We start from the raw sequence: 144,179 nt of genomic DNA, 5'->3' as shown, positions 1-144,179 counted from the left end.
GCAGTGGCGAGAATGCATCCTTGAAGGACCGTATTTTATCTAGAGCCCATGCTATATTATATGGCACAGTTTGAAACCCCTCGGTGCTGGTAATATTTTGACTGGGTACGCATATTCTCCCATGACAGCCCCCTCCAGGTGTGGTATGATTTCTGGTATAAGTGGTGGTGCACCTAACCGATCATCTTTCTCCAAATCATTTCAAACATCATGCAGTAATTCTCCATTGTCTCTATTAATATTTTGTACCCGTATATAACACGACTTCCCTTAGGTCTTCTTCAAATAATGCTACCTTCCCCCTATTTTTCCTGTACTCCCCTAACTCTTGAGGAGTAATTGTGGCGAGAGACAGCCCTATCCAGCCTCTGTAAATGATTCTGCATTTTTTGTATGGCATGAAGCACTCGAGCAGAGTTGCCGGAACGCTGAGGAGTAATGCTGTCAGGTTATGTGCCTCAGTGTGTAGGTAGATGGTGTGGATGCAGACTGATGTGGATGTTGGCTGAGGGAAGTTCCTGGTTTTGTCGTGTTGCCGGGGGATAGTAGATAGTCGGTGGATCGTCATCATTGGTAGGGGTTCCACTAATGGGTATGAGGACCGTGTAAAGAGTATGCTAATTTTTTATCAATATTCTTTTAATAATGCAATTTCTTTTCTTACTTTATTTAAACATTATGCAGTCGAGTCAATAAGGACACACTGAAGAGTGGCCCATACTGGGCGAGGGATACTACGGTCAGGTCAACGTAAATTGCTGCAAAGGGCTAACCAGGACATGGCGAAACAAGGGAAATCTGCGAAGGCTAGAAACATCACCACTTGATTGCAAGCGCAAGACAAAAGGAGGAACACATCTGATGTAATCACAGCCATGATACATTCCCCAGCAGTGCTAGAGACTATAGTTAATGACTGCAAAATAGCTCACAAAAGACAATGCTACCACCAAACACAACGTCAACTGAGATAATCTCGGAAAAATTGAGGCGCATTTGGTGCAGGAGACCGCATAGTTCATTACCAAAACTAAACAAACGTATTATGCCAAAGGGAATAAGGCCAATAAGTACCTGGTATGGAAGTTGTCTGGCATTAAAAACACAAACACAAAGATGGAGATGGTGCAATACTGTGGGATACATTGACCCACTCAGCAAAATTCCCATCCATAACCAAGCTGACTTCAGCAATTAACACCAAAATGGCTGTGCTGGCTCCTTTGAGCACCACTTCTTCACATCAAAACTGCATTTTGCAGCTACAAAAGGATGGCTGCACTGTTTGCCAAGCACCCCTTGGGCAGTATGGAACAAGGGGGGACACTGAGAAAGCCTGCCAGTGTGTTTCTTACATGCACCCAAGAAGAAAATGGAAAAGCAGCACTGCTTTGCTGCTAGCACAACATTTCCCCTCGAAAAAGGGAAATATGTTACATTTAAAACGATGCCGCTTTGACGCTATTTCCATCTGTTCAATATCACACTGCTTTTATCAATGAGGCTCTCCATGCCCACTCATATCCAGATTGTGCTCCAGCAGAAAACAGCTTTATCCCTGAATGACAGGCCATGTCAGGCCAGAACTGGGGAAGCAACAGAAGCTTTGCCTTCAGCTGCACAAGAAAACGCTTGACTTTTGAATTAAAAAATGTCAAATATCAATGCTTCAATGAAACCCTAGCTCTATGGGCATATGTCAATTTCAGTGTACCTGTGTCTTGAACAAATTGCTGTATAAAAGAAACGGACTAGGGCTGCAAAACAATATTGTTTAAACGAGACATCCCAGCAGCATTCATGTGTCAAAATGGGCTTTTGCAAACCAAAAACAAAAATGCATGTTTTAAAAGTACAATGTTGAATAAAAACGTGTCCTTGCCTAGTAATGTAAAGGGGATTTTGCTGGGAAACATATATGGGATGTTTTATTCAACAGGCTTGCTTCTGTTTCAGAACAAAATAAAATAAAGAAATAATGGCAGTGGCTACACTGGGGAAATCAGCCCAAACTGGTTTTTTGCCATGGTTCAAGGGACATTTGGCTGACAACGGGAGTGGCCTAACCCCCGAAAGAGGGAGCTACAATAGATTCTAGGACACATGCATGCTAATTGCTACCTTTGAAAACTTTAAATGGACCAAAAGCACTAAACATCCCATGCTCATTAGACTTTTGTCTGGGCAGAGGCCTCTTACAATAGGGATTCTGGGACACATGCGTGTGAAATAGGAAATCACACATCCTCGCAACTTTTACTGGGAGCTTCAAAGCCAACTCAAGAGCAGCCTTGTAAGCTATGCCCTTATTTGGGAGACAATGCTGACCATTTGTTTCAAAAGACTATTTTATTAATAAACTTTTAGGACTTTTATCTCTGTAACAGGACTTTGCAGGAATGTAAAAAGTTAACAGTTTAAATGTAATTTTTATGATTTATAAACAAGATGTGGAAGCCTTCACTGCCATATTGGGAACAGATATGGCAGATAATTGGATATTATGAGGAAAGTGTACATGATGCCACTTTGAAATTCAATACTTACATGCCTTATGATAGTTATAGAATTTTAGGTCGAATATTTATCACTGAAAATGACGAAAAAGTATTAGACGGACAAAACAAAGTCTTACAAACTAGAGAGTTGGACTGTCATGCTCTGCGTGAAATATTTAACCTGCCTAGATAATTTGTAAAAATGCCACAGTTGCGTAAATGTGTGATCTATATGAAGAATGATTTTAGCTAAAGTAACTGTGTGATGATCCTTTGCATTGTAAAGCCCACCTCATAAAGCTGATGTCATGTCCCTAAAAATCCAAACAGCTGACAGCCAGGCGGTAACAATCACCCCTGATGAATCCAGTTGCTTAGAGGCATGCCCAGCTAATCCTGCCACACCATATAATCCTATGATATCATCATGCCTTTTAAATAAGGGAGGCTGACAGAACTCTGGACATACTCTCTCTTGAATATCCAGCGCCTGCGTATCCTGATATTCTACATCCATCTTGCCAGATTCCACTGCAAGTCCAAAGCATAGCTGACCCTATCCAGCAAGGCCTTGATCCAGAAATCCCACTAAAAACTCCAATAACAAAAGGGAAAAAGCTGTGGTACCCTTTTGGCGAGCATCCTGTGACCAGACCAGCTTTTTGCCCACTAACTGCATGCCTGCTGACCCCTGCCATCCAGCTGTACTTGCTATCCAGTGATCAGACAGGCCCAGCTGTTGTTCTGCTAGGAGAGTCCGCCCCTACCTGGTGACCCGAGCCTTTGAGTCCAGAACCTGGATGACTGTTCCTAATCCCAAATCCAGGAGCGGATTGCGAGAATTTCCCCCTCCCATAACAACACATAGCCTACCCCATCTTGATACTTTGTCTTTGTTCTACTCTCTAAGTAATCCTATCCATACCCTGATAACTTGTTTAAAACTGTTAGAATTCTTTGTGTACCCTGTCATTGTTTTTCTAGTATTAGCGCAATTCTTTCATTCACCCCATCTTGTGACTCCTTACCAATATTTGGAATAATTTAAATTAATTCCCACATAGATCTGAACACGGGGTGAAACGGTTAAGTTGCAAATTAACCTTGCATCATACCGTGTCTTTCTTTAACAATCTAGTCTTAATAATCTAGTTTAAGTAAAACTTGTCCTCTCTCTTTCCAAACCGATTTTCTCTCTTTAACGGCTTTATTTTACCAAAACCGAATCTCCTTTTGTTTTGTTTATTTGTTTATTTGTTTATTATTTATACAGCGCGCCACACCCTCAGGTATTTGGTCACTTTATCAAGACATTTTAGTATATATAGGTACAAGCAGGTGGAGAAAGGATACAACAATGTATACAGGAAGAAATGGGTACATATTGACGAAATAGATACAATCTAAAATGTCATTAGAGACTAAGCATGACTATTCCTGCAGGATACATTTGTCGGAGTGGTTGTCAGCAGGATTAGTCATGAAGGCAAGAGTCTCATTAAAAGGCTCAGGCCAGGAAGGCTGTAGTGTCATTAGTAAGGAGCTATTTTTTTGCATTGAGCCTAAAGCTGTGGAAGTTTAGGTCTGAACGTAAGTTTAGTTGGAGGGAATTCCAGGCTGGGGCAGCTTATACCAGGAAACTGGTGCCTCCTGCTCTTTTTAAGTTGAAGCATGGGGCGATGATGCAACAGGTGTTGGCAGAACTGGTAGGTCTAGTTGATGTTTTTAAATTGATTTTGTCCATCAGGTATTTGGGGCGGGCATTATTAAGGCATTTGTGAGAGATGGAGACAAGCTTAAAGTAGATTCTATCCTGAATAACGAGCCATTTGTGACTGCTTCTGGTTTCAGAAATGTGGTCCTTTCTTGCGGTGCTCAAGGCAATCCTTAACACATTATTTTGCAAGGTTTAAAGTTTGTTAAGCACAGTTTTGCTTTGCTAGCTCCTGCATAAAGTGCATTGCAGTAATCGAGTTTGGAAAAGATTAGTGTTTGTGATAAGAACATGCGCTTTTATCTGGCAAATCTCATCCAGTTCTTCAACTATACCATCTTTTCACTTCTATATTGTCCCTGTGATATGCCTCTAGCCCCCAGTCCAAAAACCGCATTCCAATTCCGAGTATTCCACCCATTTTTCTGAAAAACAGTTTTTGACATTTAAAACTGCAAAGTAGAAAAATGCTACTTTCCGTGTGATTTGGCTGAATCGTGTTCTTACTTTCGAATTGCTTTTGAACTGTATGCCTTTTGTGATACCTTGCCTTATAGCTGCTGCTAGTGATATGACTTCCCTGATACTGTGATAAAACATATGTACCTCATTATTTAACCACTCATTTAAAGAATTATCTGTCAAAATCTGAGTATCATTTTTAGCAATTGCAAAGGGTTTTGCCTCTTATTTTGTGAGGCAAGGTCAGATATTGATTCTGTTTGATGTCTAATATTCCTGGCTCCTGGCTGCTTAAGCCTATCTACTCAGAATTTGATTAATTGTGGGTTGAGGGAACATTGCAGGTGGAAACCTTAACTTGGGTCCCGTCTATCCTAATTGAATAAGTGCTCCTATTCATTTGTGCTTTGGATATGTTCTTGTAGAAGGATAACCAAATGTATTTCAGTGGTTTACATTGTAATTATCACCCCATTGGTGATTGCGGCCCAATATTAAAATCTGTGTGATTTCTTTGAATTTTAAAAATAAATATTGCATTCCCACCAACTGGCTTGCTTCATGGTCCATTGTGACCCGGGGTATTTGTAAAAGGGGGTGTGAGACGAGTTGTGTGCCAGCTCAATTTGAATTCACAGAAAATAAAGAGAAAGCATTGGAATTGCATGCTACATCCAAGGCTAAGGGCAAGGGTCCTGGTCCGGTGTGTGTTGCACGATTGAAATCCTTAACAAAATTGGGGGCTCGTCCGGGATTGGGTTTGTGTTGGCAGTTTAACACAGTAGACTAACCTTCAAGGTACTGATACTTTGTGTGGTTGGAACACTGGGTTACACTGTAGAAGCGCCTCCACTAAACAAATATCCTAAGTACCAGGCGTGTGCATAAAATTAAAACTAAACCAACCCCTAAATAGACAAAAAGCAACAGAATACAGGTTATCATTCCATAAGTAAATGAATAATGAAAGAACACTTTCCAAAAAATGGCCACAGTAGAGATCAATATGGCCAGGGAGCACCTTCTGCACAAGTTATTTGTCAGAGGGGAATGGGCAGAGCAAGATGTAAAAATCTGGCTAGAAGAAATGACGCAATAGGTCAACGCCATGGACATGGACACATTGAAGGACGGTGGCTTATTACATCAAGCTTTGAGCGAGTTATACTTGACTCTGAAAATTAAAGAGGAGCAGATTAAAATTGTCAGAATTGCGGCCTACATGTACCTCCATATGGGAGTGATGCGAGAAAAGCATGAGGAAAATACAACTCTTGTGCAAAATCAATCTGAACTCTTAACTAAAATCGAGACTGAACTAAGATTAGCGGAACAAAAATTACAAAAGAGCCAAGGCAGAATCTGGAAATTACATTATAAAATTAAAAGAGGACTTGGCTCTCCAACAGAAGAATAATGTAGACCAAGAGGCCCAATTAGATCCATTAAAAGTAGAGTGTCAGGAAAAGGTTGACAGAAGCTGACTCAACAATTAACATATACAAGGGGCTGCTCAGGGCACATAACCATGTTGCAAGATCAGGTCAATAGGTTGGAAGAGGAGAATAATAAATTCATTATTAAAGAACTCCACTCCCAAGCAAAATGTGATCAAGAGCACCAGAAATTAAATACCATCAAGCAACAAAGGGATGACCTGGCTGAACAGAGGGGCGCCCTAAATCAGTAGAACAATGCCCTATGTCAGGAAGTAAGCAATTTAAAAACAGAGTTACAGGAAAGTGAGTTGGGCTCCAGAAACTAAATGAATTCAAAACAGAATATGGAAATTTACTGGAGCACACCAGACGGGTAGAAGGTGCTCTGGAAGAGAACACACAAACTAAAAATGCACAAACTCAGGAGGTGAGTCTCCTGCAACAAAAGTTGGTTCAGTGTTCCCAAACTATACAGGCAGCACAAAGAGATAATGAGGCCCTCTCTGAGGAGAAAGGGGGGCTACACAAGCAAGTGGCAGCTCAAGAGCATATCATAGAAGCCAGTAAAGCCCTGATAGCCGAGCAGAAGGCTCAGATCTTTGCCTATTATCAAGAGGTAGGGGCTGAGAAGGAAAAACTAGCGAGGTTGGAGAAAGAGTATCCTAGATCTAATCCAAACTGGAGGGACCCTGAACAGGTAGAGAGGGACAGGGCAACCCCTGATCATAGTATGATGACCTCTGTACTAAGGGACTCCAACCGATTTAATACTTTGTGCACTGCTGACTTAATGACTACCGGTTCACATGAGCCAGAAACCATGACACCATCAGAATTAAACAGGCCTAGCATGATGGAGCTGACAGGTCAGCGCCCCCCAGCAATTGATATAAGGGCGTCCCTGTATAGATACAAAAATATAATGGCTGATGTCTCTGACCCGGAAACCTCCTATGAGGAGAAAGTCAGGGAATTCGATCTGCAGAATCACTACTTCCAAAGGGACCAGCTCGTTCGATTTGCACAAGAACAACTGGAAAAGAGGCCCCAAAAGAGCATTCTGAAGATCCCTGCCCAATCAGGGCAGTGAGGGGATACTCTGCCAACCCTGGAAGCAGGGAGGAGTCAGAGGACTACTCTCCTGTGCACGACATGGGAGAAGAAACTAGGCCCCACCATTCTGTGAGCCCCTCCCAAGCTCACAGAATCAGGGAGCGCCTAGATGATCATGAGGGGACCTCAAACAAAAGCGCCTCTGAGTCTGAGGGCGAATGGACTCGGGTGACGAGGCAAAAGAAGGCAGATAAACCAAAATGTGTTCTGGTGAAAGACCCCATTAGGCAGATCAAGACCATCAGGAATTTCATGATACTGTACAATAAAATGCAAAATATTCTGTCTGGGAGCATTTGGAACTCTATGAACAAATGATGGACACATTTCACATAAAAGATAGCCAGAACTGTATAGATTATGCCAAATGGACATTCCCTCCAGAGTACTCCAGCTTCTTTGCTGGACTTGAAGACCAAAAACATTCAAGATGGTCCACCTACAAGGCGGCCATCTTGAAGCACTTCTCCACCCATAGAAACCACCAAGAGGCTCGCAAAGTGGCCTACAATCTACAGGGTGGAGAAGATCAGGCCCCACAAGAGTTTGTGCAGGAATTAAAACGTGCCTTTGCCCAAACCACCAGGAGGGTGTGCACGGATAGCAGAGTTTATCACTACCTACTTTCATGCGCTTCCAAAATACATTATGACCCAGCTGGTGAGGTATTAGCATGAAAAAAGATCTCTGGACTGGGTAATAGAGCAGGCTACCTGGATATATGAACTCTAAAAACCTGCAGAAAATAAAAATCAGCTTAAAAACTCCAAGCCAACCAACACCCCTACTGCTGCTAAGATGGCAGCGGTGAAGGTTGCCGCCATTTTGGACCTAGAAATGGGGAAGCCTAAAAATGCACCAATCCCAAACCAGCAAAAACAGAGGGTAAGAAGGCCTTCAGGCCAATCACAAACAGGTGGTGGTCAGGGAGGCAATCCCACCAATGGGACCCCTAATTCTCCTGATTGTATAAGTCCCAGATACAAGGGCAACCAACCGATCTTGGGGTACGTATGGACTCCCCCAGCCCAAGCGGGGGGGGATTCAATCAGGTAAGGACTGCCCCGGGAAACTTCCCTCCTAACTTCCCCCAGGAGGACAGTAATCCCCAAAATACCGGGTTAAGTTTCTTTCCCCGGTATCCACAAAACCCTAACCTGCAGGACAACCCTCCTTTCTTTCCCCGCTTTCAGTAGCCCAGACTGCCAAATCCGGGAGAGGGGAGGCCAAGGGTGGAGGGTTACCAAAATTCACAATTCCTAGGGTACTCCGGTAGAAGGGATAGTTACCCTTCCTGTGAACCACCTAGGTATGAACAGAGACCACCGTACCAGCCTGAATGGGTGTCCCAACTGGAGCGCCATGTCCAGAACCTCACACAGGATCTGGGTCACATGTTGAGGGCTCAGCAAAACCCTCAGATGAACATGGCGGCTCAGAACCCCACAAACCAAGGGTCTGGCACCCCAGAACAATGACGGGGAGAGAATCCCGACAAATCACTGGTTCCAGAGGAGGAGGCACGGGAGGAAGGGGGCTGTAAAGCCCTGGAGGAAGTTTCCTTCCTCACTCATGAAAAGCCCCTGCACACCCAGGAACCGGAACAAAAATCTCTTACCCCCAAAAATCTGCAAACCAGGGAACAGAGGGTTGGTAGAGAAATAAAGACAGTAAAAAGGCCCATTTTGTGGCGAAAGTGAGTGTCCTCCAGTCTGAAGGGGAAGAATCCTTAGAGGATTTTGGGAAAGAAATCTTCTCCTCCAGGGACGGGGGAACTCCTCCCAAAGGAGAATGGGTCCCAAGAGATCTAAATCAAGACTGGATGGGTGTGGGGACTGATTCAGAGTCACCCATCCCTGAACCCCAGAATGGTCATCTTGAGAAAGAAATAGTAATGGAGGGATCCTCCCCACAAATTGTTTGTAGTGACTGCCACCTGGTAAGCGGGGGCAGCACAGAGTTAAGGGAAATAGGGGATTCCAAAATCTCCACTATTTCAGGATGCCAAATTTTCATTACAGATTCCCCGAAAATTGTCCAAAACTCCACTGTGTCGGAGTCTAAAATAAAGAAATTGACAACCCAGCTTGCCCAAAATGCACATTACCTTTGTCCGCTTGAGGAGAAAGAGGGGAGATTTTATGTCCCGGTTCAAGTGCAAGGGCAATGTACATTTTCAGCACTGGTGGACACTGGATCCCAAACCACTCTTCTGTCAAAAAAGGGCCTTTGAGCAGCTAAATTCAGGAAGGTGGGAAAGATACCAGATCCCTCTCACCCCTCTTCCTGGGCAACTCCAGAACTTCGATGGGAAGGAAATTCCTGTCGAGGGGACTGAGGATTTGGAAATAAAAATTGGACGAAACACCAAGTCATAATCATGACTCCAGAGGGAACACCCTGTCTACTAGGAAATGACATCCTGCACAGGTTGTCCCACCTAATAGACTGTGTGAACAAGGTCCTCTGGACTCAGACTAACAGGAGGATAAAATTAAACAGAGTGTGAACCATGTAAGGTTAAATGGCACATGCCACATGGTTGAACAAAAATCTGATCATATTGGGATTCATTTCCAGAACAATCAAATACCTGACGTGACAATAATTGCTGTAGGACAACAAACTGGTGATGGGAACTCCTCTCCATTCCTGAAAATCAACCTTCCCTCCAGTTTTAAGTGGCATTCCACACTGGAAGAAAATTCTTTGACATTTTATACTGATGCACAATCTGAAAATCCCAATTCTATAGTCAAAAGTGATGAAAAACCAGCTCAAAGTTTAGCTCACATTCAGAAAATTAGAGAACGGTTGTTCATCCCAATACAGTTAAATGAGGGGAAGGAGTCTGTTCTCGCCTGAATGTGCGTGAACAACGGAAAGAGCTTCATCAGAGAAGCCATCTTCAGATAGCTCCCAAAAGATCCAGCCATTCCCACATTTAAATTGATCGATAAGTGGGAAATGGGCCTGCAAACTCCCAATTCCAAACATCTCCTGCCTAGCAGGTGTGTACTCAAAATGTGTATAGGTAACAAAAGCATAGAACATAATTGTTGGGTCGTGCGAGATGTCCCTGCTGCATGATATGATATGATATGGCATTTATAACGCGCCTATACACAAGTGCGTACTATTTAGGCAGTGACATTCTGAATCGATTTGCCATTAATTTAGACCTGATAAATTACAAGGCCTGGTCCTGACTAGGGGGCAATCCCATGGGCTTTGATGATTCAGAAAAAGCATTTCAGTCAGCCCAATTGCTGCCGTATGTGGTTGAAGTTCAAATTGGAGAGGAGTCCCAAGATGGACACGACTATTCCCATTTGAATTAAAAATTAAAAGTGGACAGAAACTGCAAAATCCTGATGCATATGTACACCTCAATGCCCCTCTCCAACAGCAAGGATTGGGGTTAAACCCAACACCATTAGTCAATGTAGAACAAAACACCATTCCAGTATTGATGGATAACAGCGACCCTAGGAGTATCACTCTGGGCGCAGGCACCATTATTGGAATGGCGGTTGATGAACGACATTTTCCCATGGATCTAGGAAATTAACTGATAGGACCAATCCCCAATGACTGTTTTGACAATGACAGTGACAATGACTTACCACCAGACAGGATCTTCACCCGGCAAGGGGGGAATTTCCTGGTGTACTCTTTCTGCCCTTACAGTGAGGAAGAGGTGACCTGTGCCATCAGGCAGGATGAGGTGATATATCAGGTCCACAATGACTGCCTCTCTTACCTAAAACCCTCTGTCCAGGTCAATACTCTAACCAGAGACGTCTCCACCCAATTGGAGGAGGCCGCTGAGATAACAAAACCAGAAGTCTTTCCAGGCTTCAGGCAAATGGTTGAAGAGCGGGGTCAACCTCGCTGATGCATGTGAGACTCCGGAGCAAAAGCAGAAATTAAAACAGGTATTCTTAGATTTTTAAGATCTCCTTGCTGTGGACTCGTACGACTGTGGTCGCACTGAGATCCATACTACAACAATTCCCACGGACCCTGGAATGACTCCTGTGTTTGTGAAGCAATATCGCTTGACTCTAGCATTCATGGAGTCCCTGACGAAAATCATCAAAAACCTTGAGTCCCATGGGATAATTTGTCCAGTCCACAGCACCTTTAATAGTCTGATGCTCAGGATCTTAAAACCAAATGGCCAATGGAGACTTTGCAGACCTTTGGGAGCTAAATAAATGGGTGCACATGTCCCAATGGCCTCTCCCATACAATGACCAAGGACTGGCCCAGATCCAGGGGTCAAAGGTATACACTGCCATTGACCTGTCAAATGGGTACTGGACCGTGCCCATCAGTAGGGAGGACCAATACAAGCTGGCCTTTGCCTTCGGGGGCAGCAGTACATGTGGACCCGGACTCCCTTCGGATACATAAACTCCAGCAACGAATTCAACATCTTCCTATATAAGGTCATGCTCGACTTGGGTGAAAGGGCTGACCTGGCCTATGTGGATGATGTCCTGATAAAAAGCTCAACTGTGGAGGAACACATACCGGAAATCGGTTATGTCCTGACCCAGTTGAGGGTTGCCGGAGCAAAACTGTCCTTACGAAAGGCACAGTAGTGCAGGACCCATGTCAACTTCTTGGGGCATGAGATAATTCCTGAGATTCCCTGTCCCCAGGAAAAGAAAGTGGAAACACTCCTAAAACTAAAAGACCCCACAACTCTGCGTGGGTGTAACGCTCACCTGGCTCCCACGGAGGCGCTGGTCTGGCGTGGGTTGCTGTGGCCTCTTCAAGCGTGATGCGCAGAATTCAGACCACTGATTGAACAGGACCCCCAAATCTTGCTTGTCTGGCCCATAGGAATATCCTTCTGCAGATGGGAAAGGGGATTAACTGTCTGCTGAATAGTGTGCTTGCTCCCCCCTTTTCCCCTTCGTTCTTCTCTGACTTCCTCCAAAAACTCCGGTTTAAGCTCACCTTATGGTTTGGAAGGATGAACTCTCCATCCTGCTTCTGGTGCAGGGGCGCACGTTCGTCCAGTTACTTCACTGGTTTTCAGAATGGCGCTGGCACATCCACTTGACTTTTCTGAGCGATACGCCGTAAGTATGAAGATGCAAAAGTTCAAGTGTGAGCCTCCTTTTATGTTGTTTTTTCTGTCCTTTATTTCAGGTGCAGAACAAAGGCGATGCGTTGAGGGGTTAAATTGCCGGTGGTAAAATCAGGTGAGTTAGTGATGAGGGGACCCCTCTAAATGTCTTTATAATTCCCCAGTAATGTCTTTTGTCCTTTCCCAATAGGGGTCGGGCTGCGGTACCTGCCAAAGATGCGGCCCCGACCTGAGATGTGGAATGGTTCACCAAGAAAAGCCGGTAAGTAATATGGCTGAAAATTCGGCTTTCCTCTTGTGTTCCCTTGCTCACCTTTCGTCTCTTCTTCTCTCCCCTAGGTGCAGAGATGTGTGCGACTGGTGCTGAGAGCCACGATGGAGCCGGGCGGCGTCTCGGGAACAGGTGAGTGAAGCGTGGCGCTGCAGCGAGCAACGCAGTGCTTTTAAATGGAAGTCTTCCTTCAGGAATGCTGGCGTGAAGATTCCGGATGCAGGTAGGAAGGTTGAATAAGTTCTTAGTTTTCACCTTTCTCTTCTCTTATTCCCTTACAGGTGTTCCAGGTTCGAGGCGGGCGTGGCTGGAGTCCAGGTGCAGGAGCAGACACAGTGAGCGTTCAGCTGCTGGGATGCAGAACAACGCAAAGCACGTGTGGCTGTCCGGAAGTGGCTTAAATAGCTTTGGAAGAAGTTCCAAGTGAGTATTCTTCCACAGCCCCACCCAAGTAACAAAATAGTTCCTTCAGAAAAATAGTCCCTCCTAAGTCTCATTTGGCTTGGTTCTTCATGCAGCATGGTCTGCATCAGGTGAGTGTGCAGCATGGTCTGCTTCAGGTAAGTGCACCAAACACTTCCCCTTATGAGCCTGGCGCCTATGGCGCCAGGACTGATGTCCAACATGAGCCTGGCGCCAACGGCGCCAGGACAGAGTCCAAAGAGCCCCTATAAAGGGCCGCTGGGCTTGTACCCGGGGGCGTGATGCCTTCTCCCGGGGGTGCTGGGCCTGGCCTGGTGCTCCGGGGGTAGGCATCATGACAGCGAGCTAAGAAGCCTCCTTGGACTGACTAATTACAGTAGGAAGTTCATTGAGGATTACGCAGAGGTCACAAGAACCCTGATCCATCTAAGGGGGGATTAAGTGGGTGTGGGGTCCAGAAGAAGCCGAGGCAGTAAAGCAACTCAAAAGAAGTCTCTCACAAGCACCTTGTCTAGCTTACCCTGTCAAAAACAAGAAGTTTTTCTTGGAGACAGGGTTCTCGAATGCATGCTTGACAGCAGTATTATATCAAAAGCATGACAAGGTCAATAAAATAATCTCCTATGCAAGTAAAACTTTATCCTCTGTGGAGGAAAATATTCAACGATTGTGATAAGGCACTCCTGGCAACAGTGTGGGCATTGAAAAATGACCGCCCATTCATCCAGGGGGATCACATCATAGTGGAGACTCCACACCAGCCTTTGTAATACCTCCAAAGTGACAGAATCCGGGCCGGAAATTGAGCAATTCCAGAATTACTTTCTGGATTCTGTCAATGCAAGGCTTTCCTGTGGAGGTCAGATATGGCCAAAACAAGAAGAGTCCCCTCGTGCAAGGTCTGGCTGACTTGCATGATTGTGCCAGAGAAAACTGTCTCAGGGACGAAAGCCTTAAAACCTAGGACAACACAGAGGCGTACCTGAATTACCCGAACAAAGTCTATGAAAAAGACAAGTGCCAGGGAATTCACACAGTTTATGTGGATGGGTGGTCTTACCATGTTGATAACAACAGGGAAAAGGAACTGGTGGCCGGTGTTGGGAATGCCGGTGCGAATGATGCCCCGGAACCCTCCGCTGGGTACAAAATTGCCCCCGTAGCAGTCCTCACTACCGTCCAACCCCCAACCACATGAACTGGTCATAATCACCACCTCAGATTAGGTCCGGAATGGGTTCATGGAGCACCTGGTTAATTGGAAAACCAGAGGCATGCTATGTGCTAATAACAAACCACTCAAACATAGCAGGCTAATACAAAATATTGATGATCTGGTCCCCTCTAGTGGGATGACCATCTATTGGAAGAAGATCAAGGGTCATTCCAGAATAGAGGTGGCAGACAAGCCTGGAAACGAACTAGCCAATCAGCTGGCCAAAACCGGAGCCATCGAGGGGGCTCTCCTTGAGATCGAGTCCCTGTTGGGGGAAATCCAGGTCACTGCTGTCACTAGGTTCCATACAAATGCTCAAAATGAACTCTCAACTGACCAGTGGAGTAAGGAGACACCAGATGGTGATTTAATCACGGCACAAAAAGGGGATCCCATTATTGGGACATTTTATCAACACATTGAGGACCCTGAGAACTTTCCTCTGACGGATACCAATGTGATTGGGAAGGAGGACTTCAGAATGTTGATGAAGTGTCCAGAAATGTTCCGAATTCAAGACGGTCTGTTTGTAAGGAGGTACATCTCTGGCTGTGACCAGTGGGTGGTACCTACCTCATTCCAAAGCCTGATGCTTAGTCACGCCCATGACGCGGCCACAGCCGGTCATCAGGGGTTTCACACTACTTGGAAATCTTGTGGGAGGTTGCATACTGGCCACACATGGGGCAGGACCTCAACCAATACTTGAAGGGATGTCTTGTGTGTGCACAATTTCAGCCAACTTCACTCACACACCGAGCTCCCCTCCAGAAGAGGGGGATGACACTGCCTTGGTCACATTTACAAGTAAATTTCATCGGGCTCGTGATTTGCTCCTCTATGGGGAACAAGTACATGTTAACAGTAACATACTTGTTTACCAAGTGGCTGAAATGTCTCCCGGCCCCAAATTACAAGGCACAAACAGCAGCTGCCCTGATGATCAACCACATCTTCTCGCGTTTTGGCCTACCCCAAAGGACTGAGTCAGACTGAGGTAGTCACTTCACCAGCGAAGTGATGACAAAGATGTGGGAGATACTTGGGGTAAAAAGGTAACTTCACATTGCATACCGCCGGTCCTCTAGTGGGGGAGTTGAGACATACAACAAAACAATTGTGAGCATTCTAAAAAAGTTTGTGGCAGATTCTGGGCCAAGTTGGGACATCCAATTACCGCTTGTCCTGATGGCCATCAGATCGGCACCTTCTTCTGCGACCAAGATGTCTCCATTTGAGCTAATGACTGGACGAATGATGGTGCTACCTCAGCATCTGCTCTACAGAACACATGGTGGGTTGCTGACAAAGTATACAACACCAGCAACATCACCAACTCCCTGAACTTTAAAGAATCGTGGTGGATGTATAAACTTCAGGCCATTACAAAAGGCCTGAATGAAGCACAGCCCCAGATCCAATTATAAAATATTCTACCTCTACGCCTATTATTCAATGTGTGCATCTTTTCAGTCTCCATTCCGCTTATTCACAGGAGTTTTTACATTCTCTGTTTCATTTTGTACATATGGGGGATACCTGACAGTTATCCAAATATAGGCACTTTCATTGAACAGCCAATTTGTGAGGAATTTTCCACCCCCCATCCCCAACCCACCTCCCCCCCCCACTTTTTGCCCCTTACCCTCCTCTGCCCCGCCCATCGTGATCTATAGACACCTAGTCCGGCACTACAACCAAACGAAGGTTGGGCTAACACTCCTCCAATCAGGATTGTTACCTGCCGGTCATTCCAACATTTCGGAGCTGCATGCGTGGAACTGTTTACAATGTAAGCAGCCGATTTTAGAACTCTGGTGGCTGGACGTATGACGGTACACTTCTGCATATACGTTGCCAGGCTACCTAGATGCCGACCTGGCATAGCCCCATAGCGCATGCGCGCAGGATTAGTGTACGAAATAAGGCGCATGCTCAGCACCGTACAGCCCTGCAACGTTGCACAGCTTCCTTTCGAATCGATACAGACAGTTGGAGCTCCGTATTGTTGACTGGCTCCCGTATGTAAGTTAAATCATTGCCCTGATGGTCTGCTATTGTCTGACCCTCTATTTTCCATACTAGGCACTAGTCATGCCCACCCTTTCCTTCTGCCTTAATTTCGATCTTTTCCTTTGCTTAGGCAGACGCTTGGTGCTTTTTTCAGCTCCAGGTGCAGCGTCCAGCACGCCATTTTCCTTTTCTTTTGGCCAATACACTGCATAGCAGCCACAGAATTCCATGTGTTGGCGCCGCAGCACCATCTAAAGGTACTTTCCTTCCTCTCCATTTTGTACTCTTTCTACATATTTAGGATGGGGGTGGTTGGAATAATATGGCATTACAACTTCTCCATTGCACATATTCTCCATCTAGTGCACTTGGGCAGTATGCCTTTTCTAATTTTGATTTTAATTTTCAGAGGAGGATTTGATATATTTTATTATATTTTCTATGAGCTTTGACCATCTTTCTAGAACCCAGGTCGATGTGAGGCCAGCCCTGGTTCACCGATTCGAGTACAACTAGACATGTACTTTGCAAGTTTAAATTATAGGGTCTTGTTTTCTTGTGACAATGACATGTTTATGTACATATCCCCGTTTTTACCATTATGTGTCCTTCAAATTTCATGTTACTTGTCTCAAGTAACCCCAGTTCCCTTAATTTTTTATAGGGTACTCCACTCCTTGGTTCCATGAAGAAGGCTGTGACCCACTAAGGCCGAAACGTCCTGGGACTCCCTTACCCTTGTAGTGTGGCGGGGTCCCCCCCAGATCCAGTAGAGATTCATTTCAGGGACGTCTATCAACTATATATTTTTTTTTGGTCACCCTTTAGCCTGGCTTAGTTAGACCTATCCAAGGACTTTTACCTTCGAGGATAACTGTCTACAATTAGAAAAATGAAATGTAGTAGCAGCAACAGAATGTCGTTATACTTCTGTTAGCATGCACATGTATGACTTTGTCCTATCTTTTGCTACATGTCTTTTCTTCTTTTTTCTACATTTTTCTCCATTTAGTTTTATATTTGTTTATATTTTGTATATGTGACTTTGGTGAAAAAATGTACACCTGTATATTTTGTACTTATAATTTCTTTACAAAAAATATGTAAAAGAACAAGGACAGTCACTTAATAAAAGCTGTTCTTTTACAGACTAATGGTCTAGCACAAGTGGATTATTATGGTTCTCTTATGTACTGCTATCCTTGGTAAATACACAAATGGTGATATCCAAGGATAACACATTGTCGTTAAACCTAGGCTGCAATCAATAAGCGGCAGTCGGCTTAGACATTTCCAGTCAGGACACCCCCACTCTTTGTACACAATTGTTAATGGCCCACAGTCCTGAGTCTTGGTAGGGCTCTCCCTCCCGTATTTTCTACAGAACACAAGAGCAGACACTGATAAACGCCTCCACAACACATGCGTATGTTGAGAATCTAAGAAAAGACCTTCAACATGCTTTTGCGTACGCTCAGCAGAATCTGGAAAAATCAGCAGAGGGGATGAAGACACAATATGACTTAAAAACAACCAACAAGGAATACCAAGTAGGAGACAGGGTCTACTTGTACAATTTTCAAAGGAACTAGACCAAGGAGTGGAAATTTCTCCTCAGCTGGCGCAGACCTTTTGAAATTGTAGATAAAATTTCACCTGTCGCCTACAGAATCTGCATCCCCAAAGGCGAGCTGACAGAAGAGAAATGAGTCCTATTAATCAGTTAAAAAGTTGTCACCCTAGGCACACTTTGCAGCTAATTGAGGAGCACAGAGAAAATCAAATAGAGGAGACATCTGGAGAATGAGAACCAGAAAAAGAAGAACCAGAAGGGAACAGGTAGGTTTATAGGTATGATTATTTAACAGGCAGTATTTTTCTTCATTGTCAGGATGAAAGGGATTCCCAAAAATTCTAGTCAAATCAACAGTTTTCTGTGTCATGTGAGTGATCATTTGTTTTTATCATCTAAGCACTTTAATAACTGAATGCCTGTGTGTCCCAATGCTGTCAACCTTCCTGGAAGGCAGTCAGTGGGAAAATGTAGTAACCGGTTCTGATTTATTCAATAGATTCATACTGGTTGCACCCTTCATAGACTAAGGAAGACCTCCCCGGGGACCTGGAAAGGAGAGATTGAAGAAATATCTGGGGGTGTCACTCCACACCACAAAGAAAGACCTAAGGGGAAGCTGTGGGTGTCGCTCCACACTCCAATGAGAGACAACGGGAGGATCATAGTGTTCCACTCCCTGATGGAAGAAGGACTCCACTTGATGAACCCAACTTTGCCCTACTGATGAATCTCACTTTGCCCTACTCTCCATCAACAAGAAGTTTCAGAAGAGTGGGGTGGGATTTGTGGGATACATTGACCCACTCAGCAGAATTCCCATCCATCACCAAGCTGCACTTCAGCAGTTAACAGCAAAATGCTGCGCTGGCACCTTTGAGCACCACTGCCTCGCATCAAAACTGCATTTTGAAGCTACAAAAGGGTGGCTGTACTGTTTGCCAAGCATCTCTTGGGCAGGATGGAACGAGGGGGGGGGCACTGAGAAAGCCTGCCAGTGTGTTTCCTACATACAGCAGGAAAATGTAAAAGCAGCACTACTTTGATGCTAGCACAACATTTCCCCTGGAAAAAGGGAAATAGTTTACATTTATAATGATGCCGCTTTGACGCTATTTCCATCAGTTCAACATCACACTGCTTTTATCAATGAGGCCCTGCCATGCCCACCCATATCCAGATTGTGCTCCAGTAGAAAAAAGCATTATCCCTGAATGACAGGCCATGTCAGGCCAGAACTGGGGAAGCAACAGAAGCTTTACTTTCAGCTGCATGCGAAAATGCTTGACTTTTGAGTTACAAAATGTCAAAAATCAATGCTTCAGAGAAACCCTAGCTCTATGTGCATATGTCAAATAAAGTGAACCTGTGTCTTGAACAAATTGCTGTATAAAAGAAAATGACTAGGGCTGCAAAACAATATTGTTTAAAAGAGACATCCCAGCAGCCTTTACCATGTGTCAAAAATGACTTTTGCAAAACAAAAAAAAAATGCCTGTTTTAAAAGTACAATGTTGAATAAAAACGTGTCCTTGCTTAGTAATGTAAAGGGGGTTTTGCTGGGAAACATATATGAGATGTTTTATTCAACAGGCTTGCTTCTGATTCTGAACAAAATAAAATAAAATAAACAAATAATGGCAGTGGCTACACTGGGGAAATCAGCCCAAACAGGTTTTCTGCCATGGCTCAAGGGATATTTGATTCACAACAGGAGTGACCTAACCCCCGCAAGAGGGAGCTACAATAGATTCTAGGAGACATACGTGCTAATTGCTACCTTTGAAATCTTTGAATGGACCAAAAGCACTAAACATCCCATGGCCATCAGACTTTTGTCTGGGCAGAGGCCTCTTACAATAGAGATTCTGGTACATATGTGAAATAGGAAATCACACGTCCTCGCAACTTTTACTGGGAGCTTCAAAGCCAACACAAGAGCAGCCTTGCAAGCTATGCCATTATTTGGGAGACAATGCTGACCATTTGTTTCAAAATACTATTTTTTTTAATAAACTTTTAAGACTTTTATCTCTGCAACAGGTCTTCCCAGGAATGTAAAAAGTTAACCGGTTAAATGTAATTTTTGTCGTTTTTAAACAAGACGTGGTAGCCTTCACTGCCAAATTGGGAACAGAAATGGAAGAGAATTGGATTTTCTGAGGAAGTGTACATGATGCCACTTAGAAATGTAATACTTATGTGCCTTATGATAATCTATACCCATGTATAAATTATAGAATTTTAGGTCGAATATTTATTACTTAAAATGATGATAAATTATTAGACAGACGAAACAAAGTCTTACAAACTAGAGAGTTGGACTGTTATGCTCTGCGTGAAATATGTAATCTGCCTAGATAATTTGTAAAAATGCCACAATTGCGTAAATGTGTGATCTATGTGAGGAATGATTTTAGCTAAAGTAACTGTGGGATGATCCTTTGCATTGTAAAGCCCACCTCATAAAGCTGATGTCATGTCCCTAAATATCCAACCAGCTGACAATTTTTTAACAATCACCCCTGACGAATCCGGTTGTTTAGAGACATGCACAGCTAATCCTGCCACACCATATAATCCTATTATGTCACCATGCCTTTTAAATAAGGGAGGCTAACAGAACTCTGGACACACTCTCTCCTGAATTTCCAGCGCCTGCATATCCTGATATTCTACATCCATCTTGCCGAGATTCTAGATTCCACTGCAAGGCCAAAGCATAGCTGACCCTATCCAGCAAGGCCTTAATGCGGAAATCCCACTAAAAACCCCAATAACAAAAGGAAAAAAGCTGTGGTACCCTTTTGGCGCGCATCCTGCAACCAGACCGTCTTTTTGCCCACTAACTGCATGCCTGCTGACCCCTGCCATCCAGCTGTACTTGCTATCCAGTGACCAGACAGGCCCAGCTGTTATTCTGCTAGGAGAGTCCGTTGCTACCTGGTGACCTGAGCCTTTGAGTCCAGAACCCGGATGACTGTTCCTAATCCCAAATCCAAGAGCAGATTGTGAGTATTTGCTTCTCCCATAACAACACATAGCCTACCCCAGCTTGATACTTTGTCTTTGTTCTACTCTCTAAGTAATCATATCCATACCCTGATCACTTATTTGAAACTGTTAGAATTCTCTGTGCACCCTGTCCTTATTTTTCTAATGTTAGCGCAATTCTTTCATTCACCCCATCTTGTAACTCCTTAGCAATATTTGGAATAATTTAAATTAATTCCCACACAGATCCGAAAGTAAGGTGAAAGGGTTAAGTTGCAAATTAACCTTGGATCGTACCGTGTCTTTCTTTAACAATCTAGTCTTCATAATCTAGTTTAAGTAAAACTTGTTCTTTCTCTTTCCGAACCGATTTCCTCTCTTCAACGGCTTTATTTTACCAAAACTGAATCTCCTTTTGTCTGGAAAATCTCATCCAGTTCTTCAACTATAGCCATCCTTTCACTTCTATAGTGTCCCTGTGATATGTTTCTATCCCCCAGCCCAAAAACTGCATTCCAATTCTGTGTATTCCACCTGTTTTTTTTAAAAAAAAAACTTTTTTGACATTTAAAACTGCAAAATAGAAAAATGCAACTTTCCAACGTGTGATTCGTCTGCATCGTTTTCTTACTTTCAAATTGTTTTTGAACTGTATGCCTTTTGTGATACCTTGCCTTATAGTTGCTAGTGATGTGACCTCCCTGATACTATGATCAAACATATGTACCTCATGATTTAACCACTCGTTTAATGAATCATCTGTCAAAATCCGAGTCTCATGTTTAGCAATTGCAAAGGGTTTTGGGAAGGTCATATTTTGATTCTGTTTGGTGTCTATTATTCTTGACTCCTTGTTGCTTCATCCTTTCCTCTCAGAATTTGATTAATTGTGGGTTGAGGGAACATTGCAGGGGGAAACCTTCACTTGGTTGCTATCTATCCTAATTGAATAAGTGTTCCTATTCATTTGTGCTTTGGATATGTTCTTGTAGAAGGTTAACAAAGTGTATTTCAGTGGTTTACATTGTAATTATCACCCCATTGGTGAGTGCGGCCCAATATTGAAATGTGTGTGATTTCTTTGAATTTTAAAAATAAATAAATATTGCATTCCCACCAACCAGCTTGGGCCATGACCCGGGTATTTTGTAAAAGGGGGTGTGAGACGAGTTGTGTGCCAGCTCAATTTGAATTCACAGAAAATAAAGAGAAAGCATTCCAATTGTGTGCTACATCCATGGCTAAGGGCAAGGGTCCTAGTCCGGTGTGTGTCGCCCAATTGAAACCCTTAACACAATTTAGAGGATTCCAAAGTGCAGATTATAGAGGAATATATGAGGGCGACTATGAGGGCCGCAGACCACCCATAATCAGAACAAAAACAATACATAGGAGTCTCTGTGCACCCTTGGGTTTCAGAAGTGGATAGGGTGAGGCTAGATCTCCCAAAATCGTTGGTTAGTTGCAACACAACAAAAATACAATTATTACCCATTGATATAAGGGACTGTCCAGTCAAGGTTGCACAAAAAATCTACTTTATTATTATCACAACAGACAGTAATAGCTAGCTACACAATACAACCCACCCTGTAAAGGAATACAAGTTTCAAGAAAGAAAGGGGATGCACTCTGGATACTGACAGGAGGGTAGTCAGTAAAGTAATGAATTACAATGTTCAGGGATACTTGGTATCTTTTTTCTTTTATTTACATGTTTTATTGGTTATATAATAAGAAATTTCAACCTTTAACATAATCATAAATCCTCTGGAACATAACGAGACATATATCCTGAGAAAGGCCTCACTCTGCTTTCGGTCTAATGTCCAAGTCCTTCCATGTTGGAATTGGAACAAAGGAAGCTGAAAGAGGAGATAGGAGGTTTACAGTCAATTTCAGGTCGAGCCGGAGACCGAAAGCAGGACAAGACCCCTCTCAGACCTTTGATAGTTCTTGGTATCAGCAAAAAAGGACCAATGGGTTAGAAAATGTTAATAGGGGCCTTCGGGAAAGGGGCATTGAGACAGAACTACAATGAACCATGTGCGTGTAGAGGTTCTTGGTGCTCGACAGCATTGAGTCGGCTTCAGGGCGCTTTGCAGCTTCTGCGACAGAGTTCAAGATGGGAGACAGCTGCAGCTAACAGGAGGCAGGCAGTTCGGGGAGCGAGGCTGGACGGGCGGCTGCAGGCTGACCTACACATTGACTCTGGGTCAGGAATCGCTGTCTCAGTGCTGGATGGCAGGTCTGAAGCACTGGTTGAGGCATCTCTGATGGCGGGAGCAACTGCGGCGTGACAATAGTCAGCAGTGCAGTCGGTTGCAGCTCGAGGGGCTCGACTGGCTCAAAAATGTCCTTAAAAGTGTTGCTGGTTCACGCTTGTCAGTGCACTCATCCTAGCTTCTTCGCTGGAATCGTGTCGTCCTTTAAGACAGATATCCCAAAGCTAAGGAGAGTGTTGCATGCAACAGCCTTGTCCTTCTTTCGGTTCAGAGACTCTCTGGCACTTCCCACCTAGGAAGCTTGCTTGCAGAGCCCAGCAGGGCACGGTGTGTTCTGGCTGAGTACCGGTTCTGCAGCTGCTGGAGGGTCAACTGGATTCAGTATCTCCTCTGTTCCCTGGGAGATGTTTAGGGGAGGGATCTTGCTTCCCTCTTGGAAATCTTGGCATAGTTCAATAGCGGAAGCTGTAAGGCAGACTTTGCCTTCAGCCAGGGTCCATATGAGTTTTTCTTGTTACTCCTTGAGAAGTCGTCAAATGATCTGCTGAGAGGGGATCAGCCCTCTTTTAAAGCCAAAGGGGCCCCAGTGATTGGTGCAGGCTTAGCCTACCTTAATGTACCCATCCCGGGTCCCAACCAACAATCGTCTGTTATGCGTGAGGTCATAACCAGAGTGCTTTGCAACAGGAAAGGTGAAGGGTTGAAGACATGTACTACTAAGTGCCACCTATCATCTTGTCTTTTGTGGATCAGAGGGTCTCTCTGGTAAATTGTGCTCTCTGTGAACCCTGATCAAAGTGCAGGTCTCCCTTGAAGTTATGGCAAGAACAGACTTTCTGTCTCCTTCAAATCACATACGTGTACCTTTCTGAATGGGGTCCCCCTGTGGGGATGGCCACTGTAACAGTTGTCACAGACATGCCATTCACTGCCCTTCATACTAAGGGGCGGGAGCTGACTTCAAGTTAACACAGATGCTTATCAAAAGGGTGTTGGGCATCCTGTCCTTTATCAATTAACTCTCATTAGTATGCGCTCTCACGAGCAGGCGGACAAAGAATAGGGCGGATCCATGCAACCTTTGATAATTAATTAGGCTGGCCATGGCAGGAGTAAGGTGTTGCCCTCCTCCTCTTGCTGCTTTCATGTACTCCTGGCTGTCACATTCCAACTGAATATGACAGGAGGACTGCGCCTGTAGGCTGTGCCCACCCAGAGTACACGTGACTATGTGTGTGTTATGCGGTGATCATAGGAGCATTTTTGCAGATTGGCCCCACACATTTTCTGAGGCAAATCTCCCATCATTCAATTTCTTTAAAAAAATATCAAAAAAAGCCCAGGCATGTGCACAATACGAGGATGGCCGTGCGGATGGTCGAATTCCTCACACCCAACAATTGCACAATGGTGGTCTAAAGCGTGGGACCTACTGGTAGCAGATAAAGTGGCAGCTTCCATTGATGACCAACTCCATAGTTTCACAGATATTTGGTTGCCAATCCTGAAATTTGATTTTAAGTACCCAGCATGGACAAACAAACCAATGTCTACTTGATGGTTCTTGGGGCTCTGAGGGACATGGAGAGGTTGTGTGAAGGGAGAGGAAGGGTGGGACAAGGCGGGAGAAAGAGGAAACAAGGGGAGGGAATTGAAGGTCTGTAACTAACAGTAATTATCTCTACAATCTGGTATGGTGATTATTTAGTTTGCAACAAAACATTTTAAAAAATTTGTTTAAAAAAAAGTTGGTTTACAAAACAAGTCAGTAGCCAATATTAGAAAAGTGTTTGTACCAAAAGCCGTACTAACAAAGATTGACTTCGCAATGGAGGCTCTAACATGCTGCTTACTATATGCAAAGTCTCCATAACTTCCTACCGTCACAAAGGCCCTTGTCTCACTCTGAACTCGGGCCCAGGCTCCTGCATGTCCAGTTGCCCCCGCACCTCCTCCAGGCTCCCCAGAACTTAAGGGTCTGTATCTGCAATCCTACAGTCCCTTCTTTCTGCACTTATGAATAACCGGGTGGTGGCACTTTTGAGTTAACTGCACTTCCTCGTTCTCCTCCCCCCTGGCACTTCTCCCCTTCCCTCTTCCCTGCACTTGCGTGATCTGGATGACAGAAGGCCTAGTGAGATCGCTATGTTGCCATCCCTTTGTTCCTCATCCTTGTCTTGTTGCACCTAGAAACACTTGGGTACAAGCGCGTTATAAATGCCTCATCATATCATATCAAGGAGGCTCTCTATCTAACAAGCCTATTAATCCATGCAAAGTCGCCCCATACTCCAGCTGGGATCACCAATGCCCTTAGAAGCTCCGTCTGCACACACATAATAGATGTGAAATATTTGCACGTTAAACGGATTGAAAAAACGGCTTAGACAGAATGCCTATCATTTGTTGGCCGCGTATTATTCCTCAGGGAATATGAATAGAGTTATTCATGGGGTGAACAATCGTTATATATCATTCCAACATAGGGCCATAGACAGTCTCCACTGGCTCCGGTCGGTAAGTTCTCTATATTAACAGCCACGTTCCTGCAATATTCACGGCGTGGCTTTTCAGAAGAGACACAAAGATGCAGTTTCTTCATTTATTATAAAACCGACCAAAACATCTAATTATTGACATGTACGTGTTTTCAATACACTTGAGCGCGGCATTGGTCATCAGTTCTTCATTCATTGTGACAAAAATTGTAGTCCCCTGCCGCTGTGGGGGGTAACGTCTCTTTCCTCTTTGGAGGCATCGCTATGTAGCCCCTTTGGGGCTGAAATTTCCGAGCCACCGGATCCCCTGGCCACATGAAATGAGTCCAGTCTTGATTCCTGCCCAGCCCCGGCAACCTCTGAAGGTGGGCGGACACTGTCATAGGGGCGCTTTTGGGAGACAGCCCTCCTTCATAGTCCTGGGGCACCAGACCAGCAGAGCCGACAGCAGTGACGTGCATTGGGGGGCACTTACAGCAGTGAGTGAGTGGTACTTCCCATTGGGGCACCCCTAGAGGGTACAGGATCCAATACAAAGGTGATGTGGGCTGGAAAGTGCGAGGCAACCTTCTGGTCACCTATTTTAGGGCTTCCTTTGGAACCCCCAATGCCGGAATCGTTGACTTACAATGGGCTTTCATTCTCCCGGCCCTCTCTCTTCACTGAAGCATGGCAGCTTCTGTGGAGGGTCTTCACTGCTGGATAGATGGTGAAGCATCACGTGACCCTCTTTAACATTTGGTAGAGGTGATTTCTCCACCTTGCCTCTGGGTCCGTTTGTGGGTTAAATGGGTCAGGATTTGTTTATGTGGTGTGACAGCCCAGGCTTTTTGCTGTCCTGTTCCTTGCTCGAGATACTTGTGCCGGAAGTGACCCATGCGAATGCCCTTGAAACCCCCCACCCCGCCATTTCACAGTATAAAATCCACACTTTGCACTAGTACCCCCTTGGTGGGTTGCATGGTGTGGGGTGTTAAGGGCAGATTTATGAAGTCCAACTAAGGCCTTCATAAAACTGTATTGGAGGCAGTACGAAACTCCACTCTTAGTTTAAGGCTGTACCACCTGAGAACATTTGGTAGCGTAGACAGGGCAGCCAGGTTTATCTTAGGAGGCAGAGAGGACTGTAGGAAAGTACAAAGAACGTATAGCATACATATGGTTCAAAAGAAACACTTACACCCAGACGTATTGTATAATTAAAGCTTTATTTTACATACAAGTAGGCCAAGAGAAGTCTTAGGGGAAGTAAGTAATTTGTCATAAATCATAAGCACAATATAAAAACCCAACACAATGCTTATGGTATCCAAACCAAAGCATAAACCTTATTTAGAAAAACAGTAGGTTGATCAAGGTAAGTCAAACCTAGTGTAACACATTTAGAATAACACACACCTATTCATGTGGAGTTACTTTTAGATTACTCTCAGAAATTCAAGGGCATTAGATCCTAATGGTCATAAACATCAATGTTATTCAGTTAACAGAATAAAACAGTTATACAGTGTTGCAGGTGGACACCTTGCAGGAATTGCAACTTATTCTTCTTTAAGAATTGACACAGTTACAATTAGATTACTTTTTTAGAACACAGTTCAAAGCTAGTAATTTAACTTATATACTTTTCAGACTAGTGAAACGCAATTCTAGGAACAGTATGAACCCAGAACTACATTTAGGATAACTTTTTTGTGTTTAAAGGTTTTTATTGGAATCAAATCACACAAGGCATACAAAGAATTATGTTATAACATATATCCGCTTTTTTTTGTTTTTTTAAATTTATGTTTTTATTGGTTTTGCAAAAACATAAGAGAAAAGAACATTTATCACTTTCTTGGTATCAATGTCAAGTTACAAACATTCAATTGGCAAACAAAAACGAGTATGTATGTGTAATCTAAGACAGTACCATTGTAATTAACTTATCAACCCCCTTTCGCTCTGCCCTCCCTCCAAGACAGTTTTGGTACATTTGAAGTTCGTTGACATAGATGCATTTGCACATCGTGGTAGGACGCAGTTTGAATATTTAAATGTTTGTTATTGCGCTTACGACAGGGTCTTACCCGGGTGATCTGTTTGGTGAGTTCTGGACTGTTATCGAATATTACTAGTTTTTTGTTCCTCAATTATCGGAGTGATTCCTTCCCGGGTCGGGGGTATACAGAGCTGCAAAGTCACACCAGAGTTCTTCGTGTTGGGTGGCTCTTTCGTGGAGACCAGCTGTGATTTTTTCCATCGTATATATATGTTTGTGGCTACTCCGATCCATTCCTTTTTTGAGGGAGGATATGGTGATTTCAATTTGATCACTATGCATACTCGTGCTGCTAGTAGTAGTGGAGATACTATTCTTCTTCGTCCTCATCTAGGCCAAACAGTAGTAGGAGAGGTGTACTTTCCAGGCAATACCATTGATCTGTTTAATCCAACCAAGTACTTCTTCCCAGTAGATGGGCACTTTAGGACAATCCCACCACATATGCCAGTAGTTAGCGTTTCTCCCGCATCCTCGCCAGCACTTTGGACTGTTGGCTTGGAATATTTTTTATAGTTTGTGGGGATCATATTACCATCTATGTAATAGTTTTATGGCGTGTAATTTATATTGTGCATCAATTGATGTTTGAAATTATGTTTTGCATATTGTGTCCCAAGTGTATTGATCGGATTCTCTTTTGAACACTTGTTCCCATCTATTTTTTAGTTTTGAGATTGGGTTTGGGCCTTTGTCGAGCAGTGCTCGGTACATGTGAGTGATCAATCCTTTAGTTGTGGTTACTGTGTTGAGAATTTTTTCAAAGGGTGTGAGTTCTCTGCATAACTTTGTGCGCCATTCTTGTTTTGATAGTACGCCTTTGAGACGTAAGTAAAGGAAGACCGGGATTGGGTTCAACTGAAGGGCCTCTTCCAGTTCGGAGATCGTAATACATTTTCTGTCCCTCCACAACTTGCTGACTCTCTCTAGCCCCACCTCGAACCAGGATTGGTACCTTGGATGTTCTGGGATCTCCTCTCTAATTCCCGGGGCCCATAGGTGTTTTAGGGGGGAAGGCCATGTTTTTACACCTACCATTTCTTTCCCCTCCTTCCATATTTACCACATCGTTCCCAGAATGGGGTGTTCCCAGAGTTTTCGTGTGAGCTTTGGTCTCGGGACCCATAGCCATTCTTAAAGCGTGACCGGGGTCAGCTTATCATTATCTAATTGGACACATTGCAACTCGTTTTTATCTCTTAGGTGGGGTATTAGTACCCTCAATTGGACTGCTTGGTAGTATAGTTTGAGGTCTGGAAGGCCCACGCCGCCTTTCTCTTTAGGGAGTTTGAGAGTTTCATACGATATTCTTGGTTTTTTCCCGCTCCATAGGAATTGTAGTACGGCCCTTTTCACTTCTCTGAAAAAGTCTTCTGGGACCTTCACGGGGAGGACATGAAAGGAATATAAGAAGCAAGGGAGCCTAACCATCTTTATAGCATTGAGTCGTCCCATCCATGAGATCGTGAGGGGGCGCCATTTTGCTAGGTCTGCATGGAACACAGCAAGGAGCTGTGGGAAATTTGCCTCATATATGTCTGCAATGTTCCAAGTCAGATTAATCCCTAGGTATCGGAGTTTTTGGGCCTCCCATTGTCAGGCCTAGTCGGGAGAATTCTAAGAGTTGGTCTGGGGTGGGTTCATGTATGTAGTGGGAAGAGGATGGATTTGGATCAGTTGATTCTGAAGCCTGATAGTGAGCTGTATTTCTCAATGAGTTGTATCGCCCAGGGCACGGAACTCATGGGGTTGTGCACATGGAGTAGAATGTTGTCAGCGTATAAGGCCAGTTTATATTCCCTTCCGTGGACATGCAGGTCCTCTACCTGTTTTTCGGCTCTGAGTGTTTGGGCAAGGGATTCTAGGGATAAGGCAAATAGTATTGCTGACAGGGGGCAACCCTGTCTTGTTCCTCTTCCCAGGGAGAACCACGTTGAGTATTCTGAGTTCACCATGACCGACGCTCAGGGGGAGGTGTATACTGCCTTAATTCCTCTCCGGAGAATCGGGCCAAGGCCTATCTTGTTTAGTATTGCATTCAGGAAGTGCCATCCATGTCGATAGATAGTAGTGAGGGTGCATTGGACATTTCTTTGGCTTTGTGTATTAGGTGGAGAGTTTTACGGGTGGAGTCCGCACCTTGTCTTCCGAGGATGAACCCAACCTGGTCGGGGTGTATTATGGAGGGCATATGAGTTTCGAGTCTGGCTGTAAGCACTTGTGTGTATATTTTGGCATTGATGTTGAGGAAAGAGATGGGGCGGTTGGATGTACACTGCTTGGGGCCTTTGCTTTCCTTGGGAATTACCAAAATGAGCGCGTCAGAGAATGATTTGGGGGCGGTTCCAGTTTGGAGGATATGGTTAAATAGTTCGACCATAAAAGGGAGGAGGGGATCCAGGAAGGTTTTGTAAAACCCTGCGGTGTAGCCGTCGTTTCCTGTTGCAAGCCTTTTGATGGCGTCTTCTATTTCTTTAGGAGTTATGGGGGATTTGAGTGTGTCTATTATATCTTGGGTAAGCTTCGGTATGGTAATCTCCTCCATGTATTTGTCTAATTCTCCTTCTCCCTGTATAGTTTTTCATGGAAGTCGGCGAAGGCCTCAGAAATATTGCTGGGGTCTGTTGTCTGGGAACTGTTTGTGTTTTCTATGGATGCCACCCATCTATCTGCCTGTTGCCCTCTCAGTCTGGCCTCTAGAAGCGCATCTGCTTTATCTCCTTTCGCATAATGTTTTTGTTTTAGGAATTGGAGTTTACGTACAACTATGCCTACCTCCAGCCGGCAGAGTTCTTCCCTTAACTGGGCCACGTCCGCTATTCTTTCTCTCCTCTCGGCCTCGTTGGTTTGTGTGCGGAGGTCTAACTGTGAAATCTCGTTTCTGTCTGAGTTTATTTTCTATCAGGGTTCTCGCTCTCTTCTTGGCAGCCCACTCCCTCATTAATATACCTCTCCATGTTGCTTTCCCCACCTTCCACACCGTGTTTTCGGATACTTCCCCCGTGTTATTTCATTCAAAATATTCACCAATTTCCTTCACTAATTGATCACGGAATACAGGGTCTTTCCAAAGTGTTTCGTTACAGTGCCATTTCGAATATTTGTGTGGAAGTGCTATAAGGCTAAGGGTGACAGTGACCATATCATGTTCCAACCATGTGATTGGGGCGATCGTTGATGTGGACATCGCGTCAATTAAGCCGGTGGTGAGATATATGTAGTCAATCCTTGTATATGTGGAGTGTGGGGTCGAGTGGAATGAGTATCCTGTTTGGTGAGGATGTGAGTGATGCCACGCGTCTTGTAGCCTGTATATGTTCATAATTTTGATCACTTTGGTGCGGCCGGCATTGGGCAGTTCATTTGCTCATGGGTTGCCAGCTTGTTTGTCAAGTGCGGGGTCTGCACAAATGTTTCAATCGCCTCCAAGGATCACTTCTCCTTCGGCCTCAAGCATCACTTTGGGAACCATGTGCTGTAGGAAGTGGGCTTGTCCAGTGTTGGGTGCGTAGATGGAGGCGAGTGTAATGGTGGTATTGTGTAGACTGCCCACTACTACAATTGCTCTACCTCCCACGTTGGACCAAGTGTTCCTAACCTCGACTTTGAGTCCCTTTCTGACCGAGATGCCCACGCTGGCATTTCGTAAGGGGCCAGAGCCCCAATATTCAAGACCAAATCTGGTGTATAGGACCTTACGTTCTTCTCCTCGTATGTAGTTAGCCTCTTGTAGAAAAAGTATGTCAAGGTTGGCCCTTTTAAATTCTCAGGAGACTAATGACCTTTTAGTGGGGGAATTAAGTCCCTTGATGTTCAGAGTGCCGGTTTTGATGGATCAGGGCCTGTCAGTTCCTGTGTCAGTTATCTGCGCCATAGATCCTTTCTGTGTGTCTGCTCTCTGGTTCCCATGTGTTGTATATCATTGTCAACGTTCTAAGGTTGTTTGGTTCTTTATACCCGCCTGTCATGAACCTTATAGCTTTTCCCCTACCTCCCCCCTCCCTCCCTTTGTCCATTTGTGGCATCCGATCTTTCTGAGTTATCTCGACTCAATCTGTTTCAGACCACCAATGAAGATCTAACCTCATTTGGTCCGTAGGCTTAACACTTCCCTTTTTAGTGAGCCCTCTTTGGTTCCCCCCGTTCCCTCATTGTTCTGGAAGTGGTAAACACTTGTGCTGATAGTGCGTTCCCTTTGTTTCCCCTCCAGCTGCATGTCTTAGGTGCATATTGTTTGTAACAAAAAGTCTTACTTTCTTGCTGCTGTGTCCGCCTTGTGCTTTTGTTCGCTCGTGACTGACCTAAAAAATTACGCATTTTGCTTGAAGCAGGTCGACGATTCCCCATTTTGGGTCGCCACTCCTTCTATGTCTTTGACGTGGTCTTGGGGGTTTATTGTTCCGTGTCAGAGGGCGCGTTCATCCTCCTGAAATTCTGTGCGCCAGGGATCTTTTTTCATCTTGGTCCTTTGATCTTCCGCCCTGCCTCTCTGTTTCATCCGTCATCGGGGACTGGATCCTCCCTCCTGTCCTCCGACTATGTCCGCTATGCACCCAGCGATGTCCTTTTCGGTTTTCAGTTGTATCGGAGTGCCTTCCCATTCGAATGATAGTGAGAAAGGGTATCCCCATCGATATCTCACTGCCTTGTCTTTCAGGAATTTGGTAAGTGGGAGACATTTCTTTCTCATAGCCAGTGTAAGAGAAGAGAGGTCTTGATAGATGGTTATGTTCCCTCCTTCCAGGGGGATGTGGGTACCCCTTCTGACTTTGTCGAGAACTCGGGCCTTGTACGCATAGTTGTGGAATCTGGTGAATATCGATCTTGGCCCACCAGCTATTCTGCCTGCACGGTGGATGTGGTCGAGTTTTGGCTCGTCTATTGAGTCATCTCCGAAAAGTATTTTAATCACTGCGTGCAGTGTTTTTTTAGGTCTAGGTCTGTTTCCCCTTCCTTTTCGGGAACCCCAAAGACACGTATGTTATTGCGTCGCTCTCGGTTTTCGAGATCATCAACTTTCAGGTGAAATTCTTCTTCTCTCATTTCTATTTCTGCGATTCTGACGTCCATTTGAATTTCAAGTGCAGATAGGGAGGCCTGATTATGTTCTCCTTCCTCCAACCTCTCCTCCATTTTGTCTATTCTATGGGTTATTTTGTCTATCTTTCCACTGATGTCTGCTCTCATGTTCTTAATTTCAGTCAATAGGTCAGCCACGTCAGCTTTGGTGGCTGCTGCCTCTGGTCCAGAAGTTGCCAAAACCGTGCTGTGAATGGGGGCAATCTGTGTTTGCTGTGGTGAGAATTTAAAGGGTGCAAGATTTTCTTGTATGTTCATGTGCACCAAGTTCTGTGCGCGTTTTGTTGATCTCCAGCGGGGATCACTGCTTCTCGTGGTTTGTGCTGGGTTGATTTTAGCACTTTCGGTCCATAGGGACGTCTGGCAGTGGGGTTATGGTGCTGCTGAATCGGACTCAAGGTGTCTTCAGAGTGATTCCAGTACTACGTTGTAAGGTTACTACCTTTTCCGAGCTTGCTTTGAGTGTACCAGGGTCAATGGGTAGTGGTACTGTATGTGGTTTTCGCCTTGTGGATAGAAGGGGGCAATTGTCTTATTTTGCAACAGAGGGAGTTCCACGTCGTCTGCGCCACATGTCTATTCTGGGTGGAGGCTAATGCGTGTCACTGGCTGGCTTTCGGAGGTCGGGCTTCCTGCTTTTCTCCAAATGTTGGATGAGGGGTGTGTGCTGGACACTGAAGGCACAACAGTGGGTGAGCCTCGTCCTCTATGGAATCCTTCTTCCCTTATGGGCCTGACATGTGAGGGGCTGTGTGTGCTGGAGGCCAGTTGGTCCTCCAGCGTGATTAGCGGTCTGGGTATCGGGGTCCGTGTGCTTGCGTGGTCTGTCCCATGGACTGGTTGAGACTCCGTTTTCCACACTTTCTGTGTCCCGGGGTGCGTGGTATGAGGGGTTTTATGTTGCGTTTAACATTAAAGTTATAATGACTGGGCTCCTACTCTTATTGGTCTGGGGCGCCTCAGCAGAGTCTAGGCTTCACACTGGCTGAGACCCTCTCAACCTCCGTGGCAGCAGAGCGGTGCCAGGCGTATCACTTACTTGTGAGTCTGGGAGGCAGTCACTGGTCATGTTTCCTTTGCTCTGCCTCGGGTCTCTGCTTTCGCGGTGGTGGTGCTCCAGCATTCCCTTGCTTCTGTGGGGCTCTGGGGTCTCACGGAGTATGTTTAGGTAGTCCTGCGGGAGTTCGCACTACAGAGCATGGCCCAGGCGTCCCTGTACTTTAGGCCTTTCCGGGCAAGGGGGTCTCTCTCCACATCTAGCAGGCGGGCAGGTATAATCAGAGTCAACCCCTCCGCAGGCGCTTCAAGGTGGCGTGCTGTCTGGGCCTGGGCAAGTCCTGCAGTGGCCGCTCCTCAATGTTGCTATTTTGTGTGGTATGGAGGCTCAGGTGGTCCGTTCACCAGGTGTCATGGTTTGTTGAGTGACCCTGTTCCTCCGTTCGGAGGTGTCACCTTTCCGCCCTTACCTCTCTGGAGGCGAGCGCGGGGTAACTCGCGTGGCTGCAACCCGTGGAGTGCTAGACCCTTATTCCGTGGCCTGGCTGTCTCTGGGGTTTCACATGTATTTCTTCTAGTTTCTTTTTTGTCTGGCTGAGATTCAGAGGGCCGTCATTTGTAGATGCTGTTTTTTAGGAAATCCTTCACCGATTTTTGACGCGTTTTCTCCTGCTGGGGGGGGGGAGTACATTCATGCAGAGGTGACCCGCTTTCTGTCCACAGGGGTGGCCAGTCCCTTATACCAGTTTTGAACATAGAAAAGTAACAATATAGAATTTAACAGTTGAGATATCAGGAGCCTAGCATGAGTACATATTCATTGATCATTACAATTTTGATTTTGTGGGGTAAGGGAAAAAACTGGTACGATTACAGACACGGGCAAAAACATAACAGAAACTGAACAAACACAAGAGGGGCAATGAGATAAAGGAGGGAACGAGAACAAAATTAGTAAAATCTGTGTGGTAATATATTATTACAGGTATGCCAATGTTCCTTTTCAGATCAATGGAGCACAGACTAAGGTAAGCAATAACTCCATACACTATTATAGAAATGCACTAAAGCAGTTCAAGGTAAGCAAAACCCAATGATACACTTTTAAAATGGCACACAACTATTCAAGGTGAGTAAGAGCCAGTTGGTGAACTTTTACAATCATACTATTACAGATATAATAAAGTGAAACCAGTTGTGTTACTTTTTGGAAGAGTAGAATACAATTCACAGGCAAGTAAATTAACCTCATTTACTTTTTAGAATGGCAAAACACATTCACAGGTACATATGAACTTTCAGAGATAAAGTACCAAACTAACTAATTTACATACTTGTTCTATTTCAAGGCAAAGTCCACACTTTGTAAGTCCCTCCCTATTCTTGGAACACAACTGTTCTGAGTGGCAGAAGGGGAACCTTCTAGACAAGCCAGACCAATATAAGTAGCTTGGCAGGCGGTCAAGACTAAGTCTCAGGAGGGATGAGAGTGATAGGAAGCCCGCAATGAGCACACACAGCAATGAACCACAAATTACTCTTAGACAAGTGTATATGAAAAATATCTATACATTTATTGTTGGCTGGACCTATAGACACAAGTAACTTTAGTAATGCGAAAACAGTTATCACACAAAATCCTTATACTATACGATATATATTCATTACGTGTCCTAATGCAATTCAATGATAAAATACAGTCACAACCTGTAAAGAGAGGGTTGAATTAACACAGTTATAGCATTAGGTAATTCTTCAGTCATTCACTAGCTTTCGTGTTCAGCCCTAAGAAGAGTTGAGCCTTGGGCTCAACAGTACAGTTGTGCGTAAAAAAGTACGATCGCGCAGGTGAAGCAAAAAGCGGGTCTTCTTGGAAGGGTCTTCTTGGGAGGGATGTAGCAAGTCAGAAAGGGGCGTGAGGCAATAAAGAATTGGGACAGTTAAGGTGGGCAATACAAGAATAACCAAAATATGAAAAAAATAGTTAATAACATTTCTCTCAGAGCTGCACAGTCGTCTTGGGAGGGCTGTAGTAAGTCAGAAAGGGGCTTGAGGCGATGAAGAATTGGTTATGGACAGTTAAGGTGGGCACAACAAGAATAACCAATTCTCTAGGAGCTGCACGTTATGCGTATTGAAAAATATAGAGGAGATGTCTGGCAAAAAAGATCCATTGACACCAGGATTCAGAAAACAAATAGACAGAGCAAAACTGGGTGGAACCACTCAGTTAGCCAGACACTCACACACTGCTCACCTTAAGTGGAGCTGCTAATATAGTTCAGAGTGTATAGTTGCAAAGGTTTCACAAAGTTCAGCAGTCGATAAATATGTTACTCGATGAAGAAGTAGTTTTTGAGTTCCCAAAAAGTTTTGCATCCAGAAAATAAGTTTAATCGTAGAGAAGAACTGGCAAATAGCATTCTCATCAATTAGGGCTCAATTGCCAATGCATTTCAGAGATGATCTCATTCGTCAAGGCTGAGCATTCTATGCATATAATATATAGTCGAAATGTAATTCATCAACAAATTTGAATTGCAATGGTAGACAATGTACAATAAATGTGTGCATGCATACCAAAATTATAGGAGGTAAGCAAACATGCATGCAAAAAAAAAGAGAGAAAGGGTCTCATTACGAGGTGGGCGGTAAGGGGTTAACGGCGCTGGTAAAGGTGCCGGAGCTGTTAACCCCCTGCCGCCCTATTACGAGGTCTTCTCGCGGGACCCGGTAAGGACGCCTGGTGAAACCAGGCGTCCTTAGCGGGTCCCACGAGGAGACCAGGATGCTAACAACGTGCCCGTTACCAACGGGCCCTTTGTTAGCATCCTCCCCATTCCCATTGAGCCCTATGGGGGCTCGAATGGGAATGGGGATTGTCCGGGTCCGAGTTCCCTGAATGGGAAAATACAGGGCCCTCCAAGGTCGGAATGGCCCGGTATTTCCCTATTCAGGGAACCCAGACCTGGACCCGAGTTTGGGGGCTACCATGCCCTTATTAAAAGCATGGCTACCTCCAAACTCGTAATGAGGCCCAAAGAAAGAAAACGGAAAAAAAGATAAAAATGAATTTGCCATTCCATGAGATATAGGATCAGGGTCCAACACATATGTAAAGAAAAGCATGAAGAGATTGGATGTGAAATACCTTAGCGGTGTATATAGTAGGTAAGGATCTGTAAATATAATAGATCTACATAAAAACAGGTCGTACACAGCGATCTGGATTTACCTTAATGTTCGGTAAACTGCCAGGGTTGTGAAGCTGATCATCTACAAAGGATAGGATACATACCAGCAATTACGAAAAAGTCCAAACGAGTGAAAAGCCAAAACCGTGGCTTTTACAGACGTGTTTACCTGCTCTGTGAAAGTAGAGCGAGTGGGCAGAGAGGGCGTGCACAAGCGCACACCATCACTGAATATAGATGTTGTCAAGGGAACCGCTGGCGCCATGACACGTCAGTGCTGGGGGCGTGGCCATGTCGCCATGTCACTGGCGCCTCACGTCCCGGACCCACCGTATGGATACAGAGAGGCCGGCATGCGTGGCTATACAGAAACAAACAGTAAAAACAATTAATTAGACCATAAAAAAGTCGGGGGCAATCAAAGGTGATCGGCTAAGACGTAGCCTAAATATAATGAATATGCACATATAAACTGCAGCAAGTGTAAAACACACAATTGGGTGCAAATGTATCCCACAGTTCAAGAGATATGTGCGTGCAGCACAATCTCAGTACAGAATCATAGCCAGGGCTGTCACAAGCTGTGGTGAGGCCCGGGGCAAAACATTTGGTGAGGCCCCCTTACAATTTTTTGCACTCGGCCAGCGGTGGCACCTCCGCAAACAGGAGACTCGAGAAATCTACCCTTGAGTTTGTGTTCAGGATCCCAAATATGGTTTATTACTACAACTCTAAATTAACTACAGCAAAGTTAGATTTCTCTACTGAAGAAAGGTTCATGCAAGACTAACTTTTTTATCATATGAATAAATATATATAGGATGGCATAAGCTCTCCACTGCACCACCTCCAATTCTCTGAGAGTCAGTCACTTTTCCAAGCAAAGAGTTGAAGGCAGATCTCTTTCTTCGGCTGGGGCCTCCCCCTGGAAACAGCCTCCCGGCCTCGCTGAAACTTGAGGAGAACCATCTCTGGTTCTGGAAGCACCCCAAGACCTGTCTCTTTGCTTCTGCCTTCTCTCTTCCTCTCCCTTGCTGATCACTTGTCTGATCCATGCACTGGTCACCTGGTCAAGCTCTGAATTCGGGCCCAGGTCCCTGCCTGTCCTGTTGCAATCCTGCTCTTCCTCTTGGCTCCCCTGCGCTTGTGGTCTGCATCTGTAACCCTACAGTCCCCGCTCTTATTCTCCACCCGTTGGCTGCACCTATGAGTAGCCACACTTGCCGCCCGTTGGCTGCCCTCTTGGTTCTCCTTTGTTTCTGCATGTCTGCCTCCTACCCCACCCTCGGCACTTCTCCCCTCCCCCCTTCCCTGCTCTAGCGCGATCTGAATGACACAAGGCCTATTAAGATCTGTGTTTTATCCTACTCTTTTGTTTCTCCCTCCTGCCTTGTCGCGCCTAGAAACACTTGTGCACAGGCACGTTATAAATGCCATATCATATCATTAAGGAGCACCCTGCCCCTGTGTGCGCATTAAAACACACGTCATACACAGTGACAAATGATGTACAGTGGAGGCTGGTACGTTTCTGAAATTAAGAGGCTTAAATGTTTGTGCCAATTAGGCAGAATCAACAGAGCACAATGAGGGAGCCCAAACCAAACAAGCGTTGCTTGAGGGGGGTTCTCACTCCCAAGAAAATGTTTGAAACATTGGGTTAAAAGTATGCATTTTACAGCACTTTCTTTGAAAAATTGGCTAGAAATCCATACAGTTTGCAATTGGTTTTTTATGGAAGCACATGGAAATTCCCAATAGTTGCAAATCACACATTGTGCAGAGGAACATGTTCCAAAACATTTCATGCCGCCTTTCCACGCGAGATATGCTAGTATAAAAATATAAACATGCTGGTTGTTCTAATTATGTCGATGCAGACTGCATCAATATATGCCATTACTACCATGTACGGACTCCGAGCCAGTAAAAATGCCAAGACACAGAAAGTATATCCAGGCTGACTGTGTACCATAAGTGTTATTACTGGCTAGAATGGCCTACATTCAATGTGGGCCAATTTAGCCAAGCAGTATGTTTGCTTTAACCTTGATGCATAGTCCTGTGTAGTGGGATTAACTGGCCATTGATAGTGCCAGTGCAAACTGGTTTCAGTACCTGAGCATCTAATAGCAGTGCATGGTAAATGCCTAAAACTTATACACAAGCCAAAACTTATTTTTTTTAAAACATCAGCGAAAGACAGAAATTGAGTGGCCAAAGGCAGACCTGATTAAGACATTTTTATTACACCAGTTGCGTGTTTACAACTCCAATGAAGTCATGAACTCTCAGAAGACTCCTTTGAGGAAACACTTGCAGGCACATTGAGGGCAAAGTTTGATGGCAAGGCATGTTTAAAGCTAGCTCAAAGAGTTCTAGTGAGGAGGTGTTTTGAGTGAGGAGGGCAGAAACTGGATGAGAATTGCCATAGGGATTAGCATGGCCATGAGAAGTCATTTCACTGTTAGCACCTGCATTCATATCCATACATTTTCAGATAATTGAAATTGTGATGTGGGGTTAGCACTTGCATGCTAGGGGAGTGATTAGAAGGGAAGTGGTGACATGAGCCATCTCATTCTCACAGAAGTCCGTCCTTAAGTGTGACGTTTCAGAAATGAAGGCAAGAGGTAGCTGCTTGTAACATTGAAGCTTCACCAGAATAGTCTCATTCGAAATGTTTAAAGATGTTAGGTGCCCCCACACAAGGAAGTTTGCCCCTTCCTCACAGCCTCTGATGTTAGCGCCTCTCCCAACATTTGAAGTGCTAGCCCCTCTCCCCCCTGACATTTTAGCCTAGGTGCACCTCTGATGCCATGAACCCACCACTTAATGAAGTGGCCCCCAGGGCGGCTACATTTAGGCGTGGTGCTGAACACACACTCACAAAAAACACTTTCACCCATGCATTCATCCACCAGTTACACAACTCCATACATGCATGCATACATAAAACCAGACATAGCATTGACACAAACACCAAGATGCATGCATGCATTCATACATACCCATATACATACTCATTTAATTTAAATACACATATACACATTTAGTTTAAAATAAAAACACTTACCCTACCTCCATGCACCCTTAAAAAGCAACCACGCAGCCGACACATAGACATGCTGCCTGAGAAGAGAGAACTCCTCTCCCATCAGTCAGCGTGATCACGCTGACAACATGAACACACTGGCTGACAGGAGAGGAGTCCTCTCCTATCAGTCAGCGTGGTCCTGCTGAGCAACGTGAACACACGAACTGACAAGAGAGAACTCCTCTCCCATCAGTCAGCGTGGTCACGCTGAGCAACGTGAACACACTGATTGACAAGAGAACTTCTCTCCCATCAGTCAGCATGATCACGCTGACAACGTGAACACACTGACTGACAAGAGAGAACTCCTCTCCCATCAGTCAGTGTGGTCACGCTGAGCAACATGAACACACTGACTGACAAGAGAGAACTCCTCTCCCATCAGTCAGCGTGATCACGCTGACAACATGAACACACTGGCTGACAGGAGAGGAGTCCTCTCCTATCAGTCAGCGTGGTCCTGATGAGCAACGTGAACACACGAACTGACAAGAGAGAACTCCTCTCCCATCAGTCAGCGTGGTCACGCTGAGCAACGTGAACACACTGATTGACAAGAGAACTTCTCTCCCATCAGTCAGCATGATCACGCTGACAACGTGAACACACTGCCTGACAAGAGAGAACTCCTCTCCCATCAGTCGGTGTGGTCACGCTGAGCAACATGAACACACTGACTGACAAGAGAGAACTCCTCTCCCATCAGTCAGCGTGATCACGCTGACAACATGAACACACTGACTGACAGGGGAGGAGCCCTCTCCTGTCAGTCAGCATGGTCATGCTGAGCAACGTGAACACACTGACTGACAAGAGAGAACTCCTCTCCCATCAGTCAGCGTGGTCACGCTGAGCAACATGAACACACTGACCAGAGAGAACTCCTCTCCTATCAGTTAGCGTGATCACACTGACAACATGAACACACTGACTGACAAGAGAGAACTCCTCTCCTATCAGTCAGCGTGGTCATGCTGAGCAACGTGAACACAGACTGACAAGAGAGAACTCCTCTCCCATCAGTCAGCGTGATCACACTGACAACATGAACACACTGATTGACAACAGAGAACTCCTCTCATGTCAGCGTGATCATGCTGACAACATGAACACACTGACTGACAGGAGATGACCCCTCTCCTGTCAGTCAGTGTGATCATTCTGAGCAACGGGGACACACTGACTGACAAGAGAGAACTCCTCTCCCATCAGTTAGCATGGTCACGCTGAGCAACGTGAACACACTGACTGACAGGAGAGAAGTCCTCTCCTATCAGTCAGCGTGGTCATGCTGAGCAACGTGAACACACTGACAGTCAGCATGGTCATGCTGAGCAACGTGAACACACTGACTGACGAGAGAGAACTCATTTCCCATCAGTTAGCGTGATCACACTGACAACATGAACACACTGACTGACAGGAGAGGAGTCCTCTTCTATCAGTCAGCGTGGTCATGCTGAGCAACGTGAACACACTGACTGACAGAAGAGGAGCATGTCATTCAGCATGTCCACGTTGTCAGCTGAATAACGGGAGGCAGCTAGGCTCACTTCTGAGCACTGTTGTCTCCCCTTATTTTGCTGTTTGTTGCGGAGCCAAACGGCTTCGCAACAAAAAAGCAGAATCATTGCAGGGGCAGAGAGCAGACAGCACAGTCCCCCGTGTAAATAATGGACACGGGAGACTGTGCTGCCTTTCACTTAGGAGCGGGGGCCGCGAGGCCCCCTGCAAGTGCGAGGCCTGGGGCAGTTTGCCCCCCCTGCACCCCCCTCGTGACGGCCCTGATCATAGCTCTCAACTCACCCGCTTTTGGCGGGTGTCACCCGCCTTGCAAAGGGCTGCCTCACCCTGCAAACCTCCTGCACGCCCATCAATTCCAATGGGTGTCTCACCCCCCAAAAACAATATCGGGTGATTTCACCCGCCTTTGCGAGACAAATGGTTGAGAGCTATGCAGAATGGTCACAGGGATCAAAGGTCCAATGTGATGCTAGTCACCCACCAAAATACTCGTGCAGTGATGTGGGAAGCTTGAGGGCATTAAAGGAAGGCGCACCAAAGGTACCAATGCAAAACAAGTAACACAGGTGCTGCTGCTAAAGCAAATACAGTATATGGCTGTGCACACCAGGGCAAAGAAGGTGGATATCTCATCAAAGGGTATTGAATAGACAGAGGTGTCAATTTTGAAACAGGTACCTCAAGAGCAAATGCTAAGGCGAATCCAGTAAAGAGCTCTGCACCAAAGGTTGCAGAGGGTATGTGGCGCTGTGTTGGTATCCCATTAAAGTGGTGGTCAAAATACAAGGCTAATATTGACAGAAAATAAGACAGAAAGATAGAACATCACAAGTACACAAGAAGGAAATTAAAGTATGCAAAAGAAGAGGAGTAGTAAAATGTGTGAGGACGGAATGCTCCAAATGGCAGCGCAAAACGTAGCCTGCGAGCAGGGTCGGACTGGGGCCAGAAATAGGCCCGGACACCCAAAAAAAAGTGGCCCACCCCTCGCCTCAAAAAGTGGCCCACCCCTCGCCTCACGACCCTTGACCTCTGATGACATCACCTGAAGTGGTGTCATTTGAGCCCACCCCAAAGTTACATCCCGGGAAGCAATGAAACACGACCTTTCACCCCTTGACAAAACAGGAAGTGGCATCAAATAGCATTGTTCCTAAGTACACTAAATTACTGTGAATCCAAGCAGACGTTCAAGGCCAAATGATAATATGTTATTGTATAGCACTTACGCGTAAGCTCTTTTTTATAGAACAAATATACATACAATATCACCCAACCTGTGTTGGTACTCAGAAGGATGAACAGCTTTTAGAAAAAAAAGAAAAAAAAAGTGGGAATTTTTTTTTTTTGTTCCAAATTTTTTTTTTCTTCCAAACCAGCCCAGGCATGGCCAGAAACCGGCCCCCACTCCCCAGGGACGATATCGGCCCGGCCACGGGCCGAAAGGCCGAGGGGCCAATCCGATGCTGCCTGCGAGTAAGTACCAATGTATTGGTATCATATTCAAAAAGTGGTTCGACACACTTTAATTTGAAAAAGTGGGAAAGACAAATAACTACATCAGAGTATAAGAAAAAAAATTCAAATACACAAGGATTGGAAACTTCAAAAATAACTATAATAAAAATTCAAAAACATGTGGAAGAATAACTGTTGTGTATACAAGTCAGATATAGAATAGTAATTAATCTCTTCATTCATGCCATTGGGCGTTAATGTGCCCAAACGATCAATACAATAAGTCTCTCTCTTGTCCAATTTCATATTAGTGTTCTCATGTGGATTTGATCTTGTCACAGTTTCTAATATTTGAAATATGATTTGCGATATGTTATGTCTTTTCTCAAGCCAATGTCTGGCTACCGCAGAGTTAGGTTTCTTGTTCCTGACACAAGATCTGTGCTCATTCCACCTGATTTTAGCTAAGCGTTTGGATTGACCAATGTAATTTTGTCCACAGGGACATTTGATCGAGTAGATGATGTTAGATGATGTTAGAGGTGTTGCAAGTAGCATAATTCTTCAGTTTGATCTTTTCCCCTGTACATGGATGGATGATAGTGCTGCTTTTAGTGACTAATCCCAATTGTGGCAATTCAAACATGGAAACGTGCCGATGCGTGTTGTATGTAGTACTTAGCTAGGCGATCCAGTAGAGACCAATTCATGTCTAAGGCTCCTGCTCCTCATGCGTAAAAGTGATGCAAGTACTCATCGACCCTCGGCACAGTCCAGACCAACTTTGCCAGTTTAGTCGAGGTCGCTAATAGGTTTGAGTCCTGGCTCCGGCTCTCAGCGGCTGCAGGGCAGAACGATCATCCATGATGGGACAGTTGCCTTTTCTCAACTTCCAAAGGAGGTATGAAGAAATTTCTGGTGCAGCCGGCTTCCGGGCACAGCAGAGCAGAACAGCAAGGGATCTACAGCGACCGTCACTAACAGGTAGTGACATGGGAATCAATGATGTGGGCAGCGCTACGCACCCTCCTAATTCAGGACCCATAGGAGCTAGGCCTGTGAAATTTGGCCGGAGAATGCACAGACAAGCAAGCAAGCAAGCAATGTCCCAAGTCTCGAGACGGCTGCGGTACTGTGGGATACCCTGAGGTAGAGCTGGACAGTTCACTGAATGGCCCAGGAACACTTCCAAAGGGGCTCATTCGGTGGGTAAGCAGGGGGCGCCAAGAGTAGTTGTTCTCACTACTCCAAAGGGGCGAAGCGCCCTGGCAGGTCTTCTATATCGAACAATAAAGTAGGGGTCTGACAGGACAGCAGAGGGAAAAAGGTGCCAAAACCTTCCAAAGCGTCTACAGCTGTTTCACAAGTCCATTTCTTCATGCAGGAGACTTGGCCCCTTCTGCAGTTTGGTGAGAGCTCAGGTGATCAACCTGGAATGGATGCAGAGCCCCTTCTCTTATCCAAAATTAGCTTTCGACTTCCAATCGCAGATCTGCTCTCTTGCAGGCATCCCAGTCATGGACCAATCGCGGTGCACAGTGTTCTCAGTCATTCAGGCACTCCAGACATCCAAGCACCAGTAGTGTGGATTGGGACAAGACCCAACCCACTTCCTGGGCACACACACACGATAGACAGACAAGTTTGGTTTTAGCAGGGGGCTGCATGCCCAAATAAGGAAAGCCCAGGTTACTCGACCTGGGTGAAGGCAAGGGACACAATGGCCATGGGACAGAACAAAAGACTTTGCGGCTCGGCCATTTTCGAACCTGGTCACAGTCTTGAACCAAACGCGGTAAACGCGATGTGATTTGGAAAAAAGAAGTAGAACACTATAAAAAGTAACTGCTGCCACCAGTTAGTCCCAGGCACACTAGTACAATCACCAAAAAATCATTTGAGGGTGTCTAGGGCTCCTAAGAACCCCAGTGCACGGTACTGGAAGGTACATTGTGCACTGTTAAAAACTTACCAGGAAATGGCAACATAGTCAAAGACTAAGGGAAACATAATTTTCCAGTACTGACAGTCTGAAGCACTTGTCAGTTTCCCAGTAACAAGTGAGCAAACGCCCAGGGGAGTACAGCTGAAAGCTGGGCTCCACTGGTAAAAATCAAGATAGGATAGCCAAATAAAAGCAAGTTTCAGGGGTCCATAAATGGAGAGAAAATTGCACATAAATGAAATCTTTCCTAACAGTCAGGATATGCACAGGATGCGGATCGGTCAGAGTTCCAAAACATATCTCTTCCAACAAGTAAGTACAGACTTCACTGTCAGAAGAAAGGGCCCTGAGACTTAATAGAAGGCTCCCTATATGCGTTTCAGCATTAGGCCTGGGCGAACGGTATGGGTGAACTCCCAAACACATGAATCAACCTCAAAACTACACAGAATTCACATTAGACTTAAGGTAATTATTACCCAAGCCAACACAGTACCTCAGCTGAGAAGAAGAGCTTGAAGTCAGACGCTTTAGGATGCAGCATCACAAGACCCGGTCCCTGGATTCTTGATTGGTGTGACTAAAGAAAAGACACTGAAGGGGAATTTGCAGCAGCAGTTGCAGAAAAGCCTTCTGACAAAGGATTAATCAAGACTTCTAATTCCTCTGCAGTTTTGGCACCCTTTTCCAGGTGCCTGAAGAAGAACCTTCACAGCTGATTGGATTTGGCCGGGAGGATAGCTTAGCTGCAACGCGTTCGCCTCGGAAACAAGATGAAGCGGAGCAACACAGGTTCGGTCCCCGCATACGTTATTAGAAACCTCTGGGTATTAAGCATGTTATAAATAGCCAATTAAATAAATACAATTTATTCTCCTCTGCAATCTGGTCCAGCATTCTTTTGAGGGGACTTTAAGGACTTGAATCTTGCTTCTGGAAGACCACGAGGAGGCCAGCAAAGTTTCAGCAAGAATCTGACTTTGGAAGATGTTGCACTGCACATAGGCCAAGTCCCGTGCTATTAGCAGTTTGCAGCCCATCAAGGTTGCAGCATGTCAAGGGATGGTTTGTTTTACAGGTCCTCTCAGGACTAGTCGGTCTCCTCAGCCTCTTGGTAGGAGTCATTGTTTTCGGGACCCCCAGATTGCTTGGAAGGAAGGGTCACAGCAGGCTCCAGTTCCGGTCACTGGAAACAGTTACAGCTGGTGTTTCTTCATCTTCCAGTGGTCAACTACCTCTTCAGCTTCATGGATATGAACTTTATACTGTAACCCGGGAAATCAACAGGTAAGCAACATTCAAACCTGAAGGATTGACTGTCCTTTCAGGACAGCCAGCCTCCCAGTTGTACCTCGTTCCAGGCAGGCATGCCAGAAGACAAAGGGCTGCAGCGTTTCAGGCTCCTCCCCCATTTCCTGTCTTCACAGACACTCTGGAGTCCCTGCCAAAGACAAAAATCCAAACAGGACGTCCCCCGCCTAAAACGCCAAAAGAAGGACCAAGAAAGGACAAGCTCACCAAAAATGGCGATAAAAGAGAGGAGCCACCATTATGGCATAATAGTGAACCTCCTTTACAGCGGCTGATTTCATATCCTGCAAGTAAAAATAACATAAAAGTCAAAAAAGTAGATGCACTGCCACCAGCCATTTTAGTAAGCGTGTCAGAGAAATGTTTCTGGAGCAGTGAGAAAGGGGATGCAATGTATTTCCCAAGCACTCCACATAAGGTGGGGTGTGCTGGTTCACAAAATAAAATGCAAAGGGGGATGAAAATACCTCTCTACCCTTAGGAACAGTAGTTCACACAAGGAAAGTCACAGAAAAAAGGGAGGCCAGAGGACAACCCAGCAAAACTGCACATAATGACCTGCGCGCTGCAACAACAACATTTAGATGCCCAAAAAGTTACCAAAAACGATAGTTTCAAAAATACACTATAGTCTACAAAATGACACCCATTAAAAGAGTAAAAGAAAGGGTGAGAGGGGGAAAAAGTTCCCACTCACACAGGAACAAGGACAAAGAATCCACAAGTCCAGCAAAAGGTTCTGGGGGTCTCACAGGTGAGGGAGATTTAGCATAAAAATTCAAAACATACCTAACATGGGGCATGCAGCATAGAATGTAAGGTAAAACCTCATTTGTAAGTCCCTGTTGGTTGGTGGGCACCATCCTCATCTCAGGCCCAGCATTGTTATGTTATGTTATGTTATGTTATGTTAAATCATTTATAAAGCCCCAAAGCCCTCAGGCATCCAAGCGCTCCTACACAAGCATTGCCAGAAAGGATTCAGCCAAGATATACACAATGACAGCGGTAAGGATGATAAGGGGATGAGGCGTGAACGTTTCATGGTGTCAAGATCATCACATACACCAAACATGCAACAGAGGGCGCAGAGGTTCGATCTACACAGGCACCCACTCGACAGATATTATAAGCCATCCAGAAATCCAGGGTGACTCTAGGGCAGAAACTAGTGGAGGTTGGTAGTGAGATCATCTTGATTCAACATGGCCTCCAGCGAGTAGTGGAGCTGGAGATAATGCTGGGGTTCAAAGTAATGGATCTTGAGAAGTCTGTCAAAACTCTACAATTGTTGTGGTTGCTCTTACACACTATTGTGCTGAGGGGCTATGTTGAAGATGCTGAGAATCACTCCCACCCAAGCAACATTTGGTTGGTGGGTCTGTTGGATGGTAAGGAAGGGCAAGATCTGGAGTCTGTTGGTAAAGACACCTTGAAAGCTAAGAGGCCCTCAAGCTGTCATCTTTGTTCATTGGTGAGGACACGCATCATACATTGACTACGGCCATCATTAATAATAACCTAAATTACGCTTATAAGGAATCTGTGGTCAGGTTGTCAAGATACAACGGTCAGTTCTGAAATGGTGGAACTAAATATCCAAAGTACCTTCACTGTACCCTGGGGGCCATAAATGTATCCTATGGAGTTAAAGGCAACATCTTCATATGCAAAACATTTTGGTCTATCTATCAAAGCTAAAAGTCTGTAAAATGGCAAATCACAAGTTTTGGATACACTGCCATAGGCTGAACAGTGGCTGGAATGTCTGGGACTTGGTGACACTTAGGAGCACATGCGCCTTGGTGACAGAAGAGTACACCAATCAATGGATCCTTGCCCATACCAGTTCACGACTGGCAAGAGTTCCTTAAGTGCAAATATTCTATGATGCTCTTTGCCAGTGGACTCACAAGTGGACAGAGAGGTAGGTGCGGTCCAGGACCTTCTCATTCCCATCTGGGCAAGATGAGGGGGCCCGGGAGATGCACTCTTGGACGACAGTCTGTGTTTTCATATTTTGCTCTATCGTGATGCTTCATTGGTTGAGACAAATGATGAGATTAGGTGCAAATAAATATAGGTTATTGATTGAAGATTGTTTCGAAAGTGGATTTGGTGGGACAAGTTTCAATGGATATAGTGGGGCCCGCGTCCTTGTACAAATAGATGTGTTTGGGCTTGCATTGGCAAGAAATAGTGTGCAAATCACCAGGGGTGTCCAGACCTCGATAAAATTGGACTCTTTTGGTCTTTCAGTTCCGCATGCATGAACAGTTTGATTTATTTCTTGGATTAAAGGGGGTTCTTGCACCATGTGGGGCTTGAAGCATCAGCTGTAAGTGTTGGCAAGGCATAAGGGTCTGGACACAACAGTTACAGGTTTTACGAGAAGAGGGTATTGGTAGACTTTTCCATGCATTAGGATGGATTTGGGTGTTTTGCATGAGGAGAGTGGCCATCAGTAGAATGCAGAGATATGTAGGTGGATTCCTGGCTGTTGCAAGCTGGGGTGTTCAAGCTTGAAAAGCATATCAAAAAGTCCACGGTCGGTTCTTTCATGAAGAGGCAAGGGAGGTGCAGATAGCACTGCTGCAGGAGACTCATCTTTTGGCAGGGGAATTAAGGAAGTTGGTTAAACGTTGCAGGTTTGTATGTTGGGTCATGTGTGCGTACAACAGGGGAGTTCTACTTTTGATAGCTGGTGGGCCCCCTAAGAGATTCAGAAATTGTATAAGGATTTTAATGTGTGTTACAATGTCAGGATCATTTGAAGAGTGATCAATTTATGCTCCTTACAATGATGTCAAGTTTTTTTTGGCAGAGTGGTTGAGAGACATGTTGGATTTATGGGGGGGGTGATGTTATGAGCAGGTGATTTTAATTGCACCTTGGTAAAGCATCTCGACAGAGTGCATACCCAAGGAGAAGGCTGCCAGATCGCAGAAAGTGGATTTAAGTAATCTTGGGTTGCTAGATGTGTGGTGAGTGTTAAATGGATCTAATAAGATGTTTCCTTAATGTTTTCAAGTACATGATCTGCATAGGTACATGTATCACATATTTTATTTTTATTTTATTTTATTGCTTTTAGCACAAACCTAGCATGAGAGCAGCAGAGCGCTTTAATAGGTGCAGCATTGGGGTTGGCCTTTTCTACAGTAGCCTAGTGCCGTTGGCAGAGGGAGGGCAGGATTTTTATTAGTCTTGCAGGTATTATCCAAATGCCCCCAGGGAGCAGTGCCTGCCTATTTCCAGCTTGGCTGCACTGTCCCTTCATCCTCAGGCCACTTGTCTGTTCAAGCAGGAGCTCCACACAGTAATGGATGCCCGTGTGCCATTGCAACAACGGATGACCCGCATCCGGGCACCTCCATCCACCATGCAACCTAATTGGCCGACTCGCCCCTTTTGTGCTGGGCAACAAGTGAGCCACATGGCTAAGCCATATCGAGCCGGCCCCAAAGGCCGACTCATAAGGCCAGATTTTCCTGTTTGGGCTCACTCCTATCCAGATGCCCCCAGGGAGCAGTGGCTGCCTATTTCCAGCTTGGCTGCACTGCCCCTTCATTCTCAGGCTACTTTTGTGTTCGAGAAAGAGCTCCACATAATAATGGCCGCCGCCACGCCATTGCAACAACAGATGACCTGCATCACGGCACCTCCATCCACCATGTGACCTGATTGTCCGACTCGCCCCTTTTGTGCTGGGGAACCAGTGAGCCGCATGGCGAAGCCACATTGCGCTGACCCCAAAGGCTGACGCATAAGGCCAGATTTTCCTGTCTGGGCCTGTCGGGGTCCAGGAGGGATCAGAGGTCCTCTCCCTGTTCTCCCAATATCATCTTCCTGGGTCCCTAACAGATGGCCGCCTCACTCGTTAGTGCCCCACTTGTCTCCTGCCATGGAAGGTAAGCCCTGCCGTATGGTCTCAGTGCGCACATCGGCTATTGGCTAGTTTGCACCTGTGCATATTCAGCAATATGGCGCTGCATCCAATCTTATCGCATCCTGACATTAATCGATTGAAGCCATAGCCTCAGACTGCAGCAAATGTAACAAGCTCCCTGCGCTCATTATACGCTATCTGTATCCTGTCCGAACGTGACCCTGATCTGTGCCTTTTAACCACCTGTGATGTACTTGGATGTCGCTGTATTCTAGCACAACTTGTATATCCTGCTTACCACCCCCTATCTACCTTGTTCAGCCACGCAATGTATGATCCACCCTCACCTGTCCACAGCTCTGACTCTGCTTTCAGCCCAGGTGCTGTGATGTTATATTGCACCTAACTGTAATTATACCGGTATACCTGATGGAGCCGCTCCCACAATGAGGTGTGGCTTTGCCAGAGTATGCTCATATCTGTTTAAGTCTCCTGATTTGTCTGTAAACGCTTCGCATTTAACCTACCTGTAACCACTGGATTGACACTTTGCAGCCCTGTGCTGTGCTTCACACCTAACTTACATCTAACCACTGGATTGACACTTTGCAGCCATGCACTGCGCTTCACACCTAACTTGCCTGTAACCATTGGTTTTACACTTTGCAGCCCTGTGCTGTGCTAACCCCCTTCGGGCTACTGCGCACTATGAATGCTCTTTTAAACTTTAAGTTAATCAGAGCAGGCTGTGTTGTGTACTCTACCATCTGAGCCCATCTGTGGACCTCGTTTACATGCCTGATGTAGCCCTCCTCAATATGAGACGAGGCTTTACCAGCCTATAAACTAGCGCCTATCTTGTTCTTATGATGTATATATGCCTGATGTTGCCCCCTATAACTCGAGGTGAGGCATGTCAGAGTATGCTGCCAACAACCTCTGCTGTAATCCTGATGTTGTAATCCTACTGCCTATTCGTTCCTATAAACTGCAACAAGCACTTACCGGAGCACTTGCTGTAACTAGCGCCTAGATGCCTCAGGGTTTTGTACGCTGTAATAAATGCAAAAATAAATAAAAATAAATCAAACACATTGTTGAAAAAGCCACGTTTTTTGTGTTTTGCTGAACTGGAAGATAGTGGGGGCATTCTGAGTCTCAACCATGATTATGTTCCAGATGGTAGGGGAGTGACAGGAGAAGGACTGATTTTGAGTCTTCCCTTTATGCTTTCATCCCACTATTCAGGGCACAACAACTGCCCCGAAAAAACACATGAAAGGCGTCCCATTCTACTGTCTTTAGCCCCACTGGACAATCATTGAACTCAAAATAACACTTGATATTTCCCCTAATGTCCTCTGTAAATGCAGCGTCTTGGAGAACATCAATACGCAAGAACCATTGGGGAAGTATGAAGTGTATACGACTTGACAGCAGCTCTATCTAAAACGAATACAAAAGAGCAGAATCAATTACTACAGAAGAAACCACCACGGGCTAGCCAGATTTAGTCTTTGTGACAAAATATTCAATTCAAAGTAAAAGAATTAACGAGGGGGTAACGTCTGCTTCTATTAACATCAATATGGGTGTAAAGCAGGGATGTGTGGCAGTGCCTATGTTTTACAACCTGTATATTGCCAACCTCCTCCCTCGTATATTGTTAAAAGCCAACCGACCCCCGAAGCTCGATAACTCTCCAATTGTAGGCATGCTTTATGCCGATGATCTAATTTTATTCGATCGTACTCTATCTGGCAAAAAGACCATGCTAAACGAGTTGTGGGCCATGCATCACAGCTAGGCTTAACTATGAACCTGGATAAGACCAAGATAGTGGCCATTGCCAGACAAGGGCCAAGCCGCTCTGACATTGATACCGCTCTGGGCACTACTGCCATCCTGGATTCCTACCCCTATTTGGGGTTGGATTTTGATGCCTTGCCCAACTATGCTGCGATAATCAACCATAAAAAACTCTGAGCGAAACTACTTACTCTACAGGCTAGTAAGTTTGCTAGAGGCACGGCAGGCTTAAGCATGGCTGGTATTTTAAAATTATACCAGCAGTGCTTCGTTCCTTTGATCCTGTATGGCCTGGAAGCATTGGCCATGCAGGATTTAACATGGCTAAGCATTCTGGAGAGCTACTATTGGCAAACGGTCCTGGGGCTGGGTCCATCATGATCCATGCAGTACCTGCGTTTAGAGCTAGGCCTTACCTCTCTAAGAGGCATGGCCCTGCTTGCGAGAGGCTCATTCTATCTGAAAGCGTGTTCAGCTCCTACGTGTGAATTACTAGCACTGGCAGAGATCGAATGGCCCTATGCTAAAAAGAAAGGCATGCCTTTTATCCATCTGATAAAATCCTTTGAACATAAATTCAACAGATGGGATTGGTGTGCAAACTATGCCTATCTAAGTGAAAGGGGTCTGAGGCTATATCACGTGTCATCCATAGATATCGGAAGCTGCATCCTTATCTGCTACTCTGCCCGGACCCCGAAGTCAGGCAGTTCATTCTAAAGCTGCGGGTAAATCAGCTCCCGGTGTTAGCTGTTATACGTCCTAAACTAGGGATGGCAGCGGAACACAGGATCTGTCGAATCTGTGAGAGTGTACGAGTGCTGGAATCAACTAGACATGTCCTTACATTATGCCCTAACTTGGGCCCGATGTATATGTGTCAATTTGGTAAGTGGGTTCATAGGTATGAGGCAATAACTGAGGAGTCTTTTTGGGATCTGTTTTAATTCTGAATCCAGGACATTCCAACTTGCCTTGTTTAGGATGTGGACCCATGTCAAGACTTTGCTCCCTCCTGAATCAAGCACCTGAGGTCTGTGTGGTATGAAGGAATCTCAGATTCACTCGCTGGTGAAAGCTGTCTTTGTATTGCTTTAGCAGTTGCACATTTCCGTAACTTGTAATCTACATCTGGTAGGGATTTTGTGTACTATAATATATGATGTTGCATTTTATTTTGAGTACTACATGATGAGTACATGCTATGCTATACAATGAAGTTCTATGCTATGTTTTATGTTTTTATGTTCCTATGCTCTTATGTTTTATGCCTTCATGTCTCTCATGTTTGTTTTATGCTTATGTTTGTGTAAAGTCCAAATTTTGGACTATATCACAATAAAGAAAATATATTACGGAAAGTACTTTGAACCAATGGAGCATCCTATCAAGCGATAACAGGATTAAAGAGCTATTTCCGCATCCACCGGTATTTGCGTACCAAAAAAGCAAGAACCTCTATACCATGTTAGTGAAGACAACAGACATAACTTCACAGAAGCCACCAGACAAGCATCCTGGCACCTACCCTTGTATGAGTTGTGGCAATTGCAACAATGTCATCAAAGGGAACACTGTGTCACATCACAGGACAGGAGAAAAAATAAAACTCAAACATCATGCAACATGCCTTTCGGAAAATGTCATCTATGCAATTAAATGCCCATGCGGGAAATACTATGTGGGTGAGACAGCAAGAAAAGTTAGAGTGAGTATTAATGAACATAAATCATGCATTCGAAATACTAATCAAACATCGGCGGTAGCTAGACATTTAAAAAAAATTGACATTCAATAATGCAATTACGTTTTTTTTGTATTGGAAGTTGTACAAACCAAAGGCTACAGCAGAAATATTAAAAAATTGAGAGCGCAGCAAGAAGCTTTTTGGATAAAGAGGCTTGATTCGCTATCCCCAGGTGGAATCGATGAAGAGTTGGATTTGAGTTGTTTTTTTTATGAACTCATCACAATAGAATGACTGATGATTGAGATATCATAATTTACCCTGCATGGTTTTGTGCCTTTTGAAACATTTTCTGTTCATGAAATTTGTTTTGTGGATAATGTATTATTTCTGGAAGCACTGATTGTCAATGAAAGAACTCTTATTGTCTATCACCATTTGTATACGAAAACAATGTAATCATCTGTGTTCACCACATATGTATACTACAAATATATAGTGAATTATAGAGCCCAGTAAAGTACTACACTTAGAACACATAGGGATGTAACGTTGAGGTATTACCATGATCCATCTCTAGGGATATGCGCGAACCAGTATACAAACCACGCCAACCAATCTTGTGTAAGACCATCCACACAAAGGATTAGGAGCTTACGCAACATTAGCATCAGCACAAAAACATTGGACTGAAGGACATTTTTACGATTATAATATTGAGCTGATAAGTAAGTAGAACCGCTACCTGGAGTGTATTAGACACCATAATGTGGCGATCAGATCGAGCCTCTCACATCCACTAAATTGTGAATGCGGGTTGGAATTTAGGGGAATATCACCCAGCACGCGATTATCAGTGTACCTTAGGCTAAAATGCGAGATTTATTACTTATGAGTGATTTGGACATTTAGCAGTTGGATATAGGTGCCCTATGGAACCAAGAATCCATGATTAGCATGATTTACATATGTGAGGACTGACCATTACAAGATGTCCGCCTGTTAAATATTTCACTTTCCACGGTATCCATGACAAAGACCCAAAAAATATAATCAGAGAAAAGTGCGCGTTCACGCGGCGTTCACGCGGCGTTCCATTACTCTGTATCATTCATCCGACCAGGTTAGTTTTAGCTTGTAGACTTTTGATCACATAGTGGTTAATATGGATTTTAAGTTTGAGAATTTTAACATAGACAATCGCTTGTTTACAGGTAGTGAATCTATGAACGGAGTGTGGTTCAGTACTCTGAACGCCAAGTACTCCACGCGGTTGCACGCACTGCATGCAGAATAGGTAAGAACAGCATTTGTCGCTGTTTTTCTTTACGTTCTTCATACAAGTTAGCAGGGAATTAAATCTTACATATATTTTTTACTGTTATTGCTTTACAGATTTCGATTCTGACAATTAGCATCAGGTCAGTGGCTGACTAATTTTTAAAGCAATATAAACTGGATTTAACATGAAAAGTTTCTTTCGTTTTTCCTTCTTTTTTATTTTTTTATTTTTTACTGCTGTGCTTGCACGAAATATCACGTATGTACGCTATGTCAATACATGTTTATGAAATGTGATTTTATGACTCTGTTTTGCGGAAACCTTGGATTCATGAATATTTACCCTCATGCTATTTGATAATGCATAACTCAACTGCCTTGGGGTACACATAATGGGACACTATACACAAATGAATGCGCTTTATGTAATATGGTGGTGAACCTCATGGTATAACATGGTTTTATACGCCTGATATTTTCTCTTGAACATATGATGTTATATCAGTTCTTGGAACGTATACCATATATGTTGATTACTACGATGTTGGCACAATAGTCACTGGCCCTGAGGAAGGACGAATTAGTCCAAAATGCATAGGCCCCGTTTCTGATGCATCTGCTAATACCGAATATTATTTATCTCAATACCTATTGAAAGATTAAATCAAGATTACAATTTGCAAATCAAACATTGGTACTGTTTCATTTACTGAACAAAACATTATGAAATTATACCACACGAGTGTGATTTCTGGGTGTGCAGCCCACACAGCGGGCTTCATGGCCAAGCTCTTGTTTCCAATTAGGAGTCTAAGCTAGCCAGTCAACTTCTTCTGTGCACACAATGCCTTTCCTATGCAGTCTTATAATTGCAAATGTCAAGTCCCGGAAGGTTCTCTGATGTATCTTTTTCTACTGTTGGAATGGGGAAGAGTTCATCAGTGCAGTGTTTCAGCCTCAGTCTATAGGTGTGAGAGCTACATGTCTTGTAAATACACACGTAATAAACATACCGCAGCCAGGTCGGTGGGAGTACCACTAGGTCAAAGCAACCACTGACTTTCTGCTGGGTCACGGTCTTGAGATAAATGCAGCGTCAGGATGCCAGGATTTGGTTGCCCGTTAAGGCCGTACTGCTCTCTTATGTGTGGTCAGTGTGCAGGTTATGATATTGATATTTTATTCATGTCGCGCCCATACACAAGTGTTTCAGGGCATGACGAGGCAAGGGAGGGGTGCAAGGGAGGACAAAAACAACGATCTTTCTAGGCCCAGTGATATTGAGAGTGCGCAAGTGCAGGGGAGAGGGAAGAGGGTAAGTGCAAGTGGCAGTGGGGGAGTGGAAAGTGGTGAACACATGATCTAAACAGCAACAGGGAGTGCGGCCAGCTGGTGGCAAGTGCAAAAATAAGGTGCAGACAGTGTCTAATAAGTGCAGGAAGGTGGCTCTAGGGTTGCAGATACAGACCCAACTGCAAGGGTTGCCAGGAAGCAGTGCGGGTATGTGGCTGGCTGAGCAGGGATCTGGGCCCGAAATCAGAGAGTAGCCAGGAGCCCAGTGCAGAAGCAGACAGAGATCAGCAGGGGCGAGGACGAGAGAAGGCAGAAGCAAAGAGGAAGGTCTTGTGGTGCTTCCGGAACTGAAGATGGTTCTCCTCAATTTTCAGAGAAGCAGGGAGGTTGTTCCAGAGGGAGGCCCCCGCCGGAGATAGAGATCTACTCCCAACTCGTTGCTCGGAGAAGCAACTGACCCTGAGGGAGCTGGAGGCGGAGGAGCGAAGAGCTTTAGTAGGAATGTCCATAGGTTATGATTGTACAAATAGCCAACTCATGGAGGATGACTGCAAATATGACGATACTCATAAGGTCACCGGTCCAGATACCGGTGCAGAGGTTATTGATGATCCTGGAGAACTGGACTCACCACCTGCATGTAAATGTGTTCATTATGTAAACATGGCAATCTGGCCAATGATATGTGAGGCACCTGTGATATTCGAGGTATGGGGTCATTGAGGACAGGAGGCAGGTATTCAAGGTAAGTGTCCTTTATAACATGTCCTGGTACACGCGGGTAAGCAGGCAGCAATAGGTATGTAGAGGATAGAGACACCGGTTATCCAGCACCATGGGGAAGATAGCCGGCTCTGAATGACTGGCACTGAGGGCATTACGCTAGAGAACATTCCAAGACAGGGAATGCCACAGCCATGCACTCATGGTTCCATTCACCCCCACACAATCACATCAGCTGCACACATATCTGGTGCACCCACGCACCCTACGACACTATCTCTCTACTGACCAGAACTACGGTTCCCGAGGGCGTTCAACCAACAAGCGCTTTGAAGTCAAACCAATGATATATAGAGCGCTATATAAATGCCAAGTAACATAACATAACACAGGCAGACAAGACAGGACATAACATCTTTAGTTTACAATTGAAATGTAAGTGACTGCCATTGCCAGTAGGCCGGTCGCCATTCACAAATCAGTTCTTACATTTCACTGTAACTAGTTTGGGCTCAATGGCTTTGAAGTTTCATAAATGGATATTATGTATCCTTATTTCTATTATTACGTTATTTCTATTTCTTACCGAAAATGTTGTTTAACTAAAAAGAAGCCATTCATTTTTCATTTGTTAGCGTTCAGCCTCTTTCGAGGATAAGACGTGCTAATAATGGAAGCAAAGGCCAAAACATATAAACATAATATACTCTTTTTAAAGATACCTTTTAGAAAGGCCAGATTTCTCATAAAAAGTATTATATCTATATGTGTTTTACACTCTACAACTTTCATTTGACACTTTTTTCAACCAAACCTACAATTTCATCAACATAAGACATAAGCATAAGAATTTCCCTTCAAAGAAGTAGAGAAATCATATTTTGAAGGTCAAGGTCAATGGAACACCGCGGAAAAACTGTATCGCATGGGGATTTTGCATGCAAAAAAAAAATGCAAAAAAAAACATTTTGACAATGAAATAGCAGAGGCTAAAAACGACTCCAAGAAGCTCTTTCAGATCCTTCGGGAACTTGATAAGCCAAAGGCAATGTTGAAACAGTTCTCCCGCATCACCATGGATTGTGAAGCAATTCAGAAAGCTTTTGCACAGAAAATAACCGCAGCACAATCTCATATTGCGGATAAGTTAGGTAGAATGGATGGAGCGCACTATACCCTTCCCACCCCCCCGCTAATAAAAGAGATAAAAAATGGAATTGGCCCTGTGTAATAAACCAGCCTTTAGCTTCTCCAACACCTCGACGGAGAACCTGATCAACATCATGAACCAAATGAGGCCTACTACTTGCGTGGGAGAGACCCTCCCAACGAAAATTATTCTTGCCAATAAGGGATTGTTCCTTGCCTTCCTTGTACGGCTGCTTACTAAAGCCAGCTTCAGAGAAAGCTGTGTTCCTAATGCTCTGAAGAAGGTTCTGGTCACCCCATTACTAAAAAAGCCAGGCTGGATCATAAACCTATTCTAAATACAGACCCATTTCCAATGCCCCCTTCCTTCTAAAGGTGCTGGATAAAGTGGCCACCCACCAATTCCAGGAGTCTTTGGAAGTATCCGGAGCCTTACACCCCTGGCAGTCAGGTTTAGAGCCTGTTTTCGCACAGAAAGTGCATTATTTAATATGCGATCGGAAATGCTCCAGATTATGCTGATGTTCTTAGATCTGTCCGCAGCCTTTGACCTCGTCGACAATGATAAACTACCAGGGGGCCTGTCAAGGGCAGGTACTTATTCCATAGAGGCAGTAGCCTGGATTAAATCATTTTTGACGAGACGTGTGTCCAGGATCGTCTGTGGCAATGCCCACTCGCCCGATGAGTTACTCAAATGTGGTGTGCTACAAGGTGCCTCTTTACCCCCCTCTCTTTTTAACGTCTTCTGCTGCCCTCTCTGTGACCTTCTGGAAGGGTTGGGGGTGCATTTCACTAACTATGCCGATGACACTCAGCTCGTTTTTGAGATGAGTGGCAACTATTCAGAAGATGTTGCAAGCATAAACAAAGGCTACGCCATGATACAGAACTGGATGACTAATAATGACATGTGCCTGAATACCACCAAAACGGAGCTTATGCCATATGGGTCGTCCCAAGCTAGAGCAACTCTGGACAGCCAGTATGTAGGTTTTGTCATTGAAAAATATTTCATTATAAGGCAGTTGGCAAAGTCAAGACATTGGGTGTCAAGTTTGAATCATCCTTGAGCCTAGATGCCCACATTATAATTGTGACAAACGAAGCCCAATACGTTCTCAGGCTTCTGAGATTAGTAAAGTCCTATGTCTCAGAGACTAACTGTGCCACCCTGGTACATTCCCTGATAACTCCTAGGATTGATTACTGCAATGTACTGATGGTCGCGATTAGTAAAAAGGGTTTAAAACGCCTGCAGGTACTTCAAAACGACACCGTACAGATTGTCGAAAAGTTTCCCAGGCATGATCCCATCTCCGCCCACAGAAAGAGTCTGCACTGGCTCCCGGTGGAAACAGGCATCCATTTTAAGGCGATGACATTAGTTCATAAATGCCTTCATGGCCAGGCACCTAGTTACCTGGAAGCTTGTATTAAGACTCACTGCTCGGGAAGGACCACCAGATCTAGTAGTGGCGCCTACCTGTCGGATCCCAGGAGCAAAAGAGCAAGAGCTATGGGCAGGTTGTTTGCTGTCCAGGCCGCCAAGCGATGGAATAAACTCCTGAAAAATCTGCGTGTGGATGAAAATCTGTTCAGCTTCAGGAAAAAGTTCAAAACCTCCCTTTCCGAGTAACCAGCGATACAAGTATATTCCTCTTGTTCGGTCCTGCCCTTTTTGGGCCTCGCTTCTACCGTCTTTCGTCTGTGCCCTGATGCCTGTGGGCTCCGGCGCATTATAAGTGAACAAATAAATAAATAAGGTAGCAAATTATTTTTGAGAAAAATACAATCTTTTTATATTTGTATGAAAGCCCTTTTCAAGAGGAACACTTTTATGAAAACAAAAAGCATGCCTTTAAGTCCAGTAGTTAGATGCAATGAGGACTTTTAAGAAAGTGTGCCAAAAGTTCAAAATGGTGGTGAACTTCTTTTTCAAAATAGCAGAAAACGCACAACCAGATTTTGAGGGATTTTCTTGGAGACATTCAGGCTGCACCCCTTAAAATGTTCCCATGAGTCGCCCTTTATTTTAAATTTCTACCTCAAAAATCATAATTTGATGGAGAAGGCTGAAAAGATATCGGGAGGATTGAGCTAAGAAGAATGGAGTAGGTGATTGGAGGAGGCACCGGGTTGGCAGACAAGAGAACAAGTTAAAAAGGAGGTGGGAGCCTGGGACAATGGGGAGGAAGTCCTTTCTTTTATTCTCGCTGCCTTCAGACCTGTGCTGGGTCACCTCACGACTATCCATCTCCAGCATCATCGCCAAGTGCCTTCCGTGGTCGTGGGAAACGGAATCAAGTTCTTCCAATTGCTGAAATACTGAAGTCAAGCTACAATCCTCTTCTAAAGAGTGAGGTCGCAAGTGGAGACCCGGACTGACACCAGTCGGATCCACTATCGAACCAAAAACTCACCTCTGCACGCCCAACCCTCTGGGTCTCCTTCACCACGGCCAACGGTGTGAGTAGTCTCCCCCAAGTATTTTTACTTACCTGGGATCACTGGGACTAATGTCTGGAAGAGAGACTCCCAGGACCCCCCTTGTCAATTTGCATATTTAAGTAACTTTGGGTCTCACCCTAAGTTACTAGGGGAATCCAGACGTGGACCCCTTGCTCACTATTCTTAGAGAGGCACAGCTCCTCCGTACTGATGAGGTCCAACCAGACCGAAACACGTGTCTGGGGATGCTGTTGGTACTCTTGTTCAGAGCAGAATTGCCTAGCATTTCAGTGCTGGACTGCCCCAGGGCAGGACAAAGACTGATATGTTTGGGATATTTCTTCTCTGTGAAAGATAGTGAGCTAAAGACTCTGGGTAAGTCTCTCATAACCAGGACTAATGTCTGGCAGAGAGACTCCCAGGACCCCCCTTGTCAATTTGCATATTTAAGTAACTTTGGGTCTCACCCTAAGTTACTAGGGGAATCCAGACGTGGACCCCTTGTTCACTATTCTTAGAGAGGCACAGCTCCTCCCTATTGATGAGGTCCAACCAGACTGAAACACGTGCCTGGGGATGCTGTTGGTACTCTTGTTCACAGGAGAATTGCCTAGCATTTCGGTGCTGGACTGCCCCAGGGCAGGACAAAGACTGATATGTTTGGGATATTTCTTCTCTGTGAAAGATAGTGAGCTAAAGACTCTGGGTAAGTCTCTCGTAACCAGGACTAATGTCTGGCAGAGAGACTCCCAGGACCCCCCCTTGTCAATTTGCATATTTAAGTAACTTTGGGTCTCACCCTAAGTTACTAGGGGAATCCAGACGTGGACCCCTTGTTCACTATTCTTAGAGAGGCACAACTCCTCCCTACTGATGAGGTCCAACCAGACCGACGTGTCTGGGGATGCTGTTGGTACTCTTGTTCAGAGGAGAATTGCCTAGCATTTCAGTGCTGGACTGCCCCAGGGCAGGACAAAGACAGATATGTTTGGGATATTTCTTCTCTGTGAAAGATAGTGAGCTAAAGACTCTGGGTAAGTCTCTCGTAACCAGGTCTAATGTCTGGCAGAGAGACTCCCAGGACCCCCCTTGTCAATTTGCATATTTAAGTAACTTTGGGTCTCACCCTAAGTTACTAGGGGAATCCAGACGTGGACCCCTTGCTCACTATTCTTAGAGAGGCCCACCTTATTCACAATGAGTATTTCAGCAGAGGCTGGACAATAGTGCAAAAGATGCCCAGCCCAGCCACCCTGCATACATTAGTGTCTGGAGCACACTCCTGACACTAATACATGACAGGCTCTCAGCAACCACTTGGCTGCTGGCAGCGCATTTCACCAAGACCAGCTGTTAATGCGCCCCGCTGATGAAATTACTTTAAATAAAGCATTCCCATCCCTGTTTGGGGGATGGACATAGTAGTGTCACTGCCGCAGTTTAACCAGCGGCTGTCACACTAGACAACCATGACAGTGTCAAAAACTACCCTACCATGATTTGTGCCTCCCCCTGCACCTGTTCTGAACAGGCGCAGGGGGAGGCTTTCACCACGAGTTGGTGTAGGCTGCTTTGATCAGACCGAGGGACCAGTTGAGCAGGAGAGTGGAGAGTTAGCTTAGTGGGTCTACCCAGAATTCTGGGATGACCCAGAAGATCCAGGTGAAAGGGACATGTCCGCCCATGGTGAATGTGAAGGCATATATCCGTCCACGGACAGCTGGTGCTAGCCCTCTGGAGTCAGGACAGACGGCTGTTAAATTGAAGTTTGTCAATACAGAACAAGTACCTTCCAAGACATTGGTACCGGTCACGTGTGGCAGCAGGGATCAAGTGGTTTATCATAACGGATGACTTCATTTTTGTACTAGCACGCAGCAGTTCAAGGTTGAGTTAGCTGTCATGGCGGAGCTACCAAAGGAAGACATTCTAGGATCCAACCTTCCCCAATTTGCTGAAGAGTTCACAGAGAGTCAAGAGAAGAGCCCAGAGCCTGGTGGAGTAGAAAGACCGAAAAGGAGCATTAAGGGAACAGGGAACTGCTGGACGGGGAAGTCATTGGGGACATAGAAGTAGCCACATGATTTTGGGGGCTTTTCATCAAAACCTCCATCCCCAACTAAAATGAGCAACCATAGCGAAGGCTTTATCCTCAATCCTGGGGGGAGTAAAGGAGGGTATGTAATGAAGTCTGCATATAAAACCCAACCGTGGTGCCCTGCATAATATTGTGCACCACTACCGTCCCACTGTTCCCTTGGCCACTGTACCACAGGTACCACTAGGCAAGGACTCCATAAGGGTTGCCCGTTTGCTTAGTTTTGGAATCTTTACAACACTGGTAAGGGTAGTTATGGTTGTGAGAAACCTGCTAACATCACTGTCACTTGCTCTCCATATCTTACTCAAGTGTAAGTGCCATTCTGACAACTTAGTCGGTTGGGTGTAAAGTGTATTGCATAATAAGTCTGGCAGAAAAGCCATTGCGTTTGTTGAAATAAGTGATGATACATTAGGGCGTCTACCCATTCTCAAGAATTGGTTTATAGCGTTGATTACTCATGGCATTGATAGACATGCGTTGCCATCTGTATGAAAAGAACTACAATCCCTTGCATTTGTGGGTGTTCCTTCCTTAACCTTATTTACTGCCACATTCATTTGAGGCGGTTTATCGCACAGATTGAAAGACATATGCAAAGACAAGGTCTCTGCAGGATGTTTCTAATCTATGCCTTACTCTTCCGCGTTCCCCTGAGGGAGCGGGAAATATCCTCTGGAGGTTATCCCCACTCCGTGAGGGGAAACAGACAGCATCCCCCTCTGTATCTACTTTCGGATGCAGGATGTTGAATACCCATGGAAGTTACTCTGCTTTCTACACCAGTAAAAATAAACAGGACAAATCCCAAGTAATGACAGCTCACTGTGCAAGGTCATGGCAGCCGTCGTTACTGCTCACCTGCCAGGTGGTGTGTAAAAGGCACGGGAACCTGACTCACCACAGCCGGGAAATCCCCAAAATCCACTGGAGCAGACCGTAATCCGCTCCTGCAGATTGAGTGTTCATGTACAATGACAGGGCTGTCACAAGGTGTGCTGAAGCCCAAGGCAAACAATTGGATGAGACCCCCTTCCAATGCTTTGCACTGGGCCAGCGACAGCACCACCGCAAACAGGAGATGCGAGAAATCTCCCCTTGAGTTTGTGTGGAGAAACCCAAACACGGTTTATTATTACAGCTGCAAATCAACTACAGCAAAGTTAGATTTCTCTATTGAAGAAAGGTTTATGCCAGACTAACTTTTGTATCATATGCATAAATATATACAGGATGGCATGACAGCGTTTAATGCATGACACCAGCATTAAGGAGCACCCTGCCCCTGTGTGCGCATTAAAACACACATCATAAACAGTGACAGAGAGTTTATGTAAAGTGGAGGCTGGTGAATTTCTGAATTGAAGAGGCTTAAATGTTTGTGCTAATTATGTGGGATCGACAGAGCACAGTGAGGCAGCGCAAACCAAGCAAGGGGTGCTTAGGGGGAGAGGGGGGGTTTCTCACTTCCAAGAAAATGTTTGAAACATTGGGTTAAAATGATGAGGAGGTGGGGTACGGGACCTGGACTGGCCCGGCTAAAGTCTGGACAATGTGCGGGCATCCTGAATGGCAGTACGTTTAAGCTGGTAACCCTGAAACTACTCGGGCGTTTATATATTTGAAGGTGTTTTCTGGAATCAAATGTAATGAGAACTGCCTCTATGTGGGGGGGTGGGGGGAGGGGCAAAGAAGGGGGGTTGGAGTGGCAAGGGTTAAGTAACAGTATCAGAATTGTTCCTGAGAGGCACGTTTCCCCAACAGTAATTGTGTTATTGAATGTCTGACCATGTTTAAAAAAACAATAAACTCAATTTACGAAACATAATAAAATGATGCATTTTACGGCACTTTGCAAAATTGGTCAGAAATCCATACCGTTTGCAATTGGTTTTGTATGGAAGCCCATGGAAAACCCCAATAGTTGCAAGTCACCAACCGTGCACAGGAACATTTTCCAATACATGTCATGCCGCCTTTGCCCACAACATATGCTAATATAATAATATATGAATTCTGGTTGTTCCGATGTATGTCCATGCAGGCTGCACCAATATATGCCATTATTACCATGTAAGGACTCCCATCCAGTACATCTGTCATGCCACATAAAGTGTGTCCAGCATGGCTGTGCACCAATAAATGTGATTTCCTGATTAGACTGGCCTATTTTCAATGTGGTTCAGTTTAGCCACGTAGTATGTTTTCTTTACCCTTGATGCCTGGTCCTGTAAATCAGGGGTAAAGAAAAACAAGCATTGGCAATGCTAACAGTTTGGGCATGGGAAAGGTACTGCTGTATTTTTATTAACTGGCCGTTGATGGTAGCAGGAGCAAAATGGTTTGAGTACCTGAGCATCTAATAGCAGCGCCTAGCAAATGCCTAATATTTATGCACAAGCCAGAACTGTTGTGCAAAAAGCCTGTTTTTAACAGGACTTCAGTGAAAGACACGTGGTGCTTTTAAATCAAGGGGCTGAAGGCAGACCTGATCAAAAGATTTTTATTACACCAGTAGTGTGTTTACAACTCCAATTAAGTCATTAACTCTCAGAAGAGTCGCTTGAGAAAGTGCTCGTAGACACTGAGGACAAAGTTTGATGGTAAACGTTGATTGAAGCTAGCTCAAAGAGTTATAACCCAAAACTATTAAACTGGATTAGATATAGGAGAGATATGGGATATCAGGAGAGGCACACAGCGTGTGGGTGTTGTTTGGTTATTTACTCACCAATTGACTACCCCATGCTAATCCATATCGCCATACCAACCCACTACCTGCATCTTCCCAAACAAAACATATTCTCATGAGAACTCTTTGAGCAATCACTATCAAACAGTAACATCAAACTTTGTGTGGTAGAGGGCCTTACAGTGTTATTTCTAAGCAGTCTTCTGAGAGTTAATGGCTCAACTCCCCACCTATCCTGAGACTGGGTGAAATGCTCCCTCCTGTTTCCTCCTCTGTTTGCTTGAATATCCCTTGCTGCCAAACTGCCTACCCTCCACCTCCCCCATTCTTCACTCCACGCTCCCTTGTATCTCTGCTTTCCTCACTGTGTACTTTCTCCTAAGACTTGAAAATCGCTCTGTTGCTTCCCGAAGCACGGTCTGTGCTCAATAAATACCTTAACCCTTTAAATGCCAGCGACGAGCCGGCTCGTCGGTAAAAACCGCTCCAGGTTGCCACCGACGAGCCGGCTCGTCTGTGACACTTAAGGGGTTAATGAGGGGGGAAATGTTGGTGGGTTTGGGCGGTGAATACCGCGATTTAAAAAAAAAGCCATTGGCACTGGGGGGGAACCTCAATGGCACTTAAGAGGTTAATAATAATAGAAATAGAAATAATAATTCCAGCTGTAAATGTGCAACTGGTGTAATAGAACATGTCTTAAACAAGTGTGCCTTCAGCCACTTCATGTATAAGCAGTGTGTGTATCCTTGCATCTCTTCCTTGCACTGAAGTCCTATGAAAAACAAGCATTCTCAAAGCCAACAGTGTTGGCTTGTGTATAGTTATTAGATAGGCGTTTGCCAAGCACTGGTATCATATGCCCAGGTGGCCAAGTATCATCATTCAGGCGGTGCATGCCAAATGCCTAGCCTGTGTGGCCATACAAAAGCCAAATCTGTTGGCGTTATCAATGCTCGTTTGTTATAGTGGTTTCATGCAGTACATATCACTCACTCTTCAGTGTTATTGTTGGTTCATACAGAACATATCACTCTTCCGTGTTATAGTGCATTCGAAGATGGAAAGTTTATATTTTACCTATTTCAAGTGTGCTTTATAACGGGAGAAATGTGTCTCAAACCCAGATTGTGGTTTGGTACGTTGGTAAGAGTGCAACCCACCATGTTAGTGGTTTGGAAGGTCAGTAACACTCATTCTGAGCGTGGTGTGGGAGGCCAACAGCAGGTGCATTTTTTTCTGGTTCTTTAGCTTAATAGAAGTCACTGCAGTGCTCCTTCTGGAAATGATGTTCCGTAATCGGTTTGTAAAATCTACGCCATCCTGCGGGTCTATCTCCCGCAATGCGAGCGCGCGCGCGTGTGTGTGTGTTGAGTGTCCCCTTAGTCACAGTAGACGAGCTCTCAGAGTCTTTGACTTGCTCCCGCCCTAGTTATCCGGAATCTAAAGCTGCTAAGCTGAAAGATGGGCCACTGTCCAATAGCTGCTCAGCATTGCCAGAGCTCCACGAGACAGCGTTCCCTGGGCCTCCATATGTGTGGCATGAAGGTCAGCTATGTAGGGCACCCAACCCCCAAACCCCACCACCCCCCGCAACGGATCTGTATAAAGAACCTCTTATTGTACGCCTTCCCGCCACACTGTGGGGACATCACATGATAGCGGGAGCGTGTTCTCGCGAGATCTCGCGAGACGGGATCTCGCGAGCCCACGCTCCACGGGAAAACGTTCCCGCTTCAGAGTTGGCGCCCGGCCAGCTGAAGCGGACACAGAGAAGTGCTGCGCCTGATTACATGATAAGAAGCAGTGAGTGACAGTACTCACACCACAGCTTCTAGGGCGGAACACCACAGCCACTGGAGGCTTCATGGGGGCCCTAGAAGTTTACAGCGTGCCACCGGTGAGCACAACCTTTCCACAGTGAATCAACTGGGAAAGCACAGGACTTAATCGCAATGAACTGTAAGTAAGCGCCCCACGCCACCAGGCCACCTTAGAGCCTTTCTCCCTGTTGTCAGTCAATAAAGACTGTTAGAAACCCTACAGCGTCCTGTCATCTATTTAGGCCACAACATAACTGGCGACGAGGATACCAGAAGTCCCACGGACCCACCATGCAAGGCGCCACACCACCCCCTGCGTTTCTCCCCTTGCCAGGGACACCGGCAATTCCTTGGATGCAATGGGAACCCCTTTTTTCCACCTACTTGGAAGCAGTGGGCGGCACGCGATATGCTCCCATCAGGAAGAGGGCGATGCTGTTAAATGCGTTAGGGGTTGAAGGTCAGCGCATCTTTGCCGGCCTTAAAGAAATACCTGCGGCCGACGTCGAAGACGACGATGTTCACAAAGAAGCGACTCGTCGCATCATGAAGAGATTCACCAATAAGGAGAACATTGTACTGCACAGGCTGAGATTCTACACTCGCAAACAGGAAGGGAGCGAACCCGTGGATGACTACATCACCAGGATGAGGGAACTCGCTTCTCTTTGCGCCTTTGGGGAAAATGCAGAACAGGTTATCTGCGACATGCTCGTTGTCCACACCAACTCTAGGAAAGTACAGGACAAACTCATCCAAGAAAAGGAGGTCACCCTCGATAAAACCATCCAGATTGCCAGGGCGGAGGAAGAAACCTCCAGCAGATGCAAGGAGGCGGGAAGTCACCTGCCTGTGCCCGAAATGGCGGTGCTACAATGGAGAGGTCGCAGAGACAAGCATTCCCGCGACAGCCCCAAAGACAAAAGTCCCAGGAAAAAGGAGGCACCGAAATGTTACAGATGCGCCAGCCCCAAGCACATGGCGAACGACCGCGACTGCCACGCCAGGAATAAGGAGTGCTCCAAGTGCGGACGCATTGGCCACGTGGCTCCGGCATGCATGTGGCGGGAGAAAACTGTTTCCCGTGTTGACGGTGACTGCACCTCAACTGATGATGATGAACTACAGGACAGACCCATGGTTGGCATGGTCAATGCCCCACATGCCAGAAGAGAAAAGCCCCACTGCACCATTAAAGTGGACGGAATGGAAACACGTACAAGGAGATGATGGGACAAGAAAAAGTGGAGATTAGATCAACCAGGCAAAAACCGACCGTGTTTGGAGGGGCAACGGTCGACCTGTTGGGCTACATCAAGGCCCGGATCGATTTTAAAGGGAGGTCTACCACCACCAAAGTGTATTTTTCACCCAAAGGTCCAGCCATGCTGGGGTGGGATGACCAACACAAACTCAGCATGAAACTAGATCCCAGCACTCCGGAACAGGTGCTCATGATCTCGTCAGGAGCAGCGCAAAACTACAAGGAGATCTTTCCAAACCTGTTTTCCGAGAAACCGGGAAAAGTGAAAAACTTTGTCCACAAAATTCAGCTGAAAACCAACGCCACCCCAGTCAAGCACAAAGTAAGGGCAGTACCTGCCACCGCAAGACCAGCTTTGGACACCCACCTGAGGAAGATGGTCGAGGAAGGAACCATTGAAACCGTAGAATCCTCAGAGTGGCTGAGTCTGGTAGTACTAGTAAAGAAAAAGTCCAGCAACGACCTCAGGATCTGCATCGACCTGAGAAGCCTGAACTTGGAGGTGATCACGGATAGCTTCCCACTCCCCAGCATCAATGAGATTGTCCTCATGATGAAGGAGGCGGCCATTTTCTCGAAGCTACACATGCGTGATGCCTATCACCAGATTCCTCTACACAAGTCCTCCCGCCCCCTGACGGCATTCATCACTCCTTTTGGCACCTTCCAATACACCCGCATGCCTTTCGGGCTATCGTCCGCAGCATCCGCATTCCAGAGGATGATGAACTCCCTGCTTAAAGGCCTCACCAATGTCTCATTCTTCCAAGATGACATTCTGGTATACGCCAAAGACAACGAGACCCATGACAAGGCACTCAAGTCAGTCCTGAGCAGACTTCAGGAGGAAGGCATTCACCTACGCCATGAAAAGTGTGTCTTCGGGGTGAACAAGGTAGAATATCTTGGGTACTGCATCTCGAGTGATGGGGTAAGCCCCAAGAAGAACCTCATGGAGGCCATTACAGAAGCACCGGCGCCGATGTCCAAAGAGGAACTACGCTGATTCTTGGGCCTAGCCGAGTACTATGCTAAATTCGTCCCCAGGTTCTCTGAGACCACGTCTCCCTTGAGGGAGCTCCTGAAGAAGGGGGCAGTGTACTCTTGGTGCCCAGAACAGGATGAGGCTTTCGGCGAAATCAAGAAAAGGATTCTACACGCGCCGTGTCTTAAACCATACAACCCTGAATGGGACACCTACATCACCACTGACGCCAGCGCATACGGCCTAGGGGCCACCTTTACCCAGAAGAAGGGCGACACTGAGAACATTGTGGCGTTTGCATCCAAGGCATTATCCTCATCCGAGAGGAATTACTCTACGGTAGAGAAAGAGATGTTGGCATGCGCCTGGGCCGTCGACTATTTCAGATCATACGTATCGGGGACAAGATTCAAGTTGATCACCGATCACAAACCCCTAATTCACATGTTGAGCCCGGGCAGCACCAAGACGGCCACCCCCAGACTGGCCAGGATTGCCGCAAAGCTCCAAGAGTATACCTATGAGATACAACACATTGCAGGCTGGAAAAACGCACAAGCGGACTGCATGTCCAGGCTCCTTAACCAAAGCGCCCCCGGCACCACATTCCTGGAAGACGAATGTGTTGTTGCGTCCATCGGCGACTTGAGGAATGTCGAGTACATGGAAATGAGCGAGCGCCACTGGCAGGAAGAGTTCGAGCAGGACTACGCCCTAAGGCACGTAAGCACCTGGGTTCGAAATGGATGGCCCAACGAGAGAGCGATCCCCGAAGGCCTTCGTCCCTACTGGAAGGTGAACGAGGAAATCACCGCCATGAACGGTCTCATTCTCAGAGGTGATCAAATCATCCCACCCAGCGGAATCCGCAAAGTCATACTGTGCAGAGCACACTCGGGCCATTTAGGGTGCAACATGACCAGACGAAGGATACGCGACGCATACTGGTGGCCAGGCATGGACCAGGACGTACGGCAGATGGTCGATAGGTGCCACAGATGCTCAAACAGCGACAAGCGCCTAGCCGTGAGGCAAGCCCCCATGCTGCCCCCCGAAGTCCCCAAAGGGGTGTGGCGAAAACTGGGGCTGGATTTCATAGGGCCGCTGGACAACATGCCCCCAGAGCACAGGTACGGGATAGTCATGGTCGACTATTTTTCCAAATGGGTGGAAGCTGACTTCACCCCAGACATCACCACAGGAACAGTCATTGAAACACTCACCGCCATATTCCAGCGGGAGGGCCTGCCCGAAGAACTCGTCACGGACAACGGAGTCCAGCTAGTCTCCAGAGAAATGGAAAAATTTCTCAAGCTCCACAACATCAAACAGTGAAAAGCAAGTCTATATCACCCACAGGCAAATGGCCTAGTCGAGCGGGCAAACCGCTTCATCAAGGGGGCGCTACAACTGGCTCACGCCTCGGGCCTAGACCCATACAAGACAGTCAAAGAAGCCGTAGCGGCCCACCGTCTCACCCCCAACGCCGTCACAGGTGTTTCACCTTTCCATCTGCTGAGGGGGAGAAGGGCAGCATCCTCACTGTTACCACCATGGCTCCAGCAAGTGAGGGCCGACGAAGACGTTGACATGGATGACGTAACGTGCCGCATGCAGCGCAACAAAGAAGAAATGAAAGCACAGGGGGATTTGCGCCGAGCCGCTCGACACACACAAGTCAACAAAGGGAATCTGGTGAAGATACGACTTCCCCACAAGGACACCTCCACTGGTTCCAGATACAGCAGTCCCATAGAAGTCATGGAGAGAGGGACAAACCACATCTGCACCAGCGATGGCAGGAGATGGAATCTAGAAAGGGTAGCCATGTACCGCAGGAAAGAAGACACTGTACACTCGCAAGGAGACACTGGAGGAGATCAAGTCTGCCAAGAGTCATACGAGAACCATCACCTCCCAAGTGGAGACACCATAGAGCCGCACCATCACAACGACTTCGCAAGCTCCATCTCCCCAACAACACCCAGGGAATCACAGCAAAGAGCTGGACAAAGAGAACCTGAATCACCAGCACCCTCCCAAGGACACTTCATTGATCCCGCTCCATACCCCGATCCTGGCAGGCCCCAGAGAGAGAGAAGGAAACCCAGGAAATATGCGGACTTCATCATGGAGTGATCACCCATCCTTTTTCCCAGCAAAGGAGGTGTGTGGGGACATCACATGATCGCGGGAGCGTGTTCTCGCGAGATCTCGCGAGACGGGATCTTGCGGGCCCACCCTCCGCGGGAAAACGTTCCCGCTTCAGAGTTGGGGCCCGGCCAGCTGAAGCGTTCACAGAGGAGCGCTGCTCCTGATTACATGATAAGAAGCAGTGAGTGACAGAACTCACACCACAGCTTCTAGGGCGTAACACCACAGCCACTGGAGGCTTCATGGGGGCCCTAGAAGTTTACAGCGTGCCACCGGTGAGCACAACCTTTCCACAGTGAATCAACTGGGAAAGCACAGGACTTGATCGCAATGAACTGTAAATAAGCGCCCCGCGCCACCAGGCCACCTTAGAGCCTTTCTCCCTGTTGTCAGTCAATAAAGACTGTTAGAAACCCTACAGCGTCCTGTCATCTATTTAGGCCACAACACACACTTTTACTATCTGTTTATTTAGTGAATTCTATGTTGATGGAAAACGGAAATGTCAACACGGAAATTGTACCTAATCTCTTAATTCAGTATTTGTTGCAACTACATACATACTGAAACTGCCAGCAGCTGCTGTCCTCGCCCTGTCCGTGTTGGACACATGCGGTGCTTCCGGGTGCACCATCAAGGTCAGCCCTAGTCATGTTGGCTTTAGTGATCGTATCGCCTTACTCGTGGGTCTGTTGCTGTCTCTGTTACATGAAACGTGTGTGCAACACATGGTTCAAGAAAAGTGTAACCTGATGTTTTCAGCAGGAGCTCAGCAGCAAGGGGCGCGTGAAACGGCACCTCGCCTTGCGTCACGTGCTTCTGGGTGTGCGTAGGTCTCAAATGCGACGTGACAGCCGCAGAGGGATGTGCAATGCTCTAGAAGAGTTCTGATCCTTTTTCTTTCAATGCATCTTTCCCTCCAATTTAAGTCCAGTCATAGAGAAACGAATATATACAAGTAAGCTGGCCAGTGCCCTGCACATGTTCACACATATGTACGGTAAAAGTGTATTCCTTTCTGTTTCCTTTTACTTGCTTGTGAATCTGTGATTTGGGCTTTGTATGCTTTGACCTGAAAATCTCTTTCACTACCATGCTCAGAATGACACTGTCAGCAGACTTGGCCTTGTCTCCCTCCGTCGTGTATGTGTGGTCAGCTTAGAACAGCGCCAGGGTGACTGTGGGCGTCATTGTGCTCATTTGCATAATATTCCTGGATAGTGCCATGGTTCTTCTCCTTGTGGGGGAGCTAATCCACCACCATGGGATCCCTGGCCTGGACCTCTGTCTCTTCTTCTCTTCTACCCTTCAATCGCTATCCAGGCTCTCAAATGGGACATGGTGCCCAGCTCCCAGCCTCATGTGCATCAGGGTCCTAGTGCCCCTGACCATGGCACGACAACAGCATGTCTTACAACAAACTCAGTTAGGAGCAAGCATCACAAGGAATACATTAAAATAACTGAAAACCTGAAGTGATGTTCACGCCCTGAGGAAGGAGCAGGTCTTGAGCAGGGGCAGGCTTTGTAGATAACAAGGCATTCAGAGGTGAGCTTTTTACAAAGAAGCTTTTGGCTGCATGGGAAGCTTTGCATTTTGCAAAGTGTAAGTAAGATCCCACAGCATACACACAGAGGAGGATTGTTGGTGGGAAGGTAAGCGGGAGCTCGAGAATCTTTTATTTTTATTTTTTCGCATTGCATTGCATAAAGGAAGGAATATTGATAGTGTGGCCTGGTCTGGTGGTCAATGTCTGCTGTCAATGTCCATGCATCTAAGTCTCTGCAGAGCAACTTCTCCGCCAAGCATAGGGATGCTGGCCTGGGCATCTGACGGAGTTTCCTGTTCCTGCCAGCGCTTCTCTGCAAGGCTGTACATCAGCAGGCAGTATGCAAGGAACCAGGCGTCCTCCTGCTATGAACCAGGGCGTTGGAATAACATGACGATGTGAGTCGGATGTGCCCATACATCCGGCTCCAGGTGCCTGCTGAGCCCCTGGAAAACAGCAGTCACCGCCCGAACTTGCAAAAGGACCCCCACATGTTTTTGAGAGCACTTCTCCCCATCCTTTTCTTTCCCCACTTCTCCCTGGCCATCTTGCTCTGTCTGTATCCTACCTCTTTTCTGTACTGCAGTCTGTTTATTTCTACCTACACAGGCACCGAATAAACCCCATGACTGTAGCTGGCATGTGAGGGCAGTTTGGCGGTGACTGGCATACAAGGCTAGCATAAGAAAGGAGCGGGACCTTCCCTGCAATTTACTATTCGCATTAACATGCCCCCTCTACTCTGCTTCAAAGTCAGCGAAGTCCCCTTATGTTTGACCTCAAGGAATGCATTTCTACAATCATATTACTCATAATCGCCTTTCTCAAATAGTTTATTTTTCTTTTCCTTTTTTCTTCTTTATCTTTGCAAAATGGATGATTAACTGTTGTAAAATTATATAAGATATTCTTCTTTGTACTTTGTTCAAGGTTAACTTGTTTAACCAATACACAATAAAGAAAATAGTTATCATTTTTATATTATTGTTTTGTATTACTACGATTTGACAGCAGATGGCACTACAAGACAAAACATGGGACTGGCAACATAGGACCGTATTAGTCTGAAGTAAAACACCAGCTCCAAGTGATTTTTTCCGTCCGTTGTTTTACCAGGGGGTGTGGGGGCAAGAGGAGAGGGATAGGGGGGAGGCGGGAGTATTTTAATGCGAATTGTAAATTGCAGGGAGGGGCCCACTGCTTTCTTATGCTAGTCTCATATGGCCAGTCACTGCCATCTGCGCTCACATGCTCACATGCCAGTTACGGCATACTATTCTAAAGGCTGCCTCATCAGGCACTGCTATATAATTATAATTACAATGAAAAGTGAAACCTCATATACCCTACTGCGCCATATCATATTAGACTGGGCCTCATACACCATGTACAGTCGCCACATGGAACTACTGCCTCACAAGCTCAAAGGCTGCGATCACTGCTGACTGCAGACTATATATATCGCACACGTGCCGCCCTCTCATACCAGGTAAAGCCTCAGATGCTAGAAACATGATATACATAGCTCGTTTGTTTTCATAGCGCAAACATAACTGAATCCCTTGTGGTGATGTCGGAGAAGTTAGAAAAAATTAGGCTCCATGAGGTCAAGTGATTTGCCAAGGATCACATATGTTGTTGGTCACGTGGGGAAGCCGTGCATATTTCACTGTCTTCTATTAAACCACGTCTACTACCATCCCACCTGTCATTATACACTAACATAGTAATATATTCGTATTGTGTTCTTTCATGAGCACACGCAGTGGTTTGTGTTTAATAAAACGAATACGCGAAGCACCAAACCAGATTCTAAATGAAACTGAACATATAAAAGAAATGTTTATCGAAACCTGTTGGGTAAACACTGTTATTGTGGTGGCGTGCAGGAGGAACACAATAACGAATGGTAATGACTTAGTTCACCGAGTTATCGCCATCCATTTGCACAAACTACTTCAAAAAGTCAACTTCCCGGGCGCAGAGCAGTACATAAACAAAACTGCATTTCCGATGGATTCCATAGGAAACCTTGGTGGCTGCCCGTGCTGGCAGCATGAACAGCCCATGCTGCCAGTCAGGCTGGCGGGCTTGGCAATAGGAGAGGCAGGCCGGTGTGTTCAGTCCACGCCGTTCCCAATTCTACCTGCCAAAGGACAACACACATCTGCTGGACTGAAATACAGCGTGGGAAACGTGGGCCGACACTTTTTCAGGTGCACTGGACTAAGAAAATTACACAACCAACAACTCCCAAATGGTCACTTGGCTTCTGTGATAGTGAAAAAAAGGACAGCCCAGAAAGTCAAAATACGAGTGACCCAACTACACAGGCGTGTTTAGTATACATTGGATCTATAAAAAGCCTACCACACACTCACACTTTGCTTTAAAGGGAAGAGGTTCATTGACATGCATTTGACGCGCAGACACACAAAACAAATGACGTTAGATTTCAACAAAATGGTCCTCCCCATTGGGAGTGTATTAGACACTTTAACACCCTAAAAACAGGCAAATACTCCCAAAAAGGAAAATAGGGGGTAAAAATAATCCGAACAAAAAATAGAAAACGGACAGATAGGATGTCCTCCTGCTTTCGCCCACACAGCTCCATGGATATGTTGCGACCAGTGGTACACGGAAGAAGCTCTGCCTGACATGAGAGGCAAACATGTACCTTCTCATGTGCATGCATAAGTAGGTGCAAAGACATATTTATTACAAAACATTTCTGTTTTACAGTTAAAACATTTGTACTCGTTTATAAAATACTCCCAATGGCAATCCTCACGTATCTCGTCACAAAAAAAGAAAATTTGAAAGACCCATGTAAAATGTTCATCCTAAGAACTTCAACAAAATTCAAAAATAAGACATTTTTATTCCAGGGATCTATTGAGAGCACTTGGAAAGAACACACAATATTTTTTTCAAATAATTGCCAAATATAAATTGGTGCAGCAACCACAATCAACTCTCATACAATTTTACTCCCAACTTGATAAAATTGGCAGCAAAATAATCCCACTTCAAAATCTTTTCTGGAGCACTGGCCAAACTATAAAAATCCCAAACAAATGAAATTGAAAGGAAGGGTTAGCTTCCTGCAGACGGAGTAAGGGGCAGATTTCCAAAAACATGCGCATCACAAAGAGATGCGCAAAGGTGCTAAAATGGGCCTGCGTCTTTGCGCATCTTGTTGCACTGCATATATTCCCAGAACGATTTGCAACAAATGTGCTTTGTGTAGCGAGGTGCAAATATACAAAAAAATGGCGCAAAAGTGAGGAAAATGTGCATCATAAAAGCATGCATAAAAGTGGCGCATCCGTCAGATGCACCAAAAAAACAGTGCGTCCATCAGATGCGCCATAAAAGAGCGCATCACGCTGCATTGTGTCAGATGCGCCAAAAAAAGGCATTAGATGCATCAAAAAAGAGTGCAATTAACCCCCAAAACAGCCCCAAACCACATAGCTGCCTCAAAACAGAAGAGAATTGTAAAGGCCTTAAAAAGAATCTACAATCATCCAGTATCTGGCAATGGCATCCAGCCAAGTAATGGCGGGATGAACACCGAAAATGACCGTCGTGCCAAGAAATGTGTGTGGTTTTTGAAAGTCAAATTTGGGTGTGTTATGAGGGCGCTAGAGGGCAGCCAAGATGGCCGCTCTTGCGTTAGCTCCAACAGCGCACCCCTATAAATCCTGATAAAACAACGGATCCGGGGGGCAACCAACCCCACCAACGGTGAGGCGGACTTCTCAGGGCGAGGCGCACCAGTAGCTGCCCCCTGACGGCGGGGGGGAGCCCCTGTGACCACCCTTCAGGCTCAGGGCTTGGGAGAGGAGGAGCCCGCACGGGTCGCGTCCCGTGGCGGCCTCAGCAAACAACAGAGCCGCGGAGGGGCGGGCCGGCGCTGCCCTGAGGCTGGGGAAACAACACGCGTGACCGCAGCAACAAGACCCGCAGCCCGCCAGAACCCCCCGGAGGGGCCTACAACAGTCGCACAGCGGCCCGGAATGGGCGTGTAGGAGAGCGGGTCCGGGGAGCGGATCAGGCAATGATCGGCCCACAAAACGGCCCGCAGGGAGGAAGCCACGTAGAGCAGCCCCCACCAGTGAAACCCCCGGCACCACACGCCAACGCGGGGGCCCAGGGCGATCCAAGCGGCAGGCCTGACCCTTGTAATCATCCGCCGGCCGGGAGACCGCCCTGCACCAGCGCTCGTGGACGCAGTTGGGAGGCGGCAACAACTAAACCAACCAGGTGAGCCCCCCCACTCCCTTCCTGGTGGCAGTCTATGGGATAAGAAGCACTGCGCCCCAGGCAAGGCGGAACACACAACAATGGGGCGGGGGCTGCTTCGGGGCATCTCCTACACCTCCAGCCATACAGAACCCACGGCGGGAGTCAGATATTAAAGGCACATGAGGGCCTAGTTGAACTCCTACAACCACACTAGCCAGGAGGCTCCAAAACCACGCCCAGAACAAGCGGGGGACACGTGTTGCCCAGTAAACCCCCATGAGAGCAGGGAACAAGGGGAATGGAAACGAAAAACCCCTACAGTCCCGAAAACCAGGCGAAAGCCAGCAGGGCAGCGGGCGACAACCCCCACCACTCAAGGCGGCACCGCAAGACACGGGAACCCTTGCAGCAGCTACGAACCGCAAGCAGTGCCAATAACCCCCCAGGAGGGAAACAATTAAGGGGAGGAAAACCACAGTTAATCCAGACACCTGTTCCAGACACAGCGACACTGCCAAGATGGGAAAATCAGACAAAGCCCAAAGGAAGCTGACCTTTGAGACGGGTGCCATCGTCAAAACCCCAAAAGCAAACGAGAGACAGGAGAGTCCAGGAGGTTCTACACACCTAGACGACGAACCCGCTCAAACAACCGATATCAGAGGAATCCTGCTTGAACTAAAAGCAGGGATTGGCAACATTGACAGCAAGCTCGACTCCCTGTCCACAAAAGTAGACCAGCTACAACATCGTTTAGACAAACATGGGGACAGGCTAGACACAGCGGAACAACGAATATCCGACGTCGAAGACAACGTGTCCTCCATGGCCACCCAGGTATCAACACTAGAAACACAAATGAAAGCCGTCATGGCCAAAAACGAGGACCTCGAAGGACGATCTCGCCGCAACAACATCAGGACCCTTGGGGTAAGAGAGCAGCAAAGCACGAGGAAAATGGAGGACTTTGCGGAATCCCTATGTAAAGAGCTATTTGGAAGCCTCTCACTATCCAACATATTTGTGGTAGAAAGGGCCCACAGGGTCCCAATCAACCGACCCATTCCCGGGACAGCCCCTCGGACAATAATAGCAAAACTGCTCAATTTCTAAGACAGGGACACGATCCTCCACCTTGCAAGGGAGAAAGGGAATCTACAACACAACGGAGACGACATCCAATTCTTTCCCGACTTCTCCCCTTCAGTCCATGCGTTATGCAGAATATTCACTGGAGTGAAACGCCGGCTACAAGACAACAAACTGTTATACTCCATGCTCTACCCAGCCAAACTATGAATTCAACACGACGGCAAATCGCAATTCTTCAACACACCCGAAGAGGCGAATTTGTTCCTAGACAAGCTAGGGTGCAAACAAAATACTGGCAACCCGAAACCACAAAGGAGAGACCGAACAGACAGAGACCCGCCATGATACCCACTCACGCCCACCACCAGGCCGCTCTACACTTCCCAGACTGATCCCCTGGATCCTACAACCACGTTAGACCCCAGGGTGCGCTGGACCTTGGAAGTTCCCTAGCGCCCCAAGCGCAGCTTTGTTATGTTTTGGGACTTTGGGTAGGGAAATTCGACTGGCGAGTTGGGGGTTGCCCGTGTCCGGGAGGGAAACAGTTTAATGTTATGGAAGTGTGCTTACCTGGGGTCCACGCCCCCCTCACCGCCGCCGGGGGCCGTCCAGTGGATGCACCAAAGTCAGCTCTCGCCAGAAAAAATAAGAACTCAAGCTGAGTTCTGATGGAATATGGCCCATCGAGACAGAACGATCTCTCGCCCCAAATCCGACCAAGTAATCAATCACCGACAACATTCAAGTTAGCCACCTGAAACATTAAAGGGGGCAAAAACCCGACCAAAACAAGAAACATGACACAATACCTCTGGAGACACAAAGTGAACATCGCTTTGATTCAAGAAACTCACCTCCTCTCCGGAGCTGAGAACCGTTGGGCCCGAGATTGGGGCTGTCATAGATATTTTGCATCATACTCCACGTACGCCAGAGGAGTGGCAATCCTAATACATAAATCCCTGAAATTCAAACTACCCGCAGTCCAAAATGACGAAGAGGGGAGGTCACTTCTGGTGCACGGGATCCTGGAGAATACAGAACTTATCATCATAAACTCCTACGGACCTAACACGGACGGATACAACAACTTTGACTGGATAATGACACACCTGGGGGAAGCAAGACCCGCAACAATCATATGGGCAGGTGACATGAACACCGCACTTGACCCGCAGAAGGATAGATCTCACCCGACGTCTATAACCCCCTCTAAAGCAGCCCTCCAGGTTCTTGAGATCTGCAAAGCATATGATCTGGTAGATGTCTGGAGACGCCAACACAGCAAATCCTGAGACTATTCGTTCCATTCTTGGGTCCACAAAACCAGTTCCCGCCTGGACTACATATTGGTGTCCGCACATAGCCAGGCTCAGTGGACAAACAGCCAAATACTGCCTAGAGCACTATCAGACCACTCAGCGGTCACAGTTGAGTGCATCGCGCCAAACCCATCAGAAGGAAGAAGACACTGGAGATTTAAGCCCGGATCCCTGCACGACCAGTTATTTGTTGATGAACCCCGTACTGAGATCATATCCTTTCTGGAAATCAACCAGGGCTCAGTGTCATCGGCCGGAACCCTGTGGGAATCCCTGAAATGCCACGTCAGAGGGATTTGTTTAACCAAAGAACAGGGAATTCTGAAGCTCATCAGGCGAGAACTGTCCTCGAGCGAGTCCCACCTGAAAGAGCTCGAACACTTACAGACCACCTCACCAGAGCCATAGGTACTAGCCTCACTGAAGGAAGAGCTTGATAAGTTCAGAGCGGCAGCAGACCGCGAACTAAAATTTCTATCACATGGCCACCGCATCCGTCAATACGGAGAAGGGCAAAAGCCAGGCGCCCTCCTCGCGAGGCAGATAGCGGCGGATCGAAAACCCACACAAATCGAGCAGATCCGAACCCTCCAGGGCACCCTAGTACACACCGACAAGGAAATAGCTGAAGCATTGCGCATCTATTAACAAGAACTGTACAAAACCAACTTCACCGCCTCTCAGGAGGAACTGGCACACTACCTAGCTGACATAGAACTGTATTGGGTGGAGGCCATGCTGAGGGAACCCCTAAACGCACCCATCACCCCAGAGGAGCTCCTTCAGGCCATTAAAGACTTACCAAACCCTAAGGCGCCCGGTCCCGACGGGCTAATAGGCGAGTTTTACAAAGCATTCCCACCCATCCTCACCCCACTACTGCTGCAAGTCTTCGAGGAGGCACTAGAGTCCGGGTCGTTGCCCCCGACCCTCTGAGAGGCAAACATGATACTACTGCAGAAAGCCAACAAACCCCCAGAAGAATGCGGCTCGTACAGACCAATATCACTGATTAACTTAGACAATAAAATATTAGCTAAAATTCTGGCCTCCAGACTCATTCCCCTGATGCCCGCACTGGTACTCGCACACCAAGCCAGATTCATACCAGGCCGCAACACAACATTCGGAATCAGACGCATGTTTGGAGTCATGGAAGCCCTAGACCCCTCACACCAAGCAGTGGCGGTCCTCCTAGACGCCAAGAAGGCTTTCGACTCCGTTGAATGGGCTTTTCTCTTCGAGGTCCTCCAAAGAATGGGCCTAGGAAAGAGATTCCTTCAGCTAACTGCCCTCCTGTATAACCAACCCCGCTCGCACATCATTCTGGGGAAAACTAGATCGATGGCAATAGATCTCCAGAGGGGAACAAGACAAGGGTGCCTACTATCCGCCTTGCTCTTTGCACTGGTGATGGAACCCCTCGCCTCAGATTTTCGAGCCAGACACATACACAGAGGCCTGTCGTTCGGCCCCCACAAAATAATAATTTCCTTATATGTGGATGACATCGCCCTTTACATACATGACCCGACAATAAACCTGAATCCAGTAATACGGGATATAATAAAATTCGGAAACTTCTCTGGCTTAAAGATCAATCATAGCAAATCCATTGTATTCCCACTCACCCAGAGACCCAAGAATTCCAAGATGACTTTGGTTTCAAATGGGAACACACAAACATTCGCTATCTAGGCATCCAAATGGCTAGAGACCACCAAACTCTCTTCCAAGATAATTAGGGCAAAGTAATCCAAGCACTGCAGGAGAAAATCGAAAGATGGAAATCACTGCCACTCACCCTGTGGGGGGTGGGGGTTTGACCAGACAGGATCGCCTATAAGTCACTAATCCAGCCTGTTAAAAAAGGCGGAATGACACTCCCAGATGTAGAATGCTACAACTGGGCAGCGCAAGCCCAATTCCTGGGCCACTGGTACGCCACACACTTCGTTCTTCCCCACTTTCAGCTGGAGCGTGCCGTTGCATCCCCTAACATGCTCAGAGCAGTCATCTTTGGCCTGACACACACCCCATACAACACTCTAAACACGGTCCTCTCCACCATAGCAATATGGAAAAAGATTGCGTTGAAATGTAATATTTAGACCAGGTTCTCCCCCCTACTTCCAATAAAATGTATCCCTGGTATTCCCCTGACCGCAGAGAAAGTTTACTTGAACTTGGCTGACAAGTTAAATTTAAAAACCATGGGCAACCTGTTAATCGAAGAAAACTTCCTTACTCCCCAACAGGCAAAATACGCGGTGCCTCCACCGCCCTAGACACGTTTATTTACTTCCATTTTAGGGTCTCCCTGCATGCTAGACTGCCCTCGTTCCCGCAACAACCAGCAACATGGCAACTGTTACATGGAGTTATCCAATCACAAGGGGAGGGTAGACTAGTTTCGTTCCTATACAAATCGCTAATAATAGAAACAGACCCGAACCCGACAACACCTAAAGTGAGATGGGAAAAGGCCCTCCAGATTTCAATCCCAGATGAGGAATGGGAATATATTCTAGCACAAACCCAGAAGGTATCGCTAAATACAAGATACAAACTAATACATCTAAAATTCATTCATCAAACGTACCACACCCCCGCTAGAATCCATCACTACCATCCCCGACCCCGTCACTATGCGGTCGATGTGGTGCGCTATCAGCGGACTTCCTCCACCTCGCATGGTCATGCCCAGCAATTCAACAATTCTGGGAAATGATACTGGAAAAGACAGCTGCAATGGTAGGCATGCCCATAGTACCTGACCCCAAGATCACACTCCTGGGACTCACCAAACACTTCCCCATCTTAACAGGCAATCTAGGAGGGCTACTACAACTGTTGGCACGCAGGAGGATCGCAATGTCATAGGAAAAAGGACCCACACTAACTGTACAACAGTGGTTGAAAGACAGCATACTGTCAGGACACAGAATCAATCTACGTCAAGCTATTACCCCTGCATGCTCGACCACCCGACATATGGGGCCCATACATTGCTTATTTGTTATCCACAGGAAGCAGCGACTCCTCAAGAGCCACATCCCCAGATCCCCAGAGGAATCACGCGGGCACACACCCAATCTGAGCACAGCATCATCTGTTAATTACCACTGACTCAACACGAGGGCGTCCTGGAGGATGCCGGGGCAGAGGAGCGGGAGTGACGGGACGTGAAGCACAAGTTACTTTCATGTTTGATGTTATGGTATATTTTTGTTTGTTTATTGTACAAATACCAAAAATAAAGTTTAAAAAAAAAATTGGGTGTGTTATGTAATTAAAATTTGGGTGGTTTTTGAATGTCAAATCTGGTGTGTTATTTAATTGAAATTTGGGTGGTTTTCACATTACTTTTGCCCTCAATTGTAACCTGATAGCCCAGTGACTTTTCCTTACCACTTTTCTTGCATATTACTCCTACTGCCATCATCTCTTTACTTGCTCATGGCATTATCTAATTCTGCTAACTACTCAAACTGCTTCTCTATTAACTATCCTTCCCTTCTCACTAAGTCTGGTAAGAAGAAATTCAAAAAGGATAACTTGGCTACCAACCCAGGTCTCCCCATCGCTGATACCTATTCCAGTGCCTCTGCCAGACAAACCCTCACTGACATTCCCTTTTTTTCTGTTCCCTCGCCTGGTCTATGGATCCCATATATAATCTCTGTGCTCTGTCCTGTCTCCTTCTCTCCCATTGATGGTGGCACCCGCGGGGAAGTCCTCATAGCTTTCTTTGGCTCCCCCAGAGTCATCATTAATGTCTACCTGAATGGAACTGTCATGGTGCAAGGCCCTAAGGCAAATCTCCTCCTCTTTGATAGACGGTTCCCTCGCCTCATCAACTTCCTCTCATCTCCAGCTGTCCCCTACTCTCCTCCTTTGGCTACCTTGCCCTCATTTCCTTCCACCTCTGCCCCATCTCAAGCTCCCTCCACACCTCCGCAGGGCGTACCCCTGATTTGTACCCCTCCCCGGAAGGTTTTTAAGGCTGGCAACCTTCTTCACCTTGCCACAATCAATTCTCGCTCTGCTGTCAAACACTCCTCTGACATCTGCCACCTCCTAGAAGAACTAGACCTTGATGTCCTCGGTCTTACCAAGACTTGGTTCAAGGCTAGCTCTGTCACGAGTTTTGACACTCTCCTCCCTGACGGCTACAAGATCCTCTCTGCCCCCAGATCCAACAGGCCTGGAGGGGGTGTAACCTTGATCTTGCCTGAGTGGATTCCTGCCTCTATTATCCCCACTCAGACTTACTCTTCTTTCGAATGCCTTGTCTGCGGGCTCACCCTCTCTCTCTCCTAGCCTCTCTCTCACTGTTGCTACTCTCTACTAGCCCCCTGGTCAAATTACCTCTTTTCTCTGCGAGTGGGCAGACCTCTCCTCCTCCCTCCTCACTTCAACTACTCAACTCCCCCTCCTGGTCTCAACATCCATCTTGATTCTCCCTGTTCCTCATCTGCGCTCTTTCGTGACCTGTGCGATTCACACTCACTCTCTATCCTCCCCTGCGGCCCAACACACTCTGCCGGTCACACACTTTCTGGATCTCCCCTGGCCTCCCCCTCTCTACTCCCCTCACCACTCCTCTCTCCTGGAATGATCACTGCCTCCTCTCGTCTCATCTTTCTATCTCCTCCCCCCAAGCCAAGCCTTCCCCAAGATTGCAACCCACCTTCTCAGACATCCAGCCCATGAAGCGTATGTTAGTCGAGGCTTTCACTGCCACCTTCTCCCCCCTTCTCCACCTCATGCTGACTCACACCTTGACACATCCCTGTCCCTGCTCTACTCTTCGTCCCAGCTTGCTGACCCTCTCTTAGCCACCCCCCACTGCCTCTTTCTCCTCCTTTCCTCTTTTCTCCCCTGATGAGGTTGCTAGACAAGTCCGATCTACGATAGCCTCATCAAAACAGGTCCATCCCAGTTCCTCTAAAACCATTAAGGACCACATCGACACCCTTGCTCCGGCCCTTGCCGATTTCTGCAACCATTCTTTTGCCTCTGGATCTTTCCCCTCCCCTCTGAAGCACTCCATTTCCTCAAGAAACCCACAGCTGATTCCTCTTGTCCGGCTAACTATTGCCCACTTTCCATTTAACCTTCATTCCGACTCTGTTGGCTCTCTCCATGACCACCAATCTGGATTCAGAGCTGCAAGAAGCACGGAAACTGCTCTCCTGAACATCTGTGAAGACCTGCTCTCCAACCTTGACTCTAACAATCCCTCCGTCCTCATCCTACTTGATCTCTCCTCTGCTTTCGACACGGTCAACTATACCATCCTGCTCAATCATCGTAGTGAAAACCTGGGTATCACTGATCAGGCTCTGGCCTGGCTGACCTCTTTCCCAGGTACAACTTGGTTCCTTCCTATCCTCTATCTCCCTCTCTACCTGTGGTGTTCCCCAGGGGTCTAACCTCTCCCTCTGGTTTTTCAACCAATACGTGCCAACTGTCGCCTACTGCATTTCCATTTTCTCCTCAAACTTCCAGTCATATGCTGATGACTGCCAACTCATTTCCAGGCTTCCCTCAGACACCTCCTCACTTTCCCTTATTGCTAATTGCCTAATCACCATTAAAAATTGGTGTGCCGCCTCTGACATCTCTAAAAAGTCAAACTTCTTACTGCACCTCCTTAGAGGTACTCTGCCTTTCCTCTCCTTCCCTCAGAAGCTCACTGTCTCCCGAGCTCTGGTTCTCTCTAGGTTGGACTACTGTAACAGCCTCTTTCTAAATCTACCTGCCTTCACTCTCCGCCCTTTACAACAAATCCAGAACACGACTGCGTGACTTTTTCTTGGCCTCAAGCCCTGGGATCGTATTTCTCCAGCTCTGAAATCCCTTAATTGGCTCCCAGTGGATGCAAGGATTACATTTAAAACCCTCTGCATTGTCCACAAGGTTTTCTGGGGCCTGGTTCCAAAATACCTGAACTATCCCTCCGTAAATACCTCCCCTCTCGAGCCCTTCACTCCTCTACTTCAAACTCCCTCAGGGTTAGTCGTTTGTCAAAGAAACAAGCTGGGGGCAGATCCTTGTCTTTGGCTGGGACCTCCCTTTGGAACAACCTCTCGGCCACCTTGAAACCTGAGGAGTACCATCTCCGGTTCCGGAAGCACCTCAAGACCTACTCTTCGCTTCTGCCTTTGCCCCTCTTCTCCCCTACTGATCTGTTTTCTCTCTCGGCACCATGCACCTGGCCACCCTCTGTCTTTCTGGCCCAGGTACCTGCTCACCCTGCCTCTCTCCTGCACTGCCTCCGGGCCACCCGTTGCACTGGGAGCTGTATCTGTACCCATACAGTCCCCCATTTTTCTTCTGCACTTATCAGACATACCCTATCTGACTAATCATGCACTTGCCACTTGCTGGCTGCACTACCACTCTTCACTGCCTTTATATATTTATTGTACTTATTATTTATTCTGTTCTCTCCTCTGCCCCGCACTTTCCACTTCTCCCCCTTCCACGCACTTTCCCCCTTTTCCCTTTTCCATGCACTTTCGCGTTCTTAACGTTACTGGGCCTAGTAAGTTTGTTGTTTTTGTATCTCCCTTGTTCCCCTCCCTTTGCTTGGTTGCGCTCTGAAACACTTGTGTATGAGCGCAATATAAAAAAAAAAAAATTATATCATAACTTCACCCAGGAAGAGCTGGATGTGATAGCATATTTTATGGTGGATCATGACAAACGCGGAGACCCAGCCTCGCTGTCAGAAATGCCATGTGGCAAGAGCTCACAGATAACATGAATGCCTTGGAGTAGAAGTACACCCGCCCAAAAAAGTGAAGTAGCAGTGGGACGACATGGAGCGGCGTACAAAGGAAAAGGTGGCAGACCTCCGTGCCCCTGCGATAGGGGGAGGGCATTGAGCGACGTAATCCTCACACCGGTGGTGGAGCAAGTAGCAGGCATTCTGAAGATCATAGTGGTGGAGGGCATCAGTGGGCCAGATACTGGAGCTCCAAGATCAGGTGAGAAAAACGGTTCATAGTGACATTTTCGAATTACATAATGTCAAATGCAAAAATGTCGAAAGAAAATGGCCGATTTTTTTTTTTCGAATGTCTTTTTTTTATTTTCTGTTCGAAATGGGGGGGTTCCCCCCAACCCTCCTTTTTTATTTTATAACCCTTTTTTAAAAAAAACATGTAAGTTAAAAAATGACATATTCGGGGGAAAAAAATTCGGCCAATTTTTTTCGACATTTTTGTCACTCGACATTATGGATTCGACATATTAACTGGACACCGAGAAAAACATCAGGGGGATGTCATATGTGTATATATGTCCCATCGACAGGGAGGTTGCAGAGGATTGGGAAGGTAATCGGTGCAGGCTAGTATTTGGTATGTCATAGAAATCCCCAGTGGGTCAATGTTGGGCCCCACCCCCCATCATTTTAAATACATAGCGATCCACAGAGATATGTCCACATGCCCATCGTGTAGTCACTGTGAAAGTCCAGACACATCACGTGCCACATGGGCAACAATCCCAATAGTGCATATGTAAGGGATGTGTAATAGGGCACCACTAGTACATGTGGGAAACAAGAATGCCCACTGATCACGTCATACGATATGTCCCACAGTCAGAGTACACGTATGCATCTAGGGTTGCAAGACTTTCACACATTCTCATTTCCAACACGGATGCTGGAGGGCAGGATGCAGGCGGCAGTGACCTGGAAGCAGACATGCCACCCCTGGAAGGCGATGCTGGCGAAGTCACCTTCGGAGACCCATGATGTTATGGATGTGCAGAACAATGCAGAAACAGGAGCTTGAACACTGCCAGGTGACCGCTACCCCGTTAACCATGCCCAACTATCTGCCAAAGCAACGGCCAACAACACCCAGACTCCTAAGGAGGGGTGCATGCACAAATAGGCCATGTATATGCCCATACACCACCAGTGAGGAGGAAATATGGCAACACCGACTTACTGTGTGCACCCAGCTCACTTCCATCAGGGGCACTCAGGGTGAGGTCCTATGGGCAGTGGTCGAAGTGTACAAAAAGAAGTAGTGGAACTATCTTCTCTGCTGGCCCAACCCCGCTCCCCCATCCCAAAACCTCATCTCCACGCCCCCTCCCACACGCAATACAAAGCCCATACCAGGATCCTGACAGCTAATCCTTCATTCCACTCCTGCCCCTATGTAAAGGCTGAAAGAAATAGGATTAAAAAAAATGCTAAATGATTTTTAAACGACAACCATTACTTGTATTATTTGTCCTGCAAAGCATGCAGCTTTGGCACCCTCCCCTTTCTAATTAGTCACCATGTGCACCTCTTAAGGGGCACGCTATGATATGATATGATATGGCATTTATAACGCGCCTATACACAGGTGTTTCAAGGCGCGACGAGGCAGGGAGGGGAGGAACAAGGGGAGACAGACAACGATCCTACTAGGCCAGGTGTCATTCAGATCGCGCAAGTGCAGGGGTGGGGGAGGGGGAAAAGTGCAAGGGGAAGGGGAGGGGGGGAAGTGCAGTACAAGGTAAGTGGCGTAAAGTAATAAATAAATAGGGCCAGCTGGTGGCAAGTGCAAGGTAAGTGCAGAACAAGTGCTGGAAAGGGGGGGGACTGAAGGGATACAGAGACAGTCCCGCAGTGCAGAGGGGATTCCAGGGCATCAGTGCAAGTGGAGAGTGGCTGGGCCCAGGACCGAGGCCGTTAAGAGTGGTCCAGTTGCAGAATCAGTGCAGTTTCAGTGAAGAATATTTGCTGTTCAGCAGGGGAGAGGGAGAGAGAAAGCAGAAGCAAAGAGGAAGGTTTTGAGGTGCTTCCGGAACCGGAGATGGTTCTCCTCAAGTTTCAGGGAGGCAGGAAGGCTGTTCCAGAGGGAGGCCCCTGCCGTGGAGAGAGATCTACCCCCAGCTCGTTGCTTCGAGAAGCGGCTGACCCTGAGGGAGTTGGAGGCGGATGAGCGAAGGGCTCGGGAAGGAAGATATTTGGGAAGAGAGAGTTGAAGGTATTTAGGACCAAGGCCCCAGAAGGCCTTGTGGACAATGCAGAGGGTTTTGAACTTTATCCTCGCAGCCACTGGGAGCCAGTGTAGAGATTTCAGTCCTGGAGAGATACGGTCCCTGGGCTTGAGGCCAAGGACAAGTCTCGCAGTTCTGTTCTGGATGAGTTGCAGAGGGCGGAGAGTGGAGGCAGGCAGATTAAGATAGAGGCTGTTACAGTAATCCAGCTTCGAGAGAACCAGGGCTCGGGAGACAGTGAGCTTCTGGGGGAAGGAGAGGAAGGGAAGAATACCTCTGAGGAGGTGCAGCTGGTAGTGTGACTTCATAGCGACGTCAGAAATATGAGGAGAGAAGGAGAGTGTGGAGTCGAAGATGACCCCAAGGTTTTTTGCATTGCAGGTAGGAGCAGGGAGGGGGCCAAGGGAGGCAGGCCAGAGAGCTGCAGGGAAGGAGGGAGTGGGTGTACCGATGAGTAGAATCTCAGTCTTACTGGCATTAAGGCAGAGGTCATTGGCGGCACACCATTCCTGGATAGCAGACAGACAGTCAGGGATGAGGGAAGGAGAGGGGGAGGCTGAGGGTAGCCTGAAATGAGCTGGGTATCGTCCGCATAGCACTGGAAATTAGGGCAGAGAGCGGCGATGCGGTGGGCAAGGAGTGCCAGATACTGGTTGAACAGCCAGGGAGAGAGATTAGATCCCTGGGGGACTAAAGATTAAAGCCTCCACTCCCACCTACCCATTTCATTGCACGTACAGGTGTGTCTGCAGTATTTTTACTTTAAGTTGCTTAAATGCAAAAGAAACATTCTGATTACTGCAGGACCATAGCTATGATGGGACTTGGGAATGGGGTTTGCCCAAGAAGGCCACTGAAGAAATAACCGCAATTATGCACTTCTATGGTAGCACACCATGATATGAGGTAGGACTGATGTAGCAGGTCCCAGGTTCAAATCCCATGTTAGGCTCAAAGAAAAAGAAAAACGGGTCACCACTGGAAAGTGCGATTTTCAGCTTCTTCCTACACTTTTATTTTAAAACGAAACCATTCCGGAACGGTTTATTTTTAAAATAAAAGTATAAGAACTGTGAACCTAATTTAAAAAAGTGGATGAACACCACTCCCACCAACCTAGACCACTTCCTACAGGGTGTCTCAAGAGATATTGCGAGTTGTAAGCAGGCCATTGACGTGTGATTCCAGGTGACCTGAGAGGAGCACAGGGGTAGGCAGGAGGAGCTGAGGGCAACCTGGGATAAAATGGCCAGAATGCAAATCACCATGCAGTGCTTGGCGCGGAGACAGGTATGACTCCAGATGCACCAACATGCTCAGAGCGTGGCAGCCACAAATAGAATAGTCGCAGCAATTGAGGGATATATGGCTGCCATGGTCAGTGGGTCCAATAGGATGTGTTCCGTGTTGCCAATGGATGGGCCATACCCCCTTCATGTGACAGGGGAGGCAATCCAGCATTGGTACAGTGAGTATACTGCTTGGTGCATGCATCACCTGGTTTATGTGCACGTGGGTAATTGTTAGGTGTCTGAAAGGGGCATCTGAAAACGTCACTGGCAGTCTGCATTCTGGCATAACCAGTGTCCATGCTCAGTCCAGTTGTTTGACGGTTGTCTGGCAAAATAACAGGGATAGGGATGGGCAATGACATCCAGTATGGGTGGCATGTCTGGTTGGTAGGCCACTTGCATGTCAGTAAGAATCACTGACCTATGGCCAGGTGAGTCGCCATCAATGCACAGGTATCACAGTTCATGGCCCTGTCTGCTCTCGCACATTGCACCGCAGTTGAAGTATCTCGCAGCCATGACACCCAGTATGACAGCTGCCATATCCCACTGCTCAATGACTCACCATGTGGGTCAGGCGATTGTGATCACATATCCGCACGTATATCTACTTGCAGCCCACGTCTGAAGGCAATCATGTGAAGGACGGTACAGGCATAATTGATGTTGCATAGTCAGCGGGTCATATAATAGTACTCCCCCTGAGTGGTCCAGGAATCTGAATCGTGACATGGGAATCCCAAAGGTACACTCAATGGGCTTCCAGGTGGATGTGTGTGCGGCATTGTATCACTGCTGGGCTCTAGTAGCAGGGTACTGTCCAGTAATACGGGATATAATAAAATTCGGAAACTTCTCTGGCTTAAAGATCAATCATAGCAAATCCATTGTATTCCCACTCACCCAGAGACCCAAGAATTCCAAGATGACTTTGGTTTCAAATGGGAACACACAAACATTCGCTATCTAGGCATCCAAATGGCTAGAGACCACCAAACTCTCTTCCAAGATAATTATGGCAAATAATCCAAGCACTGCAGGAGAAAATCGAAAGATGGAAATCACTGCCACTCACCCTGTGGGGGGTGGGGGTTTGACCAGACAGGATCGCCTATAAGTCACTAATCCAGCCTGTTAAAAAAGGCAGAATGACACTCCCAGATGTAGAATGCTTCAACTGGGCAGCGCAAGCCCAATTCCTGGGCCACTGGTACGCCACACACTTCGTTCTTCCCCAATTTCAGCTGGAGCATGCCGTTGCATCCCCTAACATGCTCAGAGCAGTCATCTTTGGCCTGACACACACCCCATACAACACTCTAAACACGGTCCTCTCCACCATAGCAATATGGAAAAAGATTGCGTTGAAATGTAATATTTAGACCAGGTTCTCCCCCCTACTTCCAATAAAATGTATCCCTGGTATTCCCCTGACCGCAGAGAAAGTTTACTTGAACTTGGCTGACAAGTTAAATTTAAAAACCATGGGCAACCTGTTAATCGAAGAAAACTTCCTTACTCCCCAACAGGCAAAATACGCGGTGCCTCCACCCCCCTAGACACGTTTATTTACTTCCATTTTAGGGGCTCCCTGCATGCTAGACTGCCCTGGTTCCCGCAACAACCAGCAACATGGCAACTGTTACATGGAGTTATCCAATCACAAGGGGAGGGTAGACTAGTTTCGTTCCTATACAAATCGCTAATAATAGAAACAGACCCGAACCCGACAACACCTAAAGCGAGATGGGAAAAGGCCCTCCAGATTTCAATCCCAGATGAGGAATGGGAATATATTCTAGCACAAACCCAGAAGGTATTGCTAAATACAAGATACAAACTAATACATCTAAAATTCATTCATCAAACGTACCACACCCCCGCTAGAATCCATCACTACCACCCCTCGACCCCGTCACTATGCGGTCGATGTGGTGCGCTATCAGCGGACTTCCTCCACCTCGCATGGTCATGCCCAGCAATTCAACAATTCTGGGAAATGATACTGGAAAAGACAGCTGCAATGGTAGGCATGCCCATAGTACCTGACCCCAAGAACACACTCCTGGGACTCACCAAACACTTCCCCATCTTAACAGGCAATCTAGGAGGGCTACTACTACTGTTGGCACGCAGGAGGATCGCAATGTCATAGGAAAAAGGACCCACACTAACTGTACAACAGTGGTTGAAAGACAGCATACTGTCAGGACACAGAATCAATCTACGTCAAGCTATTACCCCTGCATGCTCGACCACCCGACATATGGGGCCCATACATTGCTTATTTGTTATCCACAGGAAGCAGCGACTCCTCAAGAGCCACATCCCCAGATCCCCAGAGGAATCACGCGGGCACACACCCAATCTGAGCACAGCATCATCTGTTAATTACCACTGACTCAACACGAGGGCGTCCTGGAGGATGCCGGGGCAGAGGAGCGGGAGTGACGGGACGTGAAGCACAAGTTACTTTCATGTTTGATGTTATGGTATATTTTTGTTTGTTTATTGTACAAATACCAAAAATAAAGTTTAAAAAAAAAATTGGGTGTGTTATGTAATTGAAATTTGGGTGGTTTTTGAATGTCAAATCTGGTGTGTTATTTAATTGAAATGTGGGTGGTTTTCACATTACTTTTGCCCTCAATTGTAACCTGATAGCCCAGTGACTTTTCCTTACCACTTTTCTTGCATATTACTCCTACTGCCATCATCTCTTTACTTGCTCATGGCATTATCTAATTCTGCTAACTACTCAAACTGCTTCTCTATTAACTATCCTTCCCTTCTCACTAAGTCTGGTAAGAAGAAATTCAAAAAGGATAACTTGGCTTCCAACCCAGGTCTCCCCATCGCTGAAACCTATTCCAGTGCCTCTGCCAGACAAACCCTCACTGACATTCCCTTTTTTTCTGTTCCCTCGCCTGGTCTATGGATCCCATATATAATCTCTGTGCTCTGTCCTGTCTCCTTCTCTCCCATTGATGGTGGCACCCGCGGGGAAGTCCTCATAGCTTTCTTTGGCTCCCCCAGAGTCATCATTAATGTCTACCTGAATGGAACTGTCATGGTGCAAGGCCCTAAGGCAAATCTCCTCCTCTTTGATAGACGGTTCCCTCGCCTCATCAACTTCCTCTCATCTCCAGCTGTCCCCTACTCTCCTCCTTTGGCTACCTTGCCCTCATTTCCTTCCACCTCTGCCCCATCTCAAGCTCCCTCCACACCTCCGCAGGGCGTACCCCTGATTTGTACCCCTCCCCGGAAGGTTTTTAAGGCTGGCAACCGTCTTCACCTTGCCACAATCAACTCTCGCTCTGCTGTCAAACACTCCTCTGACATCTGCCACCTCCTAGAAGAACTAGACCTTGATGTCCTCGGTCTTACCAAGACTTGGTTCAAGGCTAGCTCTGTCACGAGTTTTGACACTCTCCTCCCTGACGGCTACAAGATCCTCTCTGCCCCCAGATCCAACAGGCCTGGAGGGGGTGTAACCTTGATCTTGCCTGAGTGGATTCCTGCCTCTATCATCCCCACTCAGACTTACTCTTCTTTCGAATGCCTTGTCTGCGGGCTCACCCTCTCTCTCTCCTAGCCTCTCTCTCACTGTTGCTACTCTCTACTAGCCCCCTGGTCAAATTACCTCTTTTCTCTGCGAGTGGGCAGACCTCTCCTCCTCCCTCCTCACTTCAACTACTCAACTCCCCCTCCTGGTCTCAACATCCATCTTGATTCTCCCTGTTCCTCATCTGCGCTCTTTCGTGACCTGTGCGATTCACACTCACTCTCTATCCTCCCCTGCGGCCCAACAGACTCTGCCGGTCACACACTTTCTGGATCTCCCCTGGCCTCCCCCTCTCTACTCCCCTCACCACTCCTCTCTCCTGGAGTGATCACTGCCTCCTCTCGTCTCATCTTCCTATCTCCTCCCCCCAAGCCAAGCCTTCCCCAAGATTGCAACCCACCTTCTCAGACATCCAGCCCATGAAGCGTATGTTAGTCGAGGCTTTCACTGCCACCTTCTCCCCCCTTCTCCACCTCATGCTGACTCACACCTTGACACATTCCTGTCCCTGCTCTACTCTTCGATCTCTACTACTCTTGATGTTCTTGCCCCTGTCATGAGGATCTGCTTGAAGTCCAAAGCCAAGTGTAATTCCTGGTATGACTCTGACCTAGCTACACTTAAACGCAAGTGTAGGGCGGTTGAGATGAAATGGAAGGCTTCCTGCTCATCTTCTGACAAACGGGCCTGCCGCCAGCTCCAAAGGTAATACCATTTCGCTGTCCGCTCCAAGAAGAGAGACCACATTCAAGCCTGCGTCTCTGCAGCAGCCAACAACTCGGCCAAACTCTTTAAAATCTGCAACGAGCTGGCCAACCATGCTGCAGTCTCCACCCCTCCTCTCGCCTCCCAGGCTCTTTGTAATGCCCTTGCCGCTCACTTTAATTCCAAAACCCAGGACATCTTGTCCACCCTCTCCTCCGCTTCCCTCCTCTCTCCTCTCCGTCCCAGCTTGCTGACCCTCCCTTAGCCACCCCCCACTGCCTCTTTCTCCTCCTTTCCTCTTTTCTCCCCTGATGAGGTTGCTAGACAAGTCCGATCTACGATAGCCTCATCAAAACAGGTCCATCCCAGTTCCTCTAAAACCATTAAGGACCACATCGACACCCTTGCTCCGGCCCTTGCCGATTTCTGCAACCATTCTTTTGCCTCTGGATCTTTCCACTCCCCTCTGAAGCACTCCATCTCCTCAAGAAACCCACAGCTGATTCCTCTTGTCCGGCTAACTATTGCCCACTTTCCATTTAACCTTCATTCCGACTCTGTTGGCTCTCTCCATGACCACCAATCTGGATTCAGAGCTGCAAGAAGCACGGAAACTGCTCTCCTGAACATCTGTGAAGACCTGCTCTCCAGCCTTGACTCTAACAATCCCTCCGTCCTCATCCTACTTGATCTCTCCTCTGCTTTCGACACGGTCAACTATACCATCCTGCTCAATCATCGTAGTGAAAACCTGGGTATCACTGATCAGGCTCTGGCCTGGCTGACCTCTTTCCCAGGTACAACTTTGTTCCTTCCTATCCTCTAACTCCCTCTCTACCTGTGGTGTTCCCCAGGGATCTAACCTCTCCCTCTGGTTTTTCAACCAATACCTGCCAACTGTCGCCTACTGCATTTCCATTTTCTGCTCAAACTTCCAGTCATATGCTGATGACTGCCAACTCATTTTCAGGCTTCCCTCAGACACCTCCTCACCTTCCCTTATTGCTAATTGCCTAATCACCATTAAAAATTGGTGTGCCGCCTCTGACATCTCTAAAAAGTCAAACATCTTACTGCACCTCCTTAGAGGTACTCTGCTTTCCTCTCCTTCCCTCAGAAGCTCACTGTCTCCCGAGCTCTGGTTCTCTCTAGGTTGGACTACTGTAACAGCCTCTTTCTAAATCTACCTGCCTCCACTCTCCGCCCTTTACAACAAATCCAGAACACGACTGCAAGACTTTTTCTTGGCCTCAAGCCCTGGGATCGTATTTCTCCAGCTCTGAAATCCCTTAATTGGCTCCCAGTGGATGCAAGGATTACATTTAAAACACTCTGCATTGTCCACAAGGTTTTCTGGGGCCTGGTTCCAAAATACCTGAACTATCCCACCGTAAATACCTCCCCTCTCGAGCCCTTCACTCCTCTACTTCAAACTCCCTCAGGGTTAGTCGTTTGTCAAAGAAACAAGCTGGGGGCAGATCCTTGTCTTTGGCTGGGACCTCCCTTTGGAACAACCTCTCGGCCACCTTGAAACCTGAGGAGTACCATCTCCGGTTCCGGAAGCACCTCAAGACCATCCTCTTCGCTTCTGCCTTTGCCCCTCTTCTCCCCTACTGATCTGTTTTCTCTCTCGGCACCATGCACCTGGCCACCCTCTGTCTTTCTGGCCCAGGTACCTGCTCAGCCTGCCTCTCTCCTGCACTGCCTCCGGGCCACCCGTTGCACTGGGAGCTGTATCTGTACCCATGCAGTCCCCCATTTTTCTTCTGCACTTATCAGACATACCCTATCTGACTAATCATGCACTTGCCACTTGCTGGCTGCACTACCACTCTTCACTGCCTTTATATATTTATTGTACTTATTATTTATTCTGTTCTCTCCTCTGCCCCGCACTTTCCACTTCTCCCCCTTCCACGCACTTTCCCCCTTTTCCCTTTTCCATGCACTTTCGCGTTCTTAACGTTACTGGGCCTAGTAAGTTTGTTGTTTTTGTATCTCCCTTGTTCCCCTCCCTTTGCTTGGTTGCGCTCTGAAACACTTGTGTATGAGCGCAATATAAAAAAAAAATTATATCATAACTTCACCCAGGAAGAGCTGGATGTGATAGCATATTTTATGGTGGATCATGACAAACGCGGAGACCCAGCCTCGCTGTCAGAAATGCCATGTGGCAAGAGCTCACAGATAACATGAATGCCTTGGAGTAGAAGTACACCCGCCCAAAAAAGTGAAGTAGCAGTGGGACGACATGGAGCGGCGTACAAAGGAAAAGGTGGCAGACCTCCGTGCCCCTGCGATAGGGGGAGGCCATTGAGCGACGTAATCCTCACACCGGTGGTGGAGCAAGTAGCAGGCATTCTGAAGATCATAGTGGTGGAGGGCATCAGTGGGCCAGATACTGGAGCTCCAAGATCAGGTGAGAAAAACGGTTCATAGTGACATTTTCGAATTACATAATGTCAAATGCAAAAATGTCGAAAGAAAATGGCCGATTTTTTTTTTTCGAATGTCTGTTCGAAATGGGGGGGGTTCCCCCCAACCCCCCTTTTTTATTTTATAACCCTTTTTTTAAAAAAAATGTAAGTTAAAAAATGACATATTCGGGGGAAAAAAATTCGGCCAATTTTTTTCGACATTTTTGTCATTCGACATTATGGATTCGACATATTAACTGGACACCGAGAAAAACATCAGGGGGATGTCATATGTGTATATATGTCCCATCGACAGGGAGGTTGCAGAGGATTGGGAAGGTAATCGGTGCAGGCTAGTATTTGGTATGTCATAGAAATCCCCAGTGGGTCAATGTTGGGCCCCACCCCCCATCATTTTAAATACATAGCGATCCACAGAGACATGTCCACATGTCCATCGTGTAGTCACTGTGAAAGTCCAGACACATCACGTGCCACATGGGCAACAATCCCAATAGTGCATATGTAAGGGATGTGTAATAGGGCACCACTAGTACATGTGGGAAACAAGAATGCCCACTGATCACGTCATACGATATGTCCCACAGTCAGAGTACACGTATGCATCTAGGGTTGCAAGACTTTCACACATTCTCATTTCCAACACGGATGCTGGAGGGCAGGATGCAGGCGGCAGTGACCTGGAAGCAGACATGCCACCCCTGGAAGGCGATGCTGGCGAAGTCACCTTCGGAGACCCATGATGTTATGGATGTGCAGAACAATGCAGAAACAGGAGCTTGAACACTGCCAGGTGACCGCTACCCCGTTAACCATGCCCAACTATCTGCCAAAGCAACGGCCAACAACACCCAGACTCCTAAGGAGGGGTGCATGCACAAATAGGCCATGTACATGCCCATACACCACCAGCGAGGAGGAAATATGGCAACACCGACTTACTGTGTGCACCCAGCTCACTTCCATCAGGGGCACTCAGGGTGAGGTCCTATGGGCAGTGGTCGAAGTGTACAAAAAGAAGTAGTGGAACTATCTTCTCTGCTGGCCCAACCCCGCTCCCCCATCCCAAAACCTCATCTCCACGCCCCCTCCCACACGCAATACAAAGCCCATACCAGGATCCTGACAGCAAATCCTTCATTCCACTCCTGCCCCTATGTAAAGGCTGAAAGAAATAGGATTTAAAAAAATGCTAAATGATTTTTAAACGACAACCATTACTTGTATTATTTGTCCTGCAAAGCATGCAGCTTTGGCACCCTCCCATTTCTAATTAGTCACCATGTGCACCTCTTAAGGGGAACGCTAAAGATTAAAGCCTCCACTCCCACCTACCCATTTCATTGCACGTACAGGTGTGTCTGCAGTATTTTCACTTTAAGTTGCTTAAATGCAAAAGAAACATTCTGATTACTGCAGGACCATAGCTATGATGGGACTTGGGAATGGGGTTTGCCCAAGAAGGCCACTGAAGAAATAACCGCAATTGTGCAGTTCTATGGTAGCTCACCATGATATGAGGTAGGACTGATGTAGCAGGTCCCAGGTTCGAATCACCTGTTAGGCTCAAAGAAAAAGAAAAACGGGTCACCACTGGAAAGTGCAATTTTCAGATTCTTTCTACACTTTTATTTTAAAACGAAACCATTCCGGAACGGTTTATTTTTAAAATAAAAGTATAAGAACTGTGAACCTAATTTAAAAAAGTGGATGAACACCACTCCCACCAACCTAGACCACTTCCTACAGGGTGTCTCAAGAGATATTGCGAGTTGTAAGCAGGCCATTGACGTGTGATTCCAGGTGACCTGAGAGGAGCACAGGGGTAGGCAGGAGGAGCTGAGGGCAACCTGGGATAAAATGGCCAGAATGCAAATCACCATGCAGTGCTTGGCGCGGAGACAGGTATGACTCCAGATGCACCAACATGCTCAGAGCGTGGCAGCCACAAATAGAATAGTCGCAGCAATTGAGGGATATATGGCTGCCATGGTCAGTGGGTCCAATAGGATGTGTTCTGTGTTGCCAATGGATGGGCCATACCCGCTTCATGTGACAGGGGAGGCAATCCAGCATTGGTACAGTGAGTATACTGCTTGGTGCATGCATCACCTGGTTTATGTGCACGTGGGTAATTGTTAGGTGTCTGAAAGGGGCATCTGAAAACGTCACTGGCAGTCTGCATTCTGGCATAACCAGTGTCCATGCTCAGTCCAGTTGTTTGACGGTTGTCTGGCAAAATAACAGGGATAGGGATGGGCAATGACATCCAGTATGGGTGGCATGTCTGGTAGGCCACTTGCATGGCAGTAAGAATCACTGACCTATGGCCAGGTGAGTCGCCATCAATGCACAGGTATCACAGTTCATGGCCCTGTCTGCTCTCGCACATTGCACCGCAGTTGAAGTATCTCGCAGCCATGACACCCAGTATGACAGCTGCCATATCCCACTGCTCAATGACTGACCATGTGGGTCAGGCGATTGTGATCACATATCCGCACGTATATCTACTTGCAGCCCACGTCTGAAGGCAATCATGTGAAGGACGGTACAGGCATAATTGATGTTGCATAGTCAGCGGGTCATATACTAGTACTCCCCCCTGAGTGGTCCAGGAATCTGAATCGTGACATGGGAATCCCAAAGGTTCACTCAATGGGCTTCCAGGTGGATGTGTGTGCGGCATTGTTTCACTGCTGGGCTCTAGTAGCAGGGTTTCTGTAGGGAGTGTGATGAATCTGAGAATCCATCCCCTTTTCCCAAGGTGGAGCCACCCCCTTTGAGACTAGGGAGGTATGCCTGCTAAGCAAACCCCTCTCTGGGGTGTGGGAAAGCGGGACCTCACTGGGAGTGACCTCCCACCCCCAAAGGAGAAGTTCTCCCATTCCTGCGTAGAGCTCCCTGTAAAGAAAGCAGTATCTGCACACATGGGAATTCAGAAAGAAGATGTTTCATTTAACCATGGGACAATCTATGACATTTATAGACAATTGGGTCAAGGTAATGCTGGTTACCATGAGGACGCGATGGCTGATGCCGTCCAACACTCTCCCTCTTGATCACGGGATATGGATAAGAAGGCCATCTGCCTTAAATGGAGGAAAAGAGATCTGCGGTGGCCAACCTCTGACCATTGTCCGTCAGGTCTACACTTGTCAGCAGAGCCAGCTGTCACGGAGGGCAGCACTGGAGAAAGAGAGAGTTGCTGCCGAGCAGGCAATGAACTCCACTATCACCAATGAACTCCACTTTCACGGTGAAACAAGGACCAAGCAAACCTGGTCCCAGCTGGATGCGTGACCACGCAAAGGACGTGGTGGACTGGGAGCCCAAATACTCTTGGCCAATGTTTGGGAAAGAAAAACTTACCAGCGGTATTAAGCGCAGTGGCACTAGAACAGTATTTTTACGCTCTACCTCCCGCTCTACAGAGAGCAGTACTCCAGCAACTCCAACCTTCCCTTGACATGGCTATCCAAATAGTCCAGGCCCATTCCTAGGCCCATTCCTAGGCTTTCAAATATTTTAGACATACAGGGCAACTGACGGAACCCCAAAGGGACCCTAAACCATCAAATAGACTCCCTTCTGTTAAGGTCTGTAACAGATCTGAAAAACTCTCCCTGTTAAACCTAACCTGAAGGAAGACCTTATCCAGAGAGCCCTGTCGCGTCCAGTGGTAAAACAAAGGCTAACCACATGAAAATACACTGAAAGTGGTAAACCTCTTATCCACACCACATCCACGCGTTTCACCTGTGGAGAAACAGGTAATTTCGCTCGAGCCTGTCCCAAAAATCTCATTGAGGAGCCCATTAAGGCTGAGTAGGGACAAAAGAATGGTCAGGAGTGGGGGAAGAGGGAGGAGAAGGTCAGGAAGAAGCTGAGATTTGCTACTGCACCTTTCAACCCTTCCAAACTTAGAAAATAGTACGAGTCAATGACATCTGAGCCAGAACTCTAGTGGACTCAGGGAGCAAACAAACTGCTGTACGCTCAGACCTAGTCTATCCCAAAGATCTAAAAGGGAGGGAGCTGTGAGAATCACCTGCGTGCACAGGGATGTAGAGATCTGTCCCAAAATTCCTCTTACACCAGAAATCAGAGGCTGTCTCGCCAGGATAGAAGTTACGGTGGTACCAGGACTAGCAGAGGAAGTTATTGTTGGTACAGACGGCCCTACTTTTCTGGATGTCTTTAATGAGCCTCCTTAGGAAAAGTCTTTAAAGTAAATATTCTCCCTTATCATCCTGGGAAACGTTCATAGATAAAGAAGAACCATTTGTGTCGGTCTGGGGAAAAGGTAACCTCCGAGGGACATCAGCCTCAGAAGAGGGGAGCTCCTGATTACCAAGGGGGGGTATGTGACAAATCTGGAGAATCCGTCCCTTTTTCCCAGGGGGCCAACTCGCTTTGTGGCTAGGGAGGTGAGCCCGCTAAGCAAAACCCTCCCTAAGGGTTTGGGAAAGTGGGCCCTCACTAGGAGTGACTCCACCCCAGGGGACAAAGACTCCCATTCCTGTGTGGTTGGAGGTTGGGCTACACTTCTCAATTGAGCCATCTGTCATGGAGGACAGCATTGGAGTAGGGGAGTGATGCAACTGAGACCGCGACGAACCACACTATTGCAGCATGACCAGGACGAGCAAACCTTGTCCCAGCTGGAGACATGACCACGTGGAGCACAAGCAACAACTCTGAGTCCAGACCGCCACGGAGGAATGACTCCTCCACTCGTAAAAGCAAAGCAGCCAGTGAGGAAGGAAACGCCAGGCAATACTCCATAGGACGCCAGAGAGGGGAAGAAAGCAAGAAGTCGAGCGAGTGGAAACCGTCTCACCAGAGCAAGCCGCAGTTCAAAGAAGGTACACAGTGTGCTCACGGTTAAGGGGGAAGAGAGACCATAGGGAAAGGGAACCAAGGGAAACAGAAAGGATTACCCCAACCCAAGGACACAGACTCACAGGCCACAGGGAAAAGGAACAGTATTTTAAAGAGAAGGACTGTGAAAGGGCAGATGGCTCATTTATAATAACAAATTAATCTGAGTACAGACATCACACCAAACCAAGAGAAGAGTATCTGAAAAGGGATTATCAGCACCCTTGAGAGATAAATAAGATTGTGAAACTGGGAGAACCACTTGACAACTGGGACAGCCACTCAGTAGTGGAGACAGCTTTTGGTGCCAGAGGGGCAGATAATAGGGCACCAGTGGGAGGCTGGGGCTCACACTGGGCAACAGGGTGGAGCCAGGCAGATAGCCACTCCCTCTCAGGCTCTGCCACTGGAGCCACTCAAACACAAAGAATGGAAGGGGATAAGAAAAGATTATCGCAACCACAGGTCATGGGCTCACAGGACCCAAGGAAAAGCAACAGTATCTTAAAGAGAAGGATTGTGAAATGGCAGAAGGCCCAAATATAAAAGCGAATCAAACAAAGTATAGGCATTTCGCCAAACTAAGGGCAGATAAATAGGATTGTGAAACTGGGAGAGCCACTTGAACCCAAAGAATGTAAGGATATACGACTAGGACAAGTCAAGGAGAAATTCAGTGACAAGTTAAAAGTGAATCTTAGTGAGACCAAACCAGTTGGTAAAAAGGGGTTTTAGGAGCTATTTTAACATTTCCTGAAATCTTAGACTTTGTGTTTATTTGGAAAACCTATGTTTTTTTGTGTGACCTCTTTTTGACAAAGACAATAGGACGTAAGGGAGAATAGGTGTTCTGCAAATCAAGGAAAGGTCAAATTATACGAACTCTAAGAGCAGGTTCTTCTGCTTAAATGTAAGTTACTTTTTTTTAGTGGTATGGTCAGGCAGAAGATAGGTTTAGACAGAAGACTTTATTGTTTTGACAAGCCCCTTAGTATAGTTTTGTAGGCAGGGATTCCCCCTTTAGCAATAATGGTAGGAAGGCCATTTCTTCATTTAATATTAATAAATCTCAATAAATACTATGGGGGTCATTCCGAGTATGAAGGTAGCCATGCCGCTATTTGCGGAATGGCTACCCCCATACCGGGTACCGGGTACCGGGTTCCCTGAATGGGGAAATACCGGGCCATTCCGACCTTGGAGGGCCCCATATTTCCCCATTCAGGGAACCCAGACCCTGTGCATCCCCATTCCCATTCGAGCCTCCATAGGGCTCAATGGTAATGGGGAGGATGCAAACAACTGGCCCGTTAATGACGGGTCCATTGTTAGCATGCTGAACCGCTCGCGGGACCTGCTAAGGACGCCTGGTTTTCTCAAGCCTCGAATTGCGGTCCAATGGTTTTACCAGGCGTCCTTAGCGGGTCCCACGAGTGGACCTCATAATGAGGCGGTAGGGGGCTAACGGGGCCGGCAGCTCTACCGGCCCCGATAACCTCCTACCGCCAGGTTTGTAATGACCCCCTATGTCTTCTGGTCTGAGTCCTTCTTCTGGTCAGCCACAGGAGTCAGAGATGTATTCTCAGCGGTTAACCACTGTCACCTGTAGATGGAAGAGGCATCGTATTATGTCCTGATGCAGGCAGGCTACGGCATGTAACAAATAAATAAATAAATAAATGGTGTGAATTGACGTGCATCACGTGTGGTGTGTGAGAACTTAACCAACAACCAGGTATCTCCATATTCTCCAGCCTCGAATTGCGGTCCAATGGAGGAGTGCCAGTAGATATAGCTGTCATAGATAGACCCAGGATAGTTGGCATTCACATTCATGATGATGTTTGCAGCCTCACACACTATCTGTACATTAATTGAATGCCAGTTTTGGCGATTCCTGTGTAGGTGTTCTGTATCTGCCCGGGGTATGAGGGCCATATGCATGCAGTCAATGGCTTCACACACCCCTCGTAAACCCGCTATGTCTTAGAAAGCCCTCACAATGGCAAGCCTTTGTGCGTGCATCATGGGATATTGTGAAGTGTTGTGTGGGTGATGCAAGGATCACCTGCAGAACCTGGTGTATTGCCCTTACCTGTGGGGACTGGGAGATCTCTGAGATGATGCCACTTGTCCTCTGGAGGAGCCTGTGGAGAAGAAATGCAAGGCTGGCAGCACCTTCACTAGTGGAGGTATGGCATGGCCTTGCATTGCGAGTATGTTATGGGCCCTCCAACTACTTACCATTTCATGTATGGGGTAGGGTATGAAATGGTACCTGTCTATCAGCCAGTTGTAATAGAGTTATCCTCCTCCTGGAGATCCTTTCCCTTCCTATTCGACTCATCCTCATCAGTCGACGCAGCATGATACGTACTGGATCTGCCATTTTGGAGATGTTATGTTATTGTGCATTTGTTTTACACCTTATATACCATTGGTATGATCTCAAAGTGCTGTGGGTTGAACACCCTTGGAGAATGTAGTCCAGGTCAGTGGAGAGAGTAGGGTAGCATATAGTGCTTGGGTGCATTCAGTATGTGTGCAGCCAGTGCGGTTTATACGTGGTGTGGCTGAATTCCAATGCTAGGCGCAGTGCAGGGGTTGTGAGAGATCAGTGGAATGTGTATAGCAAGGTAGTTAGCCCCCAAGTCTACACTCTGGTGGCTGTGGGGTCTGTGTATGAGACTATGCGAGCAGGTAGGACGATTTAGTTTGTGGGGTATAACTGCATTCTAAAAGAATGTTGAGATGTTCATGGAGTAGTGTAGGTAAGTGTGCAGCGAGACCGAAATGATCAAGGGTTATAGCTGTGTTCTATTGTTTGTTGGTGTAAAGGAGAGAATGAGTATATTGGTATGGGTGTATGTGAAATATTTTCATGATGCCTACCCCCGGGGACACAGACCAAGTCCAGCAACCCCGGAAGCAGGCATCAAGTTATCCCAAGCAAGCCCAACAACCCCTGCTAGGGGCTATTTGGGTGCAGTCCTGGCGTCTATGGTGCCAGGCTCATATGGAGAGTCAGTCCTGGCGCCATAGGCACCAGACTCATAGATTAAAACTTACCTGATGCAGACCATGCTGCAAACTTACCTGATGCAGACCATGCTGCAAGAGCTCCAAGCCAAAAGAGACTTGGAAGGGACTACTTTACCGAGGGACTATTTTTTACTCGGGTGGGGTTGGGGAGGAATACTTACCTGGGACTACTTTGGAGGCTATTTAAACCACGCCCGAAGAGCAGCACACGCTTCGCGTTATTCTGCATCCAGCAGCGTAACGCTCACCGTGCCTGCAAGTCTGCATCCAGTCTTCTGCCACGCCCGCCTCGAGTCTGGAGCTCCTAAAAAAAAGGGGAAAGAAGGAGAAAAGGTTAGAACAAGAGCAATACCTTTGATCCTTACCTGAATTCCCGATCCATAGCGCCTTCGAGCTGGAAGAAAGAAGTTATTTTATGCGCGTCGCCTCGCCTGCTGCAGAGCAGCGCTCAACTCACCGGCCTTCGCAGCATCTTCACATTCCACCGCATCCTCCTGCATGTTCCCGCCGCACTCCGGCACCTAAGGGGAAGACAAGAACAACAAGGTGAGCCAAGGGAATACACAATATTAGTTACCTCCCATAGACTTACTTGATTTTACCACCGGGGGTACTATTCCTCTTCACGGGTCGGCGCAGCTTCCATTGCATCTTCGCCGAACCCCAAAGGACAGCAAGGTGAAACAAAGGGACAAACAAGGGGAATCCTCCTCACCACAATAGACTTACCTGATTTTACAGCCGGAGGCATTACTCCCAAAGACTTCATACTTTCTCTCAGCGCCTGAACAAGGGAGAAAGCAACAGGTTACATATTGACATTATTTTATCGAACTGTGTTGGATAATACAAATCCTTACCTGAATATTACCGGTTGCCACGAGGAACTCTTCGCTAGGGTCAAGCTGCAACCTGCAAGGAATCGGACAAGAGTGAAAGTCAGACATTTCAACTCTTTCGAACTACATACTTACGGCGTCTTGCCGGGAATCTCAGAGTCAATATTGTTCTGGAACTCACCAATTCCTTTGAGCCAGTGAAGCAACTGGTTATCTACGCGCCCCTGCGCTCAATGCAGGATGGAGAGCTCATCTTTCCAAACCATCAGGTGAGACTATAAGAGGGGACATCAAAGGTGATCAGTGGGGAGAACAGCGGGAGTGGGGGGTGGGGTTAATGCTCAACTCCATGGGTGGTTAATTCCCTTTCTCAATTTGCAGAAGAATATTCCTATGGGCCAAGCAAACGAAGCTAGGTGGCCAGTCCAGTCCGTCATCTCGGCACTACGCATCACATTGGTGGAGACCGCAGCTGTCCAGTTCAGATCGATGCCCCTGTGGGAGCCAGGTGAGCGTAACAGAACGCGGAGCCTACCCACAAATTTCCACCCGGGCGTTGTGGATACCTCAGAAACTGACCAATTGGCCTAATTACTAGGGGAACTGAGGGCTGAAGTGCATTCCGCCCGTCAAGAAACCAATGCTCTTAGGAGAGAACTGATTTTGTCAAAGGAGCGAACTGATGACCTTGCTAGGCAACTACTGCAAAGCCAGGCTGGACAAGCACCCCTACCAGGTTCCGGGGGAAATCCAGCTCCTGTGTCATCGAGTAACCCTGTGCAAATAAACCTAAAAGGAAATATTCCATTAGCTCCGCCCGAACGCTTTGCTGGAGATCCCAAAAGGTTTGCCGTGTTTATGAACCAATACCGCTTGCACTTTTTATGCAGACCTGGAGCCTTCCCAAACGATCAAGCCAAGGTAGCCTTTGTATTGTCATATCTCAGCAGCAGTGCAGCTGATTGGTCAATTCCCCTAGTTACTCAGGATGGCCCAATTCTTCGGGATTTTCAGGGCTTTCAAATGAGCATGGAAAGACTATTTGCCAGGCACTCCCAAGGACAGGCCCTGGATAACGAACCTTTGTCCCTACGACAGGGTAACCAGGACATTCTATCCTACATCGTGACCTTTAATAGGTTGATAGTGTAAACTGGATGGCCTGAGGTAAAACTAATCACGTTATTTCACCAAGGGCTTCGAGGAGAACTCAAGGATGTCTTGGCTCAAGTCGTGAACCCACCTCAAGACTGTGCTGAATATATAGACTTAGTGGTCCAGTTAGATCACAGACTTCAGAACAGAAAGGCTGATTGAGCCAAGTTTGAGAATCGGGTGTTGGTCAAAACCCACGCTAACACCAAAGGAGCAGATGCTTCAGAACCCATGCAAATTGGAGGGGTTAAAGGACCCTTAACCCAGAAGGAAAGAGAAAGGAGACGGCAAATGCAATTGTGTCTATATTGTGGAACTTCTGGGCATTTTCTACGGGATTGCCCTGTAAAACCACCCAAGAAGGTGGTAGGAGCTGCTGATAAAAGTCATATGGAGTCAGACTCGGGAAACGACCATGCCCGACAAGCGTAGAGGTCCGAAGGCCGAGCTTGAAGAAGGATACTCAGACCTCGCATTTCATCATACCAATGGTCCTCGTAGATCCAAGGCAGCCATCGCGTATGCACGCAGTAAGGGCATACATTGATAGCGGGGCCATAGGAAACTGTGTGGACTACGAATTGGCTCCCAGGATGAATCTACCTCTCTGCCGAAAAACCACCTCAGATGTCATCACCACAGTCGACAGAACTGAAATTGCCTCTGGGCCTGTAAATCATTCCACCGCAGAGATGACACTATTGGGTCAGGATGGGCATCGAGAGACTATTGTGTTTGATCCAATCAAAGCCCCACAGTTCCAAATAATACTGGGGATACCTTGGTTGGAAACACATAATCCTTGTATTGATTGGCGAGAGAAGAGAATAACCTTCCCGGATTGTGCACAAACCTGTTAGCCAAAGAAAAATCTGAACGCAGGCCTGGCCACAGTAACCACAGCAGTCATGCAACTACCTCCAGAATACCAAGAATTCCAGGATGTCTTCCAAAAAGAACAGGCAAGCACCTTACCACCTCACAGATCGTACGATTGTCAAATCGATCTCATACCTGGTGCACAACCCCCTTGTAGCAGGATCTATGCCCTTACGGAACCTCAGAACCTTCAGCTACGACAATACTTAGACCAGTACCTTGCCAATGGCTTCATTCGCCGATCCAAGTCCCCTGCATCTTCAGCTTTGTTCTTCGTGCCCAAAAAGGAAGGTGACCTCAGAAAGTGCATAGACAACCGCGCATTGAACCAGATAACTGTTAAGAACTACTAGACCAAGTGAAGGACGCTTGCATGTACACTGAGTTAGATCTCCGGGGGGCATACCATCTGGTACATGTAAAAGAGGGCGACGAATGGAAGACTGCTTTTCGCACTAAGTATGGGTTATTCGAATACCAGGTGATGCCTTTCGGGTTGTGCAATGCACCAGCAGCCTTCCAATACTTCATGAACGATGTCCTTCGTGAACTCATTGACGTTTGTGTTGTCGTATATATCGATGATATTCTAGTATACTCCTCTTCAGAATCTGACCATGTGAAGCACGTCCGAGCAGTCCTTGAGAAATTGCGCCAGCACAAACTATATGCAAAACTGGAAAAATGTGTTTTTTATGCCACAGAAGTTGAATTCCTTGGGTTTATCCTGACCCCAAGAGGAGTCCGAATGGACTCACGAAAGGTGGACGCAATCCTTAAGTGGCCATCACCAAGTTCAGTTAAAGGAGTAAAAAGCATGCTCGGCTTTGCCAATTTCTACCGCAGATTCATCCCGGATTTTTCACATGTTGTACATCCCATCACAGCACTCTTGCGAAAAAATTAACGCTTTATGTGGACTGAAGAAGCTGAAAATGCCTTCCAAGATCTGAAAGCGAAATTCACGTCTGCACCTGTATTAAAGCACCCACGCCCTGAACTTCCATACATAGTGGAAACTGATCCATCCAGTCTAGCCATGGGAGCTGTCCTGTCTCAAAAGGACCCTGAAACTGGCCAGCTTCACTCAGTAGCATTTTGGTCCAGAAAGTTCTCGGCCCCCTTATTTAAACTATGCGGTTACCGGCAAGGAGTTATTAGCCATTAAATCCGCCTTCAAGGCTTGGCGGGACTATCTTCTCGGTGCCATGCATACCATCACTGTGATCACCGATCACCGGAACTTACAGTATTTAAAGACAGCCAAGGCCCAATCGTCACGCCAGCTCCGATGGGCATTGTTCTTTGCCGAGTTCGATTTCGTGATAACCTATCGACCAGGTTGTAAGAATGGTAAAGCAGACGCCTAATCCCGAATAGGGATGGGAGATGCAGAAGTGAACCCAGAACCAGTACCTATAATTTCCGAACAAAGGATTCTTGGCATGACTACTCTACAGACACTAGAGGACATTCAGGTAAAGATCCAGCAACTCTTTTATCCTACAGCCCTGCAGGACTGGGTAAAGAAAGGCCCGGACTACTCTGTCACCAATGACCTGCCTTATTACCAAGGGCGGCTATTTCTGCCACACAAGGAACTACAAGAGCTAGTCATTTCCCGTTATCATGATACCCTAATGAAGGGACACCCAGGTATTGCAAAAACTGAAGCTAAAATTAAAAGACAATTCTGGTGGCCCACCTGGCGAAAGGATATTAAATCATTTGTGATGCCTTGTGGCATTTGCGCCCAAAACAAAAGTCAAAAGAAAAAACCAGCTGGACTCTTACAACCTTTAGACATTCCGCCTACACCATGGCACACCTTATCGTTAGACTTTATTACTGATGTACCCCCATGCAATGGATTTAACACCATTCTAATTATTGTGGATCTTTTTTCCAAGATGGCCCACTTTATTCCTTTAAAGGGATTACCTTCAGCTTCAATCCTGGCCAAAAAGTTCCTCGAAAACATTGTTCGCATACACAGATTTCCGTCCGTATTGGTCTCTGACTGGGGCAGTCAATTCATTTCACATTTTTGGAAAAACTGCTGTCAATTGGCTCAAATCGATGTGAGGTTATCGACCAGTCACCACCCCCAAACCGATGGTGAAACGGAGAGGACCAACCAGACTCTCGAACAATACCTGCGTTGTATGTTACATCAGACTGAGAATAATTGGAAAGACATTCTTTGGATCGCCGAATATGCATACAATAATTCAGTACACTCTGGAAATGGACAAAGCCCCTTTTATACCTTATATGGGCACCATCCTCGAACCTCAGACCTTGACTCACCCCAACACTTAGAAATGCCCGCAGTGGACCATCTGCACACTACGATTACACAAGCCTTCAAGGAAGCAACTGCACATTTAAAACAGGCGAAAGAAAAATACAAGAAAGATGCTTATCGGCATAGAAGTGATACTCCACAATACCAGATAGGGGGCCAAGTATGGTTAGCCACAAAACATATACCTCTAAAGGGAACACAGACCTTTAACCCCAGATATTTGGGACCTTACTCTATTAAGGCCATTATCAACCCAGTGGCTGTCAAGTTGGACTTACCTGCGAATATGCGAATTCACCCCGTCTTTCATGTGTCACTTTTGAAGCCAGTGCAACTAGGGACAAGACTAACCAAGCCACCAGACCCCATCCTTGTAGATGGGGAACCTGAATTTGAAATTAAGAACATCCTGGCCTCCAAGCTGATAAAGTCAACACTTTTTTATTTAATCGACTGGAAAGGTTACGGACCACAGGAAAGGTCATGGGAACCTAGTGACCATGTTCATGCATCCCGATTGGTGAAAAAATTCCACCGAAGTTTCCCAGACAAACTGAAACCACAGGGAAGAACGGCTTTAGGAGGGGCCTTGGGGGGAGTGCTGTCATGATGCCTACCCCCGGGGACACAGACCAAGTCCAGCAACCCCGGAAGTAGGCATCAAGTTATCCCATGCAAGCCCAACAACCCCTGCTAGGGGCTATTTGGGTGCAGTCCTGGCGTCTATGGCGCCAGGCTCATATGGAGAGTCATTCCTGGCGCAATAGGCGCCAGGCTCATAGATTAAAACTTACCTGATGCAGACCATGCTGCAAACGTACCTGATGTAGACCATGCTGTAAGAGCTCCAAGCCAAAAGAGGCTTGGAAGGGACTACTTTACCTAGGGACTATTTTTTACTCGGGTGGGGCTGGGGAGGAATACTTACCTGGGACTACTTTGGAGGCTATTTAAACCACGCCCGAATAGCAGCACATGCTTCGTGTTATTCTGCATCCAGCAGCGTAACGCTCACCGTGCCTGCAAGTCTGCATCCAGTCTTCTGCCACGCCCGCCTCGAGTCTAGAGCTCCTAGAAAAAAGCTCCTAGAAAAAAAGGGAAAGAAGGAGAAAAGGTTAGAACAAGAGCAATACCTTTGATCCTTACCTGAATTCCCGATCCATCGCGCCTTCGAGCTGGAAGAAAGAAGTTATTTTATGAGCGTCGCCTCGCCTGCTGCAGCGCCGCGCTGAACTCACCTGCCTTCGCAGCGTCTTCACATTCCACCGCATCCTCCTGCATGTTCCCGCCGCACTCGGGCACCCAAGGGGAAGACAAGAACAGCAAGGTGAGCCAAGGGAATACACAGAGGCAATATTAGTTACCCCCCATAGACTTGATTTTACCACAGGGGGTACTATTCCTCTTCACGGATCGGCGCAGCTTCCATTGCATCTTCGCCGAACCCCGGCCCCTAAGGGGAAACAAAAGGACATCAAGGTGAAACAAAGGGACAAACAAGGGGAACCCACCTAACCACAATAGACTTACCTGATTTTACCGCCGGAGGCATTATTCCCCGAGACTTCATACTTTCTCTCAGCGCCTGAATAAGGGAGAAAGCAACAGGTTACATATTGACATTATTTTATCGAACTGTGTTGGATAATACAAATCATTACCTGAATATTACTGGTTGCCACGAGGAACTCTTCGCTAGGGTCAAGCTGCAACCTGCAAGGAATCGGACAAGAGTGAAAGTCAGACATTTGAACTCTTCCGAACTACATACTTACGGCGTCTTGCCGGGAATCTCAGAGTCAATATTGTTCTGGAACTCACCGATTCCTTCGAGCCAGTGAAGCAACTGGTTATCTACGCGCCCCTGCGCTCAATGCAGGATGGAGAGCTCATCTTTCCAAACCATCAGGTGAGACTATAAGAGGGGACATCAAAGGTGATCAGTGGGGAGAACAGTGGGAGTGGGGGGGGGGTTAACGCGCAACTCCACGGGTGGTTAATTCCCTTTCTCCATTTGCAGAAGAATATTCCTACGGGCCAAGCAAACTAAGCTAGGTGGGCCAGTCCAGTCCGCCAGCTCGGCACTACGCGTCACATTGGTGGAGACCGCAGCTGTCCAGTTCAGATCGACGCCCCTGTGGGAGCCAGGTGAGCGTAACAAATATATATATATATATACATATATATGTATATATTTTTTTCTTACTGTTTTATTCTCTGTTTTCTCATCCTCTCCCTTCTCCCTTTGCACTCTCTCTTCCCGCCCTCCTTTACTTTTTCTATGCACTTACTCTATCAGAATTGTCCCTGGACCTAGTACGATAGCAACAAACGTTTGTCTCCTCCCCCCTCCCTTTACTTGTCCCACTCCAGCACTATCTGAAATGTTGTCAGGCCTAGTACGATAGTCGCTTGTTTTGTTTCTCTCCCTCCTTTCTCCTCCCCCTCCCTCACCTCTTGTTAATCTCCGGCTCTACCAGAAATGTCCTCAGGCCTAGTACTATAGTCGCCTGTCTGCTTACCATTTCCTTCCTATCTGTGTTTTAGCTCTTGCACTATCTGAAATGTCGTCAGGCCGAGTACGATAGTTACTTTCACATTCTTGTTGTTCATGGCCTGTAAGAATGTCATTGAATTTTCCCTTGTTCCCTCCCATGCCATGAAGCGCTTTGAAACACATTGGGGCTCATTACAACATAGGCGGCCGCGGAATGAACGATTCCGGGAAGGCACCCACACCGTTCATTCCGGGCCGCCACATTACGAGTTCTGCAGCGGGTCCCGCTCTGGACGCCTGGCCAGACCAGATGTGCAGTGCGGGACCCGCTAGCAGACCAGGATGCTAACAACGGGCCCGTCATTAATGGGCCCGTTGTTAGCATCCTCCCCATTCCCATTGAGCCCTATGGGGGCTCAATGGGAATGGGGATGCACTGGGTCCGGGTCCCGCAAAAGGGAATTACCGGGCCCTCCAAGGTAGGAATGGCCCAGTAAGTCCCCTTTTGCGGGACCCGGACCCGGTACCCGGTTTGTGGGTAGCCATGCCGCTAAAAACGGCATGGCTACCTCCAAACTCGTAATGAGGCCCATTGTGTATAGGCGCTATATAAATAAACTATCATATCATATCAATGGTAAGAGGCCCCTATTTCTGGTTATTTTCCGGAGCCCGATGAGCTGCTCGTGTCTGTCCTGGAGGCTTGTGGTAATGGATCTACAAGAAAGATTCTCGGACTGGTGCGGTGTGTGTTGTGTTTGGCCGGTTATTGTTTATAGCAGGTGGCTGGGTATTCCTGACACGTTTGTGGTTGCAGGTGTGGAGTGATATCGCAACAACGTTGTCCCTTCAGAGAGCATTAGTGCTAAAGCGCTGATTGGCTGGAGACCGTAGTACATATTCTCAGGGTATAAGAACAGGTCCAACCAAGCATAGTTGCTAGAGCGCCTCGGGGGAGGGAAGCCATGGCATTATTCCTAGGTAGGCCAATGTAGCCTGCCTTGATAATATACTGCCTTGTGTACCCGATAAGTGACATGATTTGGCCGAATCGTAAAGTTTGAAACATAAGTGCTATAAGACTCTGCGCTAGTGGCTTTGCATGTTAATTCCCAGATAGGTAGAGCTTGACATAGGGTTAACAAGAACAGGGCCAATCGTAATTTGACTGACAAGGGAGCCTGTGATAGTGGCTCCCAGTGTTAATTCGCAGATAGGTAAGGTTTGAGACAAGTTAACAAGAACAGGTCCAATCGTATTCGATTGTCAGAGGAGCTACTATACTCTAGGATTGTAGTTATGTGTAGAAGTTTGTGGATAGGTTTGTATGACAGCGGTTGGCATCTCCTGGAGTGATAGCGCCATGCTTGCTTAGGGGAAGATAATGGTTAAGCTCAATTATGCCAGAGAACATGGTTGCTGTTGGGCTCTAGTTTGGAGTCAGGGTATTCGTTTCCATGTTGATAGATACAGACAGGCATCTCCTGGGTTTAGAGTACGGTGCATGTCTAGTCTGGTGGCAGTGAGCTTGCCTGGTCATAGCATACGAATATATTGATGTCAAGTCTCAAGTTAGGAGTCATGGGCATTTGAGATTGGAGCGCTTGCGGGGCATGGTCAGCTTGTTGACACAAAGGAGGCTGCTAGGCCAATTGTAGTTGAGCCAGCAGCTACCTTGCCCAGGGCATACTGATCTCTTGTGGCGGCTTCTGTGCCCGACTGCTCCTATTTTTCCATGATGATGCTATTGTAGACAGCTTCCAGGGCCCGGCTGTTCCTACTTTCCGTGATAATGCTATTCTAGTCAAATTCTGGCCATTGGTGGAGGGTTTAGCAGCCCTAAGTGGTCCCTTACATTGTTTAGGGAGAGAGCCAGGTTTTCAGTGCTTTATGGATGACCATGTAGTCTTGGTGGTTTTGAATGTGTGGAGGCAGTGAGTTTCACAGTCTTGCTGCCAAGGTTAAGTAGGCGGACCCTCCCATCGTGGTGGAATTGGAGGCTGAAATCACTAGCAGAAGAGCTGTGCTTGACCTTAGGGTGCATGTTGGGAGGTAAGGCGTAATGTTCTCTTGTAAGTATGCTGGGCTGGCCTTGTCACTGCTCGGTGGGTGATGTATAGGATTTTGAAAGTGGCCCTTCGTCCAATAGGTCACCAGTGAAGGGTGCGGAGAGCAGGTGAGATGTGATCCCTTCGTCCCAGTGCAAGAAGGATTCTGGCGGCCACATTTTGGAGTCTTTGGTGTTTGTTAAGTTAGTAGGCCGGTGCACCTAAGTAGATGGAGTTCACATAGTCCAGTCTGGACATGACAATGGACATAATTGCAGCCAGTCTGTTGGGGTAGGTGAGGTAAGGGAAGCTGCGTCTCAGAAGCCTAAGGTGGTAGTGACAGGATTTGGATACATTATTGATCTGGTTGGACAGGGTTAGGGCCGAGTCCATTTTGCAGCCAAGGTTTTTGACTGTGGTGGAGTAGGGTTGGGGGGGTGATATATTATACGGCGCAAGCAAGTCATGGATCTCCTTCACCTGCAATGAATGTGGCGCACAATTAAAACGCTTCTTATTTCTACAACATAGATTCTTTTTTTTATGGGGGCCTCCAACCCGTCTTGCACCCAACCTCCACAAGCACCCAGTGTCACAGTAGACTAGGAACCAGGCCGGTGTGTTATCAATGAATATTTTATTAATTTATGATTTCATGTTAAATGAGAATAAACAATTACAACGGCCACCAAGGAGTCTTTTTTGGTCAAGTGGCACACTGAGACAACTCAAAGACATAGAGCACAAGGATTTACTTTACTTCTTCCACCACTATCATCAAAGCATGCACACCCAAATGATACTTGAGTCCCAGCAACCCTCACCCCCCATAAACCTCCACTAGGCTTGTCAGCCTTGAATGGAAGGCAGTGGCAAGGAATGGGAACTCAAGGTTAAAATCGGATTTTGAGTAGTGCTTACAGAAACAATATGGGGAGCCAGCAATGAAGGGGACAATTCGTTTTTGCAGCAAGAAAAAAATGGGTTTTTAATTACTTTAGCACAGCGGCTATGGGACAGCACAGAAGGGACTTTGTGCTGCTTATACTTAGAAGACAGGCAGGGCTTTGGAGAATACTCGCCAGCACACAAGAGGAAAATCGATTTTCGGATATACACACATGGGCAATGGAAAGGGAATACAAAAGGAAGTTTGTTTTCACCACACAATAGGGAAAGAGGAACAGAAGGGGAGAAACTTTTTTTACGAGGTTAAGCTATCTTTCAATTGAAAAGAAAATACAAATGGACTTTGTTTTTACTGAGGCTGCAAATGACAGGCAAGCTCTGAGCAATGGTGAATTCACAATAGGAACATTGATTTTTAGTTAAAATGACAGGTAAATAACATGTAGGCTGTGGGAAAAGTTATAGCTCACAACAGGAAAATCGGTTTTAGGATTAGGATGGCAGAGCCAGGAGAAAATACAGTTGCAAATGGAAATTCGTTTTGTAGGGCACAATTTAAACACAGGGCCAAATTCGTTTTTCAGCTCACAAAAAGGATTTATTCTTTTGGGCAACACTTTTATGACAATAAACATTCGCAATGTACTGGGAAGAGATGGTGGATTTCGAATTTCCACCATGCAAATCCTGTGAAATAAATGGGGAAATTAATTGATTTATTTGTAAAAATATACAAAGGATCTACACAGACAACTGGGGATTCTTCAATGGGAAATGACTGAAATGCACAGGCAAACAAAGGATTCTTCAATGGGAAAATGACTTAAATGCACAAATAAAAGATTCTTCAATGTTAATGTTAATGTTAAAGTATATTTGTACCGCGTACTATCACCACCGTAGTGGTCCCCTGGTGCTCTGGTGGCTCTGAACAGGGAAGGGGGGTGAGTTAGTGGGAGTAAGCGGGAAAAGTGCAAGCGAGCAGTGATGTGCTGTTGGCTGCCTCAACCTAGTTAACACTGTTCGCTGGGCTTGGGGTGTTTTCTGGTCGGTAGACGTCGTGTGCTGTTGTGTGTGTCTATGTGCGGTTTGTATTGTTGTTGCGGTGTAGCGAAGTTTGTGTGGTTTGTTGTGGTATAGGGTTGTTGTTGTGTTTGTTTAAAGTTTGAGAGGTGTATGCAGAAGGGTGAAATAGTTTTTGGGTTGGTTATTGGCATCGCTGTCTAGAAGTGATATGTTCGATTTCCATGTTCTTACTAGATGTGGCACGTGAATATTTCTGTATTTCTATCTAAATCGGTAGTGGCTAATATTCATAATTCTTTCTATATGTGACGCCTACCAGATTTAACCACTGTATCCAAATGTGGCACTGGTCCACCTTTGAAATACTGTCTATGGCCCTCATTACAACCCTGGCGCTAAACCATGGTGCTACTAGCACCATGGTTGGTGCCGGTGTTGTAACAAGTCCGCCATGGTGAAATGGGGAAATACCGCCCCATTCCAAGGTTGGCGGGGTGGTATTTCCCCATTCACTATGGCCCTTCACCATTCCCATTTTCGCCCCATAGGGCTCAATGGGACTGGGGAAGGCGCTAAGTACGGTACCGCAAATTGCGGTCCCGTAATTAGCACCGAGGTCCCTTTGCGGCACCCTACTTTAACGGCTGGTAAAACCAGGCGTTAAGGTCGGGTCCCGCAAAGGGACCTCGTAATCAGGCGTTAAGGGTTTAACGGCGCCGACACCTTTTACAGCGCCGTTAAACCCTTAATGCCAGGGTCGTAAGGCAAGCTAGTGTTAGCAGTTCTATCAGAAATGGGTTTGATAGTATTCCCGATGCACTCTAGATGGGGTACTGGTTAACAATTGTTATTCTGTTTAGATGTGGCACTGCCCGACATTCACAGTCCTATCTAGTCGTGATGCAGGGTACTGTTCACAGTCTCAAAAAGTGTGGCACTTGCCAACATTCACTATTCCATCTGAGTGTGGCATTTGCTAACCTTGATAATCCTATCTAGATGTGACTCAGGCCGATGTTCACTATTCCATCTAAGTTTGGCGTATGCCATCATTCACAGTTCTATCCAAGTGTGGGATATGCTAATATTCACAATTCCATCTAAGTGTGACACAAGCTATTATTCACTATTCCATCTAAGTGTGGGGCATGCTAACCTTCACATTTCCATCTAGATGCGACACAGGCTAATGTTCACCATTACATCTAAGTGTGGGATATTCTGGCATTTACAATTCCATCTAAGTGTGACCTATGCTAACATGCCATCTACAATTTACAATTCCATCCATATGTGGTATATGATAACATTCACAGTTCTGTCCAAGTGTGGCACATGCTAATGTTCACGATTACCTCTAAGTGTGGCACATGCTAACATTCAATATCCTATCTAGATGCAACGCGGGCTAATGGTCACGATTGCCTCTAAGTGTGGCACATGCTAACATTCAATAACCTATCTAGATGCGACAGAGTCTAATGTTCATGATTACCTCTAAGTGTGCCACCTGCTACCATTCACTATTCCATCTAAGTGTGGGGCATGCTAACCTTCAAATTTCCATCTAGATGCGACACAGACTAATGTTCACGATTACATCTAAGTGAGGCATATGCTAACATTCCATCTACAATTTACAATTCCATCTAAGTGTGGCATATGCTAACATTCACAATCCTATCTAGGTGCGACAGAGGCTAATGTTCACGATCCTATCTAGATGGTCACAATTACATCTAGGTGCGGCACATGCTAATATTCACAGTTCTGTCTAAGTGTGGCACATGCTAATATTCACAATTCCATCTAGGTGTGGCACGTGCTGTCATTCCCTATTCCATCTAAGTTTGGGGCATGTTAGCCTTCACATTTCCATCTAGATGCGACGCAGGCTAATATTCACGATCCTATCTAGATGCAACACAAGCTTTTGTTCACAATCTTATCTAGATGTGACGCAGGCTAATGTTCACAATTACATCTAGGTGTGGCTCATGCTAATATTCAGAGTTCTGTCTAAGTTGGCACATGCTAATATTCACAGTTCTGTCTAAGTGTGGCACATGCTAATGTTCACTATTCCATCAAGGTGTGGGGAATGCTAACCTTCACATTTCCATCTAGATGCTACGCAGGCTAATGTTCACGATTACATCTAGGTGTGGCACATGTTAAAATTCACAGTTCAGAGGTAGGGTAATGTAGAGTGGCAGTTATTTTTGGGAGTAGAGTAATTGCTTTACTACCCACCCATGCCACACTTACTTAGGTGGTTGGTCACTGGCTTCCCCTGGCGTCTCCTGCAGACACCTACAGACACTTTCTGGAGCCGTCTCTGTTGGAGCTGCCCTTTGCCTTGGGGCCTTTAGCCCCTTAGTCGAAGGGGCTGCCCTGGGAGGGTGTTATTACCAGAGGAATAGCCAATCACGGGTGGAGGGAGGGTTGAAAGGTGGGCAGAGGGGAGGGGAAGAGGAAGGGAATGAGTCGGAAAGGGAAGCAGCACGTGGGGCCTGGGGGCGCATAGGAACACGGCCAATGATTTTAGAAGGCTGAGGGGGTCTTACCTGCTCACCTGGGAACGCCGGGAAAGTAAAGACATGATCCCACGGTGCAGTGGCCCAAACATCTATGCACAATACGTGCAACCAATCACAAGTGGAGGGAGGGGAGGGGAAGAGGAAGGGAACAAGTCGGGAAGAGAGGCAGCACGCGGGGCCTGGGGGCACATAGGGACACAGCCAATGATTTTAGAAGGCTCAGGGGGTCTTACCTGCTCACCTGGGAATTTCGGGAAAGTAAAGGCGTGATCCCACAGTGCAGCGGCCCAAACATCTATGCACAATACATGCAACCAATCACGGGTGGAGGGAGGGTTGGGAGGCGGTCGATGGGGAGGGGAAAAGGAAGGGAACCAGTCGGGAAGCATGGCAGCACACAGGGCTTGGGGAGACATAGGGACACAGACAATGATTTTAGAAGGCTCAGGGGCTTCAGGGGGTCTTACATTTTCACCTGTGAACACTGGGAAAGTAAACTCAAAGTACAGTAAAATCGCAAAAACAGCTTTGTGAGCGTCCCCTTCGGGTGGATGTCCAAGCTTCACACAATATGCAGACCACGGCAATGGGAAAATAGCTTAAATGCACAGGCAAACAAAGGATTCTTCAATAGGAAAATGACTTAAATGCACAGACAATTGGAGGTTTTTCAAGGGGGTTTTCCTTGGGATAAGCTCTAGGGCAGTGATGAAAAGGATAGGGCTTACGCAATCTATGGCTCGGGGTATCTATACTTACAGTAGCGGGCTAGAGGGACATCAGGGAGCAACAGAGCATCCCTGCTGGGACAGTCAAGGGGTCAGTGAAGGATTCCTTCTGTCCTCCAAGGGGTCCCAATGCAGCTAGTAAACCTCCTGGCTCCTCTGCAATATTTAGGCCTCACTGCTTGATGATTCCAGATTTTGGCAGAAGCACACCTCAGGAGTTAGTAAGAAGAGTCCTGATTTAAGACGTAGTGACTTATTTATCGGGTAAGTGACATCTCTAGCGTGTCAGAGGTCTTGCAGAATGGATTGGCCCCTGTTCAACTGTTCCCTCCAATCTGTGGGCTGATAGGTCCAGAAAAGGTAGGAGTGTTTTGGGAAATGAGAGGAGGAGACCCCTTCGTCATCTTCCTCTAACAGGAGGGCTCGGGCCGCCAAGGGGACATAGAAACCTCACTGTCTGACAAGTGCCCTTACTGTTCATATTTCAACACATATGACAGCATTTCTTAACACTATATTTTTCAGTGAATCAAAAGACCCTACTTAGAAGTTTGTAGGTTATTCCATTGCAGAGCTATGGTTTTCCCTCATTTACTCCCAAACTATATCCGTGAAAAATATGGCGCTCGGTGGGCGGAATATGGATCATATTTTGCAAGTTTTCTCAAATGTTTATAATTCTCAAATGCACACAGAGGGCCCCATAGGGTTTTCCTAAATAACTTGAGTTGAGTAGGTCCCACCAAAATCATTTTAGGGTGACCAGACGCGCCTGTCCGACACCTTTTCAAAAATCCTACTTTGACTAGTGTGAGGTAAATAAAAGGGATATTACATGATGAAAACCATTTCTCTCAATTTACACAAAGAGCAGTTAACTGCCCCCCCTTTACTTCTGGCCCTGTGCCTGTTCCTGGCTGTGATGTCAAGAGGGGTCCTGTGGTTAGATTAGTTCAAAGCCTCAAGAGCTAATTACCAGCTAATGCACGTTTTTATGGCCGTTTGTGGGGCCCAGGCACATAAACTGGAAACAGACCTTGTTCTTATCTCGCCCTTCTGCAGAAGTGACCTCTACCAGTATTTTGTTTGTATTTTTAAAAGAATGGGCTTAGGTCTTCAGTGAGCCAGGCCGAAATCCCCATGGCAACATGGGCATTGGAATCTAGTTTCTTGTGTGAAGAAACCACAAGCAGAGAGAAACAAAACCAAGTTTAGGCCTGCCCCCTCAGCAGAATTTTACTTTTTGGCTCGCATTTAAACTGACCTAAACTCTTGAAATACACATAATTTAATATGTCAAAGGACCTCATTATAACCCTGGCGGTAGCCGTGCCTGTTACAGGCACGGCTTCCGCCAGAGTTGCATTTTTTCTGGCACTCGTCAATGAGGAATTACCGGGTAATTCCGACATTGCCGGACCCGGTAATTCCTACATTGCCGGGTGCCGGTGCCTGTCAGTTTCCATTCCCATTTGAGCCCCATAAGGCTCAATGGGAATAGGGACATCAGATGCACCGGGACCGTCAACGACAGTGCCGGTGCATCCGACATGCTACACTTGCGTGTTCCGCTCTGCCCGCCAGGCCAGACTTGGCAGGCTGACATGCGCCCGTGAGCACAGCTCGTAGTATGGCGGTCTGGGAACTACGGTACCGGCATGCTTACCGGTACCGTAGTTCCCGGACCGCCATGCTTATAATGAGGCCCAAAGTATCCCTGCAAAGCTGTTCCCTGCATACAGTGGTTAAAGAGCATCATAATTACATTTCTTTAAAGGCTTTGGTGCACCTCTGGTTTTACAAAGTGTTACTTGGAAGCAAAATTAACATGACATTGGGCCTCAGTACGATCTTGCCGGTCCGGATACAATGGTACTGGTAAGCTTACCGGTACCATTGTATCTGGACCAGCAAACTCTGAGATGTGCTCGCGGGTACCTTTCATTCCGCCAGGTCTGACCTGGCGGAATGAAAGGCACCAGCGAGCACAGCATGCCTGTAGCACAGGCACCGTTATGAACTGTGCCGGGGCTACAGGCATCCAAATTCCCATTGAACCCTATGGGGCTCAAATGGGAATGGGGATCACCCAATTCCGGCACCCGTGAAAGGGCAATTACTGGGTCCGGTGGGACCGGAATACCCCGGTAATTGCCCATTCGCGGGTGCCGGACTTTCTTGCAAGTTTGGAGGTACCCTTGCCGGTTTTACCGGCAAGGCTACCTCCAACCTTGTAATGAGGCCCATTGTGTTGCTTTCAGCCGTGAAAAACCCTTCATTTTACTGCAGTTATTTAAACACGGTTCAGCCTCCCCACACGACAGAAACCACGTTTGTGTTTTAAACATCTTGCACATATTTTGATGAGCATTATTTTAGTTTAAAGGGAAAGCAGTTTTTGTTCATGCGTGACGCAATCTGCTTCACTGCAACTGTAGCTCACAATGCTGACATCCCATTTAGGGTTCTGTCGACTGTAGTTTCTGCGAATGTTACTTCAGCTCTCCACTCATTTTTGCAAACTTTGCAGTGTGTTTTTCCCTTATGCCAGGCAGTTGCCGTCTTGAAATATTTTTACATTTTCTGGCCCAATTTCCTCCTTTTCGCTTTGAAAGGGCTGGGCCTCATTTCCACATTAGTTCAAGGCAGGCCTTTCATTTTTGGGGAGCCCTCATAACTGACTATGGCCTTTAATTATGACATCAAGAGCTATTTCCCCCCACAGGGGTATGCTGAGTGAAGGGGGCCATGGGAATAGGCCGTAGGAACTGTAAATCGCATAAGGGGTGTGCCCTCCAATGTGGGTGGGACCTGTGGTATGCCGGAAAAGGTTGAGTACCTCTAGACTGTTAACCAGGGTTTGAGTCATGGAGTTGTTGGGCACGCAATCCAGATGTTAAAGGCCCCAAGTAGGGTGAGTGCTGGGCGGTTAGCCACAGTGGTAGCTAGTCGCAGAGACTGTTGGCAAAAAGTCTGTTGTATCCAGGTGGCCTGCAACTGAGTAGGACACTGTGTGACAGAGTGGGGGGCAACAGAGAGAGTTTAACTAGAAGGGATTCACAGTTAGCTGTGCAGAGATGGGTTTTGGTGAGTAAGATGGAGATGTGAGGTTTGTGGAGGGTGGCTACTCTGCCACCTCTGGAAGGTCTGTTGTGAGAGGTGAGCGAGTAGTCAGAATCGAAGGCCTTGAGCGCGAATGGTTTGAAATTGTCTGAGAACCATGTTATAGCGATGAAGATGAGATCAGGATTGTCAGAGGATAGGAGGTCAAAGATGCTGGGCCTGTTTTTGGTCACAGAGCGGTCATTGAATAGGAGGCAGGTACCTTGATGGGACGTGGCGGTAGTTTCCCTGATGCTTGCGCCTGAATGGACTCGGAAGGACTGAGTGGCCGGTTGCCAGGTGTCGGCCGCAGGATGAGGCGGAGTGGACGGTAGGCCTAGCACAGTCAGAGTGGTTCAGGTCGGGGATTCTGTTGTGAGGACGGGGAATCGGGTGCGGGAAGAGTGAACGGGCGGTGACCGGCTTGCGTGAGAGGAAAGGAGGGGGGTCAGGGGTTGGAAGGTGGGCGGTGAGTGGTGCCGGTGTGGTGGGTGGGGTCCGGCTTGCTATTGAGTGGGGTTTGTGCATACCCGGAGGGAAGTAGAGGTATAGATGTAGTGGGTGAGAGGTCGTGTTGAAAGAGGGAGATTCAGTGAGTGGCTAACAGGGTGGTCCTGACAGCTGGGCTAGGGACAGTAAGGGGGGGAAGACCGATGCAGGCGTGGAGTAGCATGAATAGTCTAGGGTGAGGGCCGGTCTCTTTGTGTGTTTGTGTGCAAGAGTTGTGTGAGAGAGGGTAGGGGGGTCAGAGGGGAAAGGGGATGAAGTGATAGTTGTGGAAAGAGCAAGGCATGTCATGCCGAGAGAAGGGAAAGGGATGGAAGGGGTTGGTCTGGTGATGAAGGTTGAGGGGAAGCAAAGGAGGGGTAGGAGGGGCTTGCGTGTGGGTTGTGTGTGAGCTAAGCAGGTGATGAGGAAGGCAGGCCCGACGGGGTGGAGGTGGGGGGTGGTGTGAGTGGGTTAAGGCTGTCCCGTTATTGCCAGGTTTTCATGGGAGAGGGGCTGCGGGTGTGGTGGGGCGGGTCAGAGGTGGAAGGGGGGAGGGTATGTGTACCGGCAGTGGGTCAGGGTTGTTGGTGTGAAGTGAAGCTCCCAATGTATGAGTGCTTGATGTGGTGTGATGTGCAGGGTCCTTTGGCTTCTGGATGAGACGAAGAGGGATGGGGTGGAGCCTAATCTGGAAGGGGTATTCCTGTGAGGTGGCGCAGTTGTTGCTGTAGTGACAGGGTGGTCTTGTTGTTTAGAGCGTCAGAGAGCTCCTCTGGCTTGAGAGTTGGATGTTGCGCAGTGTGTAGAAGTGGGAGGGTCTGGGTCATTCTCACGGGTTGTCTGGAGCGAGAGAATGGGTGTGCGGAACTGTATGAGTGCCGTGTGGGAGGAGGGATTCTTGGTGCGACAGATAGCTCCTCTGGTCTGGGAGTTGGAGTGGTGAGAGGAGGGGGGTGAGTTGGGTCGGAGTGTAAGGTTGAAGTGCAGGCGTTGGAGATAGAGAGATGTTGTGGCATGCAGGGAGGGTTCGTGAATGAAGGTGCTAGTCTTAAGGAGGTGTGGCGGGTGGGGTGATTTTGGACTTGCCATGGGGTTCCTTTTGTTTGTGGGATGGGATGAGTGTGGTGAGTTGCTGTGTGCGGGAGTGATGCTCTGGGTGGTGTGGTGCAGATGGATCAGAGATGTGAGGATGGAGAGGTGGTCTCGGTTGTCGTGGTGTCCCTGTTAATTTAGAATTACCAGCCATGGCCATGTGAGGGAGCATTGCAGCAAGTGAGAAATGTTCTGAGAAGCGCCCAAATCTGATATCACAGCAGCAGGCAGTCAACATCTAGATGTGAGACACCTGGATATCAGGAAAAGCATGCAAATCTGAGACAGCAGCAGCAGAGAGCCACCAGTTAGATGTGAGATACCTAAATAGTGGAAAAAAACACTAATATTTGAGACAACAGCAACAAGTAATGGGAAACTAGATGTGAGGTACCTTAGTATTGGGAGAAAATGCATAAATATGAGGCAGCTGCAGCAGAAAGCAGGTTTGTGACACCAGAATAGTGGCAGAAACACCTAAATCAGTGAGAGCAGCAGTAGACTACGGGCAGCTGAATGTGCAACACTTGAATAGCGGGAGAAATGCCAAAATTTGAGACAATGGGCCTCATTACGGGTCAGGCGTTAGCCGTGTCAGTAAAACTGGCAGGTTGCCGCCGGACCCGTACTGATTTACCAGTGCCGGACTTATCGGATTAACCGGGGTAAATCCGGTGCCGGCAATTCTGTTAATCCCCATTCCCGTGCAGTCCCAGAGGACTCCACGTGAATGGGGATCACAGAAGCACCGGCACCGTTAATAACGGTGCCGGTGCTTCCATGAAAGTCTGCTGGCACCTGCCAGCAGACTCAAAGTTTGGCAGTCCGGAAACAACGGTGCCAGAATACAGCTCACCAGAGTACATCATTGCAGACTATGGCAGGAGAAATCCAAACAAAAATCCGAAGAGAGAAAAGCAGATGAGGCGAAGTTAGTGCAAAGGAAATTGTCAAAATATGCACTGGAAGGGGCACTAATAGCTGGCCCTCGCTAACAACTTCTTTGAATTCAATGACATTTTCTACCTACAAACGTGCAGAACTGCCATGGGAGCAGTTTTCGCCCAGAGCATGGCCATTATCTTTATTGCAGAGTATGAATATAACTACGTACTAAATATCACCAACCCATTTCTTGACAACATCACTTTGTGGCATTGCTATATAGATGACATCATCTTTATTTGGAAAGGAGGGAACAACACCCTCATAGACTTCTTTAACTGTATAAACAACTGCACAGAAGCAATCAAATTCACCATGAACAACAGCAACATGGAAATCAACGTTCTGGGCCTCATCATCAGACCAAGAAATAACAAATTGGAGTGCATTATGTTTAAAAAAGAGACGGACCGCAACAGCATCCTACACTATAAAAGCCACCACCCAAAAAACCTGCGGGACAATTTACTGTATGGTCAATTCCTAAGAGTCCGCAGGAACTGTACAGACATTGGAGTATTCAAAACCCATGCGTCTACACTGCACAACAAACTGGCTGTAAGAGGCTACCCTAACAAAGTTTTAAAAAACACACAGAAGAGGGCTAGATTCACCCCCACGGAAACATTATTGTCACCCAAAATCCAGGACACTTCCAAAGAAGAGATCATATCCTGTGTCACTACATTTGGTCCCAACACGACCCAACTAAAAGCCATGATAAAGAAATTCTGGCCTCTAGTACAGCTAAATCTACCCAATGAACCAACACCTAGAATGGCTTTGAAAAGGTCCAAGAACCTCAAGGACATACATGTGTATGCAAGAATGAGCAAAAGCAGCACGAGATCCTCCATGTGGAATCTCAGAGAAATCCGAGGGCATCACCCATGCGGGAACTGCACAGCATGCAAATTCACAACAAAAAAAAACTCATTCACCATAGGGAGCAAGGAATGGGAATTGCACCACTTCTCCAACTGCAGATCACTAAACGTCATTTACATCATCAAATGCCCATGTGGCCTCCGCTATGTAGGCCAAACTTCAAGACCTATCCATTTGCAAGCACAGATCAAAAATTTGCTGTAAAAACCACACAGCACCTCTTGTTTCCCATTATCTCGAATTCCAACGTGGCCCAGACAACTTGCTATGGTGGGTGGCTGACAAAGTGGTCAACACCAGCAATACCACTAATGCATTGAACTTCAAAGAATCCTGGTGGATGTTTAAGCTCAAATCGATAACCACAGGACTCAACGAGGCACACCCACGGGGCTCGCTTAATTGAACACTGCACCCCACTACTTGGATGCACCTTTATACCACGAGACTGCGCCTCTACGCACTCCCATTACTCGGGCTTCTCTACCTGTGTAACTTCCATAGCTGGACCTGGGTCCTTCAAGCCTCTGACTTCTTCCTTGACCCTAGTCACTTTTGGCCTGGTGCATTTCTTCCCATCATTACGCCGAATATGGGCAGAGATAATGATCACCACACCGTGGACCCGATTCCAGTGTCACAAATTTACCCTTTTTGTCTGCTTTGTATACAGGTGATGCAGGGACTGCATATTTGGCCCTTCTCACTGGCCTCATAGCGCCCCCCTACCCATGGTAGCGCTGTCCACATCACAAGCCCCGTCCCTATGGCAACGTCATGATACATTGCAGTGCGCATGCGCGCCAGTAAGACACTTTTCTGCGCATCTTCCCCTGGCCGCATAGCTCCATTCGCGCTCGCCGGCGCTGCAGTTCAGACTACTCTGCTGTACCTTTGACGACCATTTACTGAGGTAAGATATAGCCCTGCTCTAAAGCAGGACCGCTCCCTGACACGATACACAATGAGCGGATCCACTCTAATGGCCGGCATCTATTTTTGTTTTGCAGCACTTTGCTGCCTGATGCCTGTGGAGTCGACGCACAGCCCATCGCCCTTTAAATACACATCCAGTGGCTCATTGAAAATCGGTTTTCAGGCCACCATGGGATTAAGGTAACTTCCTCTCATGTGGCCGCACTGTTGGCTCCTCCATTTTCTACCTCAACAAAATGGCACACATGATCCTTATTGACATAGGCATTTTGTCTCTTCCATTTCTCAGAAGCATACCATTAGCGTGAACACATCAGGACCGGGAATCACCTACCACAGTGGTCTCCTGCTCCTTCCAGCCCCAACCCTAATTTGAGCCAGTAGGTGCTCATTTTGGGTGCAACCATTGTTAAAGGTCAGTTAAGAACCGGAATTGTGATTACTGCACATATTCTTTATTACTCATTGTTCCTGTGTATAGACCTCCGTGACATCTAGTCACATACTGTACTGATCAGTACATTTTAACAAACCTGTTAACCTACTTCCCCCTACACTCTCTGTAGGGGAGACCACGCCTTGGCGCCAGAAGAAGGCTGTCAATCTCTCAAGCCGAAACGTCTGTGGACTTCAGCAACATTCGGTGCCCCTTTGCTCCACTTTTTTGAACTTTGGACTATGATTAACTTTCCTGACGTCGACCTACTATAAGGTCACCCTTTAGCCTGGCTTCGGTAGACCTATCCAAGGTCTCTTACCCAGATTAGCGATAGTACTCCTGCTTTTCTGGGGTGTGGAATTTGAACAAGACTGTATTGTACATATAGGATACCAATATGTTTCGAGATATATTCCATGTTTTGTGTATCCTCTTTTGCACTTGCTAAATGTTGCATTGCTGTGCACTAATTGATTGTTATACATGAAGTAATGTTTATTGTGGACCCATGCTTTTGGCACTTAAACTTGATTGAGTCCACCTTTGTTTTTGACCATTTTATCTGTACACTTTTGAATGAGCTATGCCACCCTCTGACAAAAGAATTATGACCGGATAAAAACTTTATTTATAAAAAGCAATAGCAATATAAAAATCGGATTGAACACGGATAATGAAATGGTCTCCTTCCTTTAGGGGACCTGTTTCCCCCTCTTAACCGTATTGGTCTAAATGAATTACTTTGAATATAATATAATCTATATATCGTTAATTATTATTCTGGACATGCGACAGGACTTGTGTTTTTTGGAATATCGTTTTCTTTCATCTGTGATTCATGTTTAAGAACTGCTAAGTCTCACATTGGTCATAAAAACTATCATCTGACAGTGCATTCTAAGCATATAGCTTAAGCAATAGAATGAATACAGTACACAATAATAATGTTTATTATAAAACCCATTAACTGAGTTATAACTGTAAACATGTCGAAGTGACATTAGTAATCTATAAACATCTCCACATTAATCATTTAACATGATTTGGAACCTTTAACATGTCCAATTAGCATTAGATTAAGGTTAGTAACACCGTTTTAAAATGGCCGCCACAGAAACATAGGAGAATAGTTGGCATTAGACTAGAAAACGGACTTGAGCTAGGATCCTTTTCCATGGCAACCCGAATGCACTAATGAGGGGAATAATGCCATTCTACGCACGTTCTGGAGACTTGGCGGTTACGCGATCAGATGCGACAATAGTTCCTAGGTAAGAGACCGTCATTCAAGTGCAGCACACGCTGCGTTTTGTACAAAGGCCTGTCGCGAGTCCATGTTTGAACGCTCGCAGGCTCCATTACTACTTTGCCGTGCGCAGCTACATTCGCGCACACGGACCAATGCTTAGAATTATTACAAAAGCTGCAAAGCTCTGTCATTACAGTCTGTTTTGAATCACTTGAATGAGCACTCTTTATAATTTATAAGGAATCCAGAGACATCGATATATAAAATGACCATCCCACACTTTTATATAACATATGTGGTGTTTTTTTATCAATATAGTTAGAGGTGACATCTGATTTACGTCTTTTTTAAAGGGATCGAACCCGAGATTGGATAAGTGATTACCATTTGCTTTAACCTGTTATGGGAGAATAAGGTAAAACAATAACAATTTGATACATTTCCAAGTAACAATGTGCCAATACATCTAGCAGCAACTAATGAAAATGTGTCTTTTATTTATCGCTTGACCCTTAAACATCCTTCCTTATCCCCTACCACATTTTTGTCTGGCTTTTTGCTTTCTTTGACTTATCAATTATTATTTAAAAAATGTTTTGATACCAACCATTTATCTCATTATATCACTGTGTCTTTAATTATGTGAATGAACATATTTGTTTTCACTTATATCTAAATGTACCGTTATTTTGTTTGGAAAACATCTATACAATGTTTTTTGTTTACATATTAAGCCCTGATTTAAAAAAGGTCCTTAAAGGACCGAAACACGTGTCATCCTAAAGGGCATTCAATTAATAATGTTTTAAAAATTGGGCGCAGTCTCAAAACTGGGATTTTTCCTTTTTGCCTTAATGTTTATTGTGGACCCATGCTTTTTGCACTTAAACTTTATTGAGTCCACCTTTTTGTTTTTGACCATTTTATCTGTACACTTTTGAATGAGCTATGCCACCCTCTGACAAAAGAATTATGACCAGATAAAAACTTTATTTATAAAAAGCATTAATTAGAAATATAAAAATCTGTAATATATTACCAATATTGAGTGTTTGTATACTGTACAGTATTTCATGATAAGACATAAAGTAGTGTTTGCCATGCATGATTGCTTGACACAGCTGAATGAGTTTGTGTTTGATTAATTGCAATTACTAACTACCACAGGCAGGACTACCCCCCGCCCTAGTGTGCATCCCTCAATAGCCCAGAGCCCTGTACCTGTATTGGGCCTTCCCTCCAGTTAGCTCATGGTCTTTGGATAACATCTATACTGCGAAATCCAAAATAATATCCAGAAGAACATTGGAATTCTGCATGGATGGAACATACAACACATGAAGGTATAACTTGGCGCACTTTGGTTTCAATTCTGCTGTGAATCCTCTCAAGGATATAATCTGTATACTGCATGAAGGTGCCATTTATTCAGAGGATGTACAATGTTAAATTGATGAAATAAGTAGCCCCTGTTTTCCAGCCCAGGTCTAAGCAAGGGTGTCCACCTCCGCCACCCGGATCAGGGACAGTCCCCATTAGAAGACCACCCTCAGGTCAGCAAGTAGGGAGGGGCGCTGCCCCTCAAAATAGAATTGCTGATAACAGGAGAAGGGCTACTCCCTGAGTTCTTGGATCACTGTTAAACACAGACACCAGAGTAAATTTGCTAGGGATCCCAACGGGGGTCTCTCTTTATTTATAGAAACATTTATACCTTTAACTCTTTCTCCTTTTTGATTCCCTAGCATTCCCCTGGCATGAGCAACTAAATTGGGACCTACTACATCAGAGCACCCTTCCTTGGAGGGGTCTCCAGGACCCCTAGGGTGAGTCTGTGGCATGTGCCGATTCACAGGATCCCGTCACTTATCCCCAGGGAGGAGCCCATCCCTGTGAGACTAGGGAGGTGAGGCCGCTATCTAGTAGTCCCCGATGGGTGGTGGAAAGCGGAACTTCACAGGGAGAGACTCCCCTTATGGAGATAAGGACTCCCGTTAAGTGAAGGAACTCCCTAACCATTTTGAACTTCCACCAATAAAAACCCTGAAGTCTGCAGAGTGCAACTGAAGGTACTACTGTGTGTTACTGTAACACTCCCTCCTTTCCTTCCTTTAGCCATGACACCACTGAGGCGAAGAAGAAGAAGAATGAGGACATACCTTTTACTAAAAGTTCTGGGAAGTGGTGGCCACGAGGAAGAATGAAGAGCATCTCATGGAAACAACTAAAAGACTATGACACTGGGCTGGGGTGGGCCCAGCTGGGAGAGATAAAAACAGAAGAAGGACTGAAAGAAGAGAGAATATGGCAAGGAGCCAGCAAAGCCTGGGAAGTTCAAACCTGGGAACCTTTGATCTGTGCAGAGAAGTTGGTCCTCAGAAGAGACGATGGGGAAGAGTGAAAGTCGCAGAGTTGGCCCATGAGCCAGCAGAGAGTCAACTCACACCAGTGCTGGTGGAGTCGGGGTGGTGGCATGACTTCTGGGAAGTGGACTGTCCGGCCCGACAAGACCGCCAGCCCCAGGTCTTCGAAGAGCCATGCAGGCGAACCAGAAACAAGCGAACAGCCAACCCCCTACGACCGCGGAAAGAACCGGACACACGTTCCCAACACAAACAAGGTAATTGAAACTGTGGGAGACCCGGGTGGGGTGCGAGAAGAACCAAGAGTCACAAAGTCTTGGGAGTAATCTCCCTCATCACAGTGGTGATACCCAGTGAACCAAGAGTCAAGAAAGCCTCGGGAGTATTCTCCCTCATCACAGTAGTGATACCCAGAGAATCAAGAGTTAAGAGAGCTCTGGGAGTAATCTCCCTCATCACAGTGGTGACATCCAGAGTACCAAGAGTCAAGAAAGCCTCGTGGGTAATCTCCCTCATCACAGTGGTGATTTACAGAGAAGCAAGAGTCAAGAGGATCTCAGGAGTGATCTCCCTCATCACAGTAGTGATACCCAGAGAATCAAGAGTTAAAAGAGCTCTGGGAGTAATCTCCCTCATCACAATGGTGACATTCAGAGAACCAAGAGTCAAGGAAGCCTTGTGAGTAATCTCCCTCGTCACAGTGGTGATTTACAGAGAACCAAGAGTCAAGAGGATCTCAGGAGTGATCTCCCTCATCACAGTAGTGATATCCAAAGGCAGGGGCATAGGAGACACATAAAATCTGGGGGGGACAGGGGACATCTTGGAGACTTTGCTTCATTTATTTATTGTGTTTTAGTCAAAGAACTCGACTTTATACAAAATTAGAATTGAAATAGCAGTATGTATTAAATTACAAATATCACTGTATAAAACAAGACAAAAAAAAGAAAAGAATACAGAAGAAAATTAAAGGATGCAGCAGCAAAGAACATGTCTTTGTATGTTGCATTTCTGGATTTTTCATCTGACTATGAGCTCATGGTAAGAGAGAGGAAATAACAATTACTTCCAGTGGGCCACAGCTAGGACGCCAGCTCATTAAGAGGCAGATCACCTTTAAGTGGACTCCTGCCAAATAAAGGAGTTGAAGCCTTTTCTACCAACTGTAAGTTGCTACTTTTTTTGTGTGGGGCAAGGAGGCATGTGTCTCTTGGAATGGAAAGATGGGGGTTTCAAAGAAAGAGGAAATCTTGTTTGTACCTCTGAGTAAGCCCTGTTATGGCAGTAGGGGGACCAGGTGTGTGATGTTGCTGCTTTGACTGTCCTCCGGGAGGTGGAGGGGGTACAGCAAACAAAGAGGATGAGCGATCGCAAGCCCACTCCCTTATAAGCACTCCCCAGGTCCATGGCCGGATGTGTCGGACCCGGGGGATGCCTAGTAGGTGGGGTGTATGTGGACCCAGGGGGGTGGCCAGAGGGACAGCCCGCTAGGTGGGCTGTCCCTCTAGCGTCCCTGCGAGGGCCGGGCCAGCCTCTCACGATGAGTCTGGTCCCTCTTATTCCATCTCATGCTGGCTTCAGAGCCTAGCCTTTCTTTGCCTTTGTTATTCTGAATGCAGAGCTGGACTCTGTTCCTTTCTCGTTTAACATTTGCTGCAAAGCCTGATCTATTTGATTCTCTCATATGTTACTAGGATGGCAGAGCATGGGTCCTCTGCCCTGTTACATTATTCAAAAAGCCCCTCTGGTCTTTCTTTGCCTCTCCCTTGTCTCACTGATTGCTTGCTTAATACATACCTCCTAGCTTAAACACTCAACATATTCTCCCTAACACAGCAATGGCAGCTGCAGTCTGTCTTAACTTCTATTTGTTCTGTGTCTTGAATTGGCTCCTTATTTCCGCTTTTCTGTCTGCAGGGGAAAGGCATTTGCCAGTCACTGCCATGATGGTTCTACATGGCCATGAGAGGGCAACAGCTAGCCAATATTGGAAGGACATGGGCATATTATGCCAGAGGCTGGCAACTGCCTTCCTAATGCCTACACAAGAGACACAACTCTTGCCTTTGTTTCTAACAGTAATTCAGTGGATGAAGAAACACAAGAACACCCATATTGCTTATAAATGAAAGGGATGATGTCACACTTGGTTAAGGCATTTTGATCACGCCAGGAGCTAATTTCCAGCTGCAATTAAGGGATTACCTTTTAGACTTCTGGCTTTAAATAACATTAGTATCACCTGGAAAGCGCAGAGGTTGCTCAACCGGGTTCTATGAGCATGAGGGGTACCCTACTCGTGGGCATTGATGATTGGAGGGCATTCTTGCCCTGGTTCGGAGCCTGGCCCCTACAGCCATGATGTGGACAGGGACCTATTACTTTTGGTTGTACGTACCCTTTGAGGGTGGGCAGACATTGCCTCCTGCTTTAGCCCACTAACAGCTCTGCTTTGCAACTTTATCACACATACCTGTCAGGTGGCATGTAACTCAATGCTACTAATGTTATCAGCGTCAGAAGTCTGGAATCCTTTGCCACATCAACTAGGGTACAGGCTTGCCACCTGAGACTTACCCATGTCTGAGTCGGCATCTGTCGCCCTGTGGGGAAGACACACACAGAAAGAGCAGGGCACAGTGCCCTTGTGGGATTTTCACACTTCTTCCTCAGGGTGGGCACAATTCACTCCGCAGAGAAAGTGACACATGCTGGGCAACATTCTCCCACTTTGACAATGTCACCCAAAGAGCTAAATTGCCCATTTGAAATACCTCTGTCGACTTATTATTGCGCAATCCACACTGATGGGTTTAAGCACCTGCTTAACGCGAGATGGCAATTAAGGGCATTTGTCAACGCACTCAAGAAGCACAGGACACCCTCTTACCAGCGACATGCCATGCTCACTCATTCTGATCACGAATTGGCATTTATCCCCTAGTGCCACTGCTGATGGCCATGCCTGTGTGCCCACTGCCCCTTTGAATGTTATTGTTACCACTGCTCCTTTGAATGCCCAGAGTGCCGAGTGCCTGCTGATGTCCATGCCTGTGTGCCCACTGCCCCTTTGAATGTTATTGTTACTACTGCTCCCTTGAATGCGATTGTTATTGCCAGCACTGCCCGAGTGCCATTGCTGATGTCCATGCCAGTGTGCCCACTGCTCCTTTGAATGCTATTGTTACTACTGCTCCTTTGAATGCTATTGATACTGCCACTGCTGATTTCCATGCCTATGTATACCCACTGCCCCCTTCACTACTCTAAAGGAACCTACCTGCATTAAGCTCACCAACCCACCAGCTTCAATCAGTAGCAGCACACCTGACCTAAAATGTGCCCTGGTGAACGCCAGGTCATTCCCTGCCCACACCTTTGATGTACACGACCTGATTACTAATGACCATCTAGATCTTCTCTTCATTTGTGAAACTTGGCTCCATAAATCCTCTGGGCCCGCCCTCTCCCTGGCCATCCCCAACGGCTACACCATATTCAGACAGGATTGGGTCGGCCAAAGAGGGGGAGGTGTTGCCGTTATTGCCAAAGACACTCTTAACATTAGAAGAATTCAAAGTGACTTAGGACCTAACGCTGAATATCTTCTAATCAAACTCCTAATCTCGCCCACCTCCACCATAGCCTTCCATCTAGTGTACCGTCCTCCTGGCCCCTCTTCTGAGTTCCAAGAAGTGCTCATACATGCTTTGTCCAACAACATCAAAAAAACATCAAAGATAGTACTACTAGGTGACCTTAACTTCGGCCTCAACAACAGTAACGATGCCAAAGCCTCTACTCTACATAAAGCCCTGTCCACCATAGGGTTCATCCAGTCCATCACTGAGCCTACCCACACCAAAGGCCGGACGCTCGACTGGGTAGCGCATAATAACTATCCAATCCTCATCCCCGAGATCTCCCCCATCCCCTGGTCAGATCATTTCTGCATCAAACTCAACATCGCTACCACTACAGGACCCTCGAGACCCAACCCAGCATTGCCAGCAGCCCTCTCTAGAAGCTCGCGCAAACTCACTACTGAAAACCTCCTTCCTCACCTCCTTGTTCGGCCCTCCAGGCTCCCTTCCCGAATGATCCTAACCTCCTCGCAAACACCTTTAAGCAAGTCATTACTTGTGCTGTAGACACCATAGCACCGCTCACTCTAAAGAAAGCAAAGAAATCTAAGCACTCCAATGCCTGGTTCACCCAAAGACTTATAGAACTACGGTCCTCTAAAAGGCGCCTGCTTGCGTCCTGGAGAAAAAAAACAAACAAAACAACCAAAACAGCCTTCAAAAACTGTTCTAGACGGTACAAAATAGCCATCACTCAGGTTAAAGCTGCTTCCTTCAACACTAGGATCGACAATGCCAAATCTGGGACCAAAGAGATCTTTGCAATCTTCAGGGAACTTGAGACTCCTACCACCCCTCCTTCAACCATCATTAAGGATGAGTCTTGGTGTAACACCATTTAAACCGCCATGCTAGACAAGCTTGACACGCTGCACGCCAAAATTATAGCACACCAAAAAGCCTTACTATCCATATTAGAAATACAGCACCCTTCCCTTCCACCTGCCGCATCCGAGGAGCTACCCATCTTTGACTTCTCTGACCTGACTGAAGCAGAAGTTATAGACCTTATGAAATCCATTAAGCCCTCCAACTGAAAAGGGGATGCCTGTCCTACACACATCATTAAAGAATGCGCCCACTCCTTGGCTACCTTCATCACCGCCTTCATTAATTCATCCTTCCGCTCAGCTCAGGTACCTACCTCCCTGAAGGAGGCCTGGGTCCGGCCACTCCTAAAGAAAGCGTCCCTTGATCCAATGGCTCCGTTGCTTTCAACTTTGCAGGAAGCAGCAAATTTGTTGCACTTCTTTGCAAAGTTCAAAGCAACTTGTTGTGCCTGGGGACCGCCAGCGCTGGCCAATAAAAATGGGGCTGCAGAGGTTGAAAGAGCAGTGAAGACATGGAGAGAGAGTGACAGCAATGGGGGAGGCAGTGATTTATGTTACTAGAAAAGTGGTATTGCTGGAAAGAATCGGAAACATCCAGGGCTGTTCCCGCTCGCAGGAAGCAGGATAGCAAACCGATGCCGTGCAGCAGAGGAGTGACTCTGTCCAACCCCTCCGACACCTCAGCAGAATGCAAAAAGCAGGACGACATGGACCAACAACGAGAGGGAGCAAACAATGGCTGCAGGCGGCAGCAGCAATGAAACATTTAACCCCCGGCACACGAGGGTGTCAACGAAGCCCCAGAGGGGCAGCAGGCGTGATACCTCCATACTTACCTGACTCAGACTCAGCACGGCAGCCTCCGATACGGAAACTAAAAGCGGCCCTGCAGGAAGGAAATGGAGAGCCAGGCACGTTCCTTGGCCCACTGGAAGCTAAACATTGGATGCCGCGCTGGGAAGGCAGTGACTTTGTCCCAACCCGCATGACATCAGCACAGCAGGCAAAAGCCAAAGACGGCGGCAGCACAATGCGCTAAGGAAAGGAAGAGCCGGTGCTGCCTATAAGCAGAACTGAAGGTGCACGGAAGTGGACCAGTCCAAGCCTCGGATGCCAAAAACCGGAGAGCCAGCACCAGGAGGAGCAGGCAGAGGCAGCCCCGGGCCTGCTGTGGCCCTGGGACCTCTTCATTTGCCCCTGCGGAAAAACCAGGCCTGCCTCGGGTCCCCCAACCCCTCACCCCCATGGCGGCTGGAATGACTGCTCAGTGTAGGCAATGTACCGGCTAGTGATTGTAGGAGGCAGCAGCGTGGGCAAGCCTGCGCTCACCTTCCAGCTCATTCAGGTACAGGCGGCCCATGGGAAGAAAAAGAAAGAACTAAGAACATACTGCTCTCGTGAGGAACCGAGCTTCAGGAGCGGCATTGGCAGACTGACACTTCCCCAGCCCATCCTATACAGCAGAAATGATGCAGTGTCAGCAGTGGCCAGGGCCTCACACAAGACGGCCCTGGGGGAATCGGAAGAATGGTCCGTGCCCGTGTGTAACAAAACACAGCGAGTGCCACTGGGTGGGCGACCGTCAGTGCCCCAGCCCTTCCAGCACATCCGCAGCTTCCCAGAACAAATTAAGCTGGGTCAGCGTGACAAGGGATCAACTGTGTGCTTGGGAAGGCAAAGGCAGGCGGCTACAAGAAATGAAATTAGCTGACTGACAAGCGGCTTTTGAAATAGCACATGTCAAAATGTATGTAAGCAGACTCCCGCGGCCCCCTGCGACGAACACTCCAATACATGGAAAAAGTAATTTTTTAAATTGCTGGCCTGCAACACCTGAAAGCCGAATTTTGCAGGCACCACAGGACTGCTTTCACACACGGAGAGAGGTGAGGCAACAGTTTTTCTGTTAAGCATCCGCGAGGATCAAGACAGCCGGAGCACCGACACTTCCCCAGCCCTTCCGACAGCGGGGTGCTCTGCTCACCAGCCTATAGCATGACGGAACAGAGCAAGGATCAGCGAATGAACACCAGTTTAAACAATGGTGCTACAGAAGGGCAAGCAGGCGGAATTCTTCCCCTGCTACAGGACCAGGCACGGCATAAATTTTGTGGCAGAAATCTGGAGGCCCCCCTTTTTTGCCCCAACCCTTACAAAAGGGAGAAAGGAGAATACCGCAGCTATCTTCAAAGCGACTAAGAGCAGACAGCATCTTTCAAAGATCAGCACTCCGGCCATGGACGTTTTCTGACCTGGCCACAGCCCATGAGGGAACCGTGAGTAAGACTAAAATAACAAAATGAATAGAGATTTTAATGATACATATGGTGGTTCATTTTTGTATGAAATGTATATCACATTAGTGAAATCATAACCATATTTTTCGTAGTGTACTTAGGAACAATGCTATACAACATCTCCCTAAACCTCATTCTGGTTTTCCTACTTCCCCCACTTCCTATCCAACCATCGTCACCCTAACCCTCCTTTCATGCTGGGGTTCGGAACCCTATATAAGCATCGACTTGCAGCAGGTCTCAAAACCGCAGTGGGGGTGGTAGGTTCATGTCACTCCTGCGCCTTGTAGCTGTGGACCCCGTCACAAAACTATGCAAAGTTATGTTATTTTATGAGTTGTGTTGTAATGTAACAGACACATGAACCCTCCATAAGTAGCATTTTCTGTAAAGTTGTGAATTGACACAATAAATGGATGATGGTTTGAGGGCCACTTTTATGAGGTGCGAGGTGGGCCACTTTTCTGAGGCGAGGGGTGGGCCACTTTCTTGAGACGAGGGGTGGGCCACTTTTTTTTGGTGTCCGGGCCTATTTCTTGTCCCAGTCCGACCCTGGAAGTAACTGGACGAACGCGCGCCCCTGCACCAGAAGCAGGATGGAGAGTTCATCCTTCCAAACCATAAGGTGAGCTTAAACCGGGGGTTTTGGAGGAAGTCAGAGAAGAACGAAGGGGGAAAGGGGAGAACAAGCACACTATTCAGCAGACAGTTAATCCCCTTTCTCATCTGCAGAAGGATATTCCTACGGGCCAGTCAAGCAAGATTTTGGGGTCCTGTTCAATCGGTGGTCCGAATTCTGCGCATCACGCTTGAAGAGGCCACAGCAATCCAGACCAGACCAGCGCCTCCGTGGGAGCCAGGTGAGCGTTACAGAATGCAAAGCCTTCCTACAAATTCCCACCCAGGCGCTATGGAAACTTCTGAGACTGACCAGTTGGCCCAATTACTGGGGGAATTACGTGCCGAAGTACACGCCGCTCGTCAAGAGACTAATGCTCTCAGGAGGGAAGTGATTGTAACAAAGGAAAGAGCTGATGACCTAGCTAGACAGCTTTTGCAAGGTCAAGCTGGACTAACTCCTTTACCCGGTTCCGGAGGGAACCCCGCTCCTGTGCTTTCCAGTAACCCGGTCAGGGCTTTAAGTGGGCCGGGGCCTGCCGGGGCTGGGCCCAGGCAGGCTCCGAAATTTCGTTTTGAGGTGGGGCCCTGCCGGTGCCCACTAATCTCCCCTTGCAGCCCCAGCCACTACACGAAAAGGCTTTTTTTCTACAGCCTGAAGCTCTCGCTCGTGTGCGAGAGCTTCAGACTTCAGAAAAAAATGCCTTTCAGCCAGAATGGTGGCGCCGCACCTGCGAGGCATCCCTTTAATCAAGGGATGCCTGTGGGCCGGCGCCACCATTATAGAGAAAACGTGAGGCCGCTGGAAGCAGAGGCCTTGATTTCTAAATAATGAAGCTCCCGCGGATTCGCGGGAGTTTCAGTATTTAGGAAAAAGGCCTCTGCTTCCAGCGGCCTCACCCTTTCAACCTTAATGGTGACGCTGCCCCTCCCCAGCTGGCGAAGGGCAGCGCCACCATTAAGGCTGAATAGACGAGGCGCTGTCCACTGCCAGGCAAGCCTATAGAAAACAAATGCAGAGATCAGCACCCTCTCCCCCATGGGGAGAGGGTGCTGATCTCTACAAAAGGTTGCCTGGCAGGGGCGCCAGTAGCCCATTGAGCCGAGGCTTGTCAAGGGGGCGTGGCCTCACGAGCCAGCAGGACCCCCGCTGTTAGGCCACGCCCCCTCGATGAGCCCCGGCTCGATTTGTAGTGCCACTTAAGGCACTGAACCCGGTGCAGATTAATCTACCTGGAAACATGCCGCTGGCCCCACCCGAACGCTTTGCTGGGGACCCCAAACGATTCGCCGTATTCATGAATCAGTGTCGTTTGCATTTCCTGTGCAGACCTGGGGCCTTCCCTAATGACCAGACCAAGGTAGCCTTTGTATTGTCATATCTCAGCAGCAGTGCTGCCGATTGGTCAGTTCCACTGTTAACTCAAGATGACCCGATTCTTCGTGATTTTCAAGGATTTCAAGCAAGCATGGAAAGGTTATTTGCTCGTCACTCCCAGGGGCAGGCTTTAGATGACGAACTTCTATCTCTGCGACAGGGCAATCAAGACCTCCTTTCCTACATTGCAACCTTTAATAGACTAATTATAGAAACTGGGTGGCCAGAGGATAAAAGAATCACGTTATTTTATCGAGGTCTACGCGGAGAACTTAAAGATGTCCTGGCCCAAGTTGTAAATCTGCCCCAAGAATGTTCAGAATATATAGACTTAGTGGTCCAATTGGATCACAGACTGCAAAACAGAAAAGCAGATCGGTCCAAGTTTGAGACCCGGGTGTTAGTCAAGACCCACGCTAACCTCAAGGGGGCTGAAGCCTCTGAGCCAATGCAAATCGGAGGAGTAAAAGGACCTTTAACTCAAAAGGAACATGAAAGAAGACGGCAGATGCACTTATGTCTTTATTGTGGATCCACTGGACACTTTCTACGAGATTGCCCGGCAAGGCCGCCCAGGAAGGTGGTAGGAGCCGCTGATAAAATCCATGAAACCTCTGTATCGGGAAACGACCCCCCCCGACAAGCGTAGGGGTCCGCTTGCCGAGCTTGAAAACGAACTCTCAGACCTCGCATTTCATTGTGCCAATGGTCCTCGTAGATCCGGAACAGCCTAAGCGGTTGCATGCAATAAAGGCATACATCGATAGTGGGGCTATAGGAAACTACGTGGATCGTGAATTGGTCTCCAGGATTAACCTCCCTCTGCGTCCTAAAACCAGCAAAGATGTCATCACCACAGTTGATGGAACCGAAATTGCCTCGAGACCGGTAACACATTCCACAGCTGAGGTGACACTTGTAGGTCCGGACGGCCATCGGGAGGCAGTTGTGTTTGATGTAATCAAGGCTCCACAGTTTCAGGTTATTCTCGGAATCCCTTGGTTAGAGACACATAATCCTCGAATTGATTGGCGAGCGAAGAGAATAACCTTTCCGGAGTGTGCACGAACCTGCTACCCAGAAAATCTGAAGATCAGTCTAGCATCAGTAACCTCTGTCTCCATGCAACTACCTCCGGAATACCAAGACTTTCAGGACGTCTTCCGAAAGGAACAGGCCAACACGTTACCTCCTCACAGATCGTACGATTGCCAAATCGGTCTGGTGCCCAGTGCACAACCCCCTTGTAGCAGGATTTATGCCCTTACTGAGCCGGAGAATCTGGATTTGAGACAATATTTAGATCAATACCTAGCCAATGGTTTCATTTGCCCGTCAAAGTCGACGGCATCCTCGGCTTTGTTCTTCGTGCCAAAAAATGAAGGCGACCTTAGAACTTGTATCGATTACCGCGCATTGAACCAGATAACTGTTAAAAATCGTTACCCTCTGCCTTTGATCCCTGAACTCCTTGACCAGGTGAAGGACGCTTGCATATACACCAAGTTAGATATCCGGGGGGCTTATCATCTGGTACGAGTAAAAGAAGGCGACGAATGGAAACCGGCCTTCCGTACAAAATATGGACTATTCGAATACCAGGTGATGCCTTTCGGGTTGTGCAACGTGCCTGCTGCCTTCCAATTTTTCATGAACGATGTCCTTCGGGAACTCATCGATGTCTGTGTTGTCGTGTATATCGATGACATTCTGGTGTACTCCTCTTCGGAATATGATCACAGAAAACATGTCAGGGCCGTCCTTGAGAAACTGCGCCAGCACAAACTGTTTGCAAAGCTGGAAAAATGTGTTTTCCATACCACCGAGGTTGAGTTTCTTGGATTCATCCTGACACCTAAAGGGGTCCGAATGGACTCACGGAAAGTGGATGCCATCCTCAAATGGCCATGACCTAGTTCGGTGAAAGGTGTCCAAAGCATGCTTGGTTTTGCCAATTTTTATCGCAGGTTTATCCCGGAATTTTCACGGGTGGTGCAACCCATCACTGCACTCTTGCGGAAGTATAAACGTTTTGAATGGACCGAGGAAGCTGAACACGCCTTTCAGGAATTAAAAGCTAAATTTACGTCCGCACCTATTTTGAAACACCCGCGTCCTGATCTCCCATATATAGTCGAAACCGACGCATCCAGCTTAGCCATGGGCTAAGAGAGACCCCGAAACCAACCAACTGCACCCCGTAGCATTTTGGTCCAGAAAGTTCTCGCCGCCGGAGATAAATTATGCAATCACCGATAAGGAATTATTAGCCATTAAGTCCGCCTTTAAGGCTTGGCGGCATTATCTTCTTGGCGCCAGGCATACCATCACCGTGATCACTGATCACCGAAATTTACAATATTTAAAAACTGCCAAGGCTCAGTCTTCACGACAGCACCGATGGGCTTTATTCTTTGCTGAGTTCGATTTTGTAATCACTTACCGTCCCGGCTATAAGAATGGCAAAGCGGACGCGCTATCTCGAATTGGAATGGGAGAAATGGACACAAACTCAGAACCTGTGCCGATAATTCCCGAACAAAGAATCTTGGGGATAACCACTTTACAAACCCTTGAAGACATTCAAGCACGGGTAAAACTATTCCTGGACTCTTCAGCCTTGCAGGATTGGATCAAAAGGGGGTCTGACTTTTCAATCAACGATGGCTTACCTTACTTCCAAGGACGTTTATTTTTGCCAGAAAAGGAATTGCAAGAACTGGTTATTTACCGTCATCACGATACTCTGATGGAAGGACATCCTGGCATTGCCCAAACAGAGGAAAAAATTAAACGACAATTCTGGTGGCCGTCCTGGCGAAAGGATATTAAATCTTTCGTGATGTCCTGTGGAGTTTGCGCCCAAAACAAAGGTCAAAAAACAAAACCCGCCGGTCTTCTTCAACCCTTAGACATTCCACCAGCACCTTGGCACACCTTGTCACTAGATTTTATCACGGACCTGCCCTCTTGTAATGGATACAATACTATTCTGGTTGTGGTGGATTTATTTTCCAAGATGGCCCATTTTATTCCGTTGAAAGGATTACCTTCAGCTTTTGTTCTTGCCAAGGAATTCCTCGAAAATATCATCCGTCTGCATGGATTCCCGTCCATACTAATCTCCGATCGGGGAAGCCAGTTTATTTCTCATTTTTGGAAAAAGTGTTGTAAACTGGCACAAATCGACGTAAGACTCTCAACCAGCCACCACCCACAGACTGTTGGTCAGACGGAGAGAACGAACCAGACCCTTGAACAATATCTACGATGTATGTTGCACCAATCGGAGGGTAATTGGAAGGATATTTTATGGGTGGCTGAATATGCATACAATAACTCGATACACTCTGGAACTGGTCAGAGCCCCTTTTATACCCTATATGGACATCACCCTCGTACTTCAGACTTGGACTCACCTTTGAGCCTCGAAATGCCTGCAGTGGACCATTTGCATTCTACGATTACTCAAGCCTTCAAGGATGCTACTGAACACTTACAACATGTAAAAGGGAAATACAAAAAGAATGCAGATCTGCATCGAAAGGAGGCGCCTCCATACCAAATAGGGGATCAAGTATGGTTGGCTACCAAACATTTATCGCTCAAGGGACCTCGGACATTTAATCCAAGGTATTTAGGCCCTTACTCGATCAAAGCTATAATTAACCCAGTGGCAGTCAAGCTAGATCTACCAGCTAACATGCGGATTCACCCCGTTTTTCATGTGTCGCTTTTGAAACCAGTGCAACCAGGAACCAGATTAATAAAGCCACCAGAACCAATCCAGATAGATGGGGAGCCTGAATTCGAGGTGAAGAACATTTTGGACTCTAAGATCTCAAAATCAAAACTTTTCTATCTAATTGATTGGAAGGGGTACGGGCCTCAGGAAAGATCTTGGGAACCCAGCGACCACGTACATGCACCTCGGCTAGTAAAAAGGTTCCATCGGAATTTCCCGAACAAACCGAAACCTCCTGAGGGAACGACCTTGGGAGGGGCCTTGGGGGGGAGTGCTGTCATGATGCCTACCCCCGGAGCACCAGGCCAGGCCCAGCACCCCCGGGAGCAGGCATCACGCCCCCGGGTAAAAGCCCAGCGGCCCTTTATAGGGGCTCTTTGGACTCTGCCCTGGCGCCGTTGACGCCAGGCTCATGTTGGACATCAGTCCTGGCGCCATAGGCGCCAGGCTCATAAGGGGAAGTGTTTGGTGCACTTACCTGAAGCAGACCATGCTGCACACTCACCTGATGCAGACCATGCTGCATGAAGAACCAAGCCAAATGAGGCTTAGGAGGGACTATTTTTCTGAAGGAAC

The sequence above is a fragment of the Ambystoma mexicanum genome, chromosome 6p, assembly GCF_040938575.1.
Source record: "Ambystoma mexicanum isolate Mex_15411 chromosome 6p, UKY_AmexF1_1, whole genome shotgun sequence".
In the NCBI taxonomy this organism is placed as follows: Eukaryota; Metazoa; Chordata; class Amphibia; order Caudata; family Ambystomatidae; genus Ambystoma; species Ambystoma mexicanum.
Note: the sequence above shows the minus strand (reverse complement) of the source record.